The 144,179-nt window shown below is 41.9% G+C and overlaps 3 protein-coding genes across 3 annotated transcripts in view; all 3 read right to left on the bottom strand.

The window, feature by feature from the left end:
- Window positions 1–9,107: 9,107 nt before the first annotated feature.
- Window positions 9,108–10,580, bottom strand: LOC135229069 (zinc finger protein OZF-like). Its single transcript, XM_064278861.1, has one exon. The coding sequence runs from the start codon at window positions 10,578–10,580 to the stop codon at window positions 9,108–9,110; it is 1,473 nt and encodes a 490-aa protein (XP_064134931.1).
- Window positions 10,581–23,494: 12,914 nt separating this feature from the next.
- On the bottom strand, window positions 23,495–106,077 carry LOC135227246 (zinc finger protein 208-like). The gene is made up of 7 exons (XM_064278860.1): window positions 105,998–106,077; window positions 103,891–105,482; window positions 73,119–73,122; window positions 71,753–72,726; window positions 38,977–40,466; window positions 34,450–34,563; window positions 23,495–23,866 (listed from the first exon to the last, which is right to left on the bottom strand). The coding sequence occupies exons 1-7, from the start codon at window positions 106,075–106,077 to the stop codon at window positions 23,495–23,497; spliced, it is 4,626 nt and encodes a 1,541-aa protein (XP_064134930.1).
- A 30,640-nt stretch (window positions 106,078–136,717) lies between these two features.
- The window catches only part of LOC135229068 (zinc finger protein OZF-like), a 15,525-nt gene continuing 8,063 nt past the window's right edge, over window positions 136,718–144,179 (bottom strand). Inside the window, exon 3 of the mRNA XM_064278859.1 lies at window positions 136,718–138,461. Within this exon, the coding sequence (XP_064134929.1) occupies window positions 137,009–138,461 (1,453 nt within the window). The 3' untranslated portion in view covers window positions 136,718–137,008. The remainder of the gene's footprint in view (window positions 138,462–144,179) is intronic.

Genomic DNA, 144,179 nt, shown 5'->3' with positions numbered 1-144,179 from the left:
CTGCCTCTAGGGAAATGCTTTCTCTTTCTGTCGGCTCCAGGGGAATGTCCTTGTCTCAGGTCGTGTTTTTCTGTTCCTTGATGATCTTCACGTGATGTGGCATCTGTTTCCCTCGATCTCTGCGTGTTTGTTTGGTTGCTTGCTTAAAATTTCTCTTTTTATATCTCAAAAACAGATTGATTTAAGTAAGATTTCTGAGATTTGAAAAGTGAGTCATACTATCTTCACTAACACTGTCTCATTAACATAAGAAAACCCACTCCCAGACGGAATTATAACCACAGGGATAGGGTTTAGGATTTACAACACAGATTTCTGGGGGACACAACTCAATACATAACATTTTACTTTTTGACTTCCCCCAAATTCATGTCCTCACCACATGCAAAAAACATTCACCATGGCCCACCATCCTAAATTTCTTAAATCGACTCCAAGCCCAAAATCTCATCTTCTGAAACCTGTAAATGAAATATGGGGCAAAATTCCTTTGCATCTGCAAACCTGTGAAACCTAGACTACAAGTTATCTGTTTCCAAAGTACAATGGTGGAACAGGCACAAGGTAAACATTTCCATTACAAATGGGGGAAATCGGAGGGAAAGAAGGGATAATGGGCACCAACCAAGTCCAAAACCCAGCAGAACAAATTTCATTAGTTCTCAAGGCTTGAAAATAATCCTCTGTTCCCTGAGATCATCTGGGCAATGTTCCCACCCTCCAGAGCGTGGGTGTTGGCCATGCTTTCTGGATTCTGGTTGGAGGTCTCTCGGCTTGGGGTTTCACACCTAACTTCCAAAGCCACTGGGTTGGCAACTCTGCTCCCTTGGCTTTAGGTAGCCCTATGCTCCTAGTCCACCTGAGTGGCGACTATTTCCCCTCGACCCTGGCAGACACCATTCTCCTGCCCCTTGAGCATGCCATCCCCACTCCCTCAGCTTTCAGCAGCAGACCAACCCTCTTGGCACAACTGAATGGCAGCCCCACATGCCAAAACCGAGTTGCTGGAGATTTCAGTCTTTGAAACCTAGGAGGGTGTGTCTGCACCCTTTGAAACCCAGGAGTTCTTGGCTCCACCCTTCGACAATCAGTCAGCCCTGGTTCTAGTGTTCCTTCCAACTTCTCTACTGATCTCAGAGCAGCTGCAGGGATTATTCTTCTCTTGGAGGACAACAGACGTAGCTCCTCTGCCCATTTTCTTGCCTGTAGAATTCCAGGAGGCAGAGGTCTTTCCTTTTGCAGCCACATCCTTAGCAAACATTCTAGGACACGTGTCCTTAGTTTGTTCAACAGAATTTTCCAAACCTTTAAGTTCTGTTTTCATGTTGCACAGTTCATTTTTAAGTCCATCTCTTTCCTCTTGCATTTTACTATTAGCAAAAGAAGAAACCATGTGACCTCTTTAAGACCTTGCTTAGAAATCCCGTTGCCCTTATATCCCGGTTCATCAGTTACAAGGTCTGCCTCCCACAGAACATTTGGACATAACTCAGGCAAGCTCTTTGACGTTGCCTAAAAAGAATTAGTCCTCCTCCATCGTCCAATCACAGGTTCACCTTTTAAGGCCCCAGCAGAAGCACATTTAATGTCCACGTGTCTAGCAACATTCTGTTGATGGCACCAACCTACTCTCTGAAATGATGGAGAATTTTCTCTATGGCTCTCCTCACTTCTTTCTGAGCCCTCACCAGAATTGCTTCTGAGGTCCATAGTTCTACCGACCTTCTCTTGAAGACCATCTAGGCTTTGACTATTACGCACATTAAAACTCTTCCAGGCTTTTCCTATTACCCAATTCGAAAACCACTTCCGCATTTTAGATATTTTTTAGAGCAGCATCCCACTGACCCATAACAAATTCTTAGTTGTCTAGTGTTGATATAACAGAAATAACACAAGTGGGTGGCTGTAACAAACAAAGCTATTTTCTCAACAGTTTAGGGAGCTGGAAGTTCAAATTCAGGGCACCAGCTCTAGGGAAGGCTTCCTTTCTCTGTGGCCTCTGAGGAAAGGTCCTTGTCTCTTCTCAGCTTCTGATCTCAGTTTCTTGCTTATCTTCATGTGGTGTGGCATCTGTCTTCCCCCAGCTCTGCTTGTCTGCTTGATTGCTTGCTCAATCTGATTTTTTTTACATCTCCAAAGAGATTGACTTAAGACATACCTTACACTGATATTGCCTCATTAACATAACCAAGAAACCCCACTCCCAAATAGGACTATATCCACAAGTATAATGATTAAGTTTTATAACACATACTTTTGGGGGATACAAATTTGATCCGTAACGGGAAGTATAAAGCATTTTCTCCTGTGGGTCTCACCTCTCGTTTGTCTCCTCGTTCTACGAAGCCTGCCTGCTTATGTCTGTGTGTTCTACATCCACATCACTTGTGCAGGGGTCTTTGCCGTTCTGTACACGGTGGTCGCTTCCATGACAAAGCCCTTCATCCACAACTTGGTGAACAAAGGCATAAAGGGAGCCCTGCAGACGTTTCTCTACAGTGAGTCTTCCTGCCAGAGACATCGCCAATGTCCTGTGCTGGACACATGAGTCCACGGGTGATGGAACAGTGCAGTTAATAGTGTGAACTCTTAGGTTTTCCTTTCCTGGCTTGAAAATCTTGATGCCACCTTAATAGAAGGTGGTTTTGAGAAATATGCTTAGCTTCCCTGTGCCTCAGTTTCCTCATCTGGGAAAGAGAGGCTATGACAACATGTGCCACATGTGGTTGATATGAGGATTAAATGAGCTAATATGGTAAATCACCAGCACAAGAAATACCACGTGAAGTTCCAAGTAGATGTTGGCTATTGTTATGTAAAAGGGAAGTTTTGATGTGTCCCTGGATTTTGTCCCATACTGTTAGGCCAGTTTTTAGCCACGTGCAACGGCTTCCACCAGGGCTCCATAGCCCAGGATGCATGTAGGATGTTAAGCAGCCTCCTTGGCCTCTAAAACACTAGAGTGTATTAGCACGTGCCTCCCTCGCAGTGTTTCCAGATATTGCCACATATCCTGAGGTGGAAAATGATCCCCAGTTGAGAATCACTGGTGTAGGGGGAGTGTCTCCAAAACAGAAAGAAAACATTTCATAAGGCTATAAGGAAATAAAAGGGGACTACATCCTTGTCACATCTGGGAATTTGGGAAATATGATTAGGGACTGGACTTGTGTTAAAAGAGTAGCAGGGATGGAGACTTACAATTTTCCTAGATTCGTATTTTCTACAATTCACTCCCCCCCCCTTTTTTTTTTAATGTGCCTTTGTAATCCTTGGCTAAAGAGTGAACCTCAGGAGTGAGTTCAGGACTGAGTTAAAAGGCTGTCTGGGGGCCATACTCTCGGGGTTTCTCAGTCTCTGTCAGACCAGTAAGTCTGGTTTTCTCTTGTGAGTTTGGATTTTGTTCTACTTTTTCCTCCAGGTCTGTCTGAGATCCTCTATTGTGATCCCTGTCAGAGCAGTTGGTGTTGATAGCGGGGCACTATCTGGTTGTGCTGGACTGTCTCGTGGAGGCTGTGGTAGTTGTTCATTACTGCTTTACCTTGTGTCTGTGCTGTTCTTCATTATTCCTTGCTCCATACAAGGTGAGAAAAGTGGAGTATCTTAGATGGCCACTCACGAGCTTTTAAGACCCCAGATGCTACTCAACAAAGTAGGATGCAGAACACTTTCATTTTAAAGTGTGTTATGCCAATTGAGCTAAATATTAATTAGTCAACGGTCCCTAGCCCTCAGTCCAGTAATTCGGTGCCTCAGGGAGTTTGGATTTGTCTATGAAGTTTCCATGACCTTGGCTTGATCAAGTTCTCCTGACTTCCCCAGTATTCCCTAGTGCCTTAGCCTTCATCAAAGCTACCTCTTAACTATTGACTAGTATTTTTCTTTCCCTCCTCGCCCTTCCATTGTAACCATCAAAGATTGTTTCCGTGTCTAAAACTTCTTGAGTTTTTTAATAGTGGTCTCGAACAGTATTCGTCCTTTTGTGATTGACCCATTTCACTCATTAAAATGCCCTCCCAACTCATCCGTGTTGTGAGATGTTCTGCAGATTCATCATTCTTCATTATATTTGCATAGTATTTCATTGTGTTCAGGTACCATAGGTTGTTTACCCATTGTCATGGATTGAATTGATTCCCCCCCCCCAAATATCTCTCAATTTCGATAGGTCATCATTCCCTTGTATGATTGTCTACCATTTTATCTTCTGATTTCTCTATGTGGTGTAAATCCTATCACTATGATGTAATAAGATGAATTAGCGGCAGGCAAAAAAAAAATTTTTTTGTTTTATATTGATGAGGTCTACAAGCCTAGGTAGTGTCTTAAGGCGATCTCTTCTGAGATATAAAAGAGAGAAACCATCAGAGAGACATGGGGACCTCATACCGCCAAGTAAGCAGCGACAGCAGCAGTGTGTGTCCTTTGGACCTGAGGTTCCTGCACTGGGATGCTCCCAGACCAAGGGAAGACTGATGACAAGGAACTTCCTCCAGAGCCAGCACAGACAGAAAGTCTTCCCTTGGAGAGGACAGTGCCTTGAATTCAGACTTCTAGCCTTCTGGACTGTGAGAGAATAAAATTTCTCTGTGTTAAAACCATCCACTTGTGGCATTTCTCTTATAGCAGCACTCGTTGCCTAAGACATCCATTCACCTGTCGATGGGCACTTAGGTTATTTCCATCTTTTTGCTATTGTAGACAATGCTGCAGTGAACATGCGTATGGGTATGTCTATTTGTGTGATGGCTCATTTCTCTAGGGTATATTCCTAGGAGTGGTATTGCTGAATCCTATGGTATTTCTATTTCTAGTTTTTTATGGAAGCACCAAATCGTCTTCCAAAATGGTTGTACCCCTTTACATTCTCACCAGCAGTGCATAAGAGTTCGAATCTCCCTTGTCTGAGTCATCTAGTGCTGCTATAACAGAGATACCACAAGTGCATGGCTTTAACAAAGAGAAATTTATTTCTTCACAGTAAAGTAGGCTAAAAGTCCAAATTTGAGACGTCGGCTCCAGGGAAAGGCTTTTACTGTCAGCCTTCTCCTCAATCTATCCCAGCTTTGGAAGCCTCTCTGAGCAGGGACCCTGGATCCAAAGGACACCCTCTGCTCCCGGCAGTGCTTTCCGGTATGAGGTTCCCCTGTCTCTCTGCTCACTTCTTTTTCCTTTTATCTCTCATGAAAGGTGGTGCATGCCACACTCCAGGGAAACTCCCTTTTCACTGGATCCGGGAGGTGGCCTGGTAAGGGTGTTATATCCCACGCTAATCCTCTTTAACATAAAACTACAATCACAAAATGGAGGAAAACCACAGAATACTGGAAATCATGACTTAACCAAGTTAATATTTCCGGGGGGACATAATTGAACCCATGACATCCCCGCAACCTCTCCAGCATTGATTTTTGTTTTTTTTTGTTGTTGTTCTTATGTGCCAATAATGTTGGGGTGAGAAGGTAGCTCATAGTTTTCCTTAACTTATTGTGGTTTAGGTGAAAGTTTACACATCAAGTCAGTCTCTCATACAAAAAGCTGTGCAGACCTTGCTATGCAGTCCCAGCTGTGCTCCTCTTAATGAGACAGTACATTCCTCCTCTCCAACCTGCATTCCCCGTGTCCATTCAGCCAGCTCCTGTCCCCCTCTTCCTTCTCATCTCGCCAGCACACAGGAGTTGCCCACATAATCCTATGTGTCTGCTTGAGCCATGAAGTTCACTCCTCAGCAGCATCATTGTCTTATAGCCCAGGCCATTCGCTGTGTGTAGAGTTGGTTTCGGGAATGGTTCCAATCTTGGGCTATCAAAGGGTTCGGGGACCTTGGCTGTCAGGGTCGCTCGGTCTCAGGCAGACCCTTAAGCCTGGGCTTTTTATGAGATTTTAATATCTGCATCCCACTATTGTCCTGTTCCATCAGATATTCTCTGTTGTGTTCTCCCAGGGCAATGATCACCAGCAGCTGGGCACCATCTAGTTCTTTGAGTCTCAGGCTGGTGGAGTCTCTGGTTTATGTGGCCCTGTTTCTTGGGCTCGTATTTCTCTTGAGTCTTTGGTGTTCTTCATTCTCCTTTGCTCCAGGTGGGTTCAGACCAATTGATGCATCTTAGATGGCCGCTTCCTAGCGTTTAAAACCCCAGCGGCCTCTCACCAAAGTGGAATGCAGACTGGTTTCTTAATACATTTTGTTATGCCAGTTGACCGACATGTCCCTTGCAACCATTGTCTCCAGACACCTGTCCTTACTACTCTGGCCTTTGAAGCTGTTGGTTGTATTGAGGAAATTCCTTTTGGTTTTCTTCAGTTGTACTTCCCGTCGCCTACATTTTTGTCTGCTATCTAGTTAGTGAATATCCCTCTCTCCCTGACTCATTGTAGTTTTCATTTGCATTTCTTTAATGGCCAGTGATGGTGAGCATTTTCTCAATCCTGTTAGCTGCCCCACATTACCATTATTAATGAAATTCTGCAGCTTTGGAAGTTATCAGAAATGAAATGGAACTCATAAAGATCAATATCCTAGGCATTACTGAGCTGAAATGGACTGCTATGGGCCATGTCAGACATTTGTATGACCAACTATGCCAGGAATGACAAATTGAAGAGGAAAGGAATCGCATTCATGATCAAAAAGAACATTTCAAGATCCTGCATTACAACACTGTCAATGACACCATAATCGCCATATGCCTACAAGGAAGAACAGTTAATACAAACATTATTCAAATTTATGCATCAACAACTAACGCCACAGATCAAGAAATTGAATATTTATTCCACCACAAAGAGAAATGAAGTTCTGGTATATGCAAGGTGATCGTGAACCTTGAGCACATATTACGAGTGAAATAAGCCAGACACTAAAGGACGAATTTCATACAATTCCGTTTATGTGAAATGTCCAGAACTGGCAAAGGCAGAGAGAACAGTTTATTCTTAGTTACCAGGCGCTGGAGGGAGTGGAAATGGGGACTTATTGCTTGTTGGGTACAGAGTGTCTCTTTGGGATGATGAAAAAAAAACCTCTCTTATTCTTTAGGTGAAACATTACACCTTAAGTTAGTTTCTTATTAAGAAATTTACATAGATATTGTTTTGTGGCATTAGTTGGAATCCCCTGGGTTCCCTGTGTCCATTTGACCAATTTCCCTGTCCCTTCCTGCCTTCTCATCCTGCTTTTGGGCAGAAGGTACCTATTTGGTCTTATAAATCTAATTGAACTAAGAAGCACATTCCTCATGCTTATTACTTCCGGTTTTACACTCCTGTCTAATCTTTGTCTGATGAGTGGGCTTGGAGAATGGTTTCAGTTAGCGGTTCGCAGTGTGTCTGGGGGCCATGGCCTCGGGGGCTCCTCCAGTCTCTGTCAGACCATGAAATCTGCTCAAACATGAATCTGAGCTCTGTTCTACATTTGTATCCTGTTTTGTCCGAGAATGTTTGTTGTGTTCCCTGGTAGGACAGTCATTGCTGGCAGCCAGGCACCATGTAGTTGTTCTGGTCTCAGGCTGGTGCAGTCTCTGGTTCATGTACTCCTTTAGTACTTTGGGCTAATATTTTCTGTGTGTGTGGTTTTCTTCATTCTCCTTTGCTCCAAATGGGATGGGATGAAGAATTTTTGAAAGAGGGTTGATGGTTGCACAACATTGTCAATGTAACTAATGCATTTGTACACTTCAGATGGTTAAAATGGCAAATTTATTTTTTACATGTATTTTACAATAGTTTTTAAATTCGCTTATAAGAAACAAAAACAAATGATGTCTACTTAGTTCATACAAAAAAGATATAAGAAACTTCGATAGATTCTGCACCCTCTGTTATAAAAACAAAACAAAAATGGGATGCCATATTTTTCATAGTTTTGAAATTGACTATTTTTAGAGACGTATTTACTAAAAAATTGTGCATCAAGTACACAGTCCCCATGCACCCCACCTACACCCAGTGTTTCTCCTATTAACATCTTGCATTCCTGTGGTGTGGGGTACGTTTGTAACAACTGGCACATCAATAGTGAGACGTGGCTTTTAACTAAAATACATAGACTTCATCAGGGTTCACTCTTTGTGTTAGGTTTTGATAAATGCATAATGTCGTGAGTCCATTATTACATATCCTACAGAATAGTTACGCAGTTGTAAAAATTTCCTGGGCTCCACCTATTCGTTCCTCCTCCCTCTCCCCAAACCCCTGGCAATCAATGATCTTTCTACTGCCTCTACACTTCATACTTTTCCAGAACGTCATCGGCTTGGGATCACACAGGATGTAGCTTTTCTAGACCAGCTTCTTTCATTTAGTGTGGATTTGAGATTCTTCCATACCTTTTCCTACCTTGATAGCTTAATTATTTTCATCGCTGAATAATACACCACTGCATGGATGTCTCACTATTTGTTTACCCATTTACCTATTCAATGACATTTTGGGTGCTTTCAATTATTGTAATTATGAAGAAAGCTGCTATAAACATTTGTGAGCAGGTTTTTATATGGATATATGTTTTTAACTCATGTGGGTAAATATCTAGGAGTGTTACTGCTGGATCAGAATGGGAGGCCTGTGTTTAGATTTCGAAGGAACTGTCAGCTTGTATTCCAAAGTGGAATTCCCATGGAATACAATTTTTTTCAAAAAACACTCTTAAACTAAATACAAGAAGAGTGCATTTCATTGTATACAAAATAACATCCATAAAAATATTAACAAATATAAAACCACATTTGCTCCTGGCTAGTCCCTACAGGATTATTTGTTATAGTCAAGGACTTTCCGAAAGGTAAAATTTGGCCTGGACTGAGAAAATAAGAAACACTGATGAAGACAATGCCATAGTGAAAACGAAACTTTCATAGGCACAAAGGAATTCGAATGACCCCTTCTTGGAGGTAGTACTGCTTTGTTACACACTGAGAAACTTTGTTCTTTTATCACTGACTTTCAGAAATTTGCTGTTTGAAATTACAGAATTAAGAATGAAACACCCCCCTTTTGACAGAGTAGTCTCTCCACAGTGAGATCTTATATGTGATATGAGGTGTGATGAACAAGGAAAGGCTTTCTCACACTCCTGACATTCCTGAGTCCTCCACGATGAGTTTTTATATGTCTTCTGAAGGACGAGAAATCACGAAGGCCTTCCCACATTCCTTACATTGATATGGCCTCTCTCCAGTATGAACTCTTCTATGTGTCACGAGGTCTGAGGACTGGCTAAAGGCTTTCCCACATTGTTTACATTCATAAGGCTTCTCTCCACTGTGAGTTCTTACATGCTTAGTGAGGAATGAGACCTGACTAAAGGCTTTCCCACATTGTGTACGTTTATATGCCTTGTCTCCACTGTGAGTTCTTCTATGATTACTGAGATGTGAGGAACAATTAAAGGCTTTTCCACATTCCTTACATTCGTAAGGCCTTTCTCCACTGTGAATCCTTCTATGTACAGTGAGGTTTGAGGATTGCCTAAAGACTTTCCCACATTCCTTACATTCATAAGGCCTCTCTCCACTGTGAATTCTTATATGTGAAGTGAAGGTAGAAGAATACTTAAATGATTTCCCACATTCCTTACATTCATAAGGCCTGACAGCGCTATGAATTCTCCTATGCAAAGCGATGGCTGAAGAATACCTAAAGGCTTTCCCACATTCCTTACATTGATATGGCCTTTCTCCAGTATGAATCCTTCTATGTGATATGAGGCCTGAGAACTGCCTAAAAGCTTTCCCACATTGCTTACATTCATAAGGCTTCTCTCCACTGTGAGTTGTTATATGTGTAGTGAGGGTTGAGACCCGACTAAAGGCTTTCCCACATTCCTTACATTCATAAGGCCTCTGCCCAGTGTGAGTTCTTATATGGGTAGTGAGGTGTCCTGACTGACTAAAGCCTTTCCCACATTCCTGACATTCATAAGGCCTCTCTCCACTGTGAGTTCGCATATGCTTAGTGAGGTATGAGGGCCATCTAAAGGCTTTCCCACATTCATTACATTCGTAAGGCCTCTCTTCACTGTGAGTTCCTAAATGTGCAGTGAGGGCTGAGGAAAAACTAAAGGCTTTCCTAAATTCCCTACATTCATAGGGCTTATCTCTGTTAGAGAAAAGGAGGGATAAAGGGTCACTAGAAGAACTTTCTTTACATTCACCCTTGTGACCTCTCACATGTGTCCAAAAGGACGAGAAACTACAGAAATCTTTCCCATACTCATTACATTTATACTGATTGTCACTAGTGAGTGTTGTCACAGGATTCTTAAGAGTTGAGATACAAATGAAATCCTTTCCACATACCTCACACTTATGGGGTTTCTTGCCACTAAGAGGTCTCATAGGAGTGGTACCACCACAGGCTTCTCTAGATGTAATAAACTGACAGGTATGGTGGTTATGTGATGAGGGATCCATGATGGCTTTTTCACAGTCAGAGCATTCAAAAGGATTTACTTCTGGAGGATTTCTTTTCTGCACGGTAAGATTTGGAACCCGGCTGAAGGTTTTCCCACACGGATTGCCTTCGTTACTTTCACAGAGGTTTTCTACTGTATGAATTCTGTTAAAAACAGGTAACATGTTGGAAATCAATTATTTCCACTTCCTCATTACCAAACAAAGTGAACATGCAGTTTTTGGCTTGACTTCTCTCCTGTTTCATAGCTTAAATCATCTAGCAGAAATACTACCATAATTGTCACTGTTTTTCTAAAATATGAGGCTTTCTGATCATTGTGTGTAAGTGAAATATGTTTCAAATACTCAATGTCTGACACACATTTATGAAAAAGTTGTGAAAATTCCCTGAACACGTAAGTTTACAGCAAAGTTTATACATATACAAATATACATACACATATATATTTATATATGTATGAGTACATATCAGGGCTTCGAACTGGTTCGTATTACTTCAAAAATTGCCAACGTAAATAAGGGCAGTGTTTGCGTTGAATATCTGCTGCCCATCGGATTTAAACCTGTGTTGGAAACACCACAGGGCCCTGAACAAAGATGGCAGGCAATCTCATAGGTTTCAACGCGTGTCGCTCCGCACAGTACTGTGAATAATCCCACCTGCATGGATTCCAAAAAAGTTTCAGGAACCTGCTGCAGAATTCTGAATAGCAGGAGTATGACGAGAAACACACATTCAAAGCAGTGTAGTGGGACACCGTGTTTGTGCAGGGCACCGCCAACTGTTCTCTGCTCAGGTCAAAATCCAACAGGCAATAGGTTTGGAGGCTATGCAATGCGTACACCAACCTTCTTTATGTTTACAATTACTGAACTGTTGTGAAACAGTTGGAAACCTTGGTATACACACATGAACATACGAATGTGTATTTTAAGGTCATCACAACTCAGGATTGTCTCGTGAAGCACCGCTTTCTCTTCTTTGAATGACACTCACCTCAAACGTCTCTCTTGGTTTTTATGATCATCTTTATTACTATGTAATTCAGAGATTTCTCCTAACGTGGACGACCAGATGTTATTTTTTATGTATCGCATCATTATATGTTTCCTGGGTAACTTTTCTCCATCCTCAAGGTTTCCAAAGTCTGACCCAATAATTCAAGTTGAGGTTCGCGATATGAAACAAACAGAAAGAAATTATTAGGGGAAAAAGGACCACTGTTAATAAAGACGTAGCCACATTTCACGGTTTCAGCACTTTACCAATGGTTTAGAAGCAATTTACTAGGACATACTTTTATGAACCTTGAGAGTAATGGTGACATGAATAAGCGTAATTAGAGCTAAGTAGAAAGATATTGGACACGATATACATGTAACATTAAATGAGAAAAAGGATCCGCATGACCGCAGCTGTGAAAGGATCACTAAAGTCAGAAAAGGAAGCTCAGGTTTCCGTGAAGTTGTGTCTCTGGGAAAACAAATGTGTAGAGCTGACATGGTGCTCATGAAGAAACGCTTATCATGAGGGAAGGCAGTGAAGAGTAATGAGGAGTTCCTTGACATTGAGCCAAGACTTTGATCTTCAGGGTCTCTGAAGATAGACAGGTGTGGGTTGATTTGCAGCAAAATAATCATGTGAAACTTGTAATGAACACAGTAATACTCTACGCGGTCCCAAAATACAATACCGTCTGTACCCCAAAGTGACCCCTAAAGCCAATGCTTACATTTACAACACTTAAAGAGCCTCAAGGCTTTTAATCACAAGAGAAGTTAAAGCTAAGTGTAATACATAGTGCTTTGTGTTCACGGAGAAGCCAAGGTACATGCGCTCGATAGACCAAAGGACCATGCCTGCTTTATTTAATGATTCATTCTCATTGCTCAGCCCAAATTCTGGAGTAAAGTTAATGAGTAAAAGAGGTTTGCTCACTAAAGGAATAACAGAAAAAAGAAGAAAAAAAAAGGAATCTGTTCTTACCTACTGAGGCCAGGTTTCTGAAGGTTTCGGTCATCACATCTCTGTAGAGTTTTCTCTGAGTAAGATCCAGCAAAGCCCACTCTTCCGGGGTAAAGACCACAGCCACATCCTCAACAACCACTGAGTCCTAAAACATTGACACATTCTGCATCAGCAAGGTACCATGGACTTCAGTGTGTACAAGAATGAAGGGTGAGGCTGACAGTCCTGGGGAACAGAGGATTCTTAGGGATTTGACACAAGGTTCTGTGTACTATCAAGGTCTACTCTACGGTATGGCCATCAGCCTCGTCCCTTCACTAACTACATTCACTTCCTCACTGATTGCTTTCTGTCTCACAGACGCCCAGCACTGAAATTATCTCTCTACAGTTCGACTGCAACCAATTGCACTTGTATTCTCCTCTCTCTTTACCGTCTGGAATGGTTAGAAAACATAGCAGACATTAGAGAAATGCTCTCATTCAGATCTTCACTTCCTTGTGAACAAACAATTACCCCTCCTTCCGTAAGCCCTACCAGAACACACTCAACAAAACATAAAGCACCGGGTGGAGACAGGATGATGTATAGTAACTGGTAAACACCGCAGAAGGGCAGTTTTGCTTTTGTTTCTCACAACCATGAGAGGACCAGGGGCCAATATCAACACACTGGCAACCCAAACACTGAGCTGGTCATATTTTCTTCAACTCTTGGAGATCAGCATGTGGCTGATTCAAGTCAGGAGACTCTCATTCAACAGAGAGCACCAAGGCCGAAACTGGGGATGTCACAGGTCCACAAACACAGTCTAATGTTAGAAGACGACAAGGAGCACAACCTCTGCAGAAACAAGGACAGCACGCCCTTGTTTTTCCTCAGTGACAAAAGGTTACCATTTCCATTTGGAAACCCTGGTGGCATAGTGGTTAAGTGCTACGGCTGCTAACCAAAGGGCCAGCAGTTCAAATCCGCCAGGCACTCCTTGGAAAGTCTATGTGGGCAGTTCTACTCTGTCCTATATGGTCGCTGTGAGTCGGAATCAACTTGATGGCACTTGGTTTGGTTTTTCGTTGGAATGACTGTAAAACATGATAAACGTAATCAGTGTCACCAAACTATACCTGTAAACGCTGTTGAATGGACAAACATTTTTTTAGGTATAACTTCTACTACAGAAAAATTAATATTATAAGGAGAGCTGAAATGCAGAGAGTTTACCGGTTAAATTGCCTATGAAGCCTAGGAAATAGACTTACACACCAGCCCTCTAGGGGCTGTGCTTTAGAATTCTCTCACATTTCCAGCCCCTGGAAGGCACCTAAACATGACTACCTGAACCCTGACTACTGGAATCCCCTGGTCTGTAAGAGTGACCTTTCTGAAACAGCAGGAATCCGTTGGGTTTCTCGTGTCAAGAGGAGAGAAAAGGCTGCTAAAAGACGCCTTCAGTACTAAAACAGAGTAATTTTAGAGAAAGAAGACTCCTCTTCTCAGGGAAATGGTGACGTGAGCAGCCTATGTCATCTGTAATCCATCCTGGTATGATGGGGTCACAACAACTTTGAATCAGAGCCCAAAGCCAAAGGTCTCCTCCACTGCAGTGGGCAAGCTTATATATTTTGAACTCACCAAAAACCCTGATATTTATTATAGAATAATGATGAAATGTTCCATGTACTGAGCAACTGCGATTTTTCTTTCATGACTCTTCTAAGCAGATATTATTTCAGACAGGGCATAGCTGAGTAAAGTTAGAGACGATCATTTAATCACATCCTCAGTGCTTCCCACATGGAACACTGCTGAGCCAGGATCACAATGCAGGTCAATTTCTCTTTGAAGTCTAAATTGCTGACAACTCCAGTTCTGTCCATATGCATACAGTTTTGTTGTTATTTTTGCTGTTACCGTCCAATAACACCACAAAAAAAATAAAACAAAAACCCAAACCCAGTCGATGATCTGAAGTCCTTGTGGATAATAGGAAGAGGAGAAAAAGGTAAACACTCTATTCAATTCATACAACCAGGACATACTTCTCCTGGCAAAGCCCTGTGTCTCAGACAAGACTTCTTCCCTCCAGACCCTTAAGTGGCTACATTCATTCATTAAAATTGATTCAGGTACTACTGACACAGAGTCTACTGCACATTGGCAAAGCAGATACAGCAGTGAACAAAACGAACACCCAGATGAACATGGATAGTAAATTCTTTGAGTGGGGACAGTAAATTTAAATACATAAACATGTATATATAACTATCATGTGGCAATATGTTCTATAAAAGAATTCAGGTCTTTGAGAAGAAACCGTTCTAGAAGGAGGAAACAGCCAGAGCACAGGTCAGAAGGTGTGAAGGTGTCTTGGATGTCTTAGGAAGAGCCAAAGGCCCACGTGGCTGGAGCCGAATGCAATGCAGAGGAAAAACCGGATTAGGAATCTGGACGGGTGATTGGGGTCAGTGGGCTTATCATGTTCGGGGGAACTCGTTGGCAACTGAAAAGAATCTAGCTTTTAATCTTAGTGAAATGCTGAGTAATTTTACACTTTTGAGCAGTGGAGGAAACTGGTATGATATCTCTCAATCCTTTTAAGATTCAAAGTGCTCCAGTGCCTAGGGAGACTCAAGAACACTGTTCAGAGACATGGGACAAGGATGGCTCTAGAGGGTCGGGGCTCAGCCTCCACATCCAGAGCTTCTCCGTCTTCAGATTCAGGAGAGAACACTCTGTCATTCAACACAGAACACCAAGAACCGGGGGGTAGGGTGGGGATATTAACACCGCGTGATGCTACCTCTGAGAGTCACATAAGGAAGGTAACACCAGGTATTCAAATCTTCAAATGCCATGTATGTAGGGATGAAGGGCCCAGAGACAGTGGAGCAAGGTATTAGGGTGCCTCCTAGGGCTCAGTTCCTCAGCCTCCTCTGTCACTGTCTTCTTCACTGAAACCACAGTCCCGCAGCACACGGCTGCTTCCCCAACAATTCAGATCCAGCCTCACCCACATAATGCTAAGGATAACCCAGTTCTGCGTAGAACTCACCATTTTCTTCTCCAGCTTCTGGGCGTCTATGGAATGACGTCTCTGACCCCAAGAAGCCACTTCCAGGAAGAGGGACAGGACTGGAAGCAGAGGCCTGGGCAGTCTGGAGGCAGATGAATAATGTTTGGTCCACACACCAGTGACAGCAATTGAAATCCTTCCCTGTGATTGATGGATGTGCCAGAGGGTCGCCTGAGGTCCCCAGCTGCCTGGACTGGACTAGTTCTCCCTGCACCACACCTGAGACCTGAAATAGAAGAAGGATATAGAGGAAACAGTGTTGAGGAAGCAGGGAGTGACAGGCCTTTGGCCTCCTCCCAGGCTCAGGGCAATGCTCCACCCTGAGGGCCTTTACACTAAAGGCAGAACAGGCTCCAACCCCCACAGCACACACCTGCATTCTTCAGGCAGCTCCCCAGGCTTCTACTTTCTGCAACAAGATCACAGATGGAGGAATTTACCTCTCCCACAGCATGAGGAGCAACCAGGCCTGGCCAGGCTGCCCAACTTGAACCTGATTTCCTCCAGGGACTTAGGGATTCAATGTTCAAGTTGTGGGCTTACCTATGTATCTTTGTTCCTAATATCAAATCTCAGTGTTATCTGACATTTACATGGATGAATTTTTAAGAAAGAACATACTTTTCATATATTGACAATGAACTCATCATGGTTCATTTATTTTTAAGTTATGTGCTGTAAAAAACCTTTCACTGTGCTTTTCTAAAACTTTTTCATCTTATTTATGACACTAATATCTGATCAGTATTTTTCTGTTCCTTTGGAATTAACTAACATTTCTTTCTGCCCCTTGACTTTTCTGGTATTTTCTCCCCCTTCATTTTCAAACCATGAGAACACCACTCACTAAGATTTTGAGAAATCTGGGGGGATTCCTGAACACTTTCTCTTTCTGGTATTAAATAGATCAACAAATAAATCAGAAAATCTTTATGCTTTCACTAAGGACCCTTCTCGTGCCTCACTTCCTATTTCTTTTCTCCCTGCGCCCTTTCCAACTTGAGTCCTATTTCATTTCTTGGTCTCACTGTCAATGAATTCTCCGTTGCAAGATCTTTACACGAGTGTCTCCCCTCTACACGTTATCCTTCTTTTTTTTATTTTCTGTAATACAGCTCGCTAATTTTAATTCACATCATTATTTCTCGACTAGTATTCCCAGCATAAATCAGGAGCTTGTTCACTATGTTTAAATCTCAAGTCCCATCCCAGAATTTCTCAATCGAAATTTGCATTTCAACCAGATCCGGGGGTTATCCACATTGACATTCAAAGGTGAGAAGCATTCAGTGATGTACAGGAATGAGCAGTCTATGAAGGGATGCCCTTTCATCCATCCACACCTCTATTGTATCACTGGCTATCTTCCTGATTCACAATCAATCTCCACGTCCAGGCCTCCTCACAGTCTTCCCTAATTTGTTCATAACAACCTCCTGCCTGACATCATTCAATCATCGTTGTCACTTCCAAATTCTATCTGTGGCATAGGAAATGCTCAGTGCCCATCAGTGGCTGTCCATGGGCCTTCCAAAAGCCCAGAGTTTTCAGCACGGTTCTAAACGACCTGTTCCAATCCAGCTCACACAAACCTCACCACTCACTTGTTGTTTTCTCTGCTTTAATCATCTCTGTCTTCCATCAATGAATGGATAATACTGGGTTCTCTGCTGCCTCAGGGATTTACACATTTAGTTTTCCCAACTGAAATACTCTTTCCACTCCCACCCATACAAAATGATATCAGCTCTACACAGCACTGCATGTAGCTAAAAAAAAACAATTTTCTGAATCTTCACTGAGATAATTTCCCTTTTCAAGCAGTTGAACCTCACTCTCGGGTTAGGTCTTTTTAATACAGATAACACATATCCTTAGTTTTTCATTCTTTCTTTAAAACTGTCTCCCAAGCTAGACTATAAATCTATGGGCAGACACTCTGTATTTTGTCTTCTTGTTCCTTCTGGCCTGTGACACTGATCATTGAGGACACACACAGATTATTACCTGTTATATATAGTCTTCAGCAGCACTATCCAAGAGTACTTTATGTGAAGATAGACATGTTCTGTTTCTGTACAGCCCAATATGGTAGTCACTAGCCCTATGTGCCTATTCACCACAGAATATATGACTAGTGGAATGAAGGAACTCTACTTTTAGTTTTAATTACTTTTAATTGAAATAGCAGCACCTGGCTAGTGGGCATCACAGCTCAAGTGGACTCACCAGACCCTTAAGCAACCAACAGAGCAGAGAGGGCATGAAAGCTGCCAGCAGCACAATGCAGAGCTTCACAGTTTTGGGCTTGCTAAAAGTCTGTCACATAGGGAAATGGAACATTGCACTCAGTTTGTTTCTACTTGCATGATGAAGGTTAATGTCAACCTCAATTGGATTTACCTCATTCTGGAAACCTCAATGACATTTAAACATAGAAATGAGTGGGAATAACAGAGGAGACAGGAGGGGCACTTTCTGCAGAGGTGACATTTGAAGTGAGACAAGAATTATAGGAATTATTGAGTTCCTAGAGTTTAAAAGTTTTCCTCTAATCAGCAAAAATACTTGGTGTGAAGGCCGAAAGGCAGGGAAAATGTTGACATGTCTGAAAAGGTTTTTTCTAAAAAGATGTCAAGAGCCTATGAAATATGAGGGTGTTCTAAATTTAAGTCAGATGTGGAGGGTCTTGCCAGAGAGGGTAAAATATGTGGATTTTTTCTGGATGTGATTGAGAGTTGGCTTGGTTTACATTGTTGATATCTGCCTCTTGCTGCTGGGTGGAGACTGTACCTTCCTCTGAAAAGAGAAATAGAAGAAGAAAGTTCAGAGCTGCCTTCCTAAGGGAGCTCCCCTCTCACGGTAGCTTGGACTGTTTCCCTGAATGCAGTGAATGAATGAAGGCGGGTGCAGCTTACCGGCTGGGAAAGCCAGGTGAGAAGTAGATTTGTTCAGGTGAGATTTTAAAAGCTCTGTCTTGGACACGTTAGATTTCAGAGCGTTACAGTCCTTAGTGTTCCAGGTGGGCTATGGGAAGTACTTGGTGTCTGAGTCCATTGGTACCCAAGAGCCTGAATCTCATCCTGTGGGCCGTCTTCTGCTGGCCACGAACAATCACACTGTGTCCTCTGAAACAGGCTGCATTCCCACTTCTGAAGCTGCAAGCTAAAGGAGAGGAAGAGCAGAGTGTTGGCACGGATGAGGCCTTTAGCAAATAATTAATGATTCCTGGCACAGAATCCAACGTCTGACAGCAGACATTTGGTTTCTGTACTAAGGGACTAGACGAGCTTGATGCAGACCAGGGGCTGATAATTACAGTCAACTTCTGGATGAAAAGCTTCTTTTTTTCTGCTTGACTTTCAAGGCTGTGTGAAGACTTCTCCTGAGTGAAGACATCCCTTATTTTAACTGAACCACTGCTTATAGTTGTACACGTTACAGTGAATTCTTTAGATCTTTGTAAACACCCAGGCGTATTTGGAGGAAGCATGAGAACCTGCCTTTTTGGTAACTTTGAAAAACGCCAACATGGAACTTCATGTGGTTTAACCTGTCTTGTTCAAGAAGAAATTAAATGACTACCGTGTGTGTGTGTGAGAGAGAGAGAGAGAGAGGGTAAAGAACCAAATAAAATTAAAAAGCTTTCTTGGCTGAAAAAAAAAAACAAAACTGATATTGCCATGGTATCTGAGGAGCATTTCTTAGATTCTCACCTAGGAAAATTCAGTAGTTTTGAATGAAGGCTTGAATTCGACATGAAGTAATATGACAACAGTCATGTCCCCAAAGGAAAGTCCCATCCAGAATGGGAGTACTTCTAGAATATCTATGTGTAGAGAAGGAAAATAGAAGGCACCACATTATTCAACACTATGTTGAGATTAAGAGTTGTGTTTAATGATTGGTTTTATTGTACGCATTTTTAAAGTTTTTGACTCATACAATATTTTTACAGTTTAAAAAAAAAAGCACGTTTATTTTCTCCACACACTAGCTTTCAACAATGGATTCTGAGCTACAATAGCAAAAAGCTCAAGGAATAAAAGACAAAACAGATCAATTAAGACTCTCAGCAAAGGGAAGAGACAATCTACAGAATGGGAGAAAATACACCGAAACCTGTGAGAGCTGGAATTTGACAGGATTGCCTTCTTTTTCTGGGTCTTGCAATTTTTCCGCCTTTTACACAGCGCAGCCTTGCCATTTTTTGGTCACTTCTTTAATGGAAAATATTTGAGTTTTCCTACTCTGACAGGTTTCCACCTTAGAGGTTCCAGCTTTCGCAGGTTTCACTGCATTTGGGAATCATACACGCCATAAGGGTTTAGTATCCAGGACAGAGAAAGACCTCCTAAGTGTCAGCAACAATTGTAAAATCGGGCAAAAAACTGTAGGACACATTTCACCAAAGATGATAAGCAAATGGTCAATAAACACATGAAAAGATGATGAATGCCCTTGTCATTAGGGAAATGCAAACCCAAACCACAAGACACACCACCTCATCCCTAGGAGGATGGCTACTATCAGAAACAACAAGAGTTGAGGAGAATATGAAGAAATTGCCGGTGGGTTGTAAAATGGTTCAGCCTCTGTGGAAAAGTGTGCCTGTTTTTCAAAATATTAAACATACAAATAGCCTATGACCCAGAAATTTCCATTTATAGGAGTGCAGATGGTGCAAATGGTTAAGTACCCACTTGCTAACCAAAAGACTGACGGTACGAATAACAACAAAAAGAGCAGATGTTGAGGCTGCTGATGAACAACCATATACCTCATGGGACGTGGTTCCTTGCTTTGGAGGTTGAGCGTTACGCTTTCATGGGACATCGCAGTTAACTGGCCTAATAACGTGTTGAGTGATTTAACCTCCTAGTTCACTGTGTGGTGCCTGGGGTCTTACAAGCTGCCATCCAAGGCACAAAAGTTGGTCTGTGTTCACCTGGAACAACCGAGGAAAAAGTTGAGTCAGGAAAAGGAGGAGGATAAGGAATGTGTGGTAACTGCCTCCATGAACAGCTGCCTCACTGGCCATGAGAGTAGAAGAACAGGAGAGTGCCTGGCTGCCATTACGGAATATCTTCATCGAAACTTCTATAGCAGAATCCTGATCTAAAGAGGGAAAATGCACAACAGAATTTCAAATTCTTATGGACTCCAGGCTTCCTGGAGCCAAGAAGGTTGGATGAACCCCTGAAGCTATTGCCCTGCGATCATCTTTAAACCTTAAACCAAAAATATCCGTTAGAGTCTTCTTAAAATCGAACAATAGTTTAGCTTAAGTAGTAAACAATGAGCCTTGAGCATTCTGCTCTTTAGAAAACTGTCTATGTGGGATCAAACTGACAACAGCAACTCAGAAGAGCTGACAGGAACCCTAGGGAGCACTGAGTTTATGTTAAGGGGAGAACAACTCAGAAAAGTTCAGTGAGAATGGTTGTGTGACTGGAAAAACGTAATCAATGTCAGTAAACGGTACCTGTAGAAAATGTTGAATTGGTGTATGTTTTGCTGTGTATATTCTCCACAACAAAAGTATAAAATTATGTAATTAAAGAAAACAAAAGTTGGCAGTTTCCACCCACCCCAGCGCCTCTGTGGCAAAGACGCCATCATTTGCTTTCGTTAAAATTACAGGAAAAAAACCCTACACTAGAGCTCTACTCTGTCACGTGGTCTCACCATGAGTCTAAAATTACCTCAATGATACCTAACAAGTAGATACACAAAAGGCTTGAAAGTAGGGATGCAAACAGCTATTTTTACACCAATGTTCAAACACCACTATTCAAAATAGCAAAAAAGTGTAAAAAAAAAAACCCAAATGTCCATCAACAGACGCATGGATTAAAAAAATAGAATATTATTCGGTCACAAAAAGAGATTAAGTTCTCATAAATGTTACGCCATGGATGAACCTTGAAAACACTATGCTAAGTTAAACAAGTCAGAGACAAAAGTATAAATCTTGTACAGTCCCACTTAAGTATCTGTAATAGGCAAGTATATAGAGACCAAATCGTTACTAGTGGGAGCTGGGAGAGAGGACGGGAGTTAATGCTTAAGCGACACTGACTTTCTTCTAATGGTGATGGAAAATCTTGGAAGTTGATAGAGGTGATAGTTGCACTACATGGTGAAAGCAATTAACATTGAATTCTGCATGTAAAAATGGTTGAAAAAGGAAAAAGAATTGTTATATATATTTTAACACACACAGATACCATGAAATGACAGTATTAAGAAGGAAGAAATTTAATTTCTTGGTTAGAATGTATAAGTGAAAGGAGGGAGCTTTAGATGCTGTGAGGATATTGAGAGGAAAACTGGTATTTCTAAGATTTCACACCAACCTTAAAAGAAATAAAATCATATTTCAAGAACTGCAGTGCGTAAAGAATTGGTTTTTTAATGTAATTAGATCTAGATCACCTTGTTAATATGTGAAAAAAAGGCTTCTTCCATACCAATATATAAATATATATGTACACACAAAACACGAACTATAATTCATAGCAACTTTAAAAAAGATTAAGCACTGGCACTCTCAATAATTTCTCCAACAGGACACTGAAATACAGACACTTGAAATTTGCTCCATAGGGTTTTCAGCGCTGTGACCTTTCAGGAGCACATAGACAGGCCTGTCTTTCAAGGCACATCTGGGTGAGTTCAATCCACCAACCTTTCCGCTAATAATCTGAACCTTTTCAGCTACCCAGGGCCGCCCTACTTCACTCTTTCACTGTGTAAAGTAATTATTATACAAGATAAGGGACCTTTTCAACACTGCAGTGTCGCTGACCCTCTAAGATCTGAAGTATATGGGTTAGTGGCATTACACGGGCCTCCCATCTTCCCTTCATTCCTAATTTTCGCCGCTCTGACTCTAGGAATATGCAGGGTTTGTGCTCCAAGAAGCCGTCGACCTTTTAAGGACTGTGCTTCTTTGGTAGCAGAAACTGTGGTTCTGAAACAGGCTGTCAGCCATACTGAAAACCCCAGTCAACACCCCTCCCCCCTCCCCCTCCCCCCTTTGTCTTGCTAACCACAAGCTTGTTTTGAGCAGGAAGTCGCAGCAGGTACTGGCTGGGTCCATTGACTAGCCCTAGTCATGCCTTGAAGCATGCACAGATTGAGATCACATGCTTCACCTGACCCTCTCCCCACCCCAATATAGGCAGGGGAGGGCTAAAAGCAGAAGACTCCAGGTACCAAACCCAACCCCTGAGGCCACTGAAAACCAAAAGCTCCCCAGCTCCCCTAGTCAGCCAGCACGTGGCCATAAGGTCACTAGACCCCAGGTGCTCCTCGTATATGCAGACAGTAAACTTGCCACTTTCTGTTACCCTTGCAATCAGTGTCCATCTTATTTCAATCAGCTAATAAGACAGGACCAGAACCCGAGTGGTTAGGTTACAGTTCAATTCCCAGTACCCAATCTAGCACAGACTACACACCCAGGGTGTGTGATCTCAATAAATCGTTCGTCGCCTGCATTAAGACCGTTCAGCAACATCACATTTTATATCGGACCAACTACGACCGGCTGTATGGTTTCTCACACAATCGTGATGAAAATTTCTGCCTTAACGCCCAAGAAATTCCTCGAAAGCTACCTGTATTAAATGTTTTCCTCCTGAAACTGGGATAAACATGCTCCTAAACGTACGTACTATTTCCAAGTCATGTTTTTTGATTGTTCATCAGTCCTAAATACATATACCCATTAAAGGAGGAGGTTATAGTCCTCGCCACAATCTTCATTTCCCCAGGACCACTAATAATCAACAAAAGTCCTGCCTGATGAAGGACACAAAAGAAAGAGGAGCCGTTTCAGGCAGGGAGACTGTGATCACTATGCCCCTTGAAGTAACAACAGATTTGCATTTGAGTTCAGACACTGCTACTTAGTAGATATTTGTCTACGCGCGAGGTATTAAATTTCTCCGAGATTATTAGACTTCTGTAAAACGATACAAATCGTCGCTCCCTGGCAGTGGTGTTTCGAGGCTCAGAGAAGGTCCCTTAGACGAAGTCCTCGACCCCGTGCCCAGCCCTCCAGAAACAGCTCAGTAAACGGTAAATATACGCAGGGGCCAGCAGTGACTGAGGGCTGAGGAGCAGCTCAAGGTAACCGCGCACCTGTGTCTCCACAACACATGGGGACGCGCCATTCAGACGTCGGGAGCGACCCGAGACCCCAGGAGGCCCGGGACCCTGCATGTCTCCGCGTTTCCTTAGCAGCACAGGTCTGCGCGGCTCCCACCACCTCACCTGTCCACGCACCGACACACACAGGCCTCCAGGAAGCAGTTGCTGCCACACACCGGAGGAGCCGGACGGACGCCGACCAAGGAGGCACACTTCTGCTTCCGGTGAGCAGGAGAAGCAGCAGGACTCCAACAGGAACACAGAAACTAGTGATTCATCTCATTCATTGGATATATGGGAAAAAGTAAAACAAAATAGCAATGAAAATATTCATGAATTTCTCAAGGAAAGCAGGTGATATGGCCAGGTAGCATTCAAACCAAGGAAGCACTGAGCATTGCATATTTGCAATTTATTTGTCTAACAGAGCACACACGAGTAGGAAAAAAATAAGCATATAAAATCACAGCTGATCTTAGGTACAATCAGGTAGGTTCCAACTCATAGTCACCATACGTACGACAGAACCAAACATTGTCCGGTCCTGCACCATCTTCACAACCATTGCTATTCTTGATCCCATCATTGCAGCCACTGTGTCAATCCACCTCATTTAAGGTCTTCCTCTCTTTCTTCTACTTTAACAAGCATGATGCACTTCTCCAGGGGCTTCTCCCTCCTGATAATAGTCAAAGTACGTCAGACGAATTCTCGCCATCCTCGCTTCTAAGTAGCATTCTGGTTGTACTTCTTCCAAGACACATTCCTTCGTTTTTCTGGCAGTCCACAGTATATTCAATATTCTTTACCAACACCGCAATTCAAAGGCATCAGTTCTTGAGTCTTCCTTATTCATTTCCAGCTTTTGTATGCATATGAGGTGAGTGAAAATACTATTCGTTGGGTCAGGTGCACCTTATTTCTCAAAGTGATATTTCTGCTTCTAACAGTTTAAACTGGTCTTTTGCAATAGTTTTGCCCAATTCATCATTTGATTTCTTGACTGCTGCTTCCATGGGTAAAAGTTTCTGTAAAAAATAGCTCTAAGAAACTCAATAGGAGGATGCTCTTTAGTAGCAATTACAGAGGGGCAAATCAATACCATAGACATACCATTTCACTTCCACTAGGATAGCCAAATTTAAAAAATCAGGAAAAAAAAACAAGTTAGGATGTAGGGAAATTGGAAACACCTATTGCTAGTCGGAATGCAAAATGGTAAAGCCCTCCAGCAAAACTGTAGTGGTTCCTCAAAAACTAAAAATAGAACTTCCATGTGACCAAGCATCTCCACTCCTACTTACATAACCAAAAGACTTGCAAGCAGAGGCTCAGAGACTTGTACATCCATGTTCACTGCAGCACTGTTCACAATAGCCAAAAAGTAGAAGCAACATAAATGCCCATCTACACTTGAACGGATAAACAAAATGTAGAAGAAATGAACTATCAGTACACATGCTACAATACAGATGGAGCTGGGAGACATTCTGCTGAGTGAAATAAGTCAATCGCAGAAGGACAAATACTGTACAACTTGACTGATGTAAAAATGCAAACCCAAATCCACCGCCATCCAGTCGATTCTGACTCATGGGCAATCCTATAGGACAGAATAGAACTGCCCTATAGGGCTCTAAAGCTGTAATATTTACGGAAGCAGACCGTTACATCTTTCTCCTGTGGAGTGACTGATGAGTTCAAACCGCCAACCTTTCAATTAGCAGTCGAGTGCTTAACCACTCCAATACCAGGGCTCCGTAAAAAGAGAAGAAAAGCAAATGTGTGGAGAAGAAATTTCATTAGTGGTTATTGAGGTGAGAGGGAAAGGAAAACGAAAATGAGATGGGGTTAAAGGTGATAGAAATACCACATTGATTAAGGGCAGTGTTGCGTGGCTGATTATTCTATTAACTACCGATAAGTTGGAACCTGTAAAAAGTTGAATTAGCAAAATTTGTGTAATATATTCACAACGCTAACAACAACAACAAAAGTACTTGCTGAGGCTGCTTAAATCTCATGAGATTTAGAGGTTTATGACCATGAATTCATGAGACATCCCAGTTAATTGGCCTAATGACACGTTTGGTGCTTCTGTTCTACCTTCTAGTTTGTTGTGTAGTGCCAGGTGTCTTAAAAGCTTACGAGCTGCCATCCAAGATACACAGGTGGACTCTGTTCACCTGGAGCAACAGAAGAAGGAGAGTCAAGAATAGGAGGAAGATATGGAATACGTGGCTACTTGGCTCCATGAACAACTGCCTTCTTTGCCATGTGATCAAAAGAACTGGCTTGTGCCTGGCTACAATTACTGAACCTTTTGATCAAAGATTTTATAAAAGAATCCTGATGAAAAGGGGGAAAATGCAGGACAGAATTTTTTAAAATTCATGGACTCCAGACTTTCTGGAGCCATGAACGTTGGATAAACCCCTGAAACTCTTCCCCTGAGATAATCTTTAAACCTTAAACCAGTAAGAATTCCCTGAAGTCTTCTTAAAACCAAACGATGTTTAGCTTAACTACTGAAAAATGTCTGCATTGAACATTATAAACTTTTAAAAACTGTAAGCTATCAAATTGACAGCAACAACTCCAAAGATTTGACAGGAATCTCAGGAGTCAGTGAATTTATGTTAATAGGGGAAGAACAGCTTAGAAAAGGATGACGAGAATGGTTGCACACCTTGAAGAATATCATCTGTCACTAAATTGTACATATGGAAACTGTTGGATTGGGGTATGGTTTGCTGTGCATATTCTCAACAAAAACAAAAAATTTAGAAAAAAAATTTTAGATTCAACAAAAGATATATAAGAAAGACTGTTTAAAAGATTTATTGAATGTGTTATCAGTTACATGAAATGTGTTGTCAAATCAAAAGTGTCAAATTTTCTTTGGGTTAAAAATTTATGTGTCAGCGTGCCTGATACTAGACAAGAAGCACATGATACTGTCATAATTTTATTTTTTAATTAGTCATTATTTCTTTTGAATCTAGCATCATCTGAGGCAATGTTTTTAATGGGGCATTCCCATCATTTACCTATGGAGTTTTTTTTTAATTACTGTTCAGATGTTTAGAGACTTAACCCAAAACACCAAAACCAAATCTGTTGCTGTCTAGTCAATTTTGAGTAGAACTACCCCATAGGGATTCCAAGGAGTTGCTGGTGGATTTGAATCACTAACCTTTGGTTTAGCAGCAGAGCTGATAACAACTGTGCCACCAGGGCTCCAAAAACTTGATGATCTTGTTATATTTGGGGTATCCTGTATTTTTACACAAATAACGAGGGCCTCCTGTTTTTCGTTGCCAACTGCACCTTCCCCCCACAAGGCATTTTCATAAGTGCCGCTATACCAATTTTTTTCATGTTGCTGTAATAAAAACTAGCATACAGCGCTTAACAAAATACTTCATGGGAAAAGGCACGGCTGCAAAACAAAAATAGAAGGTACATATTGTTTGTGTAAAAATATGGTACCCTGACTATATAGTATTACATCTCAAGATTACTATGTGTTGTATCCAAAGTTCTTTGAAGATAAGGTTAGTTATTGTTTAGAAATTTTTTTCAATTTACTTCATTTGACTTTGCATTACTTTTGTAATTAGTTTCCATCAGATCTTCCACTTTTATGAATTATTATAAGTTAACCATGGCGTTTGAAAGTTTTGTCATTTGCATATAAGTTTTTATTTTGCTGCCTCACTGAAAATCCTTGATCAAAATAGTCCTACAAAAGATGGACTACATTGGACTTGTGAAAAAAGGTGTGATATTTTGAAGATGGAATACACTAGGCTGAATGAAGATTTCCAGAACTCTCGTGTAGAAGTTGATGGGTATACAGACTGTTCCTGACCCAGGATTCTGTGGAACTGAAATTAACTACATAGGACTGAGTGGACTAAAAGATTACTATGATTACACTTACTAGATCAGAGTCAAGCTTCACAACAAAAGAGGACAGAAGAACATCATAAACTTACTAGTCTGTGAGGCCAGCTCACAAATCAAGCTTCTGCCCTTAAACAACATAAGAGAAAACAAATAGGGATTCCAGTTTCTTAAAAGGTATACAGCATTTCTTTGGTAAGATCAAGTCAATTCCACAAAAACACAGGTTTTAGGTAAAACTGATTAACTTGCCAGAGTCTCACATGGAGGTATATCAGACCCTCTGACAAAAACTGATCACCAAAAAAGTGCCCCACAGAGGAAAATAGACAATGCAAATGGGAACTCATTTTCCCAAAGTGATCACTGAAATTCCGAAATTATAGCGTTTTGAAACATGAACCCCAAACCAGTGCCCAGTAGAGGGAGCCCCAGGCTCACCTGTTGTCTTACTCATCTAGTGCTGTTATATCAGAAATTCCCCAAGTGGATGGCTTTAACAGCTCTTTTCACTTTCTTCTGAGTCCTCACCACAATTGTCTTTGATGTCCAGAATTCCACCAACACTCTCTTCAAGGCAATCTACGCTTCTACTCTTAGGCACTTTAAAACTCGTCCAGCCTCTATCCATTCCCAGTTGAAAAACAGCTTCCACATATTAAAAAAAAAGCAGCACGCCACCACCCCACTCCTACTGCCAAATTCTTAGTTACCTAGTGCTGCTATAACAGGAATACCACAGGTGGATGGCTTTAATAAACAGAAATTTGTTCTCTCACTGTCTAGAATACTGCAAGTCCAAATTAAGGGTGCCATCTCCAGGGGAAGGCTTTCTCTCTTTTAGCTCTTGGGGAAAGTCCTTGTCATCAGTCTTCCCCTGGTTAAGGAATTTCTCTGCACAGGTTTGCAAGACAATTTTTTCTGAGAATGTACAGGTTAGGTACACTGTTTGTATCCAGGGACCCTGGGGAAAAGCTGACAACATTCTTTCTTAGCTTGGTTACAAAGAGAAACATTTCTTTAGATACCAGATTAAGCCTGTCGGAAAATTAACTGTTGTCATGTAAAGTGGAAATAACAAAATGGAATCATGAGGCCGAGGCTCGAGCTAGCCTTTTTAGATTCACCGGACGCTTCTATTTTCAAAGCTCTTACACAGAGGGAAAGGAAAATCAAAGAAGTATCCACATTGTTAGATTATGTGTCTATCATGGCACAGAGAATTGGATTACTGATCTGTGGACGTCGAGTGGATTGCAACTCATAAGGACTCTATAGGACAGAGTAGGATTGCCCCATAGGGTTTCCAAGGCTATAGTTTTTACAGAAGCAGACTGCCACATCTTCCTTCCGCAGAGCAGCTGGTGGGTTTCAAAGGCCTATCTTTCGTTAGGAGCTGAACACGTAGCCACTGTGCTAACAGGGCTCCTTTTTCATTATTGAAAAGATGAAAATAAACACATTTAGATATCCTTGGGTCAAATTCTACTCCACCGAAACTACAATTTAGAGGCTTCCTGACATAAACAACTTGGTTATTTAAAAATGAGAGGTGGCAAACTACAGAATGTGTATCTTTTCATGATTCGAGAGCCAACTCCCATGATAAGGAAAACAGTTGATGAACTGTTGTAGATGGAAGAAAGGAGAATTCTCTGACTAAACCTCTGTGTTGCACATCCCTTCTTTTGCCTGTTAATTTTTTAACTCCCAGCGGATCAGCAGTTCTATCCAAGGACTTTTCTGACTTGGACACGCCCACCCACCCTCACGTCTTGGCGATTCTTGGAATTTGGGATTTTAGAGATGTAAAGACCCCACATCCAGCCTAGTCTCTTATCCAGGTGGGTGAGGGGTAGAATGCAGATGCATAGGCCCTTCAGATGTCAACATAGCAAGGTTATATAAGTTTTTGTATGAGCGACTTATCTGATTTGTAAACTTAAAAAAAAATTTTTTTTTACGTAAAGCGCAATAAAAATAAAAAATGATGAAGAAGGAAGTGGTTTGTGAGAGATATTTACAACGTTAAAAAATGAAGTAGATGCTGAATCAGCTTAAATCTGTTCAGATTTGTTTACTCGGTTTGGAGGTTTAGGATCATGGTTTCATGGGATATTCTGATTAAGTGGCCTAATCACATGTTTAGTACTTATACCTTCTAGTTAGTTGTGTAGTGCCTGGGGTCTTAAACACTTACAAGGAGCCATGAAAGACATAACAGTCGGTCTGTATTCACCGGCAGCAACAGAGGAAAAACTTGAGTCAGGAATATAAAGAACATATGGAAAGTGTAGATAATTGTCTCCATGAAAAACTGCTTCCAATACCATGAGACCAGAAGAACTGGGTGGTACCTGAGTACCATTACTGAACATTTTGATCAAAGGCTCTGTAGAAGAATCCTCATAAAAAGGGATAAAATATAGATAAGAATTTCAAATTCTCATGGACTCCAACTTCCTGAATCCATGAAGGTTGAATGAACCCCTGAAAATATTGCCCTGAGATAAACATTAAACCTTAAACCAAAAATATCCCCTGAAGTCTTCTTAAACCTAAACAATTGTTTAACTCGTCAAAAATGCCTACCTTGAGCATCGGGCCCTTTCAGGAACTATCTATGTGGGATCAAACTGACAACAGCAGCAGGAAAGATTAGATAGGAAACTTAGGGAGCAATGAATTTATGTTAATGGGGGAAGAAGAACTCAGAAAAGGAGGACGAGAAGGGTGACACAACTTGAAGAATGCAATCAATATCACTAAATGGTACATGTAGAAACTGTTGAATTGCTGTATGTTTTGCTGTGTATATTCTCAACAACAACAAAATAAATACAATTCGGAGAAGGTCCTTATCTCTTCCCGAGGTGCTCCCGAGTGTTCTTCATGTGGCTTGTCAACTCTCTTCCTCCATCTCAGCTTCTCTGGCTTACTTGTTGGGTCTCTTTTATATCTCAAAAGACATTGACTCCAGACACAGCCAGCACTAATCCTGTCTCATTAGCATAACACAGGCAACCCATTCCCAAATGGGAATATGACCACAGATATATAGGGCAGGATTTATGACAATACTTTTGGGAGACACAATTCAGTCTGTAACATTCCATGTTTTGGCCGCCAAATTGAATATATCTGCCACATGCAAAACCCATTCACCCCATCACATCATTCCAAAAGTCTTAAATCAATTCTAAGTTCAAAATCTCATCTTCCAAGTCATCTAAATCAAATACGGGTGAAACTTTAGGCATATTCCATCCTCGGACAAAATTCCTCTTCATCTGTGAACCTGCGAAATCTAGGTTACAAATTATCTGTTTCCAAAGTACAATAGTAGAACAGACACAAGGTTGACATTTCCATCACAAGAGGGGCAAATTAGAGGGAAAGAAGGGATAAGGGGCACCAAGTAAGTCCAAAACCCAGCACCCCAACATATATTATCACTCAAGGCTTCAAAATAATCCTCTGGTCTCTGAGAACATCCAGGCAATAACCCTGCATTCCAGAGTCTAGGTGTTGACCATGATCTTCGGATTCTGGGTGTAGGCCCCTGAATCCTGAGCTTGATCTTGGCCTTTGAAGCCCACTGAGATGGCAACACTGCTCCCTTGCCTTGGGCGGCCCCATTCTTGTAATCCCTCTGGCAGCCCCACCACCTCAAACCCAACAAGCCCTGTTCTTTTTTGTATGTGTGCTTTAGTTGAAAATTTACAGCTCAAGTTAGTTTCTAATACAAAAGTTTATACACACATTGTTATGTGACCCTAGTTGCTACCCGTGTAATGTGACCACACATTTCTCCCTTCCACCCCAGATTTTCCTTGTCCATTCAACTAGCTCCTATCCCTTTCGCTGTCTCATCTCGCCTCTGGACAGGAGCTGCCCATTTAGTCTTGTGTATCTGCTTGAACTAAGAAGCACACTCTTCATGAGTATCATTTAATGCGTTATAGTGCAGTCTATTCTACGTCTGAAGAGTTGGCTTCGGGAATGGTTTTACTTTTGGGTGAACAGAGAATCCGGGGGTCATGTTTTCGGGGGTTCCTCCAGTCTCAGTGAGACCACTAAGTCTGGTTTTTTACTAGAATTTCAGTTCTGCACGGTGCTTTTCTCCTGCTCTGTCAGTGGTCCCTATTGTGTTCCCTGTTAGGGCAGTCATTGGTGGTAGCTGTGCACCATCTAGTTCTTCTGGTGTCAGGGTGATGGACCCTCTGGTTTATGTGGACCTTTCTGTCTCAGCACTACACAGTCATTCAAAATCCTTGGCTTGTCAGCATGCTGGGTGCTCTTCCTGACCCTTTGACTGTGCTGGTACTTTCTGTGCAGTGAAATCCCACGCTATTTCTGTGAGCTCACCAAAGTCCTCAAGCTTGCCTACTCCAACACCTTCATCAATAACCTTGTGTTATATATTGTGACAGACATCATGGTTTTTCTTCCTCTTGCTCGGATCCTTTTCATATATGCCAAACTGCGTATTATATACTGAGCATCTGAAGAAAGGAAGGGAAGTGACTTAGTTACCTAGAGTTGCTGTAACAGAAATACCAGAAGTGGCTGGCTTTAACAAATTAATTTTCTCACAGTTTAGGAGGCTAGAAGCCTAAATTCAGGGTGCTGCCTCTAGGGAAATGCTTTCTCTTTCCGTGGGTTCCGGGGAAAGTCCTTGTCTCAGGTCGTGTTTCTCTGTTCCCTGATGATCTTCACGTGATCTGGCATGTCTTTCCCTCGATCTCTGCATGTTTGTTAGGTTGCTTGCTTAAAATTTCTCTTTTTATATCTCAAAACAGATTTCTGAGATTACAAAAATGATCCATAATATCTTCACTAACACTGTCTCATTAATATGAGAAAACCCACTCCCAGACTGAATTATAACCACAGGGATAGGGTTTAGGATTTACAACACAGATTTCTGGGCGACACAATTCAATACATAACATTTCACTTTTGACTCCCCCCAAATGCGTGTCTTCACGGCATGCAAAAAACATTCACGTCACACCATCCTAAATGTCTTAAATCAACTCCAAGCCCAAAATCTCATCTTCTGAATCCTGAAAATCAAAGATGTGTCAAAATTCCTTTGCATCTGTAAACCTGTGAAACCTAGACTACAAGTCATCTGTTTCCAAAGTACAATGGTGGAATAGGCACAAGGTAAATATTTCCATTACAGATTGGAGAAATCGGAGGGAAAGAAGGGATAATAGGCACCAACCAAGTCCAAAACCCAGCAGAACAAATTTCATTGTTTCTAAAGGCTTGAAAATAATGCTCTGTTCCCTGAGAGCATCTGGGCAAGGTTCCCACCCTCCAGAGCGTGGGTGTTGGCCACGCTTTCTGGATTCTGGTTGGAGGTCTCTCGGCTTGGGGTTTCACACCTAACTTCCAAGGCCACTGGGTTGCCTACTCTGCTCCCTTGGCTTTAGGTAGCCCTATCCTCCTAGTCCACCTGAGCGGCGACTATTTCCCCTCGACCCTGGCAGACACCATTCTCCTGCCCCTTGAGCATGGCAACCCCACTCCCTCAGCTTTCAGCAGCAGACCAATCCTCTTGACACAACTGAATGGCAGCCCCACATGCCAAAACCGAGATGCTGGAGATTTAAGTCTTTGAAACCCAGGAGGGTGTGTCTGCACCCTTTGAAACCCAGGAGTTCTTTTCTCCACCCTTTGACAATCAGTCAGCCCTGGTTCTGCTATTCCTTCCAACTTTTCTGCTGATCTCAGAGCAGCTGCAGAGATTATTCTTCTTTTGGAGGACAACAGATGTAGCTCCTCTGCCCACTTTCTTGCCTGTAGAATTCCAAGAGGCAGAGGGCTTTCCTTTTGCAGCCACGTCCTTGACAAACATTTTAGGACACGTGTCCTTAGTTTGTTCAACAGAATTTTCCAAACCTTTAAGTTCTGTTTTCATGTTGCACAGTTCACTTTTAAGTCCATCTCTTTCCTCTTGCATTTTACTATTAGCAGTAAGAAGAAACCATGTGACCTCTTTAAGACCTTGCTTAGAAATCCCCTCACCCTTCTATCCCAGGTCATCAGTTACAAGGTCTGCCTCCCACAGAACATTTGGACATAATTCAGGCAAGCTCCTTGACGTTGCCGAAAAAGAATTAGTCCTCCTCCATCGTCCAATCACATGTTCACCTTTTAAAGCACTAGCAGAAGCACATTTAATGTCCACATGTCTAGCAACATTCTGTTGATGGCACCATATGTATTCTCTAAAATGATGGAGAATTTTCTATGGCTCACCTCACTTCTTTCTGAGCCCTCACCAGAATTGCTTCTGATGTCCATAGCTCTACCGACCTTCGCTTGAAGACCATCTAGGCTTTGACTATTACGCACATTAAAACTCTTCCAGGCTTTTCCTATTACCCAATTCGAAAACCACTTCCACATTTTAGATATTTTTTAGAGCAGCATCCCACTGTCCCATAACAAATTCTTAGTTGTCTAGTGTTGATATAACAGAAATAACACAAGTGGGTGGCCGTAACAAACAAAGCTATTTTCGCAACAGTTTAGGGAGCTAGAAGTTCAAATTCAGGACACCAGCTCTAGTGAAGACTTCCTTTCTCTGTGGCCTCTGAGGGAAGGTCCTTGTCTCTTCTCAGCTTCTGATCTCTGTTTCTTGGTTATCTTCATGTGGTGTGGCATCTGTCTTCCCCCAGCTCTGCTCGCCTGCTTGCTCAATCTAATTTTTTTGCATCTCGAAAGAGACTGACTTAAGACATACCTTACACTGCTATTGCCTCAGTAACATAACCAAGAAACCCCACTCCCAAATAGCACTATATCCACAAGTATAGGGATTAAGGTTTATAACACATCCTTTGGGGGGATACAAATTCGATCCGTAACAGGAAGTATAAAACATTTTCTCCTGTGGGTCTCACCTCTCGTTTGTCTCCTTGTTCTACGAAGCCTGCCTGCTTATGTCTGTGTGTCACTTCTGCAGGGGTGTTTGCCGTTCTGTACACGGTGGTCGCTTCCATGACAAAGCCCTTCATCTACAACTTGGTGAACAAAGGCATAAAGGGAGCCCTGCAGACGTTTCTCTAGTGAGAGTTCCTGCCAGAGACACGGCCAATGTCCTGTGCTGGACACATGTGTCCATGGGTGATGGAACAGAGCAGTTAATAGTGTGAACTGTTAGGTTTTCCTTTCCTGGCTTAAAAATCTTGATGCCACCTTAATAGAAGGTGGTTTTGAGAAATATGCTTAGCTCCCCTGTGCCTCAGTTTCCTCATCTGGGAAAGAGAGGCTACGACAACATGTGCCACATGTGGTTGATATGAGGATTAAATGAGCTAATATGGTAAATCACCAGCACAAGAAATACCACGTGAAGTTCCAAGTAGATGTTGGCTATTGTTATGTAAAAGGGAAGTTTTGATGTGTCCCTGGATTTTGTCCCATACTGTTAGGCCAGTTTTTGTCCATGTGCAACGGCTTCCACCAGGGCTCCATAGCCCAGGATGCATGTAGGATGTTCAGCAGCCTCCTTGGCCTCTAAAACACTAGAGTGTATTAGCACGTGCCTCCCTCGCAGTGTTTCCAGATATTGCCAGATATCCTGAGGTGGAAAATGGTCCCCAGTTGAGAAGCACTGATGTAGGGGGAGTGTCTCCAAAACAGAAAGAAAACATTTCATAAGGCTATAAAGAAATAAATGGGGACTATATACTTGTCCCATCTGGGAATTTGGGAAATATGATTAGGGACTGGACTTGTGTTAAAATAGGAGCAGGAATGGAGACTTCCAATTTTCCTAGATTCGTACTTTCTACAATTCACTTCCTTTTTTTTTTTTTTTTTTATGGTGCCTTTCTAATCTTTGGCTGAAGAGTGAACCTGAGGAGTGACTTCAGTACTGAGTTAAAAGGCTGTCTGCGGGCCATACTCTCAGGGTTTCTCAGTCTCTGTCAGACCAGTAAGTCTGGTTTTCTCTTGTGAGTTTGGATTTTGTTCTACTTTTTCCTCCAGGTCTGTCTGGGATCCTCTATTGTGATCCCTGTCAGAGCAGTCGGTGTTGAAAGCAGGGCACCATCTGGTTGTGCTGCACTATCTGGTGGAGGCTGTGGTAGTTATTCATTAGTGCTTTGAACTAATCTTTACCTTGTGTCTGTGGTGTTCTTCATTATTCCTTGCTCCAGACAAGGTGAGAAAAGTGGAGCATCTTAGATGGCCACTCACGAGCTTTTAAGACCCCAGATGCTACTCAACAAAGTAGGATGCAGAACATTTTCGTTTTAAAGTGTGTTATGCCAATTGAGCTAAATATTAATGAGTCAATGGTCCCTAGCCCTCAGTCCAGTAATTCGGTCCCTCAGGGAATTTGGATTTGTCTATGAAGTTTCCATGACCTTGGCTTGATCAAGTTCTGCTGACTTCCCCAGTATTCCCTAGTGCCTTAGCCTTCATCAAAGCTACCTCTTAACTATTCACTAGTGTTTTTCTTTCCCTCCTCGCTCTTCCATTGTAACCATCAAAGATTGTTTCCGTGTCTAAAACTTCTTAAGTTTTTTAATAGTGGTCTCGAACAGTATTCGTCCTTTTGTGACTGACCCATTTCACTCATTAAAATGCCCTCCCAACTCATCCGTGTTGTGAGATGTTCCGCAGATTCATCATTCTTCGTTATATTTGCATAGTATTCCATTGTGTTCAGGTACCATAGGTTGTTTACCCATTGTCATGGATTGAATTGCATCCCCCCCCCCAATATATCTCTCATTTTCAGTAGGTCATGATTCCCTTGTATGATTGTCTACCATTTTATCTTCTGATTTCTCTATCTGGTGTAAATCCTATCACTATGATGTAATAAGATGAATTAGCAGCAGTTATACTGATGAGGTCTACAAGCCTAGGTAGTGTCTTAAGGCGATCTCTTCTGAGATATAAAAGAGAGAAACCATCAGAGAGAGATGGGGATCTCATATCGCCAAGAAAGCAGTGCCAGCAGCAGTGTGTGTCTTTTGGACCTGAGGTTCCTGCACTGGGATGCTCCCAGAGCAAGGCAAGACTGATGACAACACAGAGAGAAAGTCTTCCCTTGGAGATGACAGTGCCTTGAATTCAGACTTCTAGCCTTCTGGACTGTGAGAGAATAAAATTTCTCTTTCTTAAAACCAACCACTTGTGGCATTTCTGTTATAGCAGCACTAGATGACTAAGACATCCATTCACCTGTCGATGGGCACTTAGGTTATTTCCATCTTTTTGCTATTGTAGACAATGCTGCAGTGAACATGGGTATGGGTATGTCTACTTGTGTGATGGCTCTTATTTCTCTAGGGTATATTCCTAGGAGTGGCATTGCTGAATCCTATGGTATTTCTATTTCTAGATTGTTTATGGAAGCACCAAATCGTCTTCCAAAATGGTTGTACCCCTTCACATTCTCACCAGCAGTGCGTAAGAGTTCCACTGTCCCTTGTCTTAGTCATCTAGTGCTGCTATAACAGAGATACCACAAATGCCTTCTCATCCTGCTTTTGGGCAGGAGCTACCTATTTGGTCTTATAAATCTAATTGAACTAAGAAGCACATTCCTCATGCTTATTACTTCCGGTTTTACACTCCTGTCTAATCTTTGTCTGATGAGTGGGCTTGGAGAATGGTTTCAGTTAGCGGTTCGCAGTGTGTCTGGGGGCCAAGGTCTCGGGGGCTCCTCCAGTCTCTATCAGACCATGAAATCTGCTCAAACATGAATCTGAGCTCTGTTCTACATTTTTATCCCGTTTTGTCCGAGACTCTGTGTTGTGTTCCCTGGTAGGACACTCATTGCTGGCAGCCAGGCACCATCTAGTTGTTCTGGTCTCAGGCTGGTGCAGTCTCTGGTTCATGTACTCCTTTAGTACTTTGGGCTAATATTTTCTGTGTGTGTTTGGTTTTCTTCATTCTCCTTTGTTCCAAATGGGATGGGATGAAGAATTTTTGAAAGAGGGTTGATGGTTGCACAACATTGTCAATGTAACTAATGCATTTGTACACTTCAGATGGTTAAAATGGCAAAATTTATTTTTTACATGCATTTTACAATAGTTTTTAAATTCACTTATAAGAAACAAAAACAAATGATGTCTACTTAGTTCATACGAAAAAGATATAAGAAACTTCAATAGATTCTGCAGCCCCTGTTATAAAAACAAAACAAAAATGGGATACCATAGTTTTCATAGTTTTGAAATTGACTTTGTTTTCAGAGACATGAGGATTTACTGAAAAATTGTGCATCAAGTACAGACTCCCCATGCATCCCACCTACACACAGTGTTTCTCCTATTGTTAACATGTTGCATTCCTGTGGTGTGGGATACGTTTGTAACAACGGGTACATCAATAGTGAGACGTGGTTTTCAACTAAAATACATAGATTTCATCAGGGTTCACTCTTTGTGTTTATACTCCTATAGGTTTTGACAAATGCATACTGTCATCAGTCCATCATTACATTTCCTACAGAATAGTTACACAGTTGTAAAAATTCACTGGGCTCCACCTATTCGTTCCTCCTCCCTCTCCCCAAACCCCTGGCAATCAATGATCTTTGTACTGCCTCTACACTTCATACTTTTCCAGAATGCCATAGGCTTGGGATCACACAGGATGTAGCTTTTCTAGACCGGCTTCTTTCACGTAGTGTGGATTTGAGATTCCTCCATAACTTTTCCTACCTTGATAGCTGAATTATTTTCATCACTGAATAATACACCGTTGTATGGATGTCTCACTATTTGTTTACACATTTACCTATTCAATGACATTTTGGGTGCTTTCAATTATTGTAACTATGTAGAAAGCTGCTATAAACATTTGTGAGCAGGTTTTTATATGGATATATGTTTTTAACTCATGGGGGTAAATACCTAGGAGTGTTACTGCTAGATCAGAATGGGAGGACTGTGTTTAGATTTCAAAGGAACTGTCAGCTTGTATTCCAAAGTGGAATTCCCATGGAATACAATTTTTTTCAAAAAACACTCTTAAACCAAATACAAGAAGAGTGTATTTCATTGTATACAAAATAACATCCATAAAAATATTAACAAATATAAAACCACATTTCCTCCTGGCTATTCCCTACAGGCTTATTTGTTATAGTCAAGGACTTTCCGAAAGGTAAAATTTAGCTTGGACTGAGAAAGTAACAAACACCGATGAGGACAAGCCCATAGTGAAAATGAAACTTTCATAGGCACAAAGGAATTCGAATGACCCCTTCTTGGAGGTAGTACTGTTTTGTTACACACTGAGAAACTTTGTTCTTTTATCACTGACTTTCAGAAACTTACTGTTTGAAATTATATAATTAAGGATGAAACACCCCCCTTTTGACAGAGTAGTCTCTCCACAGTGAGATCTTATATGTGATGTGAGGTATGATGAACAAGGAAAGGCTTTCTCACGCTCCTTACATTCCTAAGTCCTCCACTATGAGTTTTTATATGTCTTGTGAGGGAAGAGCAAGTTAGAAAGGCCTTCCCACATTCTTTACATTCATATGGCCTCTCTCCAGTATGAATTCTTCTATGTGTCATGAGGCCTGAGGACTGCCTAAAGGTTTTCCCACATTGCTTACATTCATAAGGCTTCTCTCCACTGTGAATTGTTATATGTGTGGTGAGGTTTGAGAGCTGACGAAAGGCTTTCCCACATTCCTTACATTCATAAGGCCTCTGCCCATTGTGAGTTCTTATATGGTTAGTGAGGTTTCCTGAGTGACTAAAGGCTTTCCCACATTCCTCACATTCATAAGGCCTCTCTCCACTGTGAGTTCGCATATGCAAGGTGAGGTGTGAGGGATCTGTAAAGGCTTTCCCACATTCCTTACATTCATATGGCCTCTCTCCAGTATGAATTCTTCTATGTGTCATGAGGCCTGAGGACTGCCTAAAGGCTTTCCCACATTGGTTACATTCATAAGGCTTCTCTCCACTGTGAGTTCTTATATGTGTAGTGAGGTTTGAGAGCTGACGATAGGCTTTCCCACATTCCTTACTTTCATAAGGCCTCTGCCCATTGTGAGTTCTTATATGGTTAGTGAGGTTTCCTGAGTGACTAAAGGCTTTCCCACATTCCTTACATTCATATGGCCTCTCTCCAGTATGAATTCTTCTATGTGTCATGAGGCCTGAGGACTTGCTAAAGGCTTTTCCACATTGCTTACATTCATAAGGCTTCTCTCCACTGTGAATTTTTATATGTGTAGTGAGGGTTGAGAGCAGACTAAGGGCTTTCCCACATTCCTTACATTCATAAGGCCTCTGCCCAGTGTGAGTTCTTATATGCTTAGTGAGGTTTCCTGACTGACTAAAGGCTTTCCCACATTCCTCACATTCATAAGGCCTCTCTCCACTGTGAGTTCGCATATGCGAGGTGAGGTGTGAGGGATCTGTAAAGGCTTTCCCACATTCCTTACATTCATATGGCCTCTCTCCAGTATGAATTCTTCTATGTGTCATGAGGCCTGAGGACTGCCTAAAGGCTTTCCCACATTGCTTACATTCATAAGGCTTCTCTCCACTGTGAGTTCTTATATGTGAAGTGAAGTTAGAAGAATACCTAAATGTTTTCCCACATTCCTTACATTCGTAAGGCCTCTGTCCATTGTGAGTTCTTATATGTGTAATAAGGGATGAAGCCTGACTAAAGGCTTTCGCACATTCTGTACATTTATATGGCTTGTCTCCACTGTGAGTTTTTCTATCATTAGTGAGATGTGAGGAACACTTAAAGGCTTTTCCATATTCCTTACATTCATAAGGTCTTTCTCCACTTTGAATCCTTCTATGTACAATGAGGTTTGAGGATTGCCTAAAGTCTTTCCCGCATTCATTACATTCATAAGGCCTCTCTCCAGTGTGAGTTGTTATATGTGTAGTGAGGTATGAGGGCCAACCAAAGGCTTTCCCATGTTCCTTACATTCATAAGGCCTCTCTTCACTGTGAGTGCCTAAATGTGCAGTGAGGGCTGAGGAAAAATTAAAGGCTTTCCTAAATTCCCTACATTCATAGGGCTTATCTCTGTTATAGAAAAGGAGGGATAAAGGGTCACTAGAAGAACTTTCTTTACTTTCACCCTTGTGACCTCTCACATGTGTCCAAAAGGACGAGAAACTACAGAAATCTTTCCCATACTCATTACATTTATACTGATTGTCACTAGTGAGTGTTGTCACAGGATTCTTAAGAGTTGAGATACAAATGAAATCCTTCCCACATACCTCACACTTATGGGGTTTCTTGCCACTAAGAGGTCTCATAGGAGTGGTACCACCACAGGCTTCTCTAGATGTAATAAACTGACAGGCATGGTGGTTATGTGATGAGGGATCCATGATGGCTTTTTCACAGTCAGAGCATTCAAAAGGATTTACTTCTGGAGGATTTCTTTTCTGCACGGTAAGATTTGGAATCCGCCTGAAGGTTTTCCCACACGGATTGTCTCCATTTTTTTCACGGAGGTTTTCTACTGCATGAATTCTGTTAAAAACAGGCAACATGTTGTTGGAAATCAATTATTTCCACTTCACCATTACCTAACAAAGCGAACATGCAGTTTTTCGCTTGACTTCTCTCCTGTTTCATACTTCAAATCATCTAGCAGAAATAGTACCATAATCGTCACTGCTTTTCTAAAATATGAGGCTTTCTGATCATTGTGTTTAAGTGAAATATGTTTCAAATACTCAATGTCTGACACACATTTATGAAAAGGTTGTGAAAATTCTCTGAACACGTAAGTTTTCAGCAAAGTTTATACATACACAATATACGTACACACATATATATATTTATATATGTATAAGCACATATCAGGGCTTCAAACTGGTTTGTATTGCTTCAACAATTGCCCACGTAAATAACGGCATTGTTCGCGTTGGATATCTGTTGCCCATGGGATTTCAACCTGTGTTGGGAACAAACCACAGAGCCCTGAACAAAGATGGCAGCCAATCTCACAGCTTTCAGTGTGCGTCGCTGCCCACAGTACTGTCAATAATCTGATCTGCATGAATTCGAAAAAGTGTCAGGAACCTGCTGCAGAACACTCAATAACAGGACTGTGACAAGCAACACACATTCAAAGCAGTGTAGTGGGACATCGTCTTTGTGCAGGGCACTGCCAACTATTCTCTGCTCAGGTCAAAATCCAACAGGCTATGCAATGTGTACACCATCCTTCTTTATGTTTGCAATTACTGAACTGTTCTGAAACAGTTGGAAGCCTTGGTATATACACATCAACATATGAATGTGTATTTTAACGTCATCACAACTTAGGATTTTCTCCAGAAGCACCGTTTTCTCTTGTTGGAATGACACTCACCTCAAGCGACTCTCTTGGTTTTTATGATCATCTTTCTTACTGTGTGATTCAGAGGTTTCTCCCAACATGGAGGACCAGGTGTTATTTTTTATGTATCCCACCATTATATCTTTGCTGGGTAACTTTTCTCCATCCTTAAGGTTTCCAAAGTCTGACCCAAGAATTCAAGTTGAGGTTCGCAATATGAAACAAATGGAAAGAAATTATTTGGGGAAAAAAGACCACTGTTAATAAAGACGTAGCCACATTTCACTGTTTCAGCACTTTACCAATGGTTTAGAAGCAGTTTACTAGGACATACTTCTATGAACTTTGACAGTGACGGAGACATGAACAAGCGTAGTTAGAGCTAAGTAGAAATATACTGGACACGATATACATGTAACATTAAAAGAGGAAAAGGATCCGAATAACTGCAGCTGTGAAAGGATTGCTAAAGTCAGAAAAGGAAGCTCAGGTTTCTGTGAAGTTGTGTCTCTGGGAAAACAAATGTGTAGAGCTGACATGGTGCTCAGGAAGAAACGCTTATCATAAGGGAAGACAGTGAAGAGTAATGAGGAGTTCCTTGACATTGAGGCAATACTTTGCTCTTCAGGGTCTCTGAAGATAGACCGGTGTGGGTTGATTTGCAGCAAAATAATCATGTCAAACTTGTAATCAACACAGTAATACTCTACACGGTCCCCAAATACAATACTCTCTGTGCCCCAAAGTGACCCCTAAAGCCAGTGCTTACATTTACAACACTGAAAGAGCCTCAAGGCTTTTAATCACAAGAGAAATGAAAACTAAATATAATACATACTCCTTTGTGCTCACGGAAAGCCAAGATACATGAGCTCTGTGGGCCAAAGGACCATGCCTCCTTTATTTAATGATTTATTCTCATTCCTCAGCCCAAATTCTGGAGTAAACTTAATGAGTAAAATAGTTTTCTTCAGTAAAGGAATAATAGAAAACCGAAAAAAAAAAAAAAGGAATCTGGTCCTACCTACTGAGGCCAGGTTTCTGAAGGTTTCGATCATCACATCTCTGTAGAGTTTCCTCTGAGTAAGATCCAGCAAAGCCCACTCTTCCGGGGTAAAGACCACAGCCACATCCTCAACAACCACTGAGTCCTAAAACATTGACACATTCTGCATCAGCAAGGTACCATGGACTTCAGTCTGTACAAGAATGAAGGGTGAGGCTGACAGTCCTGGGGAACAGAGAATTCTTAGGGATTTGACACAAGGTTCTGTGTACTATCAAGGTCTACTCTAGGGTATGGCCATCAGCCTCGTCCCTTCACTAACTACATTCACTTCCTCACTGATTGCTTTCTGTCTCACAGACGCCCAGCACTGAAATTATCTCTCTACAGTTCGACTGCAACCAATTGCACTTGTATTCTCCTCTCTCTTTACCGTCTGGAATGGTTAGAAAACATAGCAGACATTAGAGAAATGCTCTCATTCAGATCTTCACTTCCTTGTGAACAAACAATTACCACTCCTTCCGTAAGCCCTACCAGAACACACTCAACAAAACATAAAGCACCGGGTGGAGACAGGATGATGTATAGTAACTGGTAAACACTGCAGAAGGGCAGTTTTGCTTTTGTTTCTCACAACCATGGGAGGACCAGGGGCCAATTATCAACACACTGGCAACCCAAACACTGAGCTGGTCATATTTTCTTCAACTCTTGGAGATAAGCATGTGGCTGATTCAGGTCAGGAGACTCTCATTCAACAGAGAGCACCAAGGCCCAAGGTGGGAATGTGATAGGTCCACAAACACAGTCTAATGTTAGAAGATGACAAGGAGCAAAACATCTGCAGAAACAACAACACCACACCCTTGTGTTTGCTCAGTGAGAAAAGCTTACCATTTCCATCTGGAAACCCTGGTGGCATAGTGGTTAAGTGCTACGGCTGCTAACCAAAGGCTCGGCACTTCAAATCCGCCAGGCGCTCTTTGGAATGTCTATGGGGCAGTTCTACTCTGTCCTATACGGTCGCTAGGAGTCGGAATCAACTTGATGGCACTTGGTTTGGTTTTTGGTTGGGATGACTGTAAAACATGATGAACGTAATCAGTGTCACCAAACTATAGATGTAAACGCTGTTGAATTGACAAAGATTTTGTTAGGTATAACTTCTACCACAAAAAAATTAATTTTATAAGTAAGCTGAAATGCAGATGGTTTATCGGTTAAATTGCCCGTGCAGCCTAGGAAATGGACTTACACACCAGCCCTCTAGGGGCTGTGCTTCACAATTCTCTCACATTCGCAGCCCCTGGAAGGCACCTAACCGTGACTACCTGAACCCTGACCACTGGAAGCCCCTGGTCTGTAAGAGTGACCTTTCTGAAACAGCAGCAATCCGTTGGGTTCCTCGTGTCAAGAGGAGAGAAAAGGCTGCTAAAAGACGCCTTCAGTGCTAAAACAGAGAAATTTTAGAGAAAGAAGACTCCTCTTCTCAGGGAAATGGTGACGTGAGCAGCCTATGACATCTCTAATCCGTCCTGGTATGATGGGGTCACAACAACTTTGAACCAGAGCTCCAAGCCAAAGGTCTCCACCACTGCAGTGGGCGAGCTTATATATTTTAAACTCAGCAAAAACCCTGGTATTTATTATAGAATAATGATGAAATGTTCCATGTACTGAGCAACTGTGATTTTTCTTTCATGACTCTTCTAAGCAGATATTATTTCAGACAGGTCATAGCTGAGTAAAGTTAGAGAGGATCATTTAATCACATCCTCAGTGTTTCCCACATGGAACTCTGCTGAGCCAGGATCACAATGCAGGTCAATTTCTCTTTAAAGTCTAAATTGCTGAGAACTCCATTTCTGTCCATATGCATACAGTTTTGTTGTTATTTTTGCTGTTACCGTCCAATAACAGCATAAAAAAAAAAAAAAAAAACCCAAACCCAGTAGATGATCTAAAGTCCTGTTGGATAATAGGAAGAGGAGACAAAGGTAAACATTCTATTCAATTCTTACAACCAAGACATACTTCTCCTGGCAAAGCCCTGTGTCTCAGACAAGACTTCTTCCCTCCAGACCCTTAAGTGGCTACATTCATTCATTAAAATTCATTCAGGTCCTACTGATACAGAGGCTACTGCACACTGGCAAAGCAGCTACAGCAGTGAACAAAACGGACACTCCGATGAACATGGATAGTAAATTCTTTGAGTGGGGACAGTAAATTTAAATACATAAACATGTATATATAACTATCATGTGGCAATGTGTTCTATAAAAGAATTCAGGTCTCTGAGAAGAAACCGTTCTAGAAGGAGCAAACAGCCAGAGCACAGGTCAGAAGGTGTGAAGGTGTCTTGGATGTCTTAGGAAGAGCCAAAGGCCCCGCGTGGCTGGAGCAGAATGCAATGCAGATGAAAAACCGTCTTAGGAATCTGGACGGGTGATTGGGGTCAGTGGGCTTATCATGTTCGGGGGAACTCGTTGGCAACTGAAAAGAATCTGGCTTTTAATCTTAGTGAAATGCTGAGTAATTTTACACTTTTGAGCAGTGGAGGAAACTGGTATGATACCTCTCAATCCTTTAAAGACTCAAAGTGCTCCAGTGCCTAGGGGGACTCAAGACCACTGTTCAGAGACATGGGACAAGGATGGCTCTAGAGGGTCGGGGCTCAGCCTCCACAGCCAGAGCTCCTCTGTCTTCAGATTCAGGACAGAAGACTCTGTCATTCAACACAGAACACCAAGAACCTGGACGGGGGGAGGGGGGATATTAACACCGTGTGATGCTACCTCTGAGAGTCACATAAGGAAGGTGACACCAGGTATTCAAATCTTCAAATGCCATGTATGTAGGGATGAAGGGCCCAGAGACAGTGGAGCAAGGTATTAGGGTGCCTCCTAGGGCTCAGTTCCTCAGCCTCCTCTGTCACTGTCTTCTTCACTGAAACCACAGTCCCGCAGCAAACGGCTGCTTCCCCAACAATTCAGATCCAGCCTCACCCACATAATGCTAAGGATAACCCAGTTTTGCATAGAACTCACCATTTTCTTCTCCAGCTTCTGGGAGTCTATGGAATGACGTCTCTGACCCCAAGAAGCCACTTCCAGGAAGAGGGACAGGACTGGAAGCAGAGGCCTGGGCAGTCTGGAGGCAGATGAATAATGTTTGGTCCACACACCAGTGACAGCAATTGAAATCCTTCCCTGTGATTGATGGATGTGCCAGAGGGTCGCCTGAGGTCCCCAGCTGCCTGGACTGGACTAGTTCTCCCTGCACCACACCTGAGGTCTGAAATGGAAGAAGGATGGGGAAGAAACAGTGTGGAGGAAGCAGGGAGTGACAGGCCTTTGGCCTCCTCCCAGGCTCAGGGCAATGCTCCACCCTGAGGGCCTTTACACTAAAGGCAGAACAGGCTCCAGCCCCCACAGCACACACCTGCATTCTTCAGGAAGCTCCACAGGCCTCTCCTTTCTGCAACAAGATCACACATGGAGGAATTTACCTCTCCCACAGCATGAGAAGCAACCAGGCCTGGCCAGGCTACAAAACTTGAACCTGATTTCCTCCAGGGACTTAGGGATTCAATGGTCAAGTTGTGGGCTTACCTATGTACCTTTGTTCCTGGTGTCAGATGTTACTGTTATCTGACATTAACATGGATGAAATTTTAAGAACATACTTTTCATATATTGACAATGAACTCATCATGGTTCATTTATTTTTAAGTTATGTGCTGTAAAAACCTTCCACTGTGGCTTTCTAAAACTTTTTCATCTCACTTATGACACTGTAATATCTGATCAGTATTTTTTCTGTTCCTTTGGAAGTAACTAACATTTCTTTCTGCCCCTTGACTTGTCTCGTATTTTTTCCCCCTCCATTTTCAAACCATGAGAACACCACTCACTAAGATTTTGAGAAATCTGGGGGGATTCCTGAACACTTTTTCTTCCTGATATAGATCAACAAATAAATCAGAAAATCTTTATGCTTTCACGAAGGACCCGTCTCGTACTTCACTTCCTATTTCTTTTCACCCTGCTCCCTCTCCAGCTTGAGTCCTATTTCATTTCTTGGTCTCACTGTCAATGAATTCTCTGTTGCAAGATCTTTACACCAGTGTCTCCCCTCTACGAATTACCCTTATTTTTTATTTTCTGTAATACAGCTCTCTAATTTTAATTCACATCATTATTTCTCGACTAGTATTTCCAGCATAAACCACGAGCTTGTTCAGTATGTGGAAAACTCAAGTCCCATCCCAGAATTTCTCAATCAAAATTTGCATTTCAACCAGATCCGGGGGTTATGCACATTGACATTCAACCGTGAGAAGCATTCAGTGATGTACAGGAATGAGCAGTCTATGAAGGGATGCCCTTTCATCCATCCACACCTCTATTGTATCACTGGCTATCTTCCTGATTCACAATCAATCTCCACGTCCAGGCCTCCTCACAGTCTTCCCTAATTTGTTCATAACAAGCTCCTGCCTGACATCATTCAATCATCGTTGTCACTTCCAAATTCTATCTGTGGCATAGGAAATGCTCAGTGCCCATCAGTGGCTGTCCATGGGCCTTCCAAAAGCCCAGAGTATTCAGCACGGTTCTAAACGATCTGTTCCAATCCAGCTCACACAAACCTCACCACTCACTTGTTGTTTTCTGTGCTTTAATCATCTCTGACTTCCATCAATGAATAGATAATACTGGGTTCTCTGCTGTCTCAGGGATTTACACATTTATTTTTCCCAACTGAAATACTCTTTCCACCCCCACCCATACAAAATGGTATCAGCTCTACACAACACTGCATGTAGCTAAAAAAAAAACCATTTTCTGAATCTTCACTGAGATAATTTCCCTTTTCAAGCAGTTGCACCTCACTCTCGGGTTAGGTCTTTTTAATACAGATATCACATATCCTTAGTTTTTCATTCTTTCTTTAAAACTGTCTCCCAAGCTAGATGATGAATCTATGGGCAGACACTCTGTATTTTGTCTTCTTGTTCCTTCTGGCCTTTGACACTGATCATTGAGGACACACACAGATTATTACCTGTTATATATAGTCCTCAGCAGCACTATCCAAGAGTACTTTATGTGAAGATAGACATGTTCTGTTTCTGTACACTCCAATATGGTAGGCACTAGGCCTATGTGCCTATTCACCACAGAATATATGACTAGTGCAAAGAAGGAACTCTACTTTTAGTTTTAATTACTTTTAATTGAAATAGCAACACACAGCTAATGGGCATCACAGCTCAAGTGAACTCCCCAGACCCTTAAGCAACCAACAGGGCAGAGAGGGCATGAAAGCTGCCAGCAGCACAATGCAGAGCTTCACAGTTTTGGGCTTGCTAAAAGTCTGTCACATAGGGAAATGGAACATTGCACTCAGTTTGCTTTTACTTGCATCATGAAGGTTAATGTCAACCTCAATTGGATTTACGTCATTCTGAAAACCTCAATGACATTTAAACATAGAAATGAGTGGGAATAACTGAGGGGACAGGAGGGGCACTTTCTGCAGAGGTGACATTTGAAGTGAGACAAGAATTATAGGAATTATTGAGTTCCTAGAGTCTAAAAGTTTTCCTCTAATCAGCAGAAATACTTGGTGCGAAGGCCGAAAGGCAGGGAAAATGTTGACATGTCTGAAAAAGATTTTTCTAAAAAGATGTCAAGAGCCTATGAAATATGAGGGTTTTCTAAATTTAAGTCAGATGTGGAGGGTCTTGCCAGAGAGGGTAAAATATGCGGATTTTTTCTGGATGTGATTGAGAGTTGGCTTGGTTTACATTGTTGATATCTGCCTCTTGCTGCTGGGTGGAGGCTGTACCTTCCTCTGAAAAGAGAAATAGGAGAAGAAAGTTGAGAGCTGCCTTCCTAAGGGAGCTCCCCTCTCACGGTAGCTTGGACTGTTTCCCTGAATGCAGTGAATGAATGAAGGCGGGTGCAGCTTACCGGCTGGGAAAGCCAGGTGAGAAGTAGATTTGTTCAGGTGAGATTTTAAAAGCTCTGTCTTGGACACGTTAGGTTTCAGAGCGTTACAGTCCTTAGTGTTCCAGGTGGGCTATGGGAAGGACTTGGTGTCTGAGTCCATTGGGACCCAAGAGCCTGAATCTCATCCTGTGGGCCGTCTTCTGCTGGCCACGAACAATCACACTGTGTCCTCTGAAACAGGCTGCATTCCCACTTCTGAAGCTGCAAGCTAAAGGAGAGGAAGAGCAGAGTGTTGGCACGGATGAGGCCTTTAGCAAATAATTAATGGCTCCTGGCACAGATTCTAACGTCTGACAGCAGACATTTGGTTTCTGTACTAAGGGACTGGACGAGCTTGATGCAGACCAGGGGATGGTAATTACAGTCAACTTCTGGATGAAAAGCTTCTTTTTTTCTGCTTGACTTTCAAGGCTCTGTGAAGACTTCTCCTGAGTGAAGACATCCCTTATTTTAACTGAACCACTCCTTATAGTTGTACATGTTACAGTGAATTCTTTAGATCTTTGTAAACACCCAGGCGTATTTGGAGGAAGCATGAGAACCTGCCTTTTTGGTAACTTTGAAAAAGGCCAACATGGAACTTCATGTGGTTTAACCTGTCTTGTTCAAGAAGAAATTAAATGACTACCGTGTGTGTGTGTGAGAGAGAGAGAGAGAGAGGGAAAAGAACCAAATAAAATTAAAAAGCTTTCTTGGCTGAAAAAAAAAAAAACTGATATTGTCATGGTATCTGAGGAGTATTTCTTAGATTCTCACCGAGGAAAACTCAGTAGTTTTGAATGAAGGCTTGAATTTGACATGAAGTAACATGACAACAGTCATGTCTTCAAAGGAAAGTCCCATCCAGAATGGGAGTACTCCTAGAATATCTATCTCTAGAGAAGGAAAATAGGAGGCACCACATTATTCAACACCATGTTGAGATTAAAAGTGCTGTTCAAAAATTGGTTTTACTGTACGCAGTTTTAAAGTTTTTGACTCATACTATATTTTTACAATTTAAAAAAAGAAGCACGTTTCTTTTCTCCACACACTAGCTTTCAACAATGGATTCTGAGCTACAATAGCAAAAAGCTCAAGGAATAAAAGACAAAACAGATCAATTAAGACTCTCAACAAAGGGAAGAGACAATCTACAGAATGGGAGAAAATACACTGAAATCTGTGAGAGCTGGAATTTGACAGGACTGCCTTCTTTTTCTGGGTCTTGAAATTTTTCCACCTTTTACGCAGCGCAGCCTTGCCACTTTTTGGTCACTTCTTTAATGGAAAATATTTGAGTTTTCCTACTCTGACAGGTTTCCACCTTAGAGGTTCCAGCTTTCGCAGGTTTCACTGCATTTGGGAATCATACATGCCATAAGGGTTTAGTATCCAGGACAGAGAAAGACCTCCTAAGTGTTAGCAACAATTGTAAAATTGGGCAAACAACTGAAGGAGACATTTCACCAAAGATGATAAGCAAATGGTCAATAAACACATGAAAAGATGATGAATGCCCTTGTCATTAGGGAAATGCAAACCCAAACCACAAGACACACCACCTCATCCCTAGGAGGATGGCTACTATCAGAAACAACAAGAGTTGGGGAGAATATGAAGAAATTGCCGGTGGGTTGTAAAATGGTTCAGCCTCTGTGGAAAAGTGTGCCTGTTTTTCAAAATGTTAAACATACAAATAGCCTATGACCCAGAAATTTCCATTTATAGGAGCGCAGATGGTGCAAATGGTTAAGTACCCGCTTGCTAACCAAAAGACTGACGGTACGAATAACAACAAAAAGAGCAGATGTTGAGGCTGCTGATGAACAACCATATACCTCATGGGACGTGGTTCCTTGCTTTGGAGGTTGAGCGTTACGCTTTCATGGGACATCACAGTTAACTGGCCTAATAACGTGTTGAGTGATTTAACCTCCTAGTTCACTGTGTGGTGCCTGGGGTCTTACAAGCTGCCATCCAAGGCACAAAAGTTGGTCTGTATTCACCTGGAAGAACCGAGGAAAAAGTTGAGTCAGGAAAAGGAGGAGGATAAGGAATGTGTGGTAACTGCCTCCATGAACAGCTGCCTCACTGGCCATGAGAGTAGAAGAACAGGAGAGTGCCTGGCTGCCATTACGGAATATCTTCATCGAAACTTCTATAGCAGAATCCTGATCTAAAGAGGGAAAATGCACAACAGAATTTCAAATTCTTAAGGACTCCAGGCTTCCTGGAGCCATGAAGGCTGGATGAACCCCTGAAGCTATTGCCCTGCGATCATCTTTAAACCTTAAACCAAAAATATCCGTTAGAGTCTTCTTAAAATCGAAAAATAGTTTAGCTTAAGTAGTAAACAATGAGCCTTGAGCATTCTGCTCTTTAGAAAACTGTGTCTGTGGGATCAAACTGACAACAGCAACTCAGAAGAGCTGACAGGAACCCTAGGGAGCACTGAGTTTATGTTAAGGGGAGAACAACTGAGAAAAGTTCAGTGAGAATGGTTGTGTTACTGGAAGAACATAATCAATGTCAGTAAACGGTACCTGTAGAAAATGTTGAATTGGTGTATGTTTTGCTGTGTATATTCTCCACAACAAAATTATAAAATTATGTAATTAAAGAAAACAAAAGTTGGCACTTTTCACCTGTGGCAAAGACGCCATGATTTGCTTTCCTTAAAATTACAGCAAAAAAACCCTACACTACAGCTCTACTCTGTCACGTGGTCTCACCATGAGTCTAAAATTACCTCAATGATACCTAACAAGTAGATACACAAAAGTCTTGAAAGTAGGGATGCAAACAGCTATTTTTACACCAATGTTCAAACACCACTATTCAAAATAGCAAAAAAGTGTAAAAAAAAAACAAATGTGCATCAACAGACGCATGGATTAAAAAAAATAGAATATTATTCGGCCATAAAAAGAGATTAAGTTCTCATAAATGTTACGCTATGGATGAACCTTGAAAACTCTATGCTAAGTTAAACAAGTCAGAAACAAAAGTATAAATCTTGTACAATCTCACTTAAGTATCTGTAATAGGCAAGTATATAGAGACCAAATCGTTACTAGGGGAAGATGGGAGAGAGGAGGGGAGTTAATGCTTAGGCGACACCGACTTTCTTCTAATGGTGATGGAAAATCTTGGAAATTGATAGAGGTGATAGTTGCACAACATGGTGAAAGCAATTCACGTTGAATTCTGCATGTAAAAATGGTTGAAAAAGGAAAAAGACTTGTTATATTTATATTACCACACACACACACACAGGTACCATGAAATGACACTATTAAGAAGAAAGAAAGAAATTTAGTTTCTTGGTTGGAATGTAAGTGAAAGGAGGGAGCTTTAGATACTGTGAGGATATAGACAGGAAAACTGGTATTTCTAAGATTTCACACCAACCTCAGGCTGTACTAACCTAAAGAAATAAAATCACATTTCAAGAACTGCAGTGTGTAAAGAATTGGTTTTTTAAGGTAATTAGATCTAGATCACCTGGTTAATATGTGAAAAAAAGACTCCTTCCATAATAATAATTAAATATATATGTACACACATAACAGGAACTATAATTCATAGCAACTTTAAAAAAGATTAAGCACTGGCACTCTCAATAATTTCTCCAACAGGACACTGAAATATAGACACTTGAAATTTGCTCCATAGGGTTTTCAGCGCTGTGACCTTTCAGGAGCACATAGACAGGCCTGTCTTTCAAGGCACATCTGGGTGAGTTCAATCCACCAACCTTTCCGCTAATAATCTGAACCTTTTCCGCCACCCAGGGCCGCCCTACTTCACTCTTTCACTGTGTAAAATAATTCTTATACAAGATGAGGGACCTTTTCAACACTGCAGTGTCGCTGACCCTCTAAGATCTGAAGTATATGGGTTAGTGGCGTTACACGGGCCTCCCACCTTCCCTTCATTCCTAATTTTCGCCGCTCTGACTCTAGGAATACGCAGGCTTTGTGCTCCAAGAAGCCGTGGACTTTTTAAGGACTGTGCTTCCTTGGTAGCAGAAACAATGGTTCTGAAACAGGCTGTCAGCCATAGTGGAAACCCCAGGCAACACCCCTCCCCCCCCCTTTGTCTTGCTAACCACAAGCTTGTTTTGAGCAGGAAGTCGCAGCAGGTACTGGCTGGGTCCATTGACTAGCCCTAGTTACACCCTGAAGCATGCACAGATTGAAATCACATCCTACACCTGACCCTCCCCCCCACCCCAATATAGGCTAAAGGCAGAAGACTCCAGGTACCAAACCCAGCCCCTGAGGCCACTGGAAACAAAAAGCTCCCCAACTCCCCTAGTCAGCCAGCACGTGGCCATAAGGTCACTAGACCCCAGGTGCTCCTTGTATGTGCAGACAATAAACTTGCCACTTTCTGTTGCCCTTGCAATCAGTGTCCATCTTATTTCAATCGGCTAATAAGACAGGGCAAGAACCCGAGTGGTTAGGTTACAGTTCAATTCCCAGTACCCAATCTAGCACAGACTACACACCCAGGGTGTTTCATCTGTATAAATCGTTCGTCGCCTGCATTAAGACCATTCAGCAACATCACATTTTATATCGGACCAACTACGACTGGCTGTATGGTTTCTCACACAATCGTGATGAAAATTTCTGCCTTAACGCCCCAGGAATTCCTCGAAAGGTGCCTGTATTAAATGTTTTCCTCCTGAAACTGGGATAAACGTGCTCCTAAACGTACGTACTATTTCCAAGTCATGTTTGTTGATTGCTCATCAGTCCTAAATACATATACCCATTAAAGGAGGAGGTTATATTCCTCGCCACAATCTTCATTTCCCCAGGACCACTAATACTCAACAAAAGTCCTGCCTGATGAAGGACAGAAAAGAAAGAGGAGCCGTTTCAGGCAGGGAGACTGTGATCACTATGCCCCTTGAAGTAACAACAGATTTGCATTTGAGTTCAGACACTACCACTGAGTAGATATTTGTCTACGGGCGAGGTATTAAATTTCTCCGAGATTATTAGACTTCTGTAAAACGTTACAAATCGTCGCTCCCTGGCAGTGGTGTTTGGAGGCTCAAAGAAGGTCCCTTAGACGAAGTCCTCGACCCCGTGCCCAGTCCTCCAGAAACAGCTCAGTAAACGGTAAATATACGCAGGGGCCAGCAGTGACTGAGGGCTGAGGAGCAGCTCAAGGTAACCGCGCACCTGTGTCTCCACAACACGTGGGGACGCGCCATTCACACGCCGGGAGCGACCCGAGCCCCCAGGAGGCCCGGGACCCTGCATGTCTCCGCGTTTCCTTAGCAGCACAGGTCTGGGCGGCTCCCACCACCTCACCTGTCCACGCACCGACACACACAGGCCTCCAGGAAGCAGTTGCTGCCACACACCGGAGGAGCCGGTCGGACCCCGACCAAGGAGGCACACTTCCGCTTCCGGTGAGCAGGAGAAGCAGCAGGACTCCAACAGGAACACAGGAACTAGTGATTCATCTCATTCATTGGACATATGGGAAAACGTAAAACAAAATAGCAATGAAAATATTCATGAATTTATCAAGGAAAGCAGGTGATATGGCCAGGTAGCATTCAAACCAAGGAAGCATTGAGCATTGCATATTTGCAATTTATTTGTCTAACAGAGCACACACGAGTAGGAAAAAAATAAGCATATAAAATCACAGCTGATCTTAGGTACAATCAGGTAGGTTCCAACTCATAGTCACCATACGTACGACAGAACCAAACACTGTCCGGTCCTGCACCATCTTCACAACCATTGCTATTCTTGATCCCATCATTGCAGCCACTGTGTCAATCCACCTCATTTAAGGTCTTCCTCTCTTTCGTCTACTTTAACAAGCATGATGTCCTTCTCCAGGGACTTCTCCCTCCTGATAATGGCCAAAGTACGTCAGACGAATTCTCGCCATCCTCGCTTCTAAGTAGCATTCTGGTTGTACTTCTTCCAAGACAGATTCCTTCGTTTTTCTGGCAGTCCATAGTACATTCATTATTCTTCACCAACACGGCAACTCAAAGGCATGAGTTCTTGAGTCTTCCTTATTCATTTCCAGCTTTTGTATGCATATGAGGTGACTGAAAATACTATTGGTTGGGTCAGGTGCACCTTATTTCTCAAAGTGATATTTCTGCTTTTAACAGTTTAAACTGGTCTTTTGCAATAGTTTTGCCCAATTCATCATTTGATTTCTTGACTGCTGCTTCCATGGGTAAAAGTTTCTGTAAAAAATAGCTCTAAGAAACTCAATAGGAGGATGCTCTTTAGTAGCAATTACAGAGGGGCAAATCAAAACCATAGACATACTATTTCACTTCCACTAGGATAGCCAAATTAAAAGAATCAAGAAAAAAAAGTTAGGATGTAGAGAAATTGGAAACACCTATTGCTAGTCGGAATGCAAAATGGTAAAGCCCTCCAGCAAAACTGTAGTGGTTCCTCAAAACTAAAAATAGAACTTTCATGTGACCAAGCAACTCCACTCCTACTTACATAACCAAAAGACTTGCAAGCAGAGGCTCAGAGACTTGTACATCCATGTTCACTGCAGCACTGTTCACAATAGCCAAAAAGTAGAAACAACATAAATGCCCATCTACATTTGAACGGATAAACAAAATGTAGAAGAAATGAACTATCAGTACACATGCTACAATACGGATGGAGCTGGAAGACATTCTGCTGAGTGAAATAAGTCAATCGCAGAAGGACAAATACTGTACGACTTGACTGATGTAAAAATGCAAACCCAAATCCACCGCCATCCAGTCGATTCTGACTCATGGGCAATCCTATAGGACAGAATAGAACCGCCCTATAGGGCTCTAAAGCTGTAATATTTACGGAAGGAGACCATTACATCTTTCTCCTGTGGAGTGACTGGTGAGTTGAAACCGCCAACCTTTCAATTAGCAGTCGAGTGCTTAACCACTCCGATACCAGGGCTCCGGAAAAAGACAAGAAAAGCAAATGTGTGGAGAGGAAATTTCATTAGTGGTTATTGAGGTGAGAGGGAAAGGAAAACGAAAATGAGATGGGGTTAAAGGTGATAGAAATACCACAGTGATTAAGGGCAGTGTTGCACGGCTGATTATTCTAATAACTACCGGTAAGTTGGAACCTGTAAAAAGTTGAATTAGCAAAATTTGTGTAATATATTCACAACACTAACAACAACAACAAAAGTTCTTGCTGAGGCTGCTTAAATCTCATGAGATTTAGAGGTTTATGACCATGGTTTCATGGGACATCCCAGTTAATTGGCCTAATGACATGTTTAGTGCTTCTGTTCTACCTTCTAGTTTGTTGTGTAGCACCAGGTGTCTTAAAAGCTTACAAGCTGCCATCCAAGATACACAGGTGGACTCTGTTCACCTGAAGCAACAGAAGAAGGAGAGTCAAGAATAGGAGGAAGATATGGAATACGTGGCTAATTGGCTTCATGAACAACTGCCTTCTTTGCCATGTGATCAGAAGAACTGGATTGTGCCTGGCTACCATTAGTGAACATTTTGATCAAAGATTTCATAAAAGAATCCTGATGAAAACGGGGAAAATGCAGGACAGAATTTTTAAAAATTCATGGACTCCAGACTTCCTGGAGCCAGGAACGTTGGATAAAGCCCTGAAACTCTTCCCCTGAGATAATCTTTAAACCTTAAACCAGTAAGAATTCCCTGAAGTCTTCTTAAAACCAAACGATGTTTAGCTTAACTACTGAAAAATGTCTGCATTGAGCATTATAAACTTTTAATGACTATAAGGTATCAAATTGACAGCAACAACTCCAAAGATTTGACAGGAATCTCAGGAGTCAGTGAATTTATGTTAATAGGGGAAGAACAGCTTAGAAAAGGATGATAAGAATGGTTACACACCTTGAAGAATATCATCTGTCACTAAATTGTACATATGGAAACTCCTGAATTAGTGTATGGTTTGCTGTGCATATTCCCAACAAAAACAAAAACATTAGAAAAAAATTTTTAGATTCAACAAAAGATATATAACAAAGACTGTTTAAAAGATTTATTGAATGTTATGAGTTACATGAAATGTGTTGTCAAATCAGAAGTGTCAAATTTTCTTTGGGTTAAAAATTTATGTGTCAGCGTGCCTGATACTAGACAACAAGCACATGATACTGTCATAATTTTATTTTTTAATTAGTCATTATTTCTTTTGAATCTAGCATCATCTGAGGCAATGTCTTTAATGGGGAATTCCCATCATTTACCTATGGAGGTTTTTTTTTTTTTTAATTACTGTTCAGATGTTTAGAGACTTAATCCAAAACACCAAATCCAAACCTATTACTGTGTAGTCAATTTTGAGTAGAACTACCCCATAGGGTTTCCAAGGAGTGGCTGGCGGATTTGAACCAACTAACCTTTGGTTTAGAAGCAGAGCTGATAACAACTGTGCACCAGGGCTCCAAAAACTTGATGACCTTGTTATACTTGGGGTATCCTGTATTTTTACGGAAATAACGAGGGCCTTCTGTTTTTCTTTGCCAACTGCACTTTCCCCTCACAAGGCATTTTCATAAGTGCCACTATGCCAATTTTTTTCATGTTGCTGTAATAAAAACTAGCATACAGCGCTTAGCAAAATACTTCATGGGAAAAGGCACGGTTGCAAAACAAAAGTAGAAGGTACACATTGTTTCTGTAAAAATATGGTATCCTGACTATATAGTATTACATCTCAAGATTACTATGTGTTATATCCAAAGTTCTTTGAAGATAAGGTTAGTTATTGTTCAGAATTTTTTTTCCTAAATTTTTTAAATTGACTTCATTTGACTTTGCATTACTTTTGTAATTAATTCCCATCAGATCTTTCATGTTTAAGAATTATTATAAGTTAATCATGGCCTTTTAAAGTTTTGTCGTTTGCATGTAAGTTTTTATCTTGCTGCCTCACTGAAAATGCTTGATCAAAATAGTCCAACAAAAGATGGACTACATTGGACGTATGAAAAAGGTGTGATATTTTGAAGATGGAATACACTAGGCTGAATTAAGATTTCCAGATCTCTCGTGTAGAAGTTGATGGGTTTACAGACTGCTGCTGATCCAGGATTATGTAGAACTGAAAGTAACTACACAGGACTGAGTGGACTAAAAGATTACTATGATTACAGTTACTAGATCAGACTCAAGCTTGAGAACAAAAGAGGACAGAGGAACATACAAATTTAATGGTCTGTGAGGCCAGCTCACAAACCAAGCTTCTACCCTTAAACAACATAAGGGAAAACAAATAGGGATTCCAGTTTCTTAAACGGTATACAGCATTTCTTTGGTAAGATCAAGTCAATTCCACAAAAACACAGGTTTTAGATAAAACCGATTAACTTGCCAGAGTCTCACATGGAGATATATCAGACCCTCTGCCAAAACCTGATCACCAAAAAAAGTGCCCCACAGAGGAAAATAGACAATGCAAATGGGAACTCATTTTCCCAAAGTGATCACTGAAATTCCGAAATTCTACTAAAGTCAGCTTATAGCGTTTTGGAACATGAACCCCAAACCAGTGCCCAGTAGAGGGAGCCCCAGGCTCACCTGTTGTCTTACTCATCTAGTGCTGTTATATCGGAAATACCCCAAGTGGATGGCTTTAACAGCTCTTTTCACTTTCTTCTGAGTGCTCACCACAATTGTCTTTGATGTCCAGAATTCCACCAACACTCTCTTCAAGGCAATCTACGCTTCTACTCTTGGGCACTTTAAAACTCGTCCAGCCTCTATCCATTCCCAGTTGAAAAACAGCTTCCACATATTAGGTATCTGTCAAAGCAGCACCCCACTCCTACTGCCAAATTCTTAGTTACCTAGTACTGCTATAACAGGAATACCACAAGTGGATGGCTTTAATAAACAGAAATTTGTTCTCTCACTGTCTAGAATACTGCAGGTCCAAATTAAGGGTGCCATCTCCGGGGGAAGGCTTTCTCTCTTTTGGCTCTTGGGGAATGTCCTTGTCATCAGTCTTCACCTGGTTAAGGAGCTTCTCTGCCCAGGTTTGCAAGACAACTTTTTCTGAGAATGTACAGGTTAGGTACACTGTTTGTATCCAGGGACCCTGGGGAAAAGCTGACAACATTCTTTCTTAGCTCGGTTACAAAGAGAAACATTTCTTTAGATACCAGATTAAGCCTGTACGAAAATTAACTGTTGTCATGTAAAAGCGGAAATAACAAAATGGAGTCACAAGGCCTAAGCTCGAACTAGCCTTTTCTGGTACACTGAACGCTTCTATTTTGAAAGCTCTTACACAGAGGGAAAGGAAAATCAAAGAAGTATCCACATTGTTAGATTACGTGTCTATCATGGCACAGAGATTGGGATTACTGACCTGTTGATGTCGAGTGGATTACAACTCATAAGGACTCTATAGGACAGTATAGGATTGTCCCATAGGGTTTCCAAGGCTGTAATTTTTACAGAAGCAGACTGCCACGTCTTCCTTCCGCAGAGCAGCTGGTGGGTTTCAAACGCCTATCTTCCATTAGCAGTTGAACACTTAGCCACTGTGCTAACAGGGCTCCTTTTTCATTACGAAAAGATGAAAATAAACACATTTAGATATCCGTAGGTCAAATTCTACTCCACCAAAACTACAATTTAGAAGCTTCCTGACATAAACAACTTGGTTATTTAACTAAAAATGAGAGGTGGCAAACTACAGAATGTGTATCTTTTCATGATTCGAGAACCAACTCACATGATAAGGAAAACAGTTGATGAACTGTTGTAGATGGAAGAAAGGAGAATTCTCTGACTAAACCTCTGTGTTGCACATGCCTTCTTTTATCTGTTAGTTTTGAACTCCCAGCGGATCAACAGTTCTATCCAAGGACTTGTCTGACTTGGACATGCCCACCCAACCTCACGTCTTGGCGATTCTTGGAATTTGAGATTTTAGAGTTGTAAAGACCCCACATCCAGCCTAGTCTCTTATCCAGGTGGGTGAGGGGTAGAACACAGATTCATAGGCCCTCAAGATCTCAGCATAGCAAGGTTTTATAAATTTTTGTACGAGCGACTTATCTGATTTGTAAACTGTTACTTAAAGCACAGTAAAAATAAAAAATGATGAAGAAGGAAATGGTTTGTGAGACATATTTACAACAATCAAAAAAGGGATGCTGAATCTGCTGAAATCTCATCAGATTTGATTTCTTGGGTTGGGCGTTTAGGATCACGTTTTCATGGCATATTCTGATTAATTGGCCTAATAACATGCTTAGTACTGATACTTTCTAGTTTGTTGCATAGTGACTGGTGGCTTAAACACATACAAGGGGCCATGAAAGGCATAGCAGTTGGTCGGTATTCACCTGGAACAACAGAGGAAAAACGTGAGACAGGAATATAAGGAAAATAAGGGAAGTGTACGTAATTGTCTCCATGAAAAACTGCTTCAAGTACCATGAGACCAGAAGAACTGGATGGTACCCAGCTACCATTAATGAACATTTTGATCAAAGACTCTATAGAAGAATCCTCCTAAAAAGGGATAAAATACAGATAAGAATTTCAAAATCTCACGGACTCCGTCTTCTTGAATCCATAAAGGTTGAATGAACCCCTGAAACTATTGCTCTGAGATAAACATTAATGCTTAAACCAAAAATATCCCCTGAAGACTTCTTAAAACTGAACAGTAGTTTAACTTAACTACTAAAAAATGCATGCCTTGAGCGTACTACCCTTTTAAGAACTATCTATGTGGGATCAAATTGACAACAGCAGCAGGGAAGATTAGATCGGAAACTTAGGGAGCAATGAATTTATGTTAAAGGGGGAAGAAGAACGCAGAAAAGGAGGATGAGAATGGTTACACAACTTGAAGAATCAATGTCACTAAATGGTACATGTAGAAACTGTTGAATTGGTGTATGTTTTGCTATGTGTATACTCAACAACAACAAAATAAGTAACATTCAGAGAAGGTCCTTATCTCTTCTGAGCTGCTTCTGAGTGTTCTTCATGTGGCTTGTCAACTCTCTTCCTCCATCTCAGTTTCTCTGGCTTACTTGTTGGGTCTCTTTTATATCTCAAAAGACATTGACTCAAGACACAGCCAGCACTAATCCTGTCTCATTAACATAACAAAGGCAACCCATGCCCAAATGGGAATATAAGCACAGATATACAGGGCAGGATTCATGACAATACTTTTGGGAGAGAGAATTCAGTCTGTAACGTTCCACGCTTTGGCCCCCAAATTGAATATATCTGCCACATGCAAAACCCATTCACCCCATCACATCATTCCAAAAGTCTTAAATCAACTCTAAGTTCAAAATCTCATCTTCCAAGTCATCTAGATCAAATACGGGTGAGACTTGAGGCATATTCCAACCTCGGACAAAATTCCTCTTCATCTGTGAACCTGTGAAATCTAGGCTACAAATTATCTGTTTCCAAAGTACAATAATAGAACAGACACAAGGTTGACATTTCCATCACAAGAGGGGCAAATTAGAGGGCAAGAAGGGATAAGGGGCACCACATAAGTCCAAAACCCAGCACCCCAACATATATTATCCCTCAAGTCTTCAAAATAATCCTCTGTTCTCTGAGAACATCCAGGCAATGACCCTGCATTCCACAGTCTAGGTGTTGACCATGATCTTTGGATTCTGGGTGTAGGCCCCTGAATCCTGAGCTTCAACTTGGCCTTTGAGGCCCACTGCGATGGCAACACTGCTCCCTTGCCTTGGGCGGCCCCATTCTTCTAATCCCTCCAGCAACCCCACCACCTCAAACCCAATAAACCCTGTTCTTTTTTGTATGTGTGCTTTAGTTGAAAATTTACAGCTCAAGTTAGTTTCTAATACAAAAGTTTATACACACATTGTTATGTGACCCTAGTTGCTGTCCCTGTAATGTGACCACAGATTTCTCCTTTCCACCCCGGATTTTCCGTGTCCATTCAACTAGCTCCTATCCCTTTTGCTGTCTCATCTCGCCTCTGGACAGGAGCTGCCCGTTTAGTCTTGAGTATCTGCTTGAACTAAGAAGCACACTCTTCATGAGTATCATTTTATGCGTTATAGTGCAGTCTATTGTATGTCTCAAGAGTTGGCTTTGGGAATGGTTTTAGTTCTGGGTGAATAGAGAGTCCAGGGGTCATGTTTTCTGGGGTTCGTCCAGTCTCAGTCAGACCACTAAGTCTGGTTTTTTACTAGAATTTGAGTTCTGCACGGTGCTTTTCTCCTGCTCTGTCAGGGGCTCTCTATTGTGTTCCCTGTTAGGGCAGTCATTGGTGGTAGCTGTGCACCATCTAGTTCTTCTGGTGTCAGGGTGATGGACCCTCTGGTTTATGTGGACCTTTCTGTCTCAGCACTACACAGTCATTCAAAACCCTTGGCTTGTCAGCATGCTGGGTGCTCTTCCTGACCCTTTGACTGTGCTGGTACTTTCTGTGCAGTGAAATCCCCCGCTATTTCTGTGAGCTCACCAAAGTCCTCAAGCTTGCCTACTCCAACACCTTCATCAATAACCTTGTGTTATATATTGTGACAGACGTCATGGTTTTTCTTCCTCTTGCTTGGATCCTTTTCATATATGCCAAACTGCGTATTATATACTGAGCATCTGAAGAAAGGAAGGCAAGTGACTTAGTTACCTAGAGTTGCTGTAACAGAAATACCAGAAGTGGGTGGCTTTACCAAATTTGTTTTCTCACACTTTAGGAGGCTAGAAGCCTAAATTCAGGGTGCTGCCTTTAGGGAAATTCTTTCTCTTTCTGTCGGCTCCAGGGGAACGTCCTCGTCTCAGGTCGTGTTTTTCTGTTCCTTGATGATCTTCACGTGATGTGGCATCTGTTTCCCTCGATCTCTGCGTGTTTGTTTGGTTGCTTCCTTAAAATTTCTCTTTTTATATCTCAAAAACAGATTGGTTTAAGTAAGTAAGATTTCTGAGATTACAAAAATGATTCGTACTATCTTCACTAACACTGTCTCCTTAACATAAGAAAACCCACTCCCAGGCGGAATTATAACCACAGGGATAGGGTTTAGGATTTACAACACAGATTTCTGGGGGACACAACTCAATACATAACATTTTACTTTTTGACTTCCCCAAATTCATGCTCTCACCACATGCAAAAAACATTCTCCATGGCCCACCATCCTAAATTTCTTAAATCGACTCCAAGCCCAAAATCTCATCTTCTGAAACCTGTAAATGAAATATGGGGCAAAATTACTTTGCATCTGCAAACCGGTGAAACGTAGACTACAAGTTATCTGTTTCCAAAGTACAATGGTGGAACAGGCACAAGGTAAACATTTCCATTACAAATGGTTGAAATCGGAGGGAAAGAAGGGATAATGGGCACCAACCAAGTTCAAAACCCAGCAGAACAAATTTCATTAGTTCTCAAGGCTTGAAAATAATCCTCTGTTCCTTGAGAGCATCTGGGCAATGTTCCCACCCTCCAGAGCGTGGGTGTTGGCCATGCTTTCTGGATTCTGGTTGGAGGTCTCTCGGCTTGGGGTTTCACACCTAACTTCCAAAGCCACTGGGTTGGCTACTCTGCTCCCTTGGCTTTAGGTAGCCCTATCCTCCTAGTCTGCCTGAGTGGCGACTATTTCCCCTCGACCCAGCAGACACCATTCTCCTGCCCCTTGAGCATGCCATCCCCACTCCCTCAGCTTTCAGCAGCAGACCAATCCTCTTGGCACAACTGAATGGCAGCCCCACATGCCAAAACCGAGTTGCTGGAGATTTAAGTCTTTGAAACCTAGGAGGGTGTGTCTGCACCCTTTGAAACCCAGGAGTTCTTGGCTCCACCCTTCGACAATCAGTCAGCCCTGGTTCTAGTGTTCCTTCCAACTTCTCTACTGATCTCAGAGCAGCTGCAGGGATTATTCTTCTTTTGGAGGACAACAGATGTAGCTCCTCTGCCCATTTTCTTGCCTGTAGAATTCCAAGAGGCAGAGGTCTTTCCTTTTGCAGCCACATCCTTGACAAACATTCTAGGACACATGTCCTTAGTTTCTTCAACAGAATTTTCCAAACCTTTAAATTCTATTCTCATGTTGCACAGTTCATTTTTAAGTCCATCTCTTTCCTCTTGCATTTTACTATTAGCAAAAGAAGAAACCATGTGACCTCTTTAAGACCTTGCTTAGAAATCCCCTTGCCCTTATATCCCGGTTCATCAGTTATAAGTTCTGCCTCCCACAAAACATTTGGACATAATTCAGGCAAGCTCTTTGACGTTGCCTAAAAAGAATTAGTCCTCCTCCATCGTCCAATCACAGGTTCACCTTTTAAAGCCCCAGCAGAAGCACATTTAATGTCCACGTGTCTAGCAACATTCTGTTGATGGCACCAACCTACTCTCTGAAATGATGGAGAATTTTCTCTAGGGCTCTCCTCACTTCTTTCTGAGCCCTCACCAGAATTGCTTCTGATGTCCATAGTTCTACCGACCTTCTCTTGAAGACCATCTAGGCTTTGACTATTACGCACATTAAAACTCTTCCAGGCTTTTCCTATTACCCAATTCGAAAACCACTTCCGCATTTTAGATATTTTTTAGAGCAGCATCCCACTGACCCATAACAAATTCTTAGTTGTCTAGTGTTGATATAACAGAAATAGCACAAGTGGGTGGCTATAACAAACAAAGCTATTTTCGCAACAGTTTAGGGAGCTGGAAGTTCAAATTCAGGGCACCAGCTCTAGGGAAGCCTTCCTTTCTCTGTGGCCTCTGAGGAAAGGTCCTTGTCTCTTCTCAGCTTCTGATCTCAGTTTCTTGCTTATCTTCATGTGGTGTGGCATCTGTCTTCCCCCAGCTCTGCTTGTCTGCTTGATTGCTTGCTCAATCTGATTTTTTTTACATCTCGAAAGAGATTGACTTAAGACATACCTTACACTGATATTGCCTCATTAACATAAACAAGAAACCCCACTCCCAAATAGGACTATATCCACAAGTATAGGGATTAAGGTTTATAACACATACTTTTGGGGGATACAGATTCGATCCGTAACGGGAAGTATAAAGCATTTTCTCCTGAGGGTCTCACCTCTCTTTTGTCTCCTCGTTCTACGAAGCCTGCCTGCTTATGTCTGTGTGTTCTATATCCACATCACTTGGGCAGGGGTCTTTGACGTTCTGTACACGTTGGTCGCTTCCATGACAAAGCCCTTCATCTACAACTTGGTGAACAAAGGCATAAAGGGAGCCCTGCAGACATTTCTCTACAGTGAGTCTTCCTGCCAGAGACATCACCAATGTCCTGTGCTGGACACATGAGTCCACGGGTGATGGAACAGTGCAGTTAATAGTGTGAACTCTTAGGTTTTCCTTTCCTGGCTTGAAAATCTTGATGCCACCTTAATAGAAGGTGGTTTTGAGAAATATGCTTAGCTTCCCTGTGCCTCAGTTTCCTCATCTGGGAAAGAGAGGCTATGACAAAGTGTGCCACATGTGGTTGATATGAGGATTAAATGAGCTAATATGGTAAATCACCAGCACAAGAAATACCACGTGAAGTTCCAAGTAGATGTTGGCTATTGTTATGTAAAAGGGAAGTTTTGATGTGTCCCTGGATTTTGTCCCATACTGTTAGGCCAGTTTTTGGCCACGTGCAACGGCTTCCACCAGGGCTGCATACCCCAGGATGCATGTAGGATGTTCAGCAGCCTCCTTGGCCTCTAAAACACTAGAGTGTATTAGCACGTGCCTCCCTCGCAGTGTTTCCAGATATTGCCACATATCCTGAGGTGGAAAATGATCCCCAGTTGAGAATCACTGGTGTAGGGGGAGTGTCTCCAAAACAGAAAGAAAACATTTCATAAGGCTATAAGGAAATAAATGGGGACTACATCCTTGTCACATCTGGGAATTTGGGAAATATGATTAGGGACTGGACTTGTGTTAAAAGAGTAGCAGGGATGGAGACTTACAATTTTCCTAGATTCGTATTTTCTACAATTCACTCCCCCCCCCCTTTTTTTTTTAATGTGCCTTTGTAATCCTTGGCTAAAGAGTGAACCTCAGGAGTGAGTTCAGGACTGAGTTAAAAGGCTGTCTGGGGGCCATACTCTTGGGGTTTCTCAGTCTCTGTCAGACCAGTAAGTCTGGTTTTCTCTTGTGAGTTTGGATTTTGTTCTACTTTTTCCTCCAGGTCTGTCTGGGATCCTCTATTGTGATCCCTGTCAGAGCAGTTGGTGTTGATAGCGGGGCACCATCTGGTTGTGCTGGACTGTCTGGTGGAGGCTGTGGTAGTTGTTCATTACTGCTTTACCTTGTGTCTGTGCTGTTCTTCATTATTCCTTGCTCCAGACAAGGTGAGAAAAGTGGAGTATCTTAGATGGCCACTCACGAGCTTTTAAGACCCCAGATGCTACTCAACAAAGTAGGATGCAGAACACTTACCTTTTAAAGTGTGTTATGCCAATTGAGCTAAATATTAATGAGTCAATGGTCCCTAGCCCTCAGTCCAGTAATTCGGTGCCTCAGGGAATTTGGATTTGTCTATGAAGTTTCCATGACCTTGGCTTGATCAAGTTCTGCTGACTTCCCCAGTATTCCCTAGTGCCTTAGCCTTCATCAAAGCTTCCTCTTAACTATTCACTAGTATTTTTCTTTCCCTCCTCGCCCTTCCATTGTAACCATCAAAGATTGTTTCTGTGTGTAAAACTTCCTGAGTTTTTTAATAGTGGTCTCGAACAGTATTCGTCCTTTTGTGATTGACCCATTTCACTCATTAAAATGCCCTCCCAACTCATCTGTGTTGTGAGATGTTCCGCAGATTCATCATTCTTCATTATATTTGCATAGTATTTCATTGTGTTCAGGTACCATAGGTTGTTTACCCATTGTCATGGGTTGAATTGCATCCCCCCCCAAATATCTCTCAATTTCGATAGGTCATCATTCCCTTGTATGATTGTCTACCATTTTATCTTCTGATTTCTCTGTGTTGTAAATCCTATCACTATGATGTAATAAGATGAATTAGCGGCAGGCAAAAAAAAAAAATTTTTTTTTTATATTGATGAGGTCTACAAGCCTAGGTAGTGTCTTAAGGCGATCTCTTCTGAGATATAAAAGAGAGAAACCATCAGAGAGACATGGGGACCTCATACCGCCAAGTAAGCAGCGACAGCAGCAGTGTGTGTCCTTTGGACCTGAGGTTCCTGCACTGGGATGCTCCCAGACCAAGGGAAGACTGATGACAAGGAACTTCCTCCAGAGCCAGCACAGACAGAAAGTCTTCCCTTGGAGAGGACAGTGCCTTGAATTCAGACTTCTAGCCTTCTGGACTGTGAGAGAATAAAATTTCTCTGTGTTAAAACCATCCACTTGTGGCATTTCTCTTATAGCAGCACTAGATGACTAAGACATCCATTCACCTGTCGATGGGCACTTAGGTTATTTCCATCTTTTTGCTATTGTAGACAATGCTGCAGTGAACATGCGTATGGGTATGTCTATTTGTGTGATGGCTCATTTCTCTAGGGTATATTCCTAGGAGTGGCATTGCTGAATCCTATGGTATTTCTATTTCTAGTTTTTTTATGGAAGCACCAAATCGTCTTCCAAAATGGTTGTACCACTTTACATTCTCACCAGCAGTGCATAAGAGTTCAAATCTCCCTTGTCTGAGTCATCTAGTGCTGCTATAACAGAGATACCACAAGTGGATGGCTTTAACAAAGAGAAATTTATTTCTTCACAGTAAAGTAGGCTGAAAGTCCAAATTTGAGACGTCGGCTCCAGGGAAAGGCTTTTACTGTCAGCCTTCTCCTCAATCTATCCCAGCTTTGGAAGCCTCTCTGAGCAGGGACCCTGGGTCCAAAGGACACACTCTGCTCCCGGCAGTGCTTTCCGGTATGAGGTTCCCCTGTCTCTCTGCTCACTTCTTTTTCCTTTTATCTCTCATGAAAGGTGGTGCATGCCACACTCCAGGGAAACTCCCTTCTCACTGGATCAGGGAGGTGACCTGGTAAGGGTGTTATATCCCACGCTAATCCTCTTTAACATAAAACTACAATCACAAAATGGAGGACAACCACAGAATACTGGAAATCATGACTTAACCAAGTTAGTATTTCCGGGGGGACATAATTGAACCCATGACATCCCTGCAACCTCTCCAGCATTGATTTTTGTTTTTTTTTTGTTGTTGTTCTTACGTGCCAATAATGTTGGGGTGAGAAGGTAGCTCATAGTTTTCCTTAACTTATTGTGGTTTAGGTGAAAGTTTACACATCAAGTCAGTCTCTCATACAAAAAGCTGTGCAGACCTTGCTATGCAGTCCCAGCTGTGCTCCTCTTTATGAGACAGCACATTCCTCCTCTCCACCCTGCATTCCCCGTGTCCATTCAGCCAGCTCCTGTCCCCCTCTTCCTTCTCATCTCGCCAGCACACAGGAGTTGCCCACATAATCCTATGTGTCTGCTTGAGCCATGAAGTTCACTCCTCAGCAGCATCATTGTCTTATAGCCCAGGCCAATCGCTGTGTGTAGAGTTGGTTTTGGGAATGGTTCCAATCTTGGGCTATCAAAGGGTTCGGGGACCTTGGCTGTCAGGGTCCCTAGGTCTCAGGCAGACCATTAAGCCTGGGCTTTTTATGAGATTTGAAGATCTGCATCCCACTATTGTCCTGTTCCATCAGGTATTCTCTGTTGTGTTCTCCCAGGGCAATGATCACCAGCAGCTGGGCACCATCTAGTTCTTTGAGTCTCAGGCTGGTGGAGTCTCTGGTTTATGTGGCCCTGTTTCTTGGGCTCGTATTTCTCTTGAGTCTTTGGTGTTCTTCATTCTCCTTTGCTCCAGGTGAGTTCAGACCAATTGATGCATCTTAGATGGCCGCTTCCTAGCGTTTAAAACCCCAGCGGCCTCTCACCAAAGTGGAATGCAGACTGGTTTCTTAATACATTTTGTTATGCCAGTTGACCGACATGTCCCTTGCAACCATTGTCTCCAGACACCTGTCCTTACTACTCTGGCCTTTGAAGCTTTTGGTTGTATTGAGGAATTCCTTTTGGTTTTCTTCAGTTGTACTTCCCATCGCCTACATTTTTGTCTGCTATCTAGTTAGTGAATATCCCTCGTTCCCTGCCTCATTGTAGGTTTGATTTGCATTTCTTTAATGGCCAGTGATGGTGAGCATTTTCTCAATCCTGTTAGCTGCCCCACATTACCATTATTAATGAAATTCTGCAGCTTTGGAAGTTATCAGAAATGAAATGGAACTCATAAAGATCAATATCCTAGGCATTACTGAGCTGAAATGGACTGGTATGGACCATATCAGACATTTGTATGACCAACTATGCCAGGAATGAGAAATTGAAGAGGAATGGAATCGCATTCATGATCAAAAAGAACATTTCAAGATCCTGCATTACAACACTGTCAATGACACCATAATAGCCATATGCCTACAAGGAAGAACAGTTAATACAAATATTATTCAAATTTATGCATCAACAACTAACGCCACAGATGAAGAAATTGAATATTTATTCCTCCAGAAAGAGAAATGAAGTTCTGGTATATGCAAGGTGATCGATGAACCTTGAGCGCATATTATGACGAGTGAAATAAGCCAGACACTAAAGGACGAATTTCATACAATTCCGTTTATGTGAAATGTCCAGAACTGGCAAAGGCAGAGAGAACAGTTTATTCTTAGTTACCAGGCACTGGAGGGAGTGGAAATGGGGACTTATTGCTTGTTGGGTACAGAGTTTCTCTTTGGGGTGATGAAAAAAAACCTCTCTTATTCTTTAGGTGAAACATTACACCTTAAGTTAGTTTCTTATTAAGAAATTTACATAGATATTGTTTTGTGGCATTAGTTGGAATCCCCTGGGTTCCCTGTGTCCATTTGACCAATTTCCCTGTCCCTTCCTGCCTTCTCATCCTGCTTTTGGGCAGGAGCTACCTATTTGGTCTTATAAATCTAATTGAACTAAGAAGCACATTCCTCATGCTTATTACTTCCGGTTTTACACTCCTGTCTAATCTTTGTCTGATGAGTGGGCTTGGAGAATGGTTTCAGTTAACGGTTTGCAGTGTGTCTGGGGGCCAAGGTCTCGGGGGCTCCTCCAGTCTCTATCAGACCATGAAATCTGCTCAAACATGAATCTGAGCTCTGTTCTACATTTGTATCATGTTTTGTCCGAGAATGTGTGTTGTGTTCCCTGGTAGTACACTCATTGCTGGCAGCCAGGCACCATCTAGTTGTTCTGGTCTCAGGCTGGTGCAGTCTCTGCTTCATGTACTCCTTTAGTACTTTGGGCTAATATTTTCTGTGTGTGTGTGGTTTTCTTCATTCTCCTTTGCTCCAAATGGGATGGGATGAAGAATTTTTGAAATAGGGTTGATGGTTGCACAACATTGTCAATGTAACTAATGCATTTGTACACTTAAGATATTTAAAATGGCAAATGTATTTTTTACATGTATTTTACAATAGTTTTTAAATTCACTTATAAGAAACAAAAACAAATGATGTCTACTTAGTTCATACAAAAAAGATATAAGAAACTTCGATAGATTCTGCACCCTCTGTTATAAAAACAAAACAAAAATGGGATGCCATATTTTTCATAGTTTTGAAATTGACTATTTTTAGAGACGTATTTACTAAAAAATTGTGCATCAAGTACACAGTCCCCATGCACCCCACCTACACCCAGTGTTTCTCCTATTAACATCTTGCATTCCTGTGGTGTGGGGTACGTTTGTAACAACTGGCACATCAATAGTGAGACGTGGCTTTTAACTAAAATACATAGACTTCATCAGGGTTCATTCTTTGTGTTAGGTTTTGATAAATGCATAATGTCATGAGTCCATTATTACATATCCTACAGAATAGTTACGCAGTTGTAAAAATTTCCTGGGCTCCACCTATTCGTTCCTCCTCCCTCTCCCCAAACCCCTGGCAATCAATGATCTTTGTACTGCCTCTACACTTCATACTTTTCCAGAACGTCATCAGCTTGGGATCACACAGGATGTAGCTTTTCTAGACCAGCTTCTTTCATTTAGTGTGGATTTGAGATTCTTCCATAACTTTTCCTACCTTGATAGCTTAATTATTTTCATCGCTGAATAATACACCATTGCATGGATGTCTCACTATTTGTTTACCCATTTACCTATTCAATGACATTTTGGGTGCTTTCAGTTATTGTAATTATGAAGAAAGCTGCTATAAACATTTGTGAGCAGGTTTTTATATGGATATATGTTTTTAACTCATGTGGGTAAATACCTAGGAGTGTTACTGCTGGATCAGAATGGGAGGCCTGTGTTTAGATTTCGAAGGAACTGTCAGCTTGTATTCCAAAGTGGAATTCCCATGGAATACAATTTTTTTCAAAAAACACTCTTAAACTAAATACAAGAAGAGTGCATTTCATTGTATACAAAATAACATCCATAAAAATATTAACAAATATAAAACCACATTTGCTCCTGGCTAGTCCCTACAGGCTTATTTGTTATAGTCAAGGACTTTCCGAAAGGTAAAATTTGGCTTCGACTGAGAAAGTAAGAAACACTGATGAAGACAACGCCATAGTGAAACTGAAACTTTCATAGGCACAAAGGAATTCGAATGACCCCTTCTTGGAGGTAGTACTGCTTTGTTACACACTGAGAAACTTTGTTCTTTTATCACTGACTTTCAGAAATTTGCTGTTTGAAATTACAGAATTAAGAATGAAACACCCCCCTTTAGACAGAGTAGTCTCTCCACAGTGAGATCTTATATGTGATATGAGGTGTGATGAACAAGGAAAGGCTTTCTCACACTCCTGACATTCCTAAGTCCTCCACGATGAGTTTTTATATGTCTTCTGAAGGACGAGAAATCACGAAGGCCTTCCCACATTCCTTACATTGATATGGCCTCTCTCCAGTATGAACTCTTCTATGTGTCACGACGTCTGAGGACTGTCTAAAGGCTTTCCCACACTGTTTACATTCATAAGGCTTCTCTGCACTGTGAGTTCTTGTATGTTTAGTGAGGAATGAGACCTGACTAAAGGCTTTCCCACATTGTGTACGTTTATATGCCTTGTCTCCACTGTGAGTTCTTCTATGATTACTGAGATGTGAGGAACAATTAAAGGCTTTTCCACATTCCTTACATTCGTAAGGCCTTTCTCCACTGTGAATCCTTCTATGTACAGTGAGGTTTGAGGATTGCCTAAAGACTTTCCCACATTCCTTACATTCATAAGGCCTCTCTCCACTGTGAATTCTTATATGTGAAGTGAAGGTAGAAGAATACTTAAATGATTTCCCACATTCCTTACATTCATAAGGCCTGACAGCGCTATGAATTCTCCTATGCAAAGCGATGGCTGAAGAATACCTAAAGGCTTTCCCACATTCCTTACATTGATATGGCCTTTCTCCAGTATGAATCCTTCTATGTGATATGAGGCCTGAGAACTGCCTAAAAGCTTTCCCACATTGCTTACATTCATAAGGCTTCTCTCCACTGTGAGTTGTTATATGTGTAGTGAGGGTTGAGACCCGACTAAAGGCTTTCCCACATTCCTTACATTCATAAGGCCTCTGCCCAGTGTGAGTTCTTATATGGGTAGTGAGGTGTCCTGACTGACTAAAGCCTTTCCCACATTCCTGACATTCATAAGGCCTCTCTCCACTGTGAGTTCGCATATGCTTAGTGAGGTATGAGGGCCATCTAAAGGCTTTCCCACATTCGTTACATTCGTAAGGCCTCTCTTCACTGTGAGTTCCTAAATGTGCAGTGAGGGCTGAGGAAAAACTAAAGGCTTTCCTAAATTCCCTACATTCATAGGGCTTATCTCTGTTAGAGAAAAGGAGGGATAAAGGGTCACTAGAAGAACTTTCTTTACATTCACCCTTGTGACCTCTCACATGTGTCCAAAAGGACGAGAAACTACAGAAATCTTTCCCATACTCATTACATTTATACTGATTGTCACTAGTGAGTGTTGTCACAGGATTCTTAAGAGTTGAGATACAAATGAAATCCTTCCCACATACCTCACACTTATGGGGTTTCTTGCCACTAAGAGGTCTCATAGGAGTGGTACCACCACAGGCTTCTCTAGATGTAATAAACTGACAGGTATGGTGGTTATGTGATGAGGGATCCATGATGGCTTTTTCACAGTCAGAGCATTCAAAAGGATTTACTTCTGGAGGATTTCTTTTCTGCACGGTAAGATTTGGAACCCGGCTGAAGGTTTTCCCACACTGATTGCCTTCGTTACTTTCACAGAGGTTTTCTACTGTATGAATTCTGTTAAAAACAGGTAACATGTTGGAAATCAATTATTTCCACTTCCTCATTACCAAACAAAGTGAACACGCAGTTTTTGGCTTGACTTCTCTCCTGTTTCATAGCTTAAATCATCTAGCAGAAATACTACCATAATTGTTACTGTTTTTCTAAAATATGAGACTTTCTGATCATTGTGTGTAAGTGAAATATGTTTCAAATACTCAATGTCTGACACACATTTATGAAAAAGTTGTGAAAATTCCCTGAACACGTAAGTTTACAGCAAAGTTTATACATATACAAATATACATACACATATATATTTATATATGTATGAGTACATGTCAGGGCTTCGAACTGGTTCGTATTACTTCAAAAATTGCCAACGTAAATAAGGGCAGTGTTTGCGTTGAATATCTGCTGCCCATCGGATTTAAACCTGTGTTGGAAACACCACAGGGCCCTGAACAAAGATGGCAGGCAATCTCATAGGTTTCAATGCGTGTCGCTCCGCACAGTACTGTGAATAATCCCACCTGCATGGATTCCAAAAAAGTTTCAGGAACCTGCTGCAGAATCCTGAATAGCAGGAGTATGACGAGAAACACACATTCAAAGCAGTGTAGTGGGACACCGTGTTTGTGCAGGGCACCGCCAACTGTTCTCTGCTCAGGTCAAAATCCAACAGGCAATAGGTTTGGAGGCTATGCAATGCGTACACCAACCTTCTTTATGTTTACAATTACTGAACTGTTGTGAAACAGTTGGAAACCTTGGTATACACACATGAACATACGAATGTGTATTTTAAGGTCATCACAACTCAGGATTGTCTCGTGAAGCACCGCTTTCTCTTCTTTGAATGACACTCACCTCAAACGTCTCTCTTGGTTTTTATGATCATCTTTATTACTATGTAATTCAGAGATTTCTCCTAACGTGGACGACCAGATGTTATTTTTTATGTATCGCATCATTATATGTTTCCTGGGTAACTTTTCTCCATCCTTAAGCTTTCCAAAGTCTGACCCAATAATTCAAGTTGAGGTTCGCGATATGAAACAAACAGAAAGAAATTATTAGGGGAAAAAGGACCACTGTTAATAAAGACGTAGCCACATTTCACGGTTTCAGCACTTTACCAATGGTTTAGAAGCAATTTACTAGGACATACTTTTAGGAACCTTGAGAGTAATGGTGACATGAATAAGCGTAATTAGAGCTAAGTAGAAAGATATTGGACACAATATACATGTAACATTAAATGAGAAAAAGGATCCGCATGACCGCAGCTGTGAAAGGATCACTAAAGTCAGAAAAGGAAGCTCAGGTTTCCGTGAAGTTGTGTCTCTGGGAAAACAAATGTGTAGAGCTGACATGGTGCTCATGAAGAAACGCTTATCATGAGGGAAGGCAGTGAAGAGTAATGAGGAGTTCCTTGATATTGAGCCAATACTTTGCTCTTCAGGGTCTCTGAAGATAGACAGGTGTGGGTTGATTTGCAGCAAAATAATCATGTCAAACTTGTAATCAACACAGTAATACTCTACGCGGTCCCAAAATACAATACCGTCTGCACCCCAAAGTGACCCCTAAAGCCAATGCTTACATTTACAACACTTAAAGAGCCTCAAGGCTTTTCATCACAAGAGAAGTGAAAGTTAAGTGTAATACGTAGTGCTTTGTGTTCACGGAGAAGCCAAGATACGTGAGCTCTATAAACCAAAGGACCATGCCTGCTTTATGTAATGATTCATTCTCATTGCTCAGCCCAAATTCTGGAGTAAAGTTAATGAGTAAAAGAGGTTTGCTCACTAAAGGAATAACAGAAAAAAGAAGAAAAAAAAAGGAATCTGTTCTTACCTACTGAGGCCAGGTTTCTGAAGGTTTCGATCATCACATCTCTGTAGAGTTTTCTCTGAGTAAGATCCAGCAAAGCCCACTCTTCCGGGGTAAAGACCACAGCCACATCCTCAACAACCACTGAGTCCTAAAACATTGACACATTCTGCATCAGCGAGGTACCATGGACTTCAGTGTGTACAAGAATGAAGGGTGAGGCTGACAGTCCTGGGGAACAGAGAATTCTTAGGGATTTGACACAAGGTTCTGTGTACTATCAAGGTCTACTCTACGGTATGGCCATCAGCCTCGTCCCTTCACTAACTACATTCACTTCCTCACTGATTGCTTTCTGTCTCACAGACGTCCAGCACTGAAATTATCTCTCTACAGTTCGACTGCAACCAATTGCAGTTGTATTCTCCTCTCTCTTTACCGTCTGGAATGGTTAGAAAACATAGCAGACATTAGAGAAATGCTCTCATTCAGATCTTCACTTCCTTGTGAACAAACAATTACCCCTCCTTCCGTAAGCCCTACCAGAACACACTCAACAAAACATAAAGCACCGGGTGGAGACAGGATGATGTATAGTAACTGGTACACACTGCAGAAGGGCAGTTTTGCTTTTGTTTCTCACAACCATGAGAGGACCAGGGGCCAATATCAACACACTGGCAACCCAAACACTGAGCTGGTCATATTTTCTTCAACTCTTGGAGATCAGCATGTGGCTGATTCAAGTCAGGAGACTCTCATTCAACAGAGAGCACCAAGGCCCAAACTGGGGATGTCACAGGTCCACAAACACAGTCTAATGTTAGAAGACGACAAGGAGCACAACCTCTGCAGAAACAAGGACAGCACGCCCTTGTGTTTCCTCAGTGACAAAAGGTTACCATTTCCATTTGGAAACCCTGGTGGCATAGTGGTTAAGTGCTACGGCTGCTAACCAAAGGGCCAGCAGTTCAAATCCGCCAGGCGCTCCTTGGAAAGTCTATGTGGGCAGTTCTACTCTGTCCTATACGGTCGCTGCGAGTCGGAATCAACTTGATGGCACTTGGTTTGGTTTTTCGTTGGAATGACTGTAAAACATGATAAACGTAATCAGTGTCACCAAACTATACATGTAAACGCTGTTGAATTGACAAATATTTTGTTAGGTATAACTTCTACTACAAAAAAATTAATATTATAAGTAGAGCTGAAATGCAGAGAGTTTACCGGTTAAATTGCCTATGAAGCCTAGGAAATAGACTTACACACCAGCCCTCTAGGGGCTGTGCTTTAGAATTCTCTCACATTTCCAGCCCCTGGAAGGCACCTAACCAAGACTACCTGAACCCTGACCACTGGAATCCCCTGGTCTGTAAGAGTGACCTTTCTGAAACAGTAGGAATCCGTTGGGTTTCTCGTGTCAAGAGGAGAGAAAAGGCTGCTAAAAGACGCCTTCAGTGCTGAAACAGAGTAATTTTAGAGAAAGAAGACTCCTCTTCTCAGGGAAATGGTGACGTGAGCAGCCTATGTCATCTCTAATCCATCCTGGTATGATGGGGTCACAACAACTTTGAACCAGAGCCCAAAGCCAAAGGTCTCCTCCACTGCAGTGGGCGAGCTTATATATTTTGAACTCACCAAAAACCCTGATATTTATTATAGAATAATGATGAAATGTTCCATGTACTGAGCAACTGTGATTTTTCTTTCATGACTCTTCTAAGCAGATATTATTTCAGACAGGGCATAGCTGAGTAAAGTTAGAGACGATCATTTAATCACATCCTCAGTGCTTCCCACATGGAACACTGCTGAGCCAGGATCACAATGCAGGTCAATTTCTCTTTGAAGTCTAAATTGCTGACAACTCCAGTTCTGTCCATATGCATACAGTTTTGTTGTTATTTTTGCTGTTACCGTCCAATAACACCACAAAAAAAATAAAACAAAAACCCAAACCCACTCGATGATCTGAAGTCCTCGTGGATAATAGGAAGCGGAGACAAAGGTAAACATTCTACTCAATTCATACAACCAGGACATACTTCTCCTGGCAAAGCCCTGTGTCTCAGACAAGACTTCTTCCCTCCAGACCCTTAAGTGGCTACATTCATTCATTAAAATTGATTCAGGTCCTACTGATACAGAGGCTACTGCACATTGGCAAAGCAGATACAGCAGTGAACAAAACGAACACCCAGATGAACATGGATAGTAAATTCTTTGAGTGGGGACAGTAAATTTAGATACATAAACATGTATTTATAACTATCATGTGGCAATATGTTCTATAAAAGAATTCAGGTCTCTGAGAAGAAACCGTTCTAGAAGGAGGAAACAGCCAGAGCACAGCTCAGAAGGTGTGAAGGTGTCTTGGATGTCTTAGGAAGAGCCAAAGGCCCACGTGGCTGGAGCAGAATGCAATGCAGAGGAAAAACCGGATTAGGAATCTGGACGGGTGATTGGGGGTCAGTGGGTTTATCATGTTCGGGGGAACTCGTTGGCAACTGAAAAGAATCTAGCTTTTAATCTTAGTGAAATGCTGAGTAATTTTACACTTTTGAGCAGTGGAGGAAACTGGTATGATACCTCTCAATCCTTTTAAGACTCAAAGTGCTCCAGTGCCTAGGGGGACTCAAGAACACTGTTCAGAGACATGGGACAAGGATGGCTCTAGCGGGTCGGGGCTCAGACTTCACATCCAGAGCTGCTCCGTCTTCAGATTCAGGAGAGAACACTCTGTCATTCAACACAGAACACCAAGAACCCGGGAGTAGGGTGGGGATATTAACACCGTGTGATGCTACCTCTGAGAGTCACATAAGGAAGGTGACACCAGGTATTCAAATCTTCAAATGCCATGTATGTAGGGATGAAGGGCCCAGAGAGAGTGGAGCAAGGTATCAGGGTGCCTCCTAGGGCTCAGTTCCTCAGCCTCCTCTGTCACTGTTTTCTTCACTGAAACCACAGTCCCGCAGCACACGGCTGCTTCCCCAACAATTCAGATCCAGCCTCACCCACATAATGCTAAGGATAACCCAGTTCTGCGTGGAACTCACCATTTTCTTCTCCAGCTTCTGGGAGTCTATGGAATGACGTCTCTGACCCCAAGAAGCCACTTCCAGGAAGAGGGACAGGACTGGAAGCAGAGGCCTGGGCAGTCTGGAGGCAGATGAATAATGTTGGGTCCACACGCCAGTGACAGCAATTGAAATCCTTCCCTGTGATTGATGGATGTGCCAGATGGTCGCCTGAGGTCCCCAGCTGCCTGGACTGGACTAGTTCTCCCTGCACCACACCTGAGACCTGAAATAGAAGAAGGATGTAGAGGAAACAGTGTTGAGGAAGCAGGGAGTGACAGGCCTTTGGCCTCCTCCCAGGCTCAGGGCAATGCTCCACCCTGAGGGCCTTTACACTAAAGGCAGAACAGGCTCCAGCCCCCACAGCACACACCTGCATTCTTCAGGAAGCTCCACAGGCCTCTCCTTTCTGCAACAAGATCACAGATGGAGGAATTTACCTCTCCCACAGCATGAGGAGCAACCAGGCCTGGCCAGGCTGCCAAACTTGAACCTGATTTCCTCCAGGGACTTAGGGATCCAATGTTCAAGTTGTGGGCTTACCTATGTATCTTTGTTCCTAGTATCAAATCTCAGTGTTATCTGACATTTACATGGATGAATTTTTAAGAAAGAACATGCTTTTCATATATTGACAATGAACTCATCATGGTTCATTTATTTTTAAGTTATGTGCTGTAAAAAACCTTTCACTGTGCTTTTCTAAAACTTTTTCATCTTATTTATGACACTAATATCTGATCAGTATTTTTGTGTTCCTTTGGAATTAACTAACATTTCTTTCTGCCCCTTGACTTTTCTGGTATTTTTTCCCCCTTCATTTTCAAACCATGAGAACACCACTCACTAAGATTTTGAGAAATCTGGGGGGATTTCTGAACACTTTCTCTTTCTGGTATTAAATAGATCAACAAATAAATCAGAAAATCTTTATGCTTTCACTAAGGACCCGTCTCGTGCCTCACTTCCTATTTCTTTTCTCCCTGCGCCCTTTCCAACTTGAGTCCTATTTCATTTCTTGGTCTCACTGTCAATGAATTCTCCGTTGCAAGATCTTTACACGAGTGGCTCCCCTCTACACGTTATCCTTCTTTTTTTTTTATTTTCTGTAATACAGCTCTGTAATTTTAATTCACATCATTATTTCTCGACTAGTATTCCCAGCATAAATCAGGAGCTTGTTCACTATGTGGAAATCTCAAGTCCCATCCCAGAATTTCTCAATCGAAATTTGCATTTCAACCAGATCCGGGGGTTATCCACATTGACACTCAAAGGTGAGAAGCATTCAGTGATGTACAGGAATGAGCAGTCTATGAAGGGATGCCCTTTCATCCATCCACACCTCTATTGTATCACTGGCTATCTTCCTGATTCAGAATCAATCTCCACGTCTAGGCCTCCTCACAGTCTTCCCTAATTTGTTCATAACAACCTCCTGCCTGACATCATTCAATCATCGTTGTCACTTCCAAAATCTATCTGCGGCATAGGAAATGCTCAGTGCCCATCAGTGGCTGTCCATGGGCCTTCCAAAAGCCCAGAGTTTTCAGCACGGTTCTAAACGATCTGTTCCAATCCGTCACACAAACCTCACCACTCACTTGTTGTTTTCTCTGCTTTAATCATCTCTGTCTTCCATCAATGAATGGATAATACTGGGTTCTCTGCTGCCTCAGGGATTTACACATTTATTTTTCCCAACTGAAATACTCTTTCCACTCCCACCCATACAAAATGGTATCAGCTCTACACAGCACTGCATGTAGCTAAAAAAAAACAATTTTCTGAATCTTCACTGAAATAATTTCCCTTTTCAAGCAGTTGAACCTCACTCTCGGGTTAGGTCTTTTTAATACAGATAACACATATCCTTAGTTTTTCATTCTTTCTTTAAAACTGTCTCCCAAGCTAGACTATAAATCTATGGGCAGACACTCTGTATTTTGTCTTCTTGTTCCTTCTGGCCTGTGACACTGATCATTGAGGACACACACAGATTATTACCTGTTATATATAGTCTTCAGCAGCACTATCCAAGAGTACTTTATGTGAAGATAGACATGTTCTGTTTCTGTACAGCCCAATATGGTAGTCACTAGCCCTATGTGCCTATTCACCACAGAATATATGACTAGTGGAATGAAGGAACTCTACTTTTAGTTTTAATTACTTTTAATTGAAATAGCAGCACCTGGCTAGTGGGCATCACAGCTCAAGTAGACTCACCAGACCCTTAAGCAACCAACAGGGCAGAGAGGGCATGAAAGCTGCCATCAGCACAATGCAGAGCTTCACAGTTTTGGGCTTGCTAAAAGTCTGTCACATAGGGAAATGGAACATTGCACTCAGTTTGTTTTTACTTGCATCATGAAGGTTAATGTCAACCTCAATTGGATTTACCTCATTCTGAAAACCTCAATGACATTTAAACATAGAAATGAGTGGGAATAACAGAGGAGACAGGAGGGGCACTTTCTGCAGAGGTGACATTTGAAGTGAGACAAGAATTATAGGAATTATTGAGTTCCTAGAGTTTAAAAGTTTTCCTCTAATCAGCAGAAATACTTGGTGCGAAGGCCGAAAGGCAGGGAAAATGTTGACATGTCTGAAAAAGATTTTTCTAAAAAGATGTCAAGAGCCTATGAAATATGAGGGTGTTCTCAATTTAAGTCAGATGTGGAGGGTCTTGCCAGAGAGGGTAAAATATGTGGATTTTTTCTGGATGTGATTGAGAGTTGGCTTGGTTTACATTGTTGATATCTGCCTCTTGCTGCTGGGTGGAGGCTGTACCTTCCTCTGAAAAGAGAAATAGGAGAAGAAAGTTCAGAGCTGCCTTCCTAAGGGAGCTCCCCTCTCACGGTAGCTTGGACTGTTTCCCTGAATGCAGTGAATGAATGAAGGCTGGTGCAGCTTACCGGCTGGGAAAGCCAGGTGAGAAGTAGATTTGTTCAGGTGAGATTTTAAAAGCTCTGTCTTGGACACGTTAGGTTTCAGAGCGTTACAGTCCTTAGTGTTCCAGGTGGGCTATGGGAAGGACTTGGTGTCTGAGTCCATTGGGACCCAAGAGCCTGAATCTCATCCTGTGGGCCGTCTTCTGCTGGCCACGAACAATCACACTGTGTCCTCTGAAACAGGCTGCATTCCCACTTCTGAAGCTGCAAGCTAAAGGAGAGGAAGAGCAGAGTGTTGGCATGGATGAGGCCTTTAGCAAATAATTAATGGTTCCTGGCACAGATTGTAACGTCTGACAGCAGACATTTGGCTTCTGTACTAAGGGACAGGACGAGCTCGATGCAGACCACGGGCTGGTAATTACAGTCAACTTCTGGATGAAAAGCTTCTTTTTTTCTGCTTGACTTTCAAGGCTCTGTGAAGACTTCTCCTGAGTGAAGACATCCCTTCTTTTAACTGAACCACTGCTTATAGTTGTACACGTTACAGTGAATTCTTTAGATCTTTGTAAACACCCAGGCGTATTTGGAGGAAGCATGTGAACCTGCCTCTTTGGTAACTTTGAAAAACGCCAACATGGAACTTCATGTGGTTTAACCTGTCTTGTTCAAGAAGAAATTAAATGACTACCGTGTGTGTGTTAGAGAGAGAGAGAAAAAGAGGGAAAAGAACCAAATAAAATTAAAAAGCTTTCTTGGCTGAAAAAAAAAAAAACTGATAATGTCATGGTATCTGAGGAGCATTTCTTAGATTCTCACCTAGGAAAATTCAGTAGTTTTGAATGAAGGCTTGAATTCGACATGAAGTAATATGACAACAGTCATGTCTCCAAAGGAAAGTCCCATCCAGAATGGGAGTACTTCTAGAATATCTATGTCTAGAGAAGGAAAATAGAAGGCACTACATTATTCAACACTATGTTGAGATTAAGAGTGGTGTTTAATGATTGGTTTTATTGTACGCATTTTTAAAGTTTTTGACTCATACAAATACTTTTACAGTTTAAAAAAAAAAGCACGTTTATTTTCTCCACACACTAGCTTTCAACAATGGATTCTGAGCTACAATAGCAAAAAGCTCAAGGAATAAAAGACAAAATAGATCAATTAAGACTCTCAACAAAGGGAAGAGACAATCTACAGAATGGGAGAAAATACACTGAAACCTGTGAGAGCTGGAATTTCACAGGATTGCCTTCTTTTTCTGGGTCTTGCAATTTTTCCGCCTTTTACGCAGCGCAGCCTTGCCATTTTTTGGTCACTTCTTTAATGGAAAATATTTGAGTTTTCCTACTCTGACAGGTTTCCACCTTAGAGGTTCCAGCTTTCACAGGTTTCACTGCATTTGGGAATGATACATGCCATAAGGGTTTAGTATCCAGGACAGAGAAAGACCTCCTAAGTGTCAGCAACAATTGTAAAATTGGGCAAAAAACTGAAGGAGACATTTCACCAAAGATGATAAGCAAATGGTCAATAAACACATGAAAAGATGATGAATTCCCTTGTCATTAGGGAAATACAAACCCAAACCACAAGACACACCACCTCATCCCTAGGAGGATGGCTACTATCAGAAACAACAAGAGTTGGGGAGAATATGAAGAAATTGCCGGTGGGTTGTAAAATGGTTCAGCCTCTGTGGAAAAGTGTGCCTGTTTTTCAAAATGTTAAACATACAAATAGCCTATGACCCAGAAATTTCCATTTATAGGAGCGCAGATGGTGCAAATGGTTAAGTACCCGCTTGCTAACCAAAAGACTGACGGTATGAATAACAACAAAAAGAGCAGATGTTGAGGATGCTGATGAACAACCATATACCTCATGGGACGTGGTTTCTTGCTTTGGAGGTTGAGGGTTACGCTTTCATGGGACATCGCAGTTAACTGGCCTAATAACGTGTTGAGTGATTTAACCTCCTAGTTCACTGTGTGGTGCCTGGGGTCTTACAAGCTGCCATCCAAGGCACAAAAGTCGGTCTGTACTCACCTGGAACAACCGAGGAAAAAGTTAAGGCAGGAAAAGGAGGAGGATAAGGAATGTGTGGTAACTGCCTCCATGAACAGCTGCCTCACTGGCCATGAGAGTAGAAGAACAGGAGAGTGCCTGGCTGCCATTACGGAATATCTTCATCGAAACTTCTAGAGCAGAATCCTGATCTAAAGAGGGAAAATGCACAACAGAATTTCAAATTCTTATGGACTCCAGGCTTCCTGGAGCCATGAAGGTTGGATGAACCCCTGAAGCTATTGTCCTGCGATCATCTTTAAACCTTAAACCAAAAATATCCGTTAGAGTCTTCTTAAAATCGAACAATAGTTTAGCTTAAGTAGTAAACAATGAGCCTTGAGCATTCTGCTCTTTAGAAAACTGTCTCTGTGCGATCAAACTGACAACAGCAACTCAGAAGAGCTGACAGGAACCCTAGGGAGCACTGAGTTTATGTTAAGGGGAGAACAACTGAGAAAAGTTCAGTGAGAATGGTTGTGTGACTGGAAGAACATAATCAATGTCAGTAAACGGTACCTGTAGAAAATGTTGAATTGGTGTATGTTTTGCTGTGTATATTCTCCACAACAAAAGTATAAAATTATGTAATTAAAGAAAACAAAAGTTGGCAGTTTCCACCCACCCCAGCACCTCTGTGGCAAAGATGCCATCATTTGCTTTCGTTAAAATTACAGGAAAAAAACCCTACGCTACAGCTCTACTCTGTCACGTGGTCTCACCATGAGTCTAAAATTACCTCAATGATACCTAACAAGTAGATACACAAAAGGCTTGAAAGTAGGGATGCAAACAGCTATTTTTACACCAATGTTCAAACACCACTATTCAAAATAGCAAAAAAGTGTAAAAAAAAAAAACCCAAATGTCCATCAACAGACGCATGGATTAAAAAAATAGAATATTATTCGGTCACAAAAAGAGATTAAGTTCTCATAAATGTTACGCCATGGATGAACCTTGAAAACACTATGCTAAGTTAAACAAGTCAGAGACAAAAGTATAAATCTTGTACAGTCCCACTTAAGTATCTGTAATAGGCAAGTATATAGAGACCAAATCGTTACTAGTGGGAGCTGGGAGAGAGGACGGGAGTTAATGCTTAAGCGACACTGACTTTCTTCTAATGGTGATGGAAAATCTTGGAAGTTGATAGAGGTGATAGTTGCACTACATGGTGAAAGCAATTAACGTTGAATTCTGCATGTAAAAATGGTTGAAAAAGGAAAAAGACTTGTTATATATATTTTAACACACACAGATACCATGAAATGACAGTATTAAGAAGAAAGAAATTTAATTTCTTGGTTAGAATGTATAAGTGAAAGGAGGGAGCTTTAGATGCTGTGAGGATATTGAGAGGAAAACTGGTATTTCTAAGATTTCACACCAACCTTAGGCTGTACTAATCTAAAGAAATAAAATCATATTTCAAGAACTGCAGTGCGTAAAGAATTGTTTTTTTAACGTAATTAGATCTAGATCACCGTGTTAATACGTGAAAAAAAGACTCCTTCCATACCAATATATAAATATATATGTACACACAAAACACGAACTATAATTCATAGCAACTTTAAAAAAGATTAAGCACTGGCACTCTCAATAATTTCTCCAACAGGACACTGAAATACAGACACTTGAAATTTGCTCCATAGGGTTTTCAGCGCTGTGACCTTTCAGGAGCACATAGACAGGCCTGTCTTTCAAGGCTCATCTGGGTGAGTTCAATCCACCAACCTTTCCGCTAATAATCTGAACCTTTTCAGCTACCCAGGGCCGCCCTACTTCACTCTTTCACTGTGTAAAGTAATTATTATACAAGATAAGGGACCTTTTCAACACTGCAGTGTCGCTGACCCTCTAAGATCTGAAGTATATGGGTTAGTGGCATTACACGGGCCTCCCATCTTCCCTTCATTCCTAATTTTCGCCGCTCTGACTCTAGGAATATGCAGGGTTTGTGCTCCAAGAAGCCGTCGACCTTTTAAGGACTGTGCTTCTTTGGTAGCAGAAACTGTGGTTCTGAAACAGGCTGTCAGCCATACTGAAAACCCCAGTCAACACCCCTCCCCCCTCCCCCCTTTGTCTTGCTAACCACAAGCTTGTTTTGAGCAGGAAGTCGCAGCAGGCACTGGCTGGGTCAATTGACTAGCCCTAGTCATGCCTTGAAGCATGCACAGATTGAGATCACATGCTTCACCTGACCCTCTCCCCACCCCAATATAGGCAGGGGAGGGCTAAAGGCAGAAGACTCCAGGTACCAAACCCAACCCCTGAGGCCACTGGAAACAAAAAGCTCCCCAGCTCCCCTAGTCAGCCAGCACGTGGCCATAAGGTCACTAGACCCCAGGTGCTCCTCGTATATGCAGACAGTAAACTTGCCACTTTCTGTTACCCTTGCAATCAGTGTCCATCTCATTTCAATTTTTTTTAATAAGACAGGACCAGAACCAAAGTGGTTAGGTTACAGTTCAATTCCCAGTACCCAATCTAGCACAGACTACACACCCAGGGTGTGTGATCTCTATAAATCGTTCGTCGCCTACATTAACACTGTTCAGCAACATCACATTTTATATCGGACCAACTACGACTGGCTGTATGGTTTCTCACACAATCGTGATGAAAATTTCTGCCTTAACGCCCAAGAAATTCCTCGAAAGCTACCTGTATTAAATGTTTTCCTCCTGAAACTGGGATAAACATGCTCCTAAACGTACGTACTATTTCCAAGTCATGTTTGTTGATTGTTCATCAGTCCTAAATACATATACCCATTAAAGGAGGAGGTTATAATCCTCGCCACAATCTTCATTTCCCCAGGACCACTAATAATCAACAAAAGTCCTGCCTGATGAAGCACAGAAAAGAAAGAGGAGCCGTTTCAGGCAGGGAGATTGTGATCACTATGCCCCTTGAAGTAACAACAGATTTGCATTTGAGTTCAGACACTGCCACTGAGTAGATATTTGTCTACGCGCGAGGTATTAAATTTCTCCGAGATTATTAGACTTCTGTAAAACGTTACAAACCGTCGCTCCCTGGCAGTGGTGTTTGGAGGCTCAGAGAAGGTCCCTTAGACGAAGTCCTCGACCCCGTGCCCAGCCCTCCAGAAACAGCTCAGTAAACGGTAAATACACGCAGGGGCCAGCAGTGACTGAGGGCTGAGGAGCAGCTCAAGGTTACCGCGCACCTGTGTCTCCACAACACGTGGGGACGCGCCATTCAGACGCCGGAGCGACCCGAGACCCCAGGAGGCCCGGGACCCTGCATGTCTCCGCGTTTCCTTAGCAGCACAGGTCTGCGCGGCTCCCACCACCTCACCTGTCCACGCACTGACACACACAGGCCTCCAGGAAGCAGTTGCTGCCACACACCGGAGGAGCCGGACGGACGCCGACCAAGGAGGCACACTTCCGCTTCCGGTGAGCAGGAGAAGCAGCAGGACTGCAACAGGAACACAGAAACTAGTGATTAATCTCATTCATTGGATATATGGGAAAAAGTAAAACAAAATAGCAATGAAAATATTCATGAATTTCTCAAGGAAAGCAGGTGATATGGCCAGGTAGCATTCAAACCAAGGAAGCATTGAGCATTGCATATTTGCAATTTATTTGTCTAACAGAGCACACACGAGTAGGAAAAAAATAAGCATATAAAATCACAGCTGATCTTAGGTACAATCAGGTAGGTTCCAACTCATAGTCACCATACGTACGACAGAACCAAACACTGTCCAGTCCTGCACCATCTTCACAACCATTGCTATTCTTGATCCCATCATTGCAGCCACTGTGTCAATCCACCTCATTTAAGGTCTTCCTCTCTTTCGTCTACTTTAACAAGCATGATGTCCTTCTCCAGGGACTTCTCCCTCCTGATAATAGTCAAAGTACGTCAGACGAATTCTCGCCATCCTCGCTTCTAAGTAGCATTCTGGTTGTACTTCTTCCAAGACACATTCCTTCGTTTTTCTGGCAGTCCACAGTATATTCAATATTCTTCACCAACACCGCAATTCAAAGGCATCAGTTCTTGAGTCTTCCTTATTCATTTCCAGCTTTTGTATGCATATGAGGTGAGTGAAAATACTATTTTTTGGGTCAGGTGCACCTTATTTCTCAAAGTGATATTTCTGCTTTTAACAGTTTAAACTGGTCTTTTACAATAGTTTTGCCCAATTCATCATTTGATTTCTTGACTGCTGCTTCCATGGGTAAAAGTTTCTGTAAAAAATAGCTCTAAGAAACTCAATAGGAGGATGCTCTTTAGTAGCAATTACAGAGGGGCAAATCAATACCATAGACATACCATTTCATTTCCACTTTTTTTTTTTTTTCTAGTTAGGATAGCCAAATTAAAAAAATCAGGAAAAAAAAACAAGTTAGGATGTAGGGAAATTGGAAACACCTATTGCTAGTCGGAATGCAAATGGTAAAGCCCTCCAGCAAAACTGTAGTGGTTCCTCAAAACTAAAAATAGAACTTCCATGTGACCAAGCAACTCCACTCCTACTTACATAACCAAAAGACTTGCAAGCAGAGGCTCAGAGACTTGTACATCCATGTTCATTGCAGCACTGTTCACAATAGCCAAAAAGTAGAAGCAACATAAATGCCCATCTGCATTTGAACGGATAAACAAAATGTAGAAGAAACGAACTATCAGTACACATGCTACAATACGGATGGAGCTGGAAGACATTCTGCTGAGTGAAATAAGTCAATCGCAGAAGGACAAATACTGTACAACTTGACTGATGTAAAAATGCAAACCCAAATCCACTGCCATCCAGTCGATTCTGACTCATGGGCAATCCTATAGGACAGAATAGAACTGCCCTATAGGGCTCTAAAGCTGTAATATTTACGGAAGCAGACCGTTACATCTTTCTCCTGTGGAGTGACTGGTGAGTTCAAACCGCCAACCTTTCAATTAGCAGTCGAGTGCTTAACCACTCCGATACCAGGGCTCCGGAAAAAGACAAGAAAAGCAAATGTGTGGAGAAGAAATTTCATTAGTGGTTATTGAGGTGAGAGGGAAAGGAAAACGAAAATGAGATGGGGTTAAAGGTGATAGAAATACCACATTGATTAAGGGCAGTGTTGCATGGCCGATTATTCTAATAACTACCGGTAAGTTGGAACCTGTAAAAAGTTGAATTAGCAAAATTTGTGTAATATATTCACAACACTAACAACAACAACAAAAGTTCTTGCTGAGGCTGCTTAAATCTCATGAGATTTGGAGGTTTATGACCATGGATTCATGAGACATCCCAGTTAATTGGCCTAATGACACGTTTGGTGCTTCTGTTCTACCTTCTAGTTTGTTGTGTAGTGCCAGGTGTCTTAAAAGCTTACAAGCTGCCATCCAAGGTACACAGGTGGACTCTGTTCACCTGGAGCAACAGAAGAAGGAGAGTCAAGAATAGGAGGAAGACATGGAATACATGGCTAATTGGCTCCATGAACAACTGCCTTCTTTGCCATGTGATCAAAAGAACTGGATTGTGCCTGGCTACAATTATTGAACGTTTTGATCAAAGATTTTATAAAAGAACCCTGATGAAAAGGGGGAAAATGCAGGACAGAATTTTTAAAAATTCATGGACTCCAGACTTTCTGGAGCCAGGAACGTTGGATAAACCCCTGAAACTCTTCCCCTGAGATAATCTTTAAACCTTAAACCAGTAAGAATTCCCTGAAGTCTTCTTAAAACCAAACGATGTTTAGCTTAACTACTGAAAAATGTCTGCATTGAGCATTATAAACTTTTAAAAACTGTAAGGTATCAAATTGACAGCAACAACTCCAAAGATTTGACAGGAATCTCAGGAGTCAGTGAATTTATGTTAATAGGGGAAGAACAGCTTAGAAAAGGATGACGAGAATGGTTGCACACCTTGAAGAATATCATCTGTCACTAAATTGTACATATGGAAACTGTTGGATTGGTGTATGGTTTGCTGTGCATATTCTCAACAAAAACAAAAAATTTAGAAAAAAAATTTTAGATTCAACAAAAGATATATAAGAAAGACTGTTTAAAAGATTTATTGAATGTGTTATCAGTTACATGAAATGTGTTGTCAAATCAGAAGTGTCATTTTCTTTGGGTTAAAAATTTATGTGTCAGCGTGCCTGATACTAGACAAGAAGCACATGATACTGTCATAATTTTATTTTTTAATTAGTCATTATTTCTTTTGAATCTAGCATCATCTGAGGCAATGTTTTTAATGGGGAATTCCCATCATTTACCTATGGAGTTTTTTTTTAATTACTGTTCAGATGTTTAGAGACTTAATCCAAAACACCGAAACCAAATATGTTGCTGTCTAGTCAATTTGAGTAGAACTACCCCATAGGGATTCCAAGGAGTTGCTGGTGGATTTGAATCACTAACCTTTGGTTTAGCAGCAGAGCTGATAACAACTGTGCCACCAGGGCTCCAAAAACTTGATGATCTTGTTATATTTGGGGTATCCTGTATTTTTACACAAATAACGAGGGCCTCCTGTTTTTCGTTGCCAACTGCACCTTCCCCCCACAAGGCATTTTCATAAGTGCCGCTATACCAATTTTTTTCATGTTGCTGTAATAAAAACTAGCATACAGCGCTTAACAAAATACTTCATGGGAAAAGGCACGGCTGCAAAACAAAAATAGAAGGTACATATTGTTTGTGTAAAAATATGGTACCCTGACTATATAGTATTACATCTCAAGATTACTATGTGTTGTATCCAAAGTTCTTTGAAGATAAGGTTAGTTATTGTTTAGAAATTTTTTTCAATTTACTTCATTTGACTTTGCATTACTTTTGTAATTAGTTTCCATCAGATCTTCCACTTTTATGAATTATTATAAGTTAACCATGGCGTTTGAAAGTTTTGTCATTTGCATATAAGTTTTTATTTTGCTGCCTCACTGAAAATCCTTGATCAAAATAGTCCTACAAAAGATGGACTACATTGGACTTGTGAAAAAAGGTGTGATATTTTGAAGATGGAATACACTAGGCTGAATGAAGATTTCCAGAACTCTCGTGTAGAAGTTGATGGGTATACAGACTGTTCCTGACCCAGGATCCTGTGGAACTGAAATTAACTACATAGGACTGAGTGGACTAAAAGATTACTGTGATTACACTTACTAGATCAGAGTCAAGCTTCACAACAAAAAGGACAGAAGAACATCATAAACTTACTAGTCTGTGAGGCCAGCTCACAAATCAAGCTTCTACCCTTAAACAACATAAGAGAAAACAAATAGGGATTCCAGTTTCTTAAAAGGTATACAGCATTTCTTTGGTAAGATCAAGTCAATTCCACAAAAACACAGGTTTTAGATAAAACTGATTAACTTGCCAGAGTCTCACATGGAGGTATATCAGACCCTCTGACAAAAGCTGATCACCAAAAAAGTGCCCCACAGAGGAAAATAGACAATGCAAATGGGAACTCATTTTCCCAAAGTGATCACTGAAATTCCGAAATTCTACTAAAGTCAGCTTATAGCGTTTTGGAACATGAACCCCAAACCAGTGCCCAGTAGAGGGAGCCCCAGGCTCACCTGTTGTCTTACTCATCTAGTGCTGTTATATCGGAAATTCCCCAAGTGGATGGCTTTAACAGCTCTTTTCACTTTCTTCTGAGTCCTCACCACAATTGTCTTTGATGTCCAGAATTCCACCAACACTCTCTTCAAGGCAATCTATGCTTCTACTCTTAGGCACTTTAAAACTCGTCCAGCCTCTATCCATTCCCAGTTGAAAAACAGCTTCCACATATTAGGTATCTGTCAAAGCAGCACGCCACCACCCCACTGCTACTGCCAAATTCTTAGTTACCTAGCGCTGCTATAACAGGAATACCACAGGTGGATGGCTTTAATAAACAGAAATTTGTTCTCTCACTGTCTAGAATACTACAAGTCCAAATTAACGGTGCCATCTCCAGGGGAAGGCTTTCTCTCTTTTAGCTCTTGGGGAAAGTCCTTGTCATCAGTCTTCCCCTGGTTAAGGAATTTCTCTGCACAGGTTTGCAAGACAATTTTTTCTGAGAATGTACAGGTTAGGTACACTGTTTGTATCCAGGGACCCTGGGGAAAAGCTGACAACATTCTTTCTTAGCTTGGTTACAAAGAGAAACATTTCTTTAGATACCAGATTAAGCCTGGCGGAAAATTAACTGTTGTCTGGTAAAAGTGGAAATAACAAAATGGAATCATGAGGCCGAGGCTCGAGCTCGCCTTTTTAGATACACCGAACGCTTCTATTTTGAAAGCTCTTACACAGAGGGAAAGGAAAATCAAAGAAGTATCCACATTGTTAGATTACGTGTCTCTCATGGCACAGAGAATTGGATTACCGATCTGTTGACGTCGAGTGGATTGCAACTCATAAGGACTCTATAGGACAGAGTAGGATTGCCCCATAGGGTTTCCAAGGCTGTAGTTTTTACAGAAGCAGACTGCCACATCTTTCTTCCGCAGAGCAGCTGGTGGGTTTCAAACGCCTATCTTTCGTTAGGAGCTGAACACGTAGCCACTGTGCTAACAGGGCTCCTTTTTCATTATTGAAAAGATGAAAATAAACACATTTAGATATCCTTGGGTCAAATTCTACTCCACCGAAACTACAATTTAGAGGCTTCCTGACATAAACAACTTGGTTATTTAAAAATGAGAGGTGGCAAACTACAGAATGTGTATCTTTTCATGATTCGAGAGCCAACTCCCATGATAAGGAAAACAGTTGATGAACTGTTGTAGATGGAAGAAAGGAGAATTCTCTGACTAAACCTCTGTGTTGCACATCCCTTCTTTTGCCTGTTAATTTTTTAACTCCCAGCGGATCAGCAGTTCTATCCAAGGACTTTTCTGACTTGGACACGCCCACCCACCCTCACGTCTTGGCGATTCTTGGAATTTGGGATTTTAGAGATGTAAAGACCCCACATCCAGCCTAGTCTCTTATCCAGGTGGGTGAGGGGTAGAATGCAGATGCATAGGCCCTTCAGATGTCAACATAGCAAGGTTATATAAATTTTTGTATGAGCGACTTATCTGATTTGTAAACTTTTACTTAAAAAAATTTTTTTTACGTAAAGCGCAATAAAAATAAAAAATGATGAAGAAGGAAGTGGTTTGTGAGAGATATTTACAACGTTAAAAAATGAAGTAGATGCTGAATCAGCTTAAATCTGTTCAGATTTGTTTACTCGGTTTGGAGGTTTAGGATCATGGTTTCATGGGATATTCTGATTAAGTGGCCTAATCACATGTTTAGTACTTACACCTTCTAGTTAGTTGTGTAGTGCCTGGGGTCTTAAACACTTACAAGGAGCCATGAAAGACATAACAGTTGGTCTGTATTCACCGGCAGCAACAGAGGAAAAACTTGAGTCAGGAATATAAAGAACATATGGAAAGTGTAGATAATTGTCTCCATGAAAAACTGCTTCCAATACCATGAGACCAGAAGAACTGGGTGGTACCTGAGTACCATTACTGAACATTTTGATCAAAGGCTCTGTAGAAGAATCCTCATAAAAAGGGATAAAATACAGATAAGAATTTCAAATTCTCATGGACTCCAACTTCCTGAATCCATGAAGGTTGAATGAACCCCTGAAAATATTGCCCTGAGATAAACATTAAACCTTAAACCAAAAATATCCCCTGAAGTCTTCTTAAACCTAAACAATTGTTTAACTCGTCAAAAATGCCTGCCTTGAGCATCGGGCCCTTTCAGGAACTATCTATGTGGGATCAAACTGACAACAGCAGCAGGAAAGATTAGATAAGAAACTTAGGGAGCAATGAATTTATGTTAATGGGGGAAGAAGAACTCAGAAAAGGAGGACGAGAAGGGTGACACAACTTGAAGAATGCAATCAATATCACTAAATGGTACATGTAGAAACTGTTGAATTGCTGTATGTTTTGCTGTGTATATTCTCAACAACAACAAAATAAATACAATTCGGAGAAGGTCCTTATCTCTTCCCGAGGTGCTCCCGAGTGTTCTTCATGTGGCTTGTCAACTCTCTTCCTCCATCTCAGTTTCTCTGGCTTACTTGTTGGGTCTCTTTTATATCTCAAAAGACATTGACTCCAGACACAGCCAGCACTAATCCTGTCTCATTAGCATAACACAGGCAACCCATTCCCAAATGGGAATATGACCACAGATATATAGGGCAGGATTTATGACAATACTTTTGGGAGACACAATTGAGTCTGTAACATTCCACGTTTTGGCCGCCAAATTGAATATATCTGCCACATGCAAAACCCATTCACCCCATCACATCATTCCAAAAGTCTTAAATCAATTCTAAGTTCAAAATCTCATCTTCCAAGTCATCTAAATCAAATACAGGTGAGACTTTAGGCATATTCCATCCTCGGACAAAATTCCTCTTCATCTGTGAACCTGTGAAATCTAGGTTACAAATTATCTGTTTCCAAAGTACAATAGTAGAACAGAAACAATGTTGACATTTCTATCACAAGAGGGGCAAATTAGAGGGAAAGAAGGGATAAGGGGCACCAAGTAAGTCCAAAACCCAGCACCCCAACATATATTGTCACTCAAGGCTTCAAAATAATCCTCTGGTCTCTGAGAACATGCAGGCAATAACCCTGCATTCCAGAGTCTAGGTGTTGACCATGATCTTCGGATTCTGGGCGTAGGCCCCTGAATCCTGAGCTTGATCTTGGCCTTTGAAGCCCACTGAGATGGCAACACTGCTCCCTTGCCTTGGGCGGCCCCATTCTTGTAATCCCTCTGGCAGCCCCACCACCTCAAACCCAACAAGCCCTGTTCTTTTTTGTATGTGTGCTTTAGTTGAAAATTTACAGCTCAAGTTAGTTTCTAATACAAAAGTTTATACACATATTTTTATGTGAACCTAGTTGCTATCCCTGTAATGTGACCACACATTTCTCCCTTCCACCCCAGATTTTCCGTGTCCATTCAACTAGCTCCTATCCCTTTCGCTGTCTCATCTCGCCTCTGGACAGGAGCTGCCCATTTAGTCTTGAGTATCTGCTTGAACTAAGAAGCACACTCTTCAAGAGTATCATTTTATGCGTTATAGTGCAGTCTATTCTATGTCTCAAGAGTTGGCTTTGGGAATGGTTTTAGTTCTGGGTGAACAGAGAGTCCGGGGGTCATGTTTTCTGTTGTTCCTCCAGTCTCAGTCAGACCACTAAGTCTGGTTTTTTACTAGAATTTGAGTTTTGCACCGCGCTTTTCTCCTGCTCTGTCAGGGGCTCCCTATTGTGTTCCCTGTTAGGGCAGTCATTGGTGGTAGCTGTGCACCATCTAGTTCTTCTGGTGTCAGGGTGATGGACCCTCTGGTTTATGTGGACCTTTCTGTCTCAGCACTACACAGTCATTCAAAACCCTTGGCTTGTCAGCATGCTGGGTGCTCTTCCTGACCCTTTGACTGTGCTGGTACTTTCTGTGCAGTCATTGAAATCCCACGCTATTTCTGTGAGCTCACCAAAGTCCTCAAGCTTGCCTACTCCAACACCTTCATCAGCAAACTTGTGTTATATATTGTGACAGACGTCATGGTTTTTCTTCCTCTTGCTCGGATCCTTTTCAGATATGCAGAAACTGCGTATTATATACTGAGCATCTCAAGAAAGGAAGGGAAGTGCCTTTGTTACCTAGAGCTGCTATAACAGAAATACCAGAAGTGGCTGGCTTTAACAAATTAATTTTCTCACAGTTTAGGAGGCTAGAAGCCTAAATTCAGGGTGCTGCCTCTAGGGAAATGCTTTCTCTTTCCGTGGGTTCCGGGGAAAGTCCTTGTCTCAGGTCGTGTTTCTCTGTTCCCTGATGATCTTCACGTGATCTGGCATGTCTTTCCCTCGATCTCTGCATGTTTGTTAGGTTGCTTGCTTAAAATTTCTCTTTTTATATCTCAAAACAGATTTCTGAGATTACAAAAATGATCCATAATATCTTCACTAACACTGTCTCATTAATATGAGAAAACCCACTCCCAGACTGAATTATAACCACAGGGATAGGGTTTAGGATTTACAACACAGATTTCTGGGCGACACAATTCAATACATAACATTTCACTTTTGACTCCCTCCAAATGCGTGTCTTCACGGCATGCAAAAAACATTCACGTCACACCATCCTAAATGTCTTAAATCAACTCCAAGCCCAAAATCTCATCTTCTGAATCCTGAAAATCAAAGATGTGTCAAAATTCCTTTGCATCTGTAAACCTGTGAAACCTAGACTACAAGTCATCTGTTTCCAAAGTACAATGGTGGAATAGGCACAAGGTAAATATTTCCATTACAGATTGGAGAAATCGGAGGGAAAGAAGGGATAATAGGCACCAACCAAGTCCAAAACCCAGCAGAACAAATTTCATTATTTCTAAAGGCTTGAAAATAATGCTCTGTTCCCTGAGAGCATCTGGGCAATGTTCCCACCCTCCAGAGCGTGGGTGTTGGCCATGCTTTCTGGATTCTGGTTGGAGGTCTCTCGGCTTGGGGTTTCACACCTAACTTCCAAGGCCACTGGGTTGGCTACTCTGCTCCCTTGGCTTTAGGTAGCCCTATCCTCCTAGTCCACCTGAGCGGCGACTATTTCCCCTCGACCCTGGCAGACACCATTCTCCTGCCCCTTGAGCATGGCAACCCCACTCCCTCAGCTTTCAGCAGCAGACCAATCCTCTTGACACAACTGAATGGCAGCCCCACATGTCAAAACCGAGATGCTGGAGATTTAAGTCTTTGAAACCTAGGAGGGTGTGTCTGCACCCTTTGAAACCCAGGAGTTCTTGGCTCCACCATTTGACAATCAGTCAGCCCTGGTTCTGCTATTCCTTCCAACTTTTCTGCTGATCTCAGAGCAGCTGCAGGGATTATTCTTCTTTTGGAGGACAACAGATGTAGCTCCTCTGCCCACTTTCTTGCCTGTAGAATTCCAAGAGGCAGAGGGCTTTCCTTTTGCAGCCACATCCTTGACAAACATTCTAGGACACGTGTCCTTAGTTTGTTCAACAGAATTTTCCAAACCTTTAAGTTCTGTTTTCATGTTGCACAGTTCACTTTTAAGTCCATCTCTTTCCTCTTGCATTTTACTATTAGCAGTAGGAAGAAACCATGTGACCTCTTTAAGACCTTGCTTAGAAATCCCCTCACCCTTCTATCCCAGGTCATCAGTTACAAGGTCTGCCTCCCACAGAACATTTGGACATAATTCAGGCAAGCTCCTTGACGTTGCCTAAAAAGAATTAGTCCTCCTCCATCGTCCAATCACATGTTCACCTTTTAAAGCACTAGCAGAAGCACATTTAATGTCCACATGTCTAGCAACATTCTGTTGATGGCACCATATGTATTCTCTAAAATGATGGAGAATTTTCTATGGCTCACCTCACTTCTTTCTGAGCCCTCACCAGAATTGCTTCTGATGTCCATAGCTCTACCGACCTTCGCTTGAAGACCATCTAGGCTTTGACTATTACGCACATTAAAACTCTTCCAGGCTTTTCCTATTACCCAATTCGAAAACCACTTCCGCATTTTAGATATTTTTTAGAGCAGCATCCCACTGTCCCATAACAAATTCTTAGTTGTCTAGTGTTGATATAACAGAAATAACACAAGTGGGTGGCTGTAACAAACAAAGCTATTTTCTCAACAGTTTAGGGAGCTGGAAGTTCAAATTCAGGACACCAGCTCTAGGGAAGACTTCCTTTCTCTGTGGCCTCTGAGGGAAGGTCCTTGTCTCTTCTCAGCTTCTGATCTCTGTTTCTTGGTTATCTTCATGTGGTGTGGCATCTGTCTTCCCCCAGCTCTGCTCGCCTGCTTGCTCAATCTAATTATTTTGCATCTCGAAACAGACTGATTTAAGACATACCTTACACTGATATTGCCTCATTAACATAACCAAGAAACCCCACTCCCAAATAGCACTATATCCACAAGTATAGGGATTAAGGTTTATAACACATCCTTTGGGGGGATACAAATTCGATCCGTAACAGGAAGTATAAAACATTTTCTCCTGTGGGTCTCACCTCTCGTTTGTCTCCTTGTTCTACGAAGCCTGCCTGCTTATGTCTGTGTGTCACTTCTGCAGGGGTGTTTGCCGTTCTGTACACGGTGGTCGCTTCCATGACAAAGCCCTTCATCTACAACTTGGTGAACAAAGGCGTAAAGGGAGCCCTGCAGACATTTCTCTACAGTGAGAGTTCCTGCCAGAGACACGGCCAATGTCCTGTGCTGGACACATGTGTCCATGGGTGATGGAACAGAGCAGTTAATAGTGTGAACTGTTAGGTTTTCCTTTCCTGGCTTAAAAATCTTGATGCCACCTTAATAGAAGGTGGTTTTGAGAAATATGCTTAGCTCCCCTGTGCCTCAGTTTCCTCATCTGGGAAAGAGAGGCTATGACAAAGTGTGCCACATGTGGTTGATATGAGGATTAAATGAGCTAATATGGTAAATCACCAGCACAAGAAATACCACGTGAAGTTCCAAGTAGATGTTGGCTATTGTTATGTAAAAGGGAAGGTTTGATGTGTCCCTGGATTTTGTCCCATACTGTTAGGCCAGTTTTTGGCCACGTGCAACGGCTTCCACCAGGGCTGCATACCCCAGGATGCATGTAGGATGTTCAGCAGCCTCCTTGGCCTCTAAAACACTAGAGTGTATTAGCACGTGCCTCCCTCGCAGTGTTTCCAGATATTGCCAGATATCCTGAGGTGGAAAATGGTCCCCAGTTGAGAATCACTGATGTAGGGGGAGTGTCTCCAAAACAGAAAGAAAACATTTCATAAGGCTATAAAGAAATAAATGGGGACTATATACTTGTCCCATCTGGGAATCTTGGGAAATATGATTAGGGACTGGACTTGTGTTAAAAGAGTAGCAGGAATGGAGACTTCCAATTTTCCTAGATTCGTACTTTCTACAATTCACTTCCCTTTTTTTTTTTATGGTGCCTTTCTAATCTTTGGCTGAAGAGTGAACCTGAGGAGTGACTTCAGTACTGAGTTAAAAGGCTGTCTGGGGGCCATACTCTCAGGGTTTCTCAGTCTCTGTCAGACCAGTAAGTCTGGTTTTCTCTTGTGAGTTTGGATTTTGTTCTACTTTTTCCTCCAGGTCTGTCTGGGATCCTCTATTGTGATCCCTGTCAGAGCAGTCGGTGTTGAAATCAGGGCACCATCTGGTTGTGCTGGACTATCTGGTGGAGGCTGTGGTAGTTATTCATTAGTGCTTTGAACTAATCTTTACCTTGTGTCTGTGGTGTTCTTCATTATTCTTTGCTCCAGACAAGGTGAGAAAAGTGGAGCATCTTAGATGGCCACTCACGAGCTTTTAAGACCCCAGATGCTACTCAACAAAGTAGGATGCAGAACATTTTCGTTTTAAAGTGTGTTATGCCAATTGAGCTAAATATTAATGAGTCAGTGGTCCCTAGCCCTCAGTCCGGTAATTCGGTCCCTCAGGGAATTTGGATTTGTCTATGAAGTTTCCATGACCTTGGCTTGATCAAGTTCTGCTGACTTCCCCAGTATTCCCTAGTGCCTTAGCCTTCATCAAAGCTACCTCTTAACTATTCACTAGTGTTTTTCTCTCCTTCCTCGCCCTTTCCTTGTAACCATCAGAGATCGTTTCTGTGTTTAAAACTTCCTATGAGTTTTTGTAATAGTGGTCTCCTACAGTATTCGTCCTTTTGTGATTGACCCATTTCACTCATTAAAATGCCCTCCCAACTCATCCGTATTGTGACATGTTTCGCAGATTCATCATTCTTCATTATTTTTGCATAGTATTCCATTGTGTTCAGGTACCATAGGTTGTTTACCCATTGTCATGGGTTGAATTGCATCCCCCCCAAAATATCTCTCAATTTCGATAGGCCATCATTCCCTTGTATGATTGTCTACCATTTTATCTTCTGATTTCTCTAGGTGTTGTAAATCCTATCACTATGATGTATGAAGCTGAATTAGCGGCAGTTACATTGATGAGCTCTACAAGCCTAGGTAGTGTCTTAAGGCGATCTCTTCTGAGATATAAAAGAGAGAAACCATCAGAGAGAGATGGGGATCTCATATCGCCAAGAAAGCAGTGCCAGCAGCAGTGTGTGTCCTTTGGACCTGAGGTTCCTGCACTGGGATGCTCCCAGACCAAGGCAAGACTGATGACAACACAGAGAGAAAGTCTTCCCTTGGAGATGACAGTGCCTTGAATTCAGACTTCTAGCCTTCTGGACTGTGAGAGAATAAAATTTCTCTGTGTTAAAACCATCCACTTGTGGCATTTCTCTTATAGCAGCACTAGATGACTAAGACATCCATTCACCTGTCGATGGGCACTTAGGTTATTTCCATCTTTTTGCTATTGTAGACAATGCTGCAGTGAACATGCGTATGGGTATGTCTATTTGCGTGATGGCTCTTATTTCTCTAGGGTATATTCCTAGGAGTGGTATTGCTGAATCCTATGGTATTTCTATTTCTAGTTTTTTTATGGAAGCACCAAATCGTTTTCCAAAATGGTTGTACCCCTTTACATTCTCACCAGCAGTGCATAAGAGTTCCACTGTCCCTTGTCTTAGTCATCTAGTGCTGCTATAACAGAGATACCACAAGTGGATGGCTTTAACAAAGAGAAATTTATTTCTTCACAGTAAAGTAGGCTAAAAGTCCAAATTTGAGACGTCGGCTCCAGGGAAAGGCTTTTACTATCAGCCTTCTCCTCAATCTGTCCCAGCTTTGGAAGCCTCTCTGAGCAGGGACCCTGGGTCCAAAGGACACGCTCTGCTCCCGGCAGTGCTTTCCGGTATGAGGTTCCCCTGTCTCTCTGCTCACTTTTTTCCTTTTATCTCTCATGAAAGGTGTTGCATGCCACACCCCAGGGAAACTCCCTTTTCATTGGATCAGGGAGGTGACCTGGTAAAGGGTGTTACATCCCATGCTAATCCTCCTTAACATAAAACTACAATCACAAAATGGAGGACAACCACAGAATAATGGGAATCATGACTTAACCAAGTTAATACATTTCCGGGGGGACATAATTCAACCCATGACATCCCTGCAACCTCTCCAGCATTGATTTTTGGGTTTTTGTTGTTGTTGTTCTTACGTGCCAATAATGTTGGGGTAAGAAGGTAGCTCATAGTTTTCTTTAACTTAATGTGGTTTAGGTTAAAGTTTACACATCAAGTCAGTCTCTCATACAAAAAGCTGTGCAGACCTTGCTTTGCAGTCCTAGCTGTGCTCCCCTTAACGAGACAGCACATTCCTCCTCTCCACCCTGCATTCCCCGTGTCCATTCAGCCAGCTCCTGTCCCCCTCTTCCTTCCCATCTCGCCACCACACAGGAGTTGCCCACATAATCCTATGTGTCTGCTTGAGCCATGAAGTTCACTCCTCAGCAGCATCATTGTCTTATAGTCCAGGCCAATCGCTGTGTGTAGAGTTGGTTTTGGGAATGGTTCCAATCTTGGGCTATCAAAGGTTCGGGGACCTTGGCTGTCAGGGTCCCTAGGTCTCAGGCAGACCATTAAGCCTGGGCTTTTTATGAGATTTTAAGATCTGCATCCCACTATTGTCCTGTTCCATCAGGTATTCTCTGTTGTGTTCTCCCAGGGCAATGATCACCAGCAGTTGGGCACCATCTAGTTCTTTGAGTCTCAGGCTGGTGGAGTCTCTGGTTTATCTGGCCCTGTTTCTTGGGCTCGTATTTATCTTGAGTCTTTGGTGTTCTTCATTCTCCTTTGCTCCAGGTGGGTTCAGACCAATTGATGCATCTTAGATGGCCGCTTCCTAGCGTTTAAAACCCCAGCGGCCTCTCACCAAAGTGGAATGCAGACTGGTTTCTTAATACATTTTGTTATGCCAGTTGACCGACATGTCCCTTGCAACCATTGTCTCCAGACACCTGTCCTTACTACTCTGGCCTTTGAAGCTGTTGGTTGTATTGAGGAAATTCCTTTTGGTTTTCTTCAGTTGTACTTCCCGTCGCCTACATTTTTGTCTGCTATCTAGTTAGTGAATATCCCTCTCTCCCTGACTCATTGTAGTTTTCATTTGCATTTCTTTAATGGCAGTGATGGTGAGCATTTTCTCAATCCTGTTAGCTGCCCCAAATTACCGTTATTAATGAAATTCTGCAGCTTTGGAAGTTATCAGAAATGAAATGGAACTCATAAAGATCAATATCCTAGGTTTTACTGAGCTGAAATGGACTGGTATGGAACACATCAGACATTCGTATGACCAACTATGCCAGGAATGACAAATTGAAGAGGAATGGAATTGCATTCATGATCAAAAAGAACATTTCAAGATCCTGCATTACAACACTGTCAATGACACCATAATATCCATATGCCTACAAGGAAGAACAGTTAATACAAATATTATTCAAATTTATGCATCAACAACTTATGCCACTGATGAAGAAATTGAATATTTATTCAACCACAAAGAGAAATGAAGTTCTGGTATTATATGCAAGGTGATCGATGAACCTTGAACACATATTACGAGGAGTGAAATAAGCCAGACACTAAAGGACGAATTTCATACAATTCCGTTTATGTGAAATGTCCAGAACTGGCAAAGGCAGAGAGAACAGTTTATTATTAGTTACCAGGCGCTGGAGGGAGTAGAAATGGGGACTTATTGCTTGTTGGGTACAGAGTTTCTCTTTGGGGTGATGAAAAAAAACTTTTCTTATTCTTTAGGTGAAACATTACACCTTAAGTTAGTTTCTTATTAAGAAATTTACATAGATATTGTTTTGTGGCATTAGTTGGAATCCCCTGGGTTCCCTGTGTCCATTTGACCAATTTCCCTGTCCCTTCCTGCCTTCTCATCCTGCTTTTGGGCAGGAGCTACCTATTTGGTCTTATAAATCTAACTGAACTAAGAAGCACATTCCTCATGCTTATTACTTCCGGTTTTACACTCCTGTCTAATCTTTGTCTGATGAGTGGGCTTGGAGAATGGTTTCAGTTAGCAGTTTGCAGTGTGTCTGGGGGCCAAGGTCTCGGGGGCTCCTCCAGTCTCTATCAGACCATGAAATCTGCTCAAACATGAATCTGAGCTCTGTTCTACATTTTTATCCCGTTTTGTCCGAGACTCTGTGTTGTGTTCCCTGGTAGGACACTCATTGCTGGCAGCCAGGCACCATCTAGCTGTTCTGGTCTCAGGCTGGTGCAGTCTCTGGTTCATGTCCTCCTTTAGTACCTTGGGCTAAATTTTCTGTGTGTGTTTGGTTTTCTTCATTCTCCTTTGTTCCAAATGGGATGGGATGAAGAATTTTTGAAAGAGGGTTGATGGTTGCACAACATTGTGAATGTAACTAATGCATTTGTACACTTCAGATGGTTAAAATGGCAAAATTTATTTTTTACATGCATTTTACAATAGTTTTTAAATTCACTTATAAGAAACAAAAACAAATGATGTCTACTTAGTTCATACGAAAAAGATATAAGAAACTTCAATAGATTCTGCAGCCCCTGTTATAAAAACAAAACAAAAATGGGATGCCATAGTTTTCATAGTTTTGAAATTGACTTTGTTTTCAGAGACATGAGGATTTACTGAAAAATTGTGCATCAAGTACAGACTCCCCATGCATCCCACCTACACCCAGTGTTTCTCCTATTGTTAACATGTTGCATTCCTGTGGTGTGGGATATGTTTGTAACAACGGGCACATCAATAGTGAGACGTGGTTTGCAACTAAAATACATAGACTTTATCAGGGTTCACTCTTTGTGTTTATACTCCTATAGGTTTTGACAAATGCATACTGTCATCAGTCCATCATTACATTTCCTACAGAATAGTTACACAGTTGTAAAAATTCCCTGGGCTCCACCTATTCGTTCCTCCTGCCTCTCCCCAAACCCCTGGCAATCAATGATTTTTGTACTGCCTCTACACTTCATACTTTTCCAGAATGCCATAGGCTTGGGATCACACAGGATGTAGCTTTTCTAGACCGGCTTCTTTCACGTAGTGTGGATTTGAGATTCCTCCATAACTTTTCCTACCTTGATAGCTTAATTATTTTCATCACTGAATAATACACCGTTGAATGGATGTCTCACTATTTGTTTACCCATTTACCTATTCAATGACATTTTGGGTGCTTTCAATTATTGTAATTATGTAGAAAGCTGCTATAAACATTTGTGAGCAGGTTTTTATATGGATATATGTTTTTAACTCATGTGGGTAAATACCTAGGAGTGTTACTGCTAGATCAGAATGGGAGGACTGTGTTTAGATTTTGAAGGAACTCTCAGCTTACATTCCAAAGTGGAATTCCCATGGAATACAATTTTTTTCAAAAAACACTCTTAAACCAAATACAAGAAGAGTGTATTTCATTGTATACAAAATAACATCCATAAAAGTATTAACAAATGTAAAACCACATTTCCTCCTGGCTATTCCCTACAGGCTTATTTGTTATAGTCAAGGACTTTCCGAAAGGTAAAATTTAGCTTGGACTGAGAAAGTAACAAACACCGATGAGGACAAGCCCATAGTGAAAATGAAACTTTCATAGGCACAAAGGAATTCGAATGACCCCTTCTTGGAGGTAGTACTGCTTTGTTACACACTGAGAAACTTTGTTCTTTTATCACTGACTTTCAGAAATTTGCTGTTTGAAATTATAGAATTAAGGATGAAACACCCCCCTTTTGACAGAGTAGTCTCTCCACAGTGAGATGTTATATGTGATGTGAGGTGTGATGAACAGGGAAGGGCTTTCTCACGCTCCTTACATTCCTAAGTCCTCCACTATGAGTTTTTATATGTCTTGTGAGAGAAGAGCAAGTACGAAAGGCCTTCCCACATTCTTTACATTCATATGGCCTCTCTCCAGTATGAATTCTTCTATGTGTCATGAGGCCTGAGGACTGCCTAAAGGTTTTCCCACATTGCTTACATTCATAAGGCTTCTCTCCACTGTGAATTTTTATATGTGTGGTGAGGTTTGAGAGCTGACGAAAGGCTTTCCCACATTCCTTACATTCATAAGGCCTCTGCCCATTGTGAGTTCTTATATGGTTAGTGAGGTTTCCTGAGTGACTAAAGGCTTTCCCACATTCCTCACATTCATAAGGCCTCTCTCCACTGTGAGTTCGCATATGCAAGGTGAGGTGTGAGGGATCTGTAAAGGCTTTCCCACATTCCTTACATTCATATGGCCTCTCTCCAGTATGAATTCTTCTATGTGTCATGAGGCCTGAGGACTGCCTAAAGGCTTTCCCACATTGCTTACATTCATAAGGCTTCTCTCCACTGTGAGTTCTTATATGTGTAGTGAGGTTTGAGAGCTGATGATAGGCTTTCCCACATTCCTTACATTCATAAGGCCTCTGCCCATTGTGAGTTCTTATATGGTTAGTGAGGTTTCCTGAGTGACTAAAGGCTTTCCCACATTCCTTACATTCATATGGCCTCTCTCCAGTATGAATTCTTCTATGTGTCATGAGGCCTGAGGACTTGCTAAAGGCTTTTCCACATTGCTTACATTCATAAGGCTTCTCTCCACTGTGAATTTTTATATGTGTAGTGAGGGTTGAGAGCAGACTAAAGGCTTTCCCACATTCCTTACATTCATAAGGCCTCTGCCCAGTGTGAGTTCTTATATGCTTAGTGAGGTTTCCTGACTGACTAAAGGCTTTCCCACATTCCTCACATTCATAAGGCCTCTCTCCACTGTGAGTTCGCATATGCGAGGTGAGGTGTGAGGGATCTGTAAAGGCTTTCCCACATTCCTTACATTCATATGGCCTCTCTCCAGTATGAATTCTTCTATGTGTCATGAGGCCTGAGGACTGCCTAAAGGCTTTCCCACATTGCTTACATTCATAAGGCTTCTCTCCACTGTGAGTTCTTATATGTGAAGTGAAGTTAGAAGAATACCTAAATGTTTTCCCACATTCCTTACATTCGTAAGGCCTCTGTCCATTGTGAGTTCTTATATGTGTAATAAGGGATGAAGCCTGACTAAAGGCTTTCGCACATTCTGTACATTTATATGGCTTGTCTCCACTGTGAGTTTTTCTATCATTAGTGAGATGTGAGGAACACTTAAAGGCTTTTCCATATTCCTTACATTCATAAGGTCTTTCTCCACTTTGAATCCTTCTATGTACAATGAGGTTTGAGGATTGCCTAAAGTCTTTCCCGCATTCATTACATTCATAAGGCCTCTCTCCAGTGTGAGTTGTTATATGTGTAGTGAGGTATGAGGGCCAACCAAAGGCTTTCCCATGTTCCTTACATTCATAAGGCCTCTCTTCACTGTGAGTGCCTAAATGTGCAGTGAGGGCTGAGGAAAAATTAAAGGCTTTCCTAAATTCCCTACATTCATAGGGCTTATCTCTGTTATAGAAAAGGAGGGATAAAGGGTCACTAGAAGAACTTTCTTTACTTTCACCCTTGTGACCTCTCACATGTGTCCAAAAGGACGAGAAACTACAGAAATCTTTCCCATACTCATTACATTTATACTGATTGTCACTAGTGAGTGTTGTCACAGGATTCTTAAGAGTTGAGATACAAATAAAATCCTTCCCACATACCTCACATTTATGGGGTTTCTTGCCACTAAGAGGTCTCATAGGAGTGGTACCACCACAGGCTTCTCTACACGCAATAAACTGACAGGCATGGTGGTTATGTGATGAGGGATCCATGATGGCTTTTTCACAGTCAGAGCATTCAAAAGGATTTACTTCTGGAGGATTTCTTTTCTGCACGGTAAGATTTGGAATCCGCCTGAAGGTTTTCCCACACGGATTGTCTCCATTTTTTTCACGGAGGTGTTCTACTGTATGAATTCTGTTAAAAACAGGCAACATGTTGTTGGAAATCAATTATTTCCACTTCACCATTACCTAACAAAGCGAACATGCAGTTTTTCGCTTGGCTTCTCTCCTGTTTCATACTTCAAATCATCTAGCAGAAATAGTACCATAATCGTCACTGCTTTTCTAAAATATGAGGCTTTCTGATCATTGTGTTTAAGTGAAATATGTTTCAAATACTCAATGTCTGACACACATTTATGAAAAGGTTGTGAAAATTCTCTGAACACGTAAGTTTTCAGCAAAGTTTATACATACACAATATACGTACACATATATATATATTTATATATGTATAAGCACATATCAGGGCTTCAAACTGGTTTGTATTGCTTCAACAATTGCCCACGTAAATAACGGCAGTGTTCGCGTTGGATATCTGTTGCCCATCGGATTTCAACCTGTGTTGGGAACAAACCACAGAGCCCTGAACAAAGATGGCAGCCAATCTCACAGCTTTCAATGTGCATCGCTGCCCACAGTACTGTCAATAATCTGATCTGCATGAATTCGAAAAAGTGTCAGGAACCTGCTGCAGAACACTCAATAACAGGACTGTGACAAGCAACACACATTCAAAGCAGTGTAGTGGGACATCGTCTTTGTGCAGGGCACTGCCAACTATTCTCTGCTCAGGTCAAAATCCAACAGGCTATGCAATGTGTACACCATCCTTCTTTATGTTTGCAATTACTGAACTGTTCTGAAACAGTTGGAAGCCTTGGTATATACACATCAACATATGAATGTGTATTTTAACGTCATCACAACTTAGGATTTTCTCCAGAAGCACCGTTTTCTCTTGTTGGAATGACACTCACCTCAAGCGACTCTCTTGGTTTTTATGATCATCTTTCTTACTGTGTGATTCAGAGGTTTCTCCTAACATGGAGGACCAGGTGTTATTTTTTATGTATCCCACCATTATATCTTTGCTGGGTAACTTTTCTCCATCCTTAAGGTTTCCAAAGTCTGACCCAATAATTCAAGTTGAGGTTCGCAATATGAAACAAATGGAAAGAAATTATTTGGGGAAAAAAGACCACTGTTAATAAAGACGTAGCCACATTACACTGTTTCAGCACTTTACCAATGGTTTAGAAGCAGTTTACTAGGACATACTTCTATGAACTTTGACAGTGACGGAGACATGAACAAGCGTAGTTAGAGCTAAGTAGAAATATACTGGACACGATATACATGTAACATTAAAAGAGGAAAAGGATCCAAATAACTGCAGCTGTGAAAGGATTGCTAAAGTCAGAAAAGGAAGCTCAGGTTTCTGTGAAGTTGTGTCTCTGGGAAAACAAATGGGTAGAGCTGACATGGTGCTCAGGAAGAAACGCTTATCATGAGGGAAGACAGTGAAGAGTAATGAGGAGTTCCTTGACATTGAGGCAATACTTTGCTCTTCAGGGTCTCTGAAGATAGACAGGTGTGGGTTGATTTGCAGCAAAATAATCATGTCAAACTTGTAATCAACACAGTAATACTCTACACGGTCCCCAAATACAATACTCTCTGTGCCCCAAAGTGACCCCTAGCCAGTGCTTACATTTACAACACTTAAAGAGCCTCAAGGCTTTTAATTACAAGAGAAATGAAAACTAAGTATAATACATACTGCTTTGTGCTCACGGAAAGCCAAGATACCTGAGGAGCTCTGTGGGCCAAAGGACCATGCCTCCTTTATTTAATGATTTATTCTCATTCCTCAGCCCAAATTCTGGAGTAAACTTAATGAGTAAAATAGTTTTCTTCACTAAAGGAATAATAGAAAAACGAAAAAAAAAAAAAAAGGAATCTGGTCCTACCTACTGAGGCCAGGTTTCTGAAGGTTTCGATCATCACATCTCTGTAGAGTTTCCTCTGAGTAAGATCCAGCAAAGCCCACTCTTCCGGGGTAAAGACCACAGCCACATCCTCAACAACCACTGAGTCCTAAAACATTGACACATTCTGCATCAGCAAGGTACCATGGACTTCAGTGTGTACAAGAATGAAGGGTGAGGCTGACAGTCCTGGGGAACAGAGGATTCTTAGGGATTTGACACAAGGTTCTGTGTACTATCAAGGTCTACTCTAGGGTATGGCCATCAGCCTCGTCCCTTCACTAACTACATTCACTTCCTCACTGATTGCTTTCTGTCTCACGGACTTCCAGCCCTGAAATTATCTCTCTACCGTTCGACTGTGACCAATTGCAGTCGTATTCTCCTCTCTCTTTACAGTCTGGAATGGTTAGAAAACATAGCAGACATTAGAGAAATGCTCTCATTCAGATCTTCACTTCCTTGTGAACAAACAATTACCACTCCTTCCGTAAGCCCTACCAGAACACACTCAACAAAACATAAAGCACCGGGTGGAGACAGGATGATGTATAGTAACTGGTAAACACTGCAGAAGGGCAGTTTTGCTTTTGTTTCTCACAACCATGGGAGGACCAGGGGCCAATTATCAACACACTGGGAACCCAAACACTGAGCTGGTCATATTTTCTTCAACTCTTGGAGATAAGCATGTGGCTGATTCAGGTCAGGAGACTCTCATTCAACAGAGAGCACCAAGGCCCAAGGTGGGAATGTGATAGGTCCACAAACACAGTCTAATGTTAGAAGATGACAAGGAGCAAAACCTCTGCAGAAACAAGGACAGCACGCCCTTGTGTTTCCTCAGTGACAAAAGGTTACCATTTCCATTTGGAAACCCTGGTGGCATAGTGGTTAAGTGCTACGGCTGCTAACCAAAGGCTCGGCACTTCAAATCCGCCAGGCGCTCTTTGGAATATCTATGGGGCAGTTCTACTCTGTCCTATATGGTCGCTAGGAGTCGGAATCAACTTGATGGCACTTGGTTCGGTTTTTGGTTGGAATGACTGTAAAACATGATGAACGTAATCAGTGTCACCAAACTATACATGTAAACACTGTTGAATTGACAAAGATTTTGTTAGGTATAACTTCTACTACAAAAAAATTAATTTTATAAGTAAGCTGAAATGCAGATGGTTTACCGGTTAAATTGCCCGTGGAGCCTAGGAAATAGACTTACACACCAGCCTCTAGGGGCTGTGCTTTAGAATTCTCTCACATTCGCAGCCCCTGGAAGGCACCTAACCATGACTACCTGAACCCTGACCACTGGAAGCCCCTGGTCTGTAAGAGTGACCTTTCTGAAACAGCAGGAATCCGTTGGGTTCCTCGTGTCAAGAGGAGAGAAAAGGCTGCTAAAAGACGCCTTCAGTGCTGAAACAGAGTAATTTTAGAGAAAGAAGACTCCTCTTCTCAGGGAAATGGTGACGTGAGCAGCCTATGACATCTCTAATCTGTCCTGGTATGATCGGATGACAGCAACTTTGAACCAGAGCCCAAAGCCAAAGGTCTCCTCCACTGCAGTGGGCGAGGTTATATATTTTAAACTCATCAAAAACCCTGATATTTATTATAGAACAATGATGAAATGTCCCATGTACTGAGCAACTGTGATTTTTCTTTCATGACTCTTCTAAGCAGATATTATTTCAGACAGGTCATAGCTGAGTAAAGTTAGAGATGTTCATTTAATCACATCCTCAGTGTTTCCCACATGGAACTCTGCTGAGCCAGGATCACAATGCAGGTCAATTTCTCTTTAAAGTCTAAATTGCTGACAACTCCAGTTCTGTCCATATGCATACAGTTTTGTTGTTATTTTTGCTGTTACCGTCCAATAACAGCATAAAAAAAAAAAAAAAAAAAAAAAACCCAAACCCAGTAGATGATCTAAAGTCCTCTTGGATAATAGGAAGAGGAGACAAAGGTAAACATTCTATTCAATTCTTACAACCAGGACATACTTCTCCTGGCAAAGCCCTGTGTCTCAGACAAGACTTCTTCCCTCCAGACCCTTAACTGTGGCTACATTTATTCATTAAAATTCATTCAGGTCCTACTGATACAGAGGCTACCGCACGTTGGCAAAGCAGCTACAGCAGTGAACAAAACGAACACCCCGATGAACATGGATAGTAAATTCTTTGAGTGGGGACAGTAAATTTAAATACATAAACATGTATATATAACTATTATGTGGGAATGTGTTGTATAAAAGAATTCAGGTCTCTGAGAAGAAACCGTTCTAGAAGGAGGAAACAGCCAGAGCACAGGTCAGAAGGTGTGAAGGTGTCTTGGATGTCTTAGGAAGAGCCAAAGACCCCGCGTGGCTGGAGCCGAATGCAATGCAGATGAAAAACCGTCTTAGGAATCTGGACGGGTGATTGGGGTCAGTGGGCTTATCATGTTCGGGGGAACTCGTTGGCAACTGAAAAGAATCTGGCTTTTAATCTTAGTGAAATGCTGAGTAATTTTACACTTTTGAGCAGTGGAGGAAACTGGTATGATACCTCTCAATCCTTTAAAGACTCAAAGTGCTCCAGTGCCTAGGGGGACTCAAGACCACTGTTCAGAGACATGGGACAAGGATGGCTCTAGAGGGTCGGGGCTCAGCCTCCACAGCCAGAGCTCCTCTGTCTTCAGATTCAGGACAGAAGACTCTGTCATTCAACACAGAACACCAAGAACCGGGACGGGGGAAGGGGGGATATTAACACCGTGTGATGCTACCTCTGAGAGTCACATAAGGAAGGTGACACCAGATATTCAAATCTTCAAATGCCATGTATGTAAGGATGAAGGGCCCAGAGACAGTGGAGCAAGGTATTAGGGTGCCTCCTAGGGCTCAGTTCCTCAGCCTCCTCTGTCACTGCCTTCTTCACTGAAACCACAGTCCCGCAGCACACGGCTGCTTCCCCAACAATTCAGATCCAGCCTCACCCACATAATGTTAAGGATAACCCAGTTTTGCGTAGAACTCACCATTTTCTTCTCCAGCTTCTGGGAGTCTATGGAATGACGTCTCTGACCCCAAGAAGCCACTTCCAGGAAGAGGGACAGGACGGGAAGCAGAGGCCTGGGCAGTCTGGAGGCAGATGAATAATGTTTGGTCCACACACCAGTGACAGCAATTGAAATCCTTCCCTGTGATTGATGGATGTGCCAGAGGGTCGCCTGAGGTCCCCAGCTGCCTGGACTGGACTAGTCCTCCCTGCACCACACCTGAGGTCTGAAATGGAAGAAGGATGGGGAAGAAACAGTGTGGAGGAAGCAGGGACTGACAGGCCTTTGGCCTCCTCCCAGGCTCAGGGCAATGCTCCACCCTGAGGGCCTTTACACTAAAGGCAGAACAGGCTCCAGCCAACAGAGGACACACCCGCATTCTTCAGGAAGCTCCACAGGCCTCTCCTTTCTGCAACAAGATCACACATGGAGGAATTTACCTCTCCCACAGCATGAGAAGCAACCAGGCCTGGCCAGGCTACAAAACTTGAACCTGATTTCCTCCAGGGACTTAGGGATTCAATGTTCAAGTTGTGGGCTTACCTATGTACCTTTGTTCCTGGTGTCAGATGTCACTGTTATCTGACATTAACATGGATGAAATTTTAAGAACATACTTTTCATATATTGACAATGAACTCATCCTGGTTCATTTATTTTTAAGTTATGTGCTGTAAAAACCTTCCACTGTGGCTTTCTAAAACTTTTTCATCTCACTTATGACACTGTAATATCTGATCAGTATTTTTTCTGTTCCTTTGGAATTAACTAACATTTCTTTCTGCCCCTTGACTTGTCTCGTATTTTTTCCCCCTTCATTTTCAAACCATGAGAACACCACTCACTAAGATTTTGAGAAATCTGGGGGGATTCCTGAACACTTTTTTTTCCTGATATAGATCAACAAATAAATCAGAAAATCTTTATGCTTTCACGAAGGACCCGTCTCGTACTTCACTTCCTGTTTCTTTTCACCCTGCTCCCTCTCCAGCTTGAGTCCTATTTCATTTCTTGGTCTCACTGTCAATGAATTCTCTGTTGCAAGATCTTTACACCAGTGTCTCCCCTCTACACGTTATCCTTCTTTTTTTTTATTTTCTGTAATACAGCTCGCTAATTTTAATTCACATCATTATTTCTCGACTAGTATTTCCAGCATAAACCACGAGCTTGTTCAGTATGTGGAAAACTCAAGTCCCATCCCAGAATTTCTCAATCGAAATTTGCATTTCAACCAGATCCGGGGGTTATGCACATTGACAGTCAACCGTGAGAAGCATTCAGTGATGTACAGGAATGAGCAGTCTATGAAGGGATGCCCTTTATCCATCCACACCTCTATTGTATCACTGGCTATCTTCCTGATTCACAATCAATCTGCCCGTCTAGGCCTCCTCACAGTCCTCCCTAATTTGTTCATAACAAGCTCCTGCCTGACATCATTCAATCATCGTTGTCACTTCCAAATTCTATCTGCGGCATAGGAAATGCTCAGTGCCCATCAGTGGCTGTCCATGGGCCTTCCAAAAGCCCAGAGTATTCAGCACGGTTCTAAACGATCTGTTCCAATCCAGCTCACACAAACCTCACCACTCACTTGTTGTTTTCTCTGCTTTAATCATTTCTGACTTCCATCAATGAATAGATAATACTGGGTTCTCTGCTGTCTCAGGGATTTACACATTTATTTTTCCCAACTGAAATACTCTTTCCACCCCCACCCATACAAAATGGTATCAGCTCTACACAACACTGCATGTAGCTAAAAAAAAAACATTTTGTGAATCTTCACTGAGATAATTTCCCTTTTCAAGCAGTTGCACCTCACTCTCGGGTTAGGTCTTTTTAATACAGATATCACATATCCTTAGTTTTTCATTCTTTCTTTAAAACTGTCTCCCAAGCTAGATGATAAATCTATGGGCAGACACTCTGTATTTTGTCTTCTTGTTCCTTCTGGCCTTTGACACTGATCATTGAGGACACACACAGATTATTACCTGTTATATATAGTCTTCAGCAGCACTATCCAAGAGTACTTTATGTGAAGATAGACATGTTCTCTTTCTGTACACTCCAATATGGTAGGCACTAGGCCTATGTGCCTATTCACCACAGAACATATGACTAGTGCAAAGAAGGAACTCTACTTTTAGTTTTAATTACTTTTAATTGAAATAGCAACACACAGCTAATGGGCATCACACCTCTAGTGAACTCACCAGACCCTTAAGCAACTAACAGGGCAGAGAGGGCATGAAAGCTGCCAGCAGCACAATGCAGAGCTTCATAGTTTTGGGCTTGCTAAAAGTCTGTCACATAGGGAAATGGAACATTGCACTCAGTTTGCTTTTACTTGCATCATGAAGGTTAATGTCAACCTCAACTGGATTTACCTCGTTCTGAAAACCTCAATGACATTTAAACATAGAAATGAGTGGGAATAACTGAGGGGACAGGAGGGGCACTTTCTGCAGAGGTGACATTTGAAGTGAGACAAGAATTATAGGAATTATTGGGTTCCTAGAGTTTAAAAGTTTTCCTCTAATCAGCAGAAATACTTGGTGCGAAGGCCGAAAGGCAGGGAAAATGTTGACATGTCTGAAAAAGATTTTTCTAAAAAGATGTCAAGAGCCTATGAAATATGAGGGTGTTCTCAATTTAAGTCAGATGTGGAGGGTCTTGCCAAAGAGGGTAAAATATGTGGATTTTTTCTGGATGTGATTGAGAGTTGGCTTGGTTTACATTGTTGATATCTGCCTCTTGCTGCTGGGTGGAGGCTGTAACTTCCTCTGAAAAGAGAAATAGGAGAAGAAAGTTCAGAGCTGCCTTCCTAAGGGAGCTCCCCTCTCACGGTAGCTTGGACTGTTTCCCTGAATGCAGTGAATGAATGAAGGCTGGTGCAGCTTACCGGCTGGGAAAGCCAGGTGAGAAGTAGATTTGTTCAGGTGAGATTTTAAAAGCTCTGTCTTGGACACGTTAGGTTTCAGAGCGTTACAGTCCTTAGTGTTCCAGGTGGGCTATGGGAAGGACTTGGTGTCTGAGTCCATTCGGACCCAGGAGCCTGAATCTCATCCTGTGGGCCGTCTTCTGCTGGCCACGAACAATCACACTGTGTCCTCTGAAACAGGCTGCATTCCCACTTCTGAAGCTGCAAGCTAAAGGAGAGGAAGAGCAGAGTGTTGGCACGGATGAGGCCTTTAGCAAATAATTAATGGCTCCTGGCACAGATTCTAACGTCTGACAGCAGACATTTGGTTTCTGTACTAAGGGACTGGACAAGCTTGATGCAGACCAGGGGCTGGTAATTACAGTCAACTTCTGGATGAAAAGCTTCTTTTTTTCTGCTTGACTTTCAAGGCTGTGTGAAGACTTCTCCTGAGTGAAGACATCCCTTATTTTAACTGAACCACTGCTTATAGTTGTACACGTTACAGTGAATTCTTTAGATCTTTGTAAACACTCAGGCGTATTTGGAAGAAGCATGTGAACCTGCCTTTTTGGTAACTTTGAAAAACGCCAACATGGAACTTCATGTGGTTTAACCTGTTTCGTTGAATAAGAAATTAAATGACTACCGTGTGTGTGTGTGTGAGAGAGAGAGAGAGAGAGAAGAGAATCTAATAAAATGAAGAAAACTTTCTTCGCTGGAAAAAAAAAAAAAAGCTGATACTGTCATGGTATCTGAGGAGCATTTCTTAGATTCTCACCGAGGAAAACTCAGTAGTTTTGAATGAAGGCTTGAATTTGACATGAAGTAACATGACAACAGTCATGTCTCCAAAGGAAAGTCCCATCCAGAATGGGAGTACTCCTAGAATATCTATCTCTAGAGAAGGAAAATAGGAGGCACCACATTATTCAACACCATGTTGAGATTAAAACTGCTGTTCAAAAATTGGTTTTACTGTACGCAGTTTTACAGTTTTTGACTCATACTATATTTTTACAATTTAAAAAAAGAAGCACGTTTCTTTTCTCCACACACTAGCTTTCAACAATGGATTCTGAGCTACAATAGCAAAAAGCTCAAGGAATAAAAGACAAAACAGATCAATTAAGACTCTCAACAAAGGGAAGAGACAATCTACAGAATGGGAGAAAATACACTGAAACCTGTGAGAGCTGGAATTTGAGAGGATTGCCTTCTTTTTCTGGGTCTTGCAATTTTTCCGCCTTTTACGCAGCGCAGCCTTGCCACTTTTTGGTCACTTCTTTAATGGAAAATATTTGAGTTTTCCTACTCTGACAGGTTTCCACCTTAGAGGTTCCAGCTTTCACAGGTTTCACTGCATTTGGGAATCATACATGCCATAAGGGTTTAGTATCCAGGACAGAGAAAGACCTCCTAAGTGTCAGCAACAATTATAAAATTGGGCAAAAAACTGAAGGAGACATTTCACCAAAGATGATAAGCAAATGGTCAATAAACACATGAAAAGATGATGAATGCCCTTGTCATTAGGGAAATGCAAACCCAAACCACAAGACACACCACCTCATCCCTAGGAGGATGGCTACTATCAGAAACAACAAGAGTTGGAGAGAATATGAAGAAATTGCCGGAGGGTTGCAAAATGGTTCAGCCTCTGTGGAAAAGTGTGCCTGTTTTTCAAAATGTTAAACATACGAATAGCCTATGACCCAGAAATTTCCATTTATAGGAGCGCAGATGGTGCAAATGGTTAAGTACCCGCTTGCTAACCAAAAGACTGACAGTATGAACAACAACAAAAAGAGCAGATGTTGAGGCTGCTGATGAACAACCATATACCTCATGGGACGTGGTTCCTTGCTTTGGAGGTTGAGGGTTACGCTTTCATGGGACATCCCAGTTAACTGGCCTAATAACGTGTTGAGTGATTTAACCTCCTAGTTCACTGTGTGGTGCCTGGGGTCTTACAAGCTGCCATCCAAGGCACAAAAGTTGGTCTGTATTCACCTGGAACAACCGAGGAAAAAGTTGAGTCAGGAAAAGGAGGAGGATAAGGAATGTGTGGTAACTGCCTCCATGAACAGCTGCCTCATTGGCCATGAGAGTAGAAGAACAGGAGAGTGCCTGGCTGCCATTACGGAATATCTTCATCGAAACTTCTAGAGCAGAATCCTGATCTAAAGAGGGAAAATGCACAACAGAATTTCAAATTCTTATGGACTCCAGGCTTCCTGGAGCCATGAAGGTTGGATGAACCCCTGAAGCTATTGCCCTGCGATCATCTTTAAACCTTAAACCAAAAATATCCGTTAGAGTCTTCTTAAAATCGAACAATAGTTTAGCTTAAGTAGTAAACAATGAGCCTTGAGCATTCTGCTCTTTAGAAAACTGTCTCTGTGCGATCAAACTGACAACAGCAACTCAGAAGAGCTGACAGGAACCCTAGGGAGCACTGAGTTTATGTTAAGGGGAGAACAACTGAGAAAAGTTCAGTGAGAATGGTTGTGAGACTGGAAGAACATAATCAATGTCAGTAAACGGTACCTGTAGAAAATGTTGAATTGGTGTATGTTTTGCTGTGTATATTCTCCACAACAAAATTATAAAATTATGTAACTAAAGAAAACAAAAGTTGGCACTTTTCACCTGTGGCAAAGACGCCATGATTTGCTTTCGTTAAAATTACAGCAAAAAAACCCTACACTACAGCTCTACTCTGTCACGTGGTCTCACCATGAGTCTAAAATTACCTCAATGATACCTAACAAGTAGATACACAAAAGTCTTGAAAGTAGGGATGCAAACAGCTATTTTTACACCAATGTTCAAACACCACTATTCAAAATAGCAAAAAAGTGTAAAAAAAAAAACAAATGTCCATCAACAGACGCATGGATTAAAAAAATAGAATATTATTCGGCCATAAAAAGAGATTAAGTTCTCATAAATGTTACGCTATGGATGAATCTTGAAAACTCTATGCTAAATTAAACAAGTCAGACACAAAAGTATAAATCTTGTACAATCTCACTTAAGTATCTGTAATAGCCAAGTATATAGAGACCAAATCGTTACTAGGGGAAGATGGGAGAGAGGAGGGGAGTTAATGCTTAGGCGACACTGACTTTCTTCTAATGGTGATGGAAAATCTTGGAAATTGATAGAGGTGATAGTTGCACAACATGGTGAAAGCAATTCACGTTGAATTCTGCATGTAAAAATGGTTGAAAAAGGAAAAAGACTTGTTATATTTATATTACCACACACACACACACAGGTACCATGAAATGACACTATTAAGAAGAAAGAAAGAAATTTAGTTTCTTGGTTGGAATGTAAGTGAAAGGAGGGAGCTTTAGATACTGTGAGGATATAGACAGGAAAACTGGTATTTCTAAGATTTCACACCAACCTCAGGCTGTACTAACCTAAAGAAATAAAATCACATTTCAAGAACTGCAGTGTGTAAAGAATTGGTTTTTTAAGGTAATTAGATCTAGATCACCTGGTTAATATGTGAAAAAAAGACTCCTTCCATAATAATAATTAAATATATATGTACACACAAAACAGGAACTATAATTCATAGCAACTTTAAAAAAGATTAAGCACTGGCACTCTCAATAATTTCTCCAACAGGACACTGAAATATAGACACTTGAAATTTGCTCCATAGGGTTTTCAGCGCTGTGACCTTTCAGGAGCACATAGACAGGCCTGTCTTTCAAGGCACATCTGGGTGAGTTCAATCCACCAACCTTTCCGCTAATAATCTGAACCTTTTCCGCCACCCAGGGCCGCCCTACTTCACTCTTTCACTGTGTAAAGTAATTATTATACAAGATGAGGGACCTTTTCAACACTGCAGTGTCGCTGACCCTCTAAGATCTGAAGTATATGGGTTAGTGGCGTTACAAGGGCCTCCCACCTTCCCTTCATTCCTAATTTTCACCGCTCTGACTCTAGGAATACGCAGGCTTTGTGCTCCAAGAAGCCGTGGACTTTTTAAGGACTGTGCTTCTTTGGTAGCAGAAACAATGGTTCTGAAACAGGCTGTCAGCCATAGTGGAAACCCCAGGCAACACCCCTCCCCCCCCCTTTGTCTTGCTAACCACAAGCTTGTTTTGAGCAGGAAGTCGCAGCAGGTACTGGCTGGGTCCATTGACTAGCCCTAGTTACACCCTGAAGCATGCACAGATTGAAATCACATCCTTCACCTGACCCTCCCCCCACCCCAATATAAGCAGGGGAGGGCTAAAGGCATTAGACTCCAGGTACCAAACCCAGCCCCTGAGGCCACTGGAAACAAAAAGCTCCCCAGCTCCCCTAGTCAGCCAGCACGTGGCCATAAGGTCACTAGACCCCAGGTGCTCCTTGTATGTGCAGACAATAAACTTGCCACTTTCTGTTGCCCTTGCAATCAGTGTCCATCTTATTTCAATCGGCTAATAAGACAGGGCAAGAACCCGAGTGGTTAGGTTACAGTTCAATTCCCAGTACCCAATCTAGCACAGACTACACACCCAGGGTGTGTGATCTCTATAAATCGTTCGTCGCCTGCATTAAGACCGTTCAGCAACATCACATTTTATATCGGACCAACTACGACTGGCTGTATGGTTTCTCACACAATCGTGATGAAAATTTCTGCCTTAACGCCCCAGGAATTCCTCGAAAGGTGCCTGTATTAAATGTTTTCCTCCTGAAACTGGGATAAACGTGCTCCTAAACGTACGTACTATTTCCAAGTCATGTTTGTTGATTGTTCATCAGTCCTAAATACATATACCCATTAAAGGAGGAGGTTATATTCCTCGCCACAATCTTCATTTCCCCGGGACCACTAATACTCAACAAAAGTCCTGCCTGATGAAGGACAGAAAAGAAAGAGGAGCCGTTTCAGGCAGGCAGACTGTGATCACTATGCCCCTTGAAGTAATAACAGATTTGCATTTGAGTTCAGACACTACCACTGAGTAGATATTTGTCTACGGGCGAGGTATTAAATTTCTCCGAGATTATTAGACTTCTGTAAAACGTTACAAACCGTCGCTCCCTGGCAGTGGTGTTTGGAGGCTCAGAGAAGGTCCCTTAGACGAAGTCCTCGACCCCGTGCCCAGCCCTCCAGAAACAGCTCAGTAAACGGTAAATATACGCAGGGGCCAGCAGTGACTGAGGGCTGAGGAGCAGCTCAAGGTAACCGCGCACCTGTGTCTCCACAACACGTGGGGACGCGCCATTCAGACGCCGGGAGCGACCCGAGACCCCAGGAGGCCCGGGACCCTGCATGTCTCCGCGTTTCCTTAGCAGCACAGGTCTGGGCGGCTCCCACCACCTCACCTGTCCACGCACCGACACACACAGGGAGCGACCCCGGCGCCCGGGAGGCCCGGGACCCTCCATGTCTCCCAGCTCCCTAAACGGCACAGGTCTGAGCGGCTCCCACCACCTCACCTGTCCACGCACCGACACACACAGGGAGCGACCCAGGTGCCCGGGAGGCCCGGGACCATGCATGTCTCCCCGCCCCCTGAGCAGCACAAGTCTGAGCGGCTCCCACCACCTCACCTGTCCACGCACCGACACACACAGGGAGCGACCCCGGCGCCCGGGAGGCCCGGGACCATGCATGTCTCCCCGCCCCCTGAGCAGCACAAGTCTGAGCGGCTCCCACCACCTCACCTGTCCACGCACCGACACACACAGGGAGCGACCCCGGCGCCCGGGAGACCCGGGACCCTGCTTGTTTCCCAGCTCCCTAAGCAGCACTGGGGTGCGCTGGTGCCCACCACCTCACCTGTCCACGCAGCGACACACACACGCCTCCAGGAAGCCGTTGCTGCCACACACCGGAGGAACCGGTCGGACGGCGACCAAGGAGGCACACTTCCGCTTCCGGTGGGCAGGAGAAGCAGCACAAGTCCAATAGGAACACAGAAACTAGTGATTAATCTCATTCATTGGACATATGGGAAAACGTAAAACAAAATAACAACGAAAATATTCATGAATTTATCAAGCAAAGCAGGTAATATGGCCAGGTAGCATTCAAACCAAGAAAGCATTGAGCATTGAATATTTGTAATTTATTTGTCTAATAGAGCACACACGAGTAGGAAAAAAATAAGCATACAAAATCACAGCTGATCTTAGGTACAATCAGGTAGGTTCCAACTCATAGTCACCATACGTAGAACAGAACCAAACACTGTCCGGTCCTGCACCATCTTCACAACCATTGCTATTCTTGATCCCATCATTGCAGCCACTGTGTCAATCCACCTCATTTAAGGTCTTCCTCTCTTTCGTCTACTTTAACAAGCATGATGTCCTTCTCCAGGGACTTCTCCCTCCTCATAATGGCCAAAGTACGTCAGACGAATTCTCGCCATCCTCGCTTCTAAGTAGCATTCTGGTTGTACTTCTTCCAAGACACATTCCTTCGTTTTTCTGGCAGTCCATAGTACATTCATTATTCTTCACCAACACGGAAACTCAAAGGCATCAGTTCCTGAGTCTTCCTTATTCATTTCCAGCTTTTCTATGCATATGAAATACTATTGGTTGGGTCAGGTTCACCTTATTTCTCAAAGTGATATTTCTGCTTTTAACAGTTTAAACTGGTCTTTTGCAATAGTTTTGCCCAATTCATCATTTGATTTCTTGACTGCTGCTTCCATGGGTAAAAGTTTCTGTAAAAAATAGCTCTAAGAAACTCAATAGGAGGATGCTCTTTAGTAGCAATTACAGAGGGGCAAATCAAAACCATAGACATACTATTTCACTTCCACTAGGATAGCCAAATTTAAAAAATCAAGAAAAATAACAAGTTAGGATGTAGGGAAATTGGAAACACCTACTGCTAGTCAGAATGCAAAATGGTAAAGCCCTCCAGCAAAACTGTAGTGGTTCGTCAAAAACTAAAAATAGAACTTTCAGGTGACCAAGCAACTCCACTCCTACTTACATAACCAAAAGACTTGCAAGCAGAGGCTCAGAGACTTGTACATCCATGTTCACTGCAGCACTGTTCACAATAGCCAAAAAGTAGAAACAACATAAATGCCCATCTACATTTGAACGGATAAACAAAATGTAGAAGAAATGAACTATCAGTACACATGCTACAATACGGATGGAGCTGGAAGACATTCTGCTGAGTGAAATAAGTCAATCGCAGAAGGACAAATACTGTACAACTTGACTGATGTAAAAATGCAAACCCAAATCCACCGCCATCCAGTCGATTCTGACTCATGGGCAATCCTATAGGACAGAATAGAACTGCCCTATAGGGCTCTAAAGCTGTAATATTTACGGAAGCAGACCGTTACATCTTTCTCCTGTGGAGTGACTGGTGAGTTCAAACCGCCAACCTTTCAATTAGCAGTCGAGTGCTTAACCACTCCGATACCAGGGCTCCGGAAAAAGACAAGAAAAGCAAATGTGTGGAGAAGAAATTTCATTAGTGGTTATTGAGGTGAGAGGGAAAGGAAAACGAAAATGAGATGGGGTTAAAGGTGATAGAAATACCACATTGATTAAGGGCAGTGTTGCATGGCCGATTATTCTAATAACTACCGGTAAGTTGGAACCTGTAAAAAGTTGAATTAGCAAAATTTGTGTAATATATTCACAACAATAACAACAACAACAAAAGTACTTGCTGAGGCTGCTTAAATCTCATGAGATTTAGAGGTTTATGACCATGGTTTCATGGGACATCCCAGTTAATTGGCCTAATGACATGTTTAGTGCTTCTGTTCTACCTTCTAGTTTGTTGTGTAGCACCAGGTGTCTTAAAAGCTTACAAGCTGCCATCCAAGATACACAGGTGGACTCTGTTCACCTGAAGCAACAGAAGAAGGAGAGTCAAGAATAGGAGGAAGATATGGAATACGTGGCTAATTGGCTTCATGAACAACTGCCTTCTTTGCCATGTGATCAGAAGAACTGGATTGTGCCTGGCTACCATTAGTGAACATTTTGATCAAAGATTTCATAAAAGAATCCTGATGAAAACGGGGAAAATGCAGGACAGAATTTTTAAAAATTCATGGACTCCAGACTTCCTGGAGCCATGAATGTTGGATAAACCCCTGAAACTCTTCCCCTGAGATAATCTTTAAACCTTAAACCAGTAAGAATTCCCTGAAGTCTTCTTAAAACCAAACGATGTTTAGCTTAACTACTGAAAAATGTCTGCATTGAGCATTATAAACTTTTAATGACTATAAGGTATCAAATTGACAGCAACAACTCCAAAGATTTGACAGGAATCTCAGGAGTCAGTGAATTTATGTTAATAGGGGAAGAACAGCTTAGAAAAGGATGATGAGAATGGTTGCACACCTTGAAGAATATCATCTGTCACTAAATTGTACATATGGAAACTCCTGAATTAGTGTATGGTTTGCTGTGCATATTCCCAACAAAAACAAAAACATTAGAAAAAAATTTTTAGATTCAACAAAAGATATATAACAAAGACTGTTTAAAAGATTTATTGAATGTTATGAGTTACATGAAATGTGTTGTCAAATCAGAAGTGTCAAATTTTCTTTGGGTTAAAAATTTATGTGTCAGCGTGCCTGATACTAGACAAGAAGCACATGATACTGTCATAATTTTATTTTTTAATTAGTCATTATTTCTTTTGAATCTAGCATCATCTGAGGCAATGTCTTTAATGGGGAATTCCCATCATTTACCTATGGAGGGTGTTTTTTTTTTAATTACTCTTCAGATGTTTAGAGACTTAATCCAAAACACCAAAACCAAACCTATTACTGTGTATTCCATTTTGAGTAGAACTACCCCATAGGGTTTCCAAGGAGTGGCTGGCGGATTTGAACCAACTAACCTTTGGTTTAGAAGCAGAGCTGATAACAACTGTGCACCAGGGCTCCAAAAACTTGATGACCTTGTTATACTTGGGGTATCCTGTATTTTTACGGAAATAACGAGGGCCTTCTGTTTTTCTTTGCCAACTGCACTTTCCCCCCACAAGGCATTTTCATAAGTGCCGCTATGCCAATTTTTTTCATGTTGCTGTAATAAAAACTAGCATACGGCGCTTAGCAAAATACTTCATGGGAAAAGGCACGGTTGCAAAACAAAAGTAGAAGGTACACATTATTTCTGTAAAAATATGGTATCCTGACTATATAGTAGTACATCTCAAGATTACTATGTGTTATATCCAAAGTTCTTTGAAGATAAGGTTAGTTATTGTTCAGAAATTTTTTTCCTAAAATTTTTTAAATTGTCTTCATTTAACTTTGCATTACTTTTGTAATTAATTTCCATTAGATCTTTCACTTTTAAGAACTATTATAAATTAATCACGGCCTTTTAAAGTTTTGTCATTTGCATATAAGTTTTTATCTTGCTGCCTCACTGAAAATGCTTGATCAAAATTGTCCAACAAAAGATGGACTACATTGGACGTATGAAAAAGGTGTGATATTTTGAAGATGGAATACACTAGGCTGAATTAAGATTTCCAGAACTCTCGTGTAGAAGTTGATGGGTTTACAGACTGCTGCTGATCCAGGATTATGTAGAAATGAAAGTAACTACACAGGACTGAGTGGACTAAAAGATTACTATGATTACAGTTACTAGATCAGACTCAAGCTTGAGAACAAAAGAGGACAGAGGAACATCACAAATTTAATGGTCTGTGAGGCCAGCTCACAAATCAAGCTTCTACCCTTAAACAACATAAGGGAAAACAAATAGGGATTCCAGTTTCTTAAACGGTATACAGCATTTCTTTGGTAAGATCAAGTCAATTCCACAAAAACACAGGTTTTAGATAAAACTGATTAACTTGCCAGAGTCTCACATGGAGGTATATCAGACCCTCTGCCAAAACCTGATCACCAAAAAAAGTGCCCCACAGAGGAAAATAGACAATGCAAATGGGAACTCATTTTCCCAAAGTGATCACTGAAATTCCGAAATTCTACTAAAGTCAGCTTATAGCGTTTTGGAACATGAACCCCAAACCAGTGCCCAGTAGAGGGAGCCCCAGGCTCACCTGTTGTCTTACTCATCTAGTGCTGCTATATCCGAAATACCCCAAGTGGATGGCTTTAACAGCTCTTTTCACTTTCTTCTGAGTGCTCACCACAATTGTCTTTGATGTCCAGAATTCCACCAACGCTCTCTTCAAGGCAATCTACGCTTCTGCTCTTGGGCGCTTTAAAACTCGTCCAGCCTCTATCCATTCCCAGTTGAAAAACAAAAAACCACATGGCTTTAATAAACAGAAATTTGTTCTCTCACTGTCTAGAATACTGCAGGTCCAAATTAAGGGTGCCATCTCCGGGGGAAGGCTTTCTCGCTTTTGGCTCTTGGGGAAAGTCCTTGTCATCAGTCTTCACCTGGTTAAGGAGTTTCTCTGCACAGGTTTGCAAGACAATTTTTTCTGAGAATGTACAGGTTAGGTACACTGTTTGTATCCAGGGACCCTGGGGAAAAGCTGACAACATTCTTTCTTAGCTCGGTTACAAAGAGAAACATTTCTTTAGATACCAGATTAAGCCTGTACGAAAATTAACTGTTGTCATGTAAAAGCGGAAATAACAAAATGGAGTCACAAGGCCTAAGCTCGAACTAGCCTTTTCAGGTACACCGAACGCTTCTATTTTGAAAGCTCTTACACAGAGGGAAAGGAAAATCAAAGAAGTATCCACATTGTTAGATTACGTGTCTATCATGGCACAGAGATTGGGATTACTGACCTGTTGATGTCGAGTGGATTACAACTCATAAGGACTCTATAGGACAGAATAGGATTGTCCCATAGGGTTTCCAAGGCTGTAATTTTTACAGAAGCAGACTGCCACGTCTTCCTTCCGCAGAGCAGCTGGTGGGTTTCAAACGCCTATCTTCCATTAGCAGTTGAACACTTAGCCACTGTGCTAACAGGGCTCCTTTTTCATTACGAAAAGATGAAAATAAACACATTTAGATATCCGTAGGTCAAATTCTACTCCACCAAAACTACAATTTAGAAGCTTCCTGACATAAACAACTTGGTTATTTAACTAAAAATGAGAGGTGGCAAACTACAGAATGTATATGTTTTCATGATTCGAGAGCCAACTCACATGATAAGGAAAACAGTTGATGAACTGTTGTAGATGGAAGAAAGGAGAATTCTCTGACTAAACCTCTGTGTTGCACATGCCTTCTTTTACCTGTTAGTTTTGAACTCCCAGTGGATCAACAGTTCTATCCAAGGACTTGTCTGACTTGGACATGCCCACCCAACCTCACGTCTTGGCGATTCTTGGAATTTGAGATTTTAGAGTTGTAAAGACCCCACATCCAGCCTAGTCTCTTATCCAGGTGGGTGAGGGGTAGAACACAGATTCATAGGCCCTCAAGATCTCAGCATAGCAAGGTTTTATAAATTTTTATACGAGCGACTAATCTGATTTGTAAACTGTTACTTAAAGCACAATAAAAATAAAAAATGATGAAGAAGGAAATGGTTTGTGAGACATATTTACAACAATAAAAAAAGGGATGCTGAATCTGCTGAAATCTCATCAGATTTGATTTCTTGGGTTGGGCGTTTAGGATCACGTTTTCATGGCATATTCTGATTAATTGGCCTAATAACATGCTTAGTACTGATACTTTCTAGTTTGTTGCATAGTGACTGGTGGCTTAAACACATACAAGGGGCCATGAAAGGCATAGCAGTTGGTCGGTATTCACCTGGAACAACAGAGGAAAAACGTGAGACAGGAATATAAGGAAAATAAGGGAAGTGTACGTAATTGTCTCCATGAAAAACTGCTTCAAGTACCATGAGACCAGAAGAACTGGATGGTACCCAGCTACCATTAATGAACATTTTGATCAAAGACTCTATAGAAGAATCCTCCTAAAAAGGGATAAAATACAGATAAGAATTTCAAAATCTCACGGACTCCGTCTTCTTGAATCCATAAAGGTTGAATGAACCCCTGAAACTATTGCTCTGAGATAAACATTAATGCTTAAACCAAAAATATCCCCTGAAGACTTCTTAAAACTGAACAGTAGTTTAACTTAACTACTAAAAAATGCATGCCTTGAGCGTACTACCCTTTTAAGAACTATCTATGTGGGATCAAATTGACAACAGCAGCAGGGAAGATTAGATCGGAAACTTAGGGAGCAATGAATTTATGTTAAAGGGGGAAGAAGAACGCAGAAAAGGAGGATGAGAATGGTTACACAACTTGAAGAATCAATGTCACTAAATGGTACATGTAGAAACTGTTGAATTGGTGTATGTTTTGCTATGTGTATACTCAACAACAACAAAATAAGTAACATTCAGAGAAGGTCCTTATCTCTTCTGAGCTGCTTCTGAGTGTTCTTCATGTGGCTTGTCAACTCTCTTCCTCCATCTCAGTTTCTCTGGCTTACTTGTTGGGTCTCTTTTATATCTCAAAAGACATTGACTCAAGACACAGCCAGCACTAATCCTGTCTCATTAACATAACAAAGGCAACCCATTCCCAAATGGGAATATAAGCACAGATATACAGGGCAGGATTCATGACAATACTTTTGGGAGAGAGAATTCAGTTTGTAACGTTCCACGCTTTGGCCCCCAAATTGAATATATCTGCCACATGCAAAACCCATTCACCCCATCACATCATTCCAAAAGTCTTAAATCAACTCTAAGTTCAAAATCTCATCTTCCAAGTCATCTAGATCAAATACGGGTGAGACTTGAGGCATATTCCAACCTCGGACAAAATTCCTCTTCATCTGTGAACCTGTGAAATCTAGGCTACAAATTATCTGTTTCCAAAGTACAATAATAGAACAGACACAAGGTTGACATTTCCATCACAAGAGGGGCAAATTAGAGGGCAAGAAGGGATAAGGGGCACCACATAAGTCCAAAACCCAGCACCCCAACATATATTATCCCTCAAGTCTTCAAAATAATCCTCTGGTCTCTGAGAACATCCAGGCAATGACCCTGCATTCCACAGTCTAGGTGTTGACCATGATCTTTGGATTCTGGGTGTAGGCCCCTGAATCCTGAGCTTCAACTTGGCCTTTGAGGCCCACTGCGATGGCAACACTGCTCCCTTGCCTTGGGCGGCCCCATTCTTCTAATCCCTCCAGCAACCCCACCACCTCAAACCCAATAAACCCTGTTCTTTTTTGTATGTGTGCTTTAGTTGAAAATTTACAGCTCAAGTTAGTTTCTCATACAAAAGTTTATACACACATTGTTATGTGACCCTAGTTGCTATCCCTGTAATGTGACCACACATTTCTCCTTTCCACCCCGGATTTTCCGTGTCCATTCAACTAGCTCCTATCCCTTTTGCTGTCTCATCTCGCCTCTGGACAGGAGCTGCCCATTTAGTCTTGAGTATCTGCTTGAACTAAGAAGCACACTGTTCATGAGTATCATTTTATGCGTTATAGTGCAGTCTATTCTATGTCTCAAGAGTTGGCTTTGGGAATGGTTTTAGTTCTGGGTGAACAGAGAGTCCAGGGGTCATGTTTTCTGGGGTTCGTCCAGTCTCAGTCAGACCACTAAGTCTGGTTTTTTACTAGAATTTGAGTTCTGCACGGTGCTTTTCTCCTGCTCTGTCAGGGGCTCTCTATTGTGTTCCCTGTTAGGGCAGTCATTGGTGGTAGCTGTGCACCATCTAGTTCTTCTGGTGTCAGGGTGATGGACCCTCTGGTTTATGTGGACCTTTCTGTCTCAGCACTACATAGTTATTCAAAACCCTTTGCTTGTCAGCATGCTGGGTGCTCTCCCTGACCCTTTGACTGAGCTGGCACTTTCTGTGCAGGCATTGAAATCCCACGCTATTTCTGTGAGCTCACCAAAGTCCTCAAGCTTGCCTACTCCAACACCTTCATCAATAACCTTGTGTTATATATTGTGACAGACGTCATGGTTTTTCTTCCTCTTGCTTGGATCCTTTTCATATATGCCAAACTGCGTATTATATACTGAGCATCTGAAGAAAGGAAGGGAAGTGACTTAGTTACCTAGAGTTGCTGTAACAGAAATACCAGAAGTGGGTGGCTTTACCAAATTTGTTTTCTCACACTTTAGGAGGCTAGAAGCCTAAATTCAGGGTGCTGCCTCTAGGGAAATGCTTTCTCTTTCTGTCGGCTCCAGGGGAACGTCCTTGTCTCAGGTCGTGTTTTTCTGTTCCTTGATGATCTTCACGTGATGTGGCATCTGTTTCCCTCGATCTCTGCGCGTTTGTTTGGTTGCTTGCTTAAAATTTCTCTTTTTATATCTCAAAAACAGATTGATTTAAGTAAGATTTCTGAGATTTGAAAAGTGAGTCATACTATCTTCACTAACACTGTCTCATTAACATAAGAAAACCCACTCCCAGACGGAATTATAACCACAGGGATAGGGTTTAGGATTTACAACACAGATTTCTGGGGGACACAACTCAATACATAACATTTTACTTTTTGACTTCCCCCAAATTCATGTCCTCACCACATGCAAAAAACATTCACCATGGCCCACCATCCTAAATTTCTTAAATCGACTCCAAGGCCAAAATCTCATCTTCTGAAACCTGTAAATGAAATATGGGGCACAATTCCTTTGCATCTGCAAACCTGTGAAACCTAGACTACAAGTTATCTGTTTCCAAAGCACAATGGTGGAACAGGCACAAGGTAAACATTTCCATTACAAATGGGGGAAATCGGAGGGAAAGAAGGGATAATGGGCACCACCCAAGTCCAAAACCCAGCAGAACAAATTTCATTAGTTCTCAAGGCTTGAAAATAATCCTGTTCCCTGAGAGCATCTGGGCAATGTTCCCACCCTCCAGAGCATGGGTGTTGGCCATGCTTTCTGGATTCTGGTTGGAGGTCTCTCGGCTTGGGGTTTCACACCTAACTTCCAAAGCCACTGGGTTGGCAACTCTGCTCCCTTGGCTTTAGGTAGCCCTATCCTCCTAGTCCGCCTGAGCGGCGACTATTTCCCCTCGACCGTGGCAGACACCATTCTCCTGCCCCTTGTGCGTGCCATCCCCACTCCCTCAGCTTTCAGCAGCAGACCAACCCTCTTGGCACAACTGAATGGCAGCCCCACATGCCAAAACCGAGTTGGTGGAGATTTAAGTCTTTGAAACCTAGGAGGGTGTGTCTGCACCCTTTGAAACCCAGGAGTTCTTGGCTCCACCCTTCGACAATCAGTCAGCCCTGGTTCTAGTGTTCCTTCCAACTTCTCTACTGATCTCAGAGCAGCTGCAGGGATTATTCTTCTCTTGGAGGACAACAGACGTAGCTCCTCTGCCCATTTTCTTGCCTGTAGAATTCCAGGAGGCAGAGGTCTTTCCTTTTGCAGCCACATCCTTAGCAAACATTCTAGGACACGTGTCCTTAGTTTGTTCAACAGAATTTTCCAAACCTTTAAGTTCTGTTTTCATGTTGCACAGTTCATTTTTAAGTCCATCTCTTTCCTCTTGCATTTTACTATTAGCAAAAGAAGAAACCATGTGACCTCTTTAAGACCTTGCTTAGAAATCCCGTTGCCCTTATATCCCGGTTCATCAGTTATAAGTTTTGCCTCCCACAAAACATTTGGACATAATTCAGGCAAGCTCTTTGACGTTGCCTAAAAAGAATTAGTCCTCCTCCATCGTCCAATCACAGGTTCACCTTTTAAAGCCCCAGCAGAAGCACATTTAATGTCCACATGTCTAGCAACATTCTGTTGATGGCACCAACCTACTCTCTGAAATGATGGAGAATTTTCTCTAGGGCTCTCCTCACTTCTTTCTGAGCCCTCACCAGAATTGCTTCTGATGTCCATAGTTCTACCGACCTTCTCTTGAAGACCATCTAGGCTTTGACTATTACGCACATTAAAACTCTTCCAGGCTTTTCCTATTACCCAATTCGAAAACCACTTCCACATTTTAGATATTTTTTAGAGCAGCATCCCACTGACCCATAACAAATTCTGAGTTGTCTAGTGTTGATATAACAGAAATAACACAAGTGGGTGGCTGTAACAAACAAAGCTATTTTCGCAACAGTTTAGGGAGCTGGAAGTTCAAATTCAGGGCACCAGCTCTAGGGAAGCCTTCCTTTCTCTGTGGCCTCTGAGGGAAGGTCCTTGTCTCTTCTCAGCTTCTGATCTCAGTTTCTTGCTTATCTTCATGTGGTGTGGCATCTGTCTTCCCCCAGCTCTGCTTGTCTGCTTGATTGCTTGCTCAATCTGATTTTTTTTACATCTCGAAAGAGATTGACTTAAGACATACCTTACACTGATACTGCCTCATTAACATAACCAAGAAACCCCACTCCCAAATAGGACTATATCCACAAGTATAGGGATTAAGGTTTATAACACATACTTTTGGGGGATACAGATTTGATCCGTAACGGGAAGTATAAAGCATTTTCTCCTGTGGGTCTCACCTCTCGTTTGTTTCCTCGTTCTACGAAGCCTGCCTGCTTATGTCTGTGTGTTCTACATCCACATCACTTGTGCAGGGGTGTTTGCCGTTCTGTACACGGTGGTCGCTTCCATGACAAAGCGCTTCATCTACAACTTGGTGAACAAAGGCATAAAGGGAGCCCTGCAGACATTTCTCTACAGTGAGTCTTCCTGCCAGAGACATCGCCAATGTCCTGTGCTGGACACGTGAGTCCACGGGTGATGGAACAGTGCAGTTAATAGTGTGAACTCTTAGGTTTACCTTTCCTGGCTTGAAAATCTTGATGCCACCTTAATAGAAGGTGGTTTTGAGAAATATGCTTAGCTTCCCTGTGCCTCAGTTTCCTCATCTGGGAAAGAGAGGCTATGACAACATGTGCCACATGTGGTTGATATGAGGATTAAATGAGCTAATATGGTAAATCATCAGCACAAGAAATACCACGTGAAGTTCCAAGTAGATGTTGGCTATTGTTATGTAAAAGGGAAGTTTTGATGTGTCCCTGGATTTTGTCCCATACTGTTAGGCCAGTTTTTGGCCACGTGCAACGGCTTCCACCAGGGCTGCATACCCCAGGATGCATGTAGGATGTTCAGCAGCCTCCTTGGCCTCTAAAACACTAGAGTGTATTAGCACGTGCCTCCCTCGCAGTGTTTCCAGATATTGCCAGATATCCTGAGGTGGAAAATGATCCCCAGTTGAGAATCACTGGTGTAGGGGGAGTGTCTCCAAAACAGAAAGAAAACATTTCATAAGGCTATAAGGAAATAAATGGGGACTACATCCTTGTCACATCTGGGAATTTGGGAAATATGATTAGGGACTGGACTTGTGTTAAAAGAGTAGCAGGGATGGAGACTTACAATTTTCCTAGATTCATATTTTCTACAATTCACTCCCCCCCCTTTTTTTTTTTTAATGTGCCTTTGTAATCCTTGGCTAAAGAGTGAACCTCAGGAGTGAGTTCAGGACTGAGTTAAAAGGCTGTCTGGGGGCCATACTCTCGGTGTTTCTCAGTCTCTGTCAGACCAGTAAGTCTGGTTTTCTCTTGTGAGTTTGGATTTTGTTCTACTTTTTCCTCCAGGTCTGTCTGGGATCCTCTATTGTGATCCCTGTCAGAGCAGTTGGTGTTGATAGCGGGGCACCATCTGGTTGTGCTGGACTGTCTGGTGGAGGCTGTGGTAGTTGTTCATTACTGCTTTACCTTGTGTCTGTGCTGTTCTTCATTATTCCTTGCTCCATACAAGGTGAGAAAAGTGGAGTATCTTAGATGGCCACTCACGAGCTTTTAAGACCCCAGATGCTACTCAACAAAGTAGGATGCAGAACACTTACCTTTTAAAGTGTGTTATGCCAATTGAGCTAAATATTAATGAGTCAAAGGTCCCTAGCCCTCAGTCCAGTAATTCGGTGCCTCAGGGAATTTGGATTTGTCTATGAAGTTTCCATGACCTTGGCTTGATCAAGTTCTGCTGACTTCCCCAGTATTCCCTAGTGCCTTAGCCTTCATCAAAGCTTCCTCTTAACTATTCACTAGTATTTTTCTTTCCCTCCTCGCCCTTCCATTGTAACCATCAAAGATTGTTTCTGTGTGTAAAACTTCTTGAGTTTTTTAATAGTGGTCTCGAACAGTATTCGTCCTTTTGTGATTGACCCATTTCACTCATTAAAATGCCCTCCCAACTCATCTGTGTTGTGAGAAGTTCCGCAGATTCAGCATTCATTATGTTTGCATAGTATTTCATTGTGTTCAGGTACCATAGGTTGTTTACCCATTGTCATGGGTTGAATTGCATCCCCCCCAAAATACCTCTCAATTTCGATAGGTCATCATTCCCTTGTATGATTGTCTACCATTTTATCTTCTGATTTCTCTGTGTTGTAAATCCTATCACTATGATGTAATAAGATGAATTAGCGGCAGGCAAAAAAAAAAAAAATTTTTTTTATATTGATGAGGTCTACAAGCCTAGGTAGTGTCTTAAGGCGATCTCTTCTGAGATATAAAAGAGAGAAACCATCAGAGAGACATGGGGACCTCATACCGCCAAGTAAGCAGCGACAGCAGCAGTGTGTGTCCTTTGGACCTGAGGTTCCTGCACTGGGATGCTCCCAGACTAAGGGAAGACTGATGACAAGGAACTTCCTCCAGAGCCAGCACAGACAGAAAGACTTCCCTTGGAGAGGACAGTGCCTTGAATTCAGACTTCTAGCTTTCTGGACTGTGAGAGAATAAAATTTCTCTGTGTTAAAACCATCCACTTGTGGCATTTCTCTTACAGCAGCACTCGTTGACTAAGACATCCATTCACCTGTGGATGGGCACTTAGGTTATTTCCATGCTTTGCTATTGTAGACAATGCTGCAGTGAACATGCGTATGGGTATGTCTATTTGTGTGATGGCTCATTTCTCTAGGGTATATTCCTAGGAGTGGCATTGCTGAATCCTATGGTATTTCTATTCCTAGCTTTTTATGGAAGCACCAAATCGTCTTCCAAAATGGTTGTACCACTTTACATTCTCACCAGCAGTGCATAAGAGTTCGAATCTCCCTTGTCTGAGTCATCTAGTGCTGGTATAACTGAGATACCACAAGTGGATGGCTTTAACAAAGAGAAATTTATTTCTTCACAGTAAAGTAGGCTAAAAGTCCAAATTTCAGACGTCGGCTCCAGGGAAAGGCTTTTACTGTCAGCCTTCTCCTCAATCTATCCCAGCTTTGGAAGCCTCTCTGAGCAGGGACCCTGGGTCCAAAGGACACGCTCTGCTCCCGGCAGTGCTTTCCGGTATGAGGTTCCCCTGTCTCTCTGCTCACTTCTTTTTCCTTTTATCTCTCATGAAAGGTGGTGCATGCCACACCCCAGGGAAACTCCCTTTTCACTGGATCAGGGAGGTGACCTGGTAAGGGTGTTATATCCCACGCTAATCCTCTTTAACATAAAACTACAATCACAAAATGGAGGACAACCACAGAATACTGGGAATCATGACTTAACCAAGTTAATACATTTCCGGGGGGACATAATTCAACCCATGACATCCCTGCAACCTCTCCAGCATTGATTTTTGGGTTTTTGTTGTTGTTGTTCTTACGTGCCAATAATGTTGGGGTAAGAAGGTAGCTCATAGTTTTCCTTAACTTAATGTGGTTTAGGTTAAAGTTTACACATCAAGTCAGTCTCTCATACAAAAAGCTGTGCAGACCTTGCTATGCAGTCCTAGCTGTGCTCCCCTTAACGAGACAGCACATTCCTCCTCTCCACCCTGCATTCCCCGTGTCCATTCAGCCAGCTCCTGTCCCCCTCTTCCTTCTCATCTCGCCACCACACAGGAGTTGCCCACATAATCCTATGTGTCTGCTTGAGCCATGAAGTTCACTCCTCAGCAGCATCATTGTCTTATAGTCCAGGCCAATCGCTGTGTGTAGAGTTGGTTTCGGGAATGGTTCCAATCTTGGGCTATCTAAGGGTTCGGGGACCATGGCTGTCAGGGTCCCTAGGTCTCAGGCAGACCATTAAGCCTGGGCTTTTTATGAGATTTTAAGATCTGCATCCCACTATTGTCCTGTTCCATCAGGTATTCTCTGTTGTGTTCTCCCAGGGCAATGATCACCAGCAGCTGGGCACCATCTAGTTCTTTGAGTCTTAGGCTAGTGGAGTCTCTGGTTTATCTGGCCCTGTTTCTTGGGCTCGTATTTATCTTGAGTCTTTGGTGTTCTTCATTCTCCTTTGCTCCAGGTGGGTTCAGACCAATTGATGCATCTTAGATGGCCGCTTCCTAGCGTTTAAAACCCCAGCGGCCTCTCACCAAAGTGGAATGCAGACTGGTTTCTTAATACATTTTGTTATGCCAGTTGACCGACATGTCCCTTGCAACCATTGTCTCCAGACACCTGTCCTTACTACTCTGGCCTTTGAAGCTTTTGGTTGTATTGAGGAAATTCCTTTTGTTTTTCTTCAGTTGTACTTCCCATCGCCTACATTTTTGTCTGCTATCTAGTTAGTGAATATCCCTCTCTCCCTGCCTCGCAGTAGTTTTCATTTGCATTTCTTTAATGGCCAGTGATGGTGAGCATTTTCTCAATCCTGTTAGCTGCCCCACATTACCGTTGTTAATGAAATTCTGCAGCTTTGGAAGTTATCAGAAATGAAATGGAACTCATAAAGATCAATATCCTAGGTTTTACTGAGCTGAAATGGACTGGTATGGGCCATATCAGACATTTGTATGAACAACTATGCCAGGAATGACAAATTGAAGAGGAAAGGAATCGCATTCATCATCAAAAAGAACATTTCAAGATCCTGAATTACAACACTGTCAATGACACCATAATATCCATATGCCTACAAGGAAGAACAGTGAATACAAATATTATTCAAATTTATGCATCAACAACTAACGCCACAGATGAAGAAATTGAATATTTATTCCTCCAGAAAGAGAAATGAAGTTTTGGTATATGCAAGGTGATCGATAAATCTTGAGCACATATTATGACGAGTGAAATAAGCCAGACACTAAAGGACGAATTTCATACAATTCCGATTATGTGAAATGTCCAGAACTGGCAAAGGCAGAGAGAACAGTTTATTCTTAGTTACCAGGCGCTGGAGGGAGTGGAAATGGGGACTTATTGCTTGTTGGGTACAGAGTGTCTCTTTGGGGTGATGAAAAAAAACCTCTCTTATTCTTTAGGTGAAACATTACACCTTAAGTTAGTTTCATATTAAGAAATTTACATAGATATTCTTTTGTGGCATTAGTTGGAATCCCCTGGGTTCCCTGTGTCCATTTGACCAATTTCCCTGTCCCTTCCTGCCTTCTCATCCTGCTTTTGGGCAGGAGGTACCTATTTGGTCTTATAAATCTAATTGAACTAAGAAGCACATTCCTCATGCTTATTACTTCCGGTTTTGCACTCCTGTCTAATCTTTGTCTGATGAGTGGGCTTGGAGAATGGTTTCAGTTAGCGGTTTGCAGTGTGTCTGGGGGCCAAGGTCTCGGGGGCTCCTCCAGTCTCTGTCAGACCATGAAATCTGCTCAGACATGAATCTGAGCTCTGTTCTACGTTTGTATCCTGTTTTGTCCGAGAATGTGTGTTGTGTTCCCTGGTAGGACACTCATTGCTGGCAGCCAGGCACCATCTAGTTGTTCTGGTCTCAGGCTGGTGCAGTCTCTGCTTCATGTACTCCTTTAGTACTTTGGGCTAATATTTTCTGTGTGTGTGTGGTTTTCTTCATTCTCCTTTGCTCCAAATGGGATGGGATGAAGAATTTTTGAAATAGGGTTGATGGTTGCACAACATTGTCAATGTAACTAATGCATTTGTACACTTCAGATGGTTAAAATGGCAAATTTATTTTTTACATGTATTTTACAATAGTTTTTAAATTCACTTATAAGAAACAAAAACAAATAATGCCTACTTAGCTCATACAAAAGAGATATCAGAAACTTGGATAGATTCTGCACCCTCTGTTATAAAACCCAAACAAAAATGGGATGCCATATTTTTCATAGTTTTGAAATTGACTATTTTTAGAGACGTATTTACTAAAAAATTGTGCATCAAGTACACAGTCCCCATGCACCCCACCTACACCCAGTGTTTCTCCTATTAACATCTTGCATTCCTGTGGTGTGGGGTACGTTTGTAACAACTGGCACATCAATAGTGAGACGTGGTTTTTAACTAAAATACATAGACTTCATCAGGATTCACTCTTTGTGTTAGGTTTTGATAAATGCATAATGTCATGAGTCCATTATTACATATCCTACAGAATAGTTACGCAGTTGTAAAAATTCCCTGGGCTCCACCTATTCGTTCCTCCTCCCCCTCCCCAAACCCCTGGCAATCAATGATCTTTGTACTGCCTCTACACTTCATACTTTTCCAGAACGTCATCGGCTTGGGATCACACAGGATGTAGCTTTTCTAGACCAGCTTCTTTCATTTAGTGTGGATTTCAGATTCTTCCATAACTTTTCCTACCTTGATAGCTTAATTATTTTCATCGCTGAATAATACACCATTGCATGGATGTCTCACTATTTGTTTACCCATTTACCTATTCAATGACATTTTGGGTGCTTTCAATTATTGTAATTATGAAGAAAGCTGCTATAAACATTTGTGAGCAGGTTTTTATATGGATATATGTTTTTAACTCATGTGGGTAAATATCTAGGAGTGTTACTGCTGGATCAGAATGGGAGGCCTGTGTTTAGATTTTGAAGGAACTGTCAGCTTGTATTCCAAAGTGGAATTCCCATGGAATATAATTTTTTTCAAAAAACACTCTTAAACTAAATACAAGAAGAGTGCATTTCATTGTATAACATCCATAAAAATATTAACAAATATAAAACCACATTTGCTCCTGGCTAGTCCCTACAGGCTTATTTGTTATAGTCAAGGACTTTCCGAAAGGTAAAATTTGGCTTGGACTGAGAAAGTAAGAAACACTGATGAAGACAACTCCATAGTGAAAATGAAACTTTCATAGGCACAAAGGAATTCGAATGACTCCTTCTTGGAGGTAGTACTGCTTTGTTACACACTGAGAAACTTTGTTCTTTTATCACTGACTTTCAGAAATTTGCTGTTTGAAATTACAGAATTAAGAATGAAACACCCCCCTTTAGACAGAGTAGTCTCTCCACAGTGAGATCTTATATGTGATATGAGGTGTGATGAACAAGGAAAGGCTTTCTCACACTCCTGACATTCCTAAGTCCTCCACGATGAGTTTTTATATGTCTTCTGAAGGACGAGAAATCACGAAGGCCTTCCCACATTCCTTACATTGATATGGCCTCTCTCCAGTATGAACTCTTCTATGTGTCACGACGTCTGAGGACTGTCTAAAGGCTTTCCCACACTGTTTACATTCATAAGGCTTCTCTGCACTGTGAGTTCTTGTATGTTTAGTGAGGAATGAGACCTGACTAAAGGCTTTCCCACATTGTGTACGTTTATATGCCTTGTCTCCACTGTGAGTTCTTCTATGATTACTGAGATGTGAGGAACAATTAAAGGCTTTTCCACATTCCTTACATTCGTAAGGCCTTTCTCCACTGTGAATCCTTCTATGTACAGTGAGGTTTGAGGATTGCCTAAAGACTTTCCCACATTCCTTACATTCATAAGGCCTCTCTCCACTGTGAATTCTTATATGTGAAGTGAAGGTAGAAGAATACTTAAATGATTTCCCACATTCCTTACATTCATAAGGCCTGACAGCGCTATGAATTCTCCTATGCAAAGCGATGGCTGAAGAATACCTAAAGGCTTTCCCACATTCCTTACATTGATATGGCCTTTCTCCAGTATGAATCCTTCTATGTGATATGAGGCCTGAGAACTGCCTAAAAGCTTTCCCACATTGCTTACATTCATAAGGCTTCTCTCCACTGTGAGTTGTTATATGTGTAGTGAGGGTTGAGACCCGACTAAAGGCTTTCCCACATTCCTTACATTCATAAGGCCTCTGCCCAGTGTGAGTTCTTATATGGGTAGTGAGGTGTCCTGACTGACTAAAGCCTTTCCCACATTCCTTACATTCATAAGGCCTCTCTCCACTGTGAGTTCGCATATGCTTAGTGAGGTATGAGGGCCATCTAAAGGCTTTCCCACATTCATTACATTCGTAAGGCCTCTCTTCACTGTGAGTTCCTAAATGTGCAGTGAGGGCTGAGGAAAAACTAAAGGCTTTCCTAAATTCCCTACATTCATAGGGCTTATCTCTGTTAGAGAAAAGGAGGGATAAAGGGTCACTAGAAGAACTTTCTTTACATTCACCCTTGTGACCTCTCACATGTGTCCAAAAGGACGAGAAACTACAGAAATCTTTCCCATACTCATTACATTTATACTGATTGTCACTAGTGAGTGTTGTCACAGGATTCTTAAGAGTTGAGATACAAATGAAATCCTTTCCACATACCTCACACTTACGGGGTTTCTTGCCACTAAGAGGTCTCATAGGAGTGGTACCACCACAGGCTTCTCTACATGCAATAAACTGACAGGCATGGTGGTTATGTGATGAGGGATCCATGATGGCTTTTGCACAGTCAGAGCATTCAAAAGGATTTACTTCTGGAGGATTTCTTTTCTGCACGGTAAGATTTGGAACCCGGCTGAAGGTTTTCCCACACTGATTGCCTTCGTTACTTTCACAGAGGTTTTCTACTGTATGAATTCTGTTAAAAACAGGTAACATGTTGGAAATCAATTATTTCCACTTCCTCATTACCAAACAAAGTGAACACGCAGTTTTTGGCTTGACTTCTCTCCTGTTTCATAGCTTAAATCATCTAGCAGAAATACTACCATAATTGTCACTGTTTTTCTAAAATATGAGGCTTTCTGATCATTGTGTGTAAGTGAAATATGTTTCAAATACTCAATGTCTGACACACATTTATGAAAAAGTTGTGAAAATTCCCTGAACACGTAAGTTTACAGCAAAGTTTATACATATACAAATATACATACACATATATATTTATATATGTATGAGTACATGTCAGGGCTTCGAACTGGTTCGTATTACTTCAAAAATTGCCAACGTAAATAAGGGCAGTGTTTGCGTTGAATATCTGCTGCCCATCGGATTTAAACCTGTGTTGGAAACACCACAGGGCCCTGAACAAAGATGGCAGGCAATCTCATAGGTTTCAATGCGTGTCGCTCCGCACAGTACTGTGAATAATCCCACCTGCATGGATTCCAAAAAAGTTTCAGGAACCTGCTGCAGAATCCTGAATAGCAGGAGTATGACGAGAAACACACATTCAAAGCGGTGTAGTGGGACACCGTGTTTGTGCAGGGCACCGCCAACTGTTCTCTGCTCAGGTCAAAATCCAACAGGCAATAGGTTTGGAGGCTATGCAATGCGTACACCAACCTTCTTTATGTTTACAATTACTGAACTGTTGTGAAACAGTTGGAAACCTTGGTATACACACATGAACATACGAATGTGTATTTTAAGGTCATCACAACTCAGGATTGTCTCGTGAAGCACCGCTTTCTCTTCTTTGAATGACACTCACCTCAAACGTCTCTCTTGGTTTTTATGATCATCTTTATTACTATGTAATTCAGAGATTTCTCCTAACGTGGACGACCAGATGTTATTTTTTATGTATCGCATCATTATATGTTTCCTGGGTAACTTTTCTCCATCCTTAAGGTTTCCAAAATCTGACCCAATAATTCAAGTTGAGGTTCGCGATATGAAACAAACAGAAAGAAATTATTAGGGGAAAAAGGACCACTGTTAATAAAGACGTAGCCACATTTCACGGTTTCAGCACTTTACCAATGGTTTAGAAGCAATTTACTAGGACATACTTTTAGGAACCTTGAGAGTAATGGTGACATGAATAAGCGTAATTAGAGCTAAGTAGAAAGATATTGGACACGATATACATGTAACATTAAATGAGAAAAAGGATCCGCATGACCGCAGCTGTGAAAGGATCACTAAAGTCAGAAAAGGAAGCTCAGGTTTCCGTGAAGTTGTGTCTCTGGGAAAACAAATGTGTAGCGCTGACATGGTGCTCATGAAGAAACGCTTATCATGAGGGAAGGCAGTGAAGAGTAATGAGGAGTTCCTTGATATTGAGCCAATACTTTGCTCTTCAGGGTCTCTGAAGATAGACAGGTGTGGGTTGATTTGCAGCAAAATAATCATGTCAAACTTGTAATCAACACAGTAATACTCTACGTGGTCCCAAAATACAATACCGTCTGTACCCCAAAGTGACCCCTAAAGCCAATGCTTACATTTACAACACTTCAAGAGCCTCAAGGCTTTTAATCACAAGAGAAGTGAAAGCTAAGTGTAATACATAGTGCTTTGTGTTCACGGAGAAGCCAAGATACATGAGCTCTATAGACCAAAGGACCATGCCTGCTTTGTTTAATGATTCATTCTCATTGCTCAGCCCAAATTCTGGAGTAAAGTTAATGAGTAAAAGAGGTTTGCTCACTAAAGGAATAACAGAAAAAAGAAGAAAAAAAAAGGAATCTGTTCTTACCTACTGAGGCCAGGTTTCTGAAGGTTTCGATCATCACATCTCTGTAGAGTTTTCTCTGAGTAAGATCCAGCAAAGCCCACTCTTCCGGGGTAAAGACCACAGCCACATCCTCAACAACCACTGAGTCCTAAAACATTGACACATTCTGCATCAGCAAGGTACCATGGACTTCAGTGTGTACAAGAATGAAGGGTGAGGCTGACAGTCCTGGGGAACAGAGAATTCTTAGGGATTTGACACAAGGTTCTGTGTACTATCAAGGTCTACTCTAGGGTATGGCCATCAGCCTCGTCCCTTCACTAACTACATTCACTTCCTCACTGATTGCTTTCTGTCTCACAGACGCCCAGCACTGAAATTATCTCTCTACAGTTCGACTGCAACCAATTGCACTTGTATTCTCCTCTCTCTTTACACTCTGGAATGGTTAGAAAACATAGCAGACATTAGAGAAATGCTCTCATTCAGATCTTCACTTCCTTGTGAACAAACAATTACCACTCCTTCCGTAAGCCCTACCAGAACACACTCAACAAAACATAAAGCACCGGGTGGAGACAGGATGATGTATAGTAACTGGTAAACACTGCAGAAGGGCAGTTTTGCTTTTGTTTCTCACAACCATGAGAGGACCAGGGGCCAATATCAACACACTGGCAACCGAAACACTGAGCTGGTCATATTTTCTTCAACTCTTGGAGGTCAGCATGTGGCTGATTCAAGTCAGGAGACTCTCATTCAACAGAGAGCACCAAGGCCCAAGGTGGGAATGTGATAGGTCCACAAACACAGTCTAATGTTAGAAGACGACAAGGAGCACAACCTCTACAGAAACAAGGACAGCACGCCCTTGTGTTTCCTCAGTGACAAAAGGTTACCATTTCCATTTGGAAACCCTGGTGGCATAGTGGTTAAGTGCTACGGCTGCTAACCAAAGGGCCAGCAGTTCAAATCCGCCAGGCACTCCTTGGAAAGTCTATGTGGGCAGTTCTACTCTGTCCTATACGGTCGCTGTGAGTCGGAATCAACTTGATGGCACTTGGTTTGGTTTTTCGTTGGAATGACTGTAAAACATGATAAACGTAATCAGTGTCACCAAAGTATACATGTAAACGCTGTTGAATTGACAAACATTTTGTTAGGTATAACTTCTACTACAAAAAAATTAATATTATAAGTAGAGCTGAAATGCAGAGAGTTTACTGGTTAAATTGCCTATGAAGCCTAAGAAATAGACTTACACACCAGCCCTCTAGGGGCTGTGCTTTAGAATTCTCTCACATGCGCAGCCCCTGGAAGGCACCTAACCATGACTACCTGAACCCTGACCACTGGAATCCCCTGGTCTGTAAGAGTGACCTTTCTGAAACAGCAGCAATCCTTTGGGTTCCTCGTGTCAAGAGGAGAGAAAAGGCTGCTAAAAGACGCCTTCAGTGCTAAAACAGAGTAATTTTAGAGAAAGAAGACTCCTCTTCTCAGGGAAATGGTGACGTGAGCAGATTATGACATCTCTAATCCGTCCTGGTATGGTGGGGTCACAACAACTTTGAACCAGAGCCCAAAGTCAAAGGTCTCCTCCACTGCAGTGGGCGAGCTTATATATTTTAAACTCAGCAAAAACCCTGGTATTTATTATAGAATAATGATGAAATGTCCCATGTACTGAGCAACTGTGATTTTTCTTTCATGACTCTTCTAAGCAGATATTATTTCAGACAGGGCATAGCTGAGTAAAGTTAGAGACGATCATTTAATCACATCCTCAGTGTTTCCCACATGGAACTCTGCTGAGCCAGGATCACAATGCAGGTCAATTTCTCTTTAAAGTCTAAATTGCTGACAACTCCATTTCTGTCCATATGCATGCAGTTTTGTTGTTATTTTTGCTGTTACCGTCCAATAACACCACAAAAAAAATAAAACAAAAACCCAAACCCACTCGATGATCTGAAGTCCTCGTGGATAATAGGAAGAGGAGACAAAGGTAAACACTCTATTCAATTCATACAACCAGGACATAGTTCTCCTGGCAAAGCCCTGTGTCTCAGACAAGACTTCTTCCCTCCAGACCCTTAAGTGGCTACATTCATTCATTAAAATTGATTCAGGTACTACTGACACAGAGTCTACTGCACATTGGCAAAGCAGATACAGCAGTGAACAAAACGAACACCCAGATGAACATGGATAGTAAATTCTTTGAGTGGGGACAGTAAATTTAAATACATAAACATGTATATATAACTATCATGTGGCAATATGTTCTATAAAAGAATTCAGGTCTTTGAGAAGAAACCGTTCTAGAAGGAGGAAACAGCCAGAGCACAGGTCAGAAGGTGTGAAGGTGTCTTGGATGTCTTAGGAAGAGCCAAAGGCCCCGCGTGGCTGGAGCAGAATGCAATGCAGATGAAAAACCGGATTAGGAATCTGGACGGGTGATTGGGGTCAGTGGGCTTATCATGTTCGGGGGAACTCCTTGGCAACTGAAAAGAATCTGGCTTTTAATCTTAGTGAAATGCTGAGTAATTTTACACTTTTGAGCAGTGGAGGAAACTGGTATGATACCTCTCAATCCTTTTAAGACTCAAAGTGCTCCAGTGCCTAGGGAGACTCAAGAACACTGTTCAGAGACATGGGACAAGGATGGCTCTAGAGGGTCGGGGCTCAGCCTCCACAGCCAGAGCTGCTCCGTCTTCAGATTCAGGAGAGAACACTCTGTCATTCAACACAGAACACCAAGAACCGGGGGGTAGGGTGGGGATATTAACACCGTGTGATGCTACCTCTGAGAGTCACATAAGGAAGGTGACACCAGGTATTCAAATCTTCAAATGCCATGTATGTAGGGATGAAGGGCCCAGAGACAGTGGAGCAAGGTATTAGGGTGCCTCCTAGGGCTCAGTTCCTCAGTCTCCTCTGTCACTGTCTTCTTCACTGAAACCACAGTCCCGCAGCACACGGCTGCTTCCCCAACAATTCAGATCCAGCCTCACCCACATAATGCTAAGGATAACCCAGTTCTGCGTGGAACTCACCATTTTCTTCTCCAGCTTCTGGGCGTCTATGGAATGACGTCTCTGACCCCAAGAAGCCACTTCCAGGAAGAGGGACAGGACTGGAAGCAGAGGCCTGGGCAGTCTGGAGGCAGATGAATAATGTTTGGTCCACACACCAGTGACAGCAATTGAAATCCTTCCCTGTGATTGATGGATGTGCCAGAGGGTCGCCTGAGGTCCCCAGCTGCCTGGACTGGACTAGTTCTCCCTGCACCACACCTGAGACCTGAAATAGAAGAAGGATGTAGAGGAAACAGTGTTGAGGAAGCAGGGAGTGACAGGCCTTTGGCCTCCTACCAGGCTCAGGGCAATGCTCCACCCTGAGGGCCTTTACACTAAAGGCAGAACAGGCTCCAGCCCCTACAGCACACACTTGCATTCTTCAGGCAGCTCCCCAGACTTCTCCTTTCTGCAGCAAGATCACAGATGGAGGAATTTACCTCTCCCACAGCATGAGGAGCAACCAGGCCTGGCCAGGCTGCCAAACTTGAACCTGATTTCCTCCAGGGACTTAGGGATCCAATGTTCAAGTTGTGGGCTTACCTATGTATCTTTGTTCCTAATATCAAATCTCAGTGTTATCTGACATTTACATGGATGAATTTTTAAGAAAGAACATACTTTTCATATATTGACAATGAACTCATCATGGTTCATTTATTTTTAAGTTATGTGCTGTAAAAAACCTTTCACTGTGCTTTTCTAAAACTTTTTCATCTTATTTATGACACTAATATCTGATCAGTATTTTTCTGTTCCTTTGGAATTAACTAACATTTCTTTCTGCCCCTTGACTTTTCTGGTATTTTCTCCCCCT

This window comes from Loxodonta africana, chromosome Y, assembly GCF_030014295.1.
Source record: "Loxodonta africana isolate mLoxAfr1 chromosome Y, mLoxAfr1.hap2, whole genome shotgun sequence".
Taxonomy (NCBI): Eukaryota; Metazoa; Chordata; class Mammalia; order Proboscidea; family Elephantidae; genus Loxodonta; species Loxodonta africana.
Note: the sequence above shows the minus strand (reverse complement) of the source record. Positions and strands in the feature narration are given on the sequence as shown.

Bases quoted from the DNA above. Each gene is read 5' to 3' on its own strand.
- LOC135227246 (XM_064278860.1), bottom strand. From the start codon at position 106,077: ATGGTACTATTTCTGCTAGATGATTTGAAGTATGAAACAGGAGAGAAG. The intron at 40,467-71,752 runs GTCCTTCAGAAG...AACATGGGAAAG, and splicing joins GAAGGCCTTCGTGATTTCTC to CCTTTGGTTGGCCCTCATAC. The intron at 34,564-38,976 runs GTAAGGAGCGTG...ACCAAGTTGTAG, and splicing joins ATAGTGGAGGACTTAGGAAT to ATGAAGGGCTTTGTCATGGA.
- LOC135229069 (XM_064278861.1), bottom strand. From the start codon at position 10,580: ATGTTACCTGTTTTTAACAGAATTCATACAGTAGAAAACCTCTGTGAA.